Below are 144,179 nucleotides of genomic sequence, written 5' to 3' on the forward strand. Positions count from 1 at the left end.
CCAGAGAAGAGAAGACGAAAAGAACACATCTCTACCAAACCAGCACTCCAAGATATGCTAAGGGGACTGGTTTAAGCAGATGAAGGAAAAGAATGAGAGAGGAACACAGGTAAAAGAGAAAAGATGAGTAAGTTTCTATCAGTAATATCTCTAATGTGAATGGACTAAATGCCCCAAGCAAAAGACACAGGGTAGCTGAATGGATAAGAAAACATGACCCACACATATGCTGCCTACAGGAGACCAAACTCAAAGCAAGAGGCGTACACATATTGAAAATAAAGGGATGGAAGAAAATATTCCAAGCAAATGGGCAAGAGAAAAAGGCTGGCGTTGCCATACTTGTATCAGACAAAGTAGATTTCAAAACAAAGGCCATAAAGACAGACCCAGAGGGGCACTTTATAATACTTAAAGAAGAATCTATCAAGAAGACATCAACATTATAAACGTATATGCTCCCAATATAGGAGCCCCCAAGTTTATAAGGAAATTGTTGGATGACTTCAAAAAAGATATAGACAGCAACACACTGATAGTAGGGGATTTCAACACCCCACTGTCAAAAATGGAAAGATCTTCCAAACAAAACATTGATAAACATATTGTGGCGCTGAATGGCACACCGAATCAAAGAGACTTAACTGACATATATAGAACCTTACATCCCAAAGAAGAAAAATACATATTCTTTTCAAATGCTCATGGCAGTTTTTCAAAGATAGACCACATGATAGAACACAAAGCAAGCCTCAGCAAATTCAGGAAAATTGAAATAATACCAAACTTTTTCTCAGACCACAAGGCCTTGAAACTCGAAATCAACCTCAAAGAGAAACTTCAAAAACTTGCAAACTCATGGAGACTGAACAGTACACTATTAAACAATGAATGGGTCAATAATGAGTTAAGAGAAGATATCAAAAAATTTCTGGAAGCAAATGAAAATGAAGAGACAACAGTCCAAAACCTATGGGACACAGCAAAGGCGGTCCTGAGAGGGAAGTTCATAGCAATACAGGCTTACGTAAAAGAGATAGAAACATTTCAATTAAATGACCTAACACTACAACTTCAAGAACTGGAGAAAGAACAACAAAGAAATATCAGAGCAAAGAGAAGGAAGGAAATAGTTAAGATTAGAGCAGAACTGAATGACATAGAGACAAAAAGAACAATGCAGAGGATCAACCAATCCAGAAGCTGGTTCTTTGAAAAGATAAATAAAATTGACCAGCCTTTAAGCAGACTCATCAAGAAAAAACGGAGAGGACTCAAATTAGTAATATCAGAAATGAAAGAGTAGAAATAACAACTGATACCACAGAAATACAAATCCCCATCAGAAACTATTGTGAACAATTATGCCAAGAAATTTGAAAATCTTGATGAAATGGACAAATTTTTAGAAAAGTATAATCTTCCAACACTGAAGGAGGAAGAAACAGAAAGTTTGAACAGATTACCGCTAACAGCTGGGGAAATTCAAGCAGTAATCAAGAAACTTCCAGCACACAAAAGCCCAGGGCCAGACGGTTTCACAGGAGAATTTTACAAAACATTTAAGGAAGAGCTAACCCCTGTCCTTCTCAGACTATTCCAAAAAATCCAAGAGGAGGGAAGACTCCCAGACTCCTTCTATGAGGCCCGCATCACCCTGATCCCAAGCGCAGATAAAGACCCTACAAAGAAAGAAAACTATAGGCCAATTTTGCTGATGAACATAAATGCCAAAATCCTCAACAAAATATTGGGAAACCACATCCAGCAATACATTAAAAAGATTATCCACCACGATCAAGTGGGATTCATCCCACGGATGCAGGGATGGTTCAATATATGCAAATCAGTAAACGTCATACATCACATAAATAAAAGACAAAAACCACATGATCATCTCAATAGATGCAGAAAAAGCATTTGACAAGGTACAGCACCCATTTATGATCAAAACCTCAGCAAAATGGGAATAAATGGGGCATTCCTCAACGTAATAAAGGCCATATATGAAAAACCTACAGCCAATATCATACTCAACGGGCAAACACTGAAAGCTTTCCCACTAAGATCGGGACCACGACAAGGATGTCCGCTCTCACCGCTTCTTTTCAACAACGTATTAGAAGTCCTAGCCACAGCGGTCAGACAAGAGAAAGAGATAAAAGGCATCCAAATAGGAAAGGAGGAAGTAAAGCTATCATTGTCTGCACATGACATGATAGGGTACATGGAGAACCCTGTAGACTCTACCAAAAAACTCCTCAACCTAATAAGTGAATTTGGCAAAACAGCAGGATACAAAGTCAACATTCAGAAATCAAAGGCGTTTTTGAACACCACCAATGCAATAGAAGAAGAAGAAATCAGAGAAAACATACCATTCGATATAGCAAGAAAAAAAATAAAGTACCTAGGCATAAATTTAACCAAAGACGTAAAAGACCTGTAGGCAGAAAACTATACAACATTGAAAAAAGAAACTAAGGAAGACACAAATAAATGGAGGCATATACCGTGCTCATGGATTGGAAGAATTTATATCATCAAAATGTCCATACTACCCAAAGCAATTTATAGATTCAACACAATTGCTATTAAGACACCAATGACGTATTTCACAGAAATAGAACAGACATTTCAAAAATTTATATGGAACCATAAACGACCCTGAATAGCCGCCGCAATTTTGAGAGAGAAACACAAAGTAGGAGGGATTACAATACCGGACATCAAACTCTACTACAAAGCCACTATACTCAAAACTATCTGGTACTGGCACTAGAACAGACCCATAGACCAGTGGAACAGAATAGAAAGCCTAGAAATAACCCCAGGTCTCTATGGACATCTAATATTTGACAAAAGGGGCAGAAGCAAAAATCGGGCCATAATAGCCTCTTCAACAAATGGTGTTGGGAGAGCTGGACGGCTACATGCAAAGAATTGAAATTGGATCATCAGCTGACACCATACACAAAAATAAACTCAAGATGCATAAAAGACTTAAATATAAGTCACAACACCATCAAAGTCCTAGAGGAGAACACCGGCAGGAAACTCTCAGAGATCCCACGCAGCAATTTTTTCACTGATATGTCTCCTAAAGCAAGGGACATAAAGGAAAGAATAAACAAATTGGACGTTATCAAAAGAAGAGCTTCTGCACGGCAAAAGAAAACATCAGCAAAATGAAAAGGGAGCCAACCCTATGGGAAAATATAGTTGCTAATGATACATGAGATAGAGGTTTGATCTCCAAGATATATAAAGAACTCACTCGACTCCACTCCAAGAAGACAAACGATCCAATCAAAAAATGGGCAAAGGACCTGGGGAGATGCTTTTCCAAGGAGGAGATACAGAGGGCCCAGAGGCATTTGAAAGGATGCTCAGCATCACTAGCCATCAGAGAAATGCAGATCAAAACCACCATGAGGTACCACCTCACACCAGTCAGAATGGCCCTCATAAACAGATCCACAAACAACAGGTGCTGGCGAGGCTGTGGAGAAAAGGGAACCCTAGTCCACTGTTGGGAATGCAGACTGGTGCAGCCACCGTGGAAGTCGGTGTGGAGTTTCCTCAAAAACCAAAAAGTGGAACTGCCTTTTGATTCCGTGATTCCCCTGCTGAGACTATACCGTAAGAACACCAAAACGCCAATACAAAAGAACCTATGCTCCCCAATGTTCAGAGGAGCACAATTTACAATAGCCAAGTGTTGGAAGCAACCTAAATGCCCATCAGTAGATGATTGGATCAAAAAATGATTGTACATATACACAATGGAATAGTACGCAGCAGAAAGAAAAAAAGAACTACTAAACTTCGCGACAGCATGGATGGAACTGGAGAGCATTATGCTAAGCGAAATAAGCCAGGGGGCGAAAGAGAAATACCATATGATCTCACCTATAAGCGGAACCTAACCAACAATGCAAAGATGCAAGGGAAATAAGACCAGCAACACTGAAAGGAAAAGAAATCAACAGAGACAAGAGGGAAGGAGGGAGGGGCGGGTAGGGAAAGCGAAGGGAAGGGGAAAGTCAAGGAACATATAGCAAGGACTCGTGGACAAAACAAAAGGGGAAGAGCCGAGGGAGGGAAGGAGGGAGGGGGCAAGGGAAAGTGGTGGGGGGGAGGCAGAGACAAATGTATTTAAAAATAAAGAAAGAAAGGAAGAAAATAAATAAATAATTAAAGAATTGAGCCGCTTGTATTTATTTATTTATTTATTTATTTATTTATTTATTAGATACATTTGTCTCTGTCTCCCCACCACCACTTTCCCTTGCTCCCTCCCTCCCTCCCTCCCTCCCTCCCTCCCTCAGCTCTTCCCCTTTGGTTTTGTCCATGAGTCCTTGCTATATGTTCCTTGACTTTCCCCTTCCCTTCCCTTTCCCCGCCCCCCCTTCCCTCTTGTCTGTGTTGATTTCTTTTCCTTTCAGTGTTGCTGGTCTTATTTTCCTTGCATCTTTGCATTGTTGGTTAGGTTCCGCTTATAGGTGAGATCATATGGTATTTCTCTTCGCGCCCTGGCTTATTTCGCTTAGCATAATGCTCTCCAGTTCCATCCATGCTGTCGCGAAGTTTAGTAGTTCTTTTTTCCTTTCTGCTGCGTAGTATTCCATTGTGTATATGTACCATCATTTTTTGATCCAATCATCTACTGATGGGCATTTAGGTTGCTTCCAACACTTGGCTATTGTCAATTGTGCTGCTAAGAATATTGGGGTGCATAGGTTCTTTTGTATTGGCGTTTTGGTGTTCTCAGGGTATAGTCCCAGCAGGGGAATCACTGGATCAAAAGGCAGTTCCATTTTCAGCTTTCTGAGGAAATTCCACACTGCTTTCCATAGTGGCTGCACCAGTCTGCTTTCCCACCAACAGTGGACTAGGGTTCCCTTTTCTCCATAGCCTCACCAGCACCTGTTGTTTGTGGATCTGTTTATGAGGGCCATTCTGACTGGTGTGAGGTGGTACCTCATGGTGGTTTTGATCTGCATTTCTCTGATGGCTAGTGATGCTGAGCATCCTTTCAAATGCCTCTGGGCCCTCTGTATCTCCTCCTTGGAAAAGCATCTCCCCAGGTCCTTTGCCCATTTTTTGATTGGATCGTTTGTCTTCTTGGAGTGGAGTCGAGTGAGTTCTTTATATATCTTGGAGATCAAACCTCTATCTCATGTATCATTAGCAAATATATTTTCCCATAGGGTTGGCTCCCTTTTCATTTTGCTGATGCTTTCTTTCTCCGTGCAGAAGCTTCTTATTTTGATGAGGTCCCACTTGTTTATTCTTTCCTTTATGTCCCTTGCTTTAGGAGACATATCAGTGAAAAAATTGCTGCGTGGGATCTCTGAGAGTTTCCTGCCGGTGTTCTCCTCTAGGGCTTTGATGGTGTTGTGACGTATATTTAAGTCTTTTATCCATCTTGAGTTTATTTTTGTGTATGGTGTCAGCTGATGATCCAATTTCAATTCTTTGCATGCCGTCCAGCTCTCCCAACACCATTTGTTGAAGAGGCTGTTATTGCTCCATTTTATGCTTCTGCCCCCTTTGTCGAATATTAGATATCCATAGAGACCTGGGCTCATTTCTGGGCTTTCTATTCTGTTCCACTGGTCTATGGGTCTGTTCTTGTGCCAGTACCAGATTGTTTTGAGTATGGTGGCTTTGTAGTAGAGTTTGATGTCCGGTATTGTGATCCCTCCTACTTTGTATTTCTTTCTCAAAATTGCTGTGGCTATTCAGGGTCGTTTATGGTTCCATATAAATTTTTGAAATGTCTGTTCTATTTCTGTGAAATACGTCTTTGGTATCTTAATAGGGATTGCGTGGAATCTATAAATTGCTTTGGGTAGTATGGACATTTTGAAGATATAAATTCTTCCAATCCATGAGCACGGTATATGCTTCCATTTGTTTGTCTTTTCTTTAATGTCTTTCTTCAGTATTGTATAGTTTTCTGCGTACAGGTCTTTTACGTCTTTGGTTAAATTTATCCCTAGGTACTTTATCTTTTTTCGTGCTATATCGAATGGTATTTCTTTTCTGATTTTTTCTTCTTCTATTGCATTGCTGGTGTACAAAAACGCCTTTGATTTCTGAATGTTGACTTTGTATCCTGCTGTTTTGCCAAATTCACTTATTAGGTTGAGGAGTTTTTTGGTAGAGTCTACAGGTTTCTCCATGTACCCTATCATGTCATGTGCATACAATGATAGCTTTACTTCCTCCTTTCCTATTTGGATGCCTTTTATCTCTTTCTCTTGTCTGACCGCTGTGGCTAGGACTTCCAATACGATGTTGAAAAGAAGCGGTGAGAGCGGACATCCTTGTCGTGTTCCCGATGTTAGTGGGAAAGCTTTCAGTGTTTGCCCGTTGAGTATGATATTGGCTGTAGGTTTTTCATATATGGCCTTTATTACGTTGAGGAATGCCCCATTTATTCCCATTTTGCTGAGGTTTTGATCATAAATGGGTGCTGTACCTTGTCAAATGCTTTTTCTGCATCTATTGAGATGATCATGTGGTTTTTGTCTTTTATTTATGTGATGTATGACGTTTACTGATTTGCATATATTGAACCAGCCCTGCATCCGTGGGATGAATCCCACTTGATCGTGGTGGATAATCTTTTTAATGTATTGCTTGATGCGGTTTGCCAATATTTTGTTGAGGATTTTAGCATCTATGTTCATCAGCGGAATTGTCCTGTATTTTTCTTTCTTTGTAGGGTCTTTATCTGCGTTTGGGATCAGGGTGATGCGGGCCTCATAGAAGGAGTCTGGGAGTCTTCCCTCCTCTTGGATTTTTTGGAATAGTCTGAGAAGGACAGGAGTTAGCTCTTCCTTAAATGTTTTGTAAAATTCTCCTGTGAAACCGTCCGGCCCTGGGCTTTTGTGTGCTGGAAGTTTCTTGATTACTGCTTGAATTTCCCCAGCTGTTAGCGGTAATCTGTTCAAGCTTCTGTTTCTTCCTCCTTCAGTGTTGGAAGATTATACTTTTCTAAAAATTTGTCCATTTCATCAAGATTTTCAAATTTCTTGGCATAATTGTTCACAATAGTTTCTGATGGGGATTTGTATTTCTGTGGTATCAGTTGTTATTTCTACTCTTTCATTTCTGATATTACTAATTTGAGTCCTCTCCGTTTTTTCTTGATGAGTCTGCTTAAAGGCTGGTCAATTTTATTTATCTTTTCAAAGAACCAGCTTCTGGATTGGTTGATCCTCTGCATTGTTCTTTTTGTCTCTATGTCATTCAGTTCTGCTCTAATCTTAACTATTTCCTTCCTTCTACTTGCTCTGGGATTTATTTGTTGTTGTTTCTCCAGTTCTCGAAGTTGTAGTTTTAGGTCTTTTATTTGAAATGTTTCTATCTTTTTTAGGTAAGCCTGTATTGCTATGAACTTCCCTCTCAGGACCGCCTTTGCTGTGTCCCATAGGTTTTGTACAGTTGTGTGTTCATTTTCATTTGTTTCCAGAAATTTTTTGATTTCTTCTCTTATCTCATTATTGACCGATTCATTGTTTAATAGTGTACTGTTCAGTCTCCATGAGTTTGCAAGTTTTTGAAGTTTCTCTTTGAGGTTGATTTCGAGTTTCTAGGCCTTGTGGTCTGAGAAAAAGTTTGGTATTATTTCAATTTTCCTGAATTTGCTGAGGCTTGCTTTGTGTTCTATCATGTGGTCTATGTTTGAAAAACTGCCATGAGCATTTGAAAAGAATGTGTATTTTTCTTCTTTGGGATGTAAGGTTTTATATATGTCATTTAAGTCTCTTTGATTCAGTGTGTCATTCAGCGCCACATGTTTATTAATGTTTTGTTTGGAAGATATTCCATTTTTGACAGTGGGGTGTTGAAATCCCCTACTATCAATGTGTTGCTGTCTATATCTTTTTTGAAGTCATCCAACAATTTCCTTATAAACTTGGGGGCTCCTATATTGGGAGCATATAAGTTTACAATGTTGATGTCTTCTTGATACATTCTTCCTTTAAGTATAATAAAGTGCCCCTCTGGTTTTCTCTTTATGGCCTTTGCTTTGAAATCTACTTTGTCTGATACAAGTATGGCAACGCCAGCCTTTTTCTCATGCCCATTTGTTTGGAATATTTTCTTCCATCCCTTTATTTTCAATCTGTGTAGGTCTCTTGTTCTGAGTTTGGTCTCTTGTAGGCAGCATATGTGTGGGTCATATTTTCTTATACATTCAGCCACCCTGTGTCTTTTGATTGGGGCATTTAGTCCATTCACATTGAGAGATATTACTGGTAGAAACTTACTCATCTTTTCTCTTTGTACTTGTGTTCCTCTCTGACTCATTCTTTCCCTTCATCTGCTTAAACCAGTCCCCTTAGCATATCTTGGAGTGCTGGTTTGGTAGAGATGTATTCTTTTAGTCTTCTCTTGTCTGGGAAACTCCGTATTTCTCCTTCTATTTTAATGGAGAGCCTACCTGGGTAGAGCAGCCTTGGCTGTAGGCCCTTGCTTTTCATGGCTTGGAATAGTTGTTGCCATTCCCTTCTGGCTTGTAGTGTTTCTGTTCAGAAGTGAGCTCCTAGGCGTATCTGGGCCCCTTGTATATTACTTTCTCCTTCTCCGTTGCTGCCTTGAGGATTCTCTCTTTGTCTTTGATAGTTGCCATTTTAATGATGATGTGTCTTGGAGTGGACCTCCTTGAGTCCCTCTTGAGTGGGGTCCTCTGTGCCTCCTGGATCCATGAGAGCCTTTCTGTCCTCAAATTAGGGAAATTTTCCATCATTCCTTTTTCGAGGAGGTTCTCTATCCCTTGCTCCTCGTCTTCTCCTTCTGGTATCCCTATTATACGGATATTATTGTGTTTCAGGTAGTCCTGCATTTCCCTAAATGCCTCTTCATTCTTTTTGAGCTCTTTTTCCATTTCTTTTTCTTTCTGAGAGCTTTTTTCTACCTTGTCCTCCATCTCACTGATTCGATATTCAGCTTCATCCAGCCTGCTCTGGATTCCTTCTACTGTGTTCTTCAATTAAGAAATGGTATTCTTCATATCCTCTTGTGTCTTCTTGATAGTTTCTATGTCCTTTTCCAGGCTGATATAGTTTGCTGTAAGATCCTGATAGTTTCTCTGCAGTTTCTCATAGTTCTCTTTGAGCTGGCTGAGCTCATTGAGCTTCCTTAGAACCATTGTTTTGAATTCAGTACCTGATAGTTCCCTTGCCTCTATTTCATTTAGCTCTGTCTGTGGGGAGTCCCCTTTTCCACTCATTTGAGGGGAACTTCTTTTTCTTCCCATTTTTGTGAGAGTCTGTTAAGTATTTTTGTCCTTTACTTTTCTTTCTGGGCTTGCCTCTGATGATGTCAGTTGTTGACCCTATAGGGCCTTGGGTTATTTGTTTGAGCCTTTCAGGAGTCTAATGCCTGTGTCTGACTCCTGCTTGGAGAAGCTCTGTGACCCCTTTGGTCAGGGTTCGGCTATTTTTTGGGATCTCTCTGTGCTCTCATGCGGGCTCCTTGAACGCGTTCCCAGCGAGGCAGGTTCCCCCACATGCCTGGGCTCCCATGTGCTTGTCCCAGACCAGGGGGCTTATTCGCGACCTCCTGTACTCATCTGGCCTCCCTGGCACGCGAGCTTCGCGGCACTGGTCAGTTTACGGTCTTTTATTGTGTATTTTCCCCGCTTTTGGCTCTTTGGGTGCATTGCTTGCCCTCGCCAAATGGGGACTATGGAAATGGGAGGAAATCAGCTCTAGGATTCTCCGGTTAATCCTGTTTCTGGTCTCTCCTCCAGGGACTCTGGGCAGTCTACTTATTTTGAGGGCTGCACCGCAATTGCAGCGGGCAGGTTAGTTTACGCCTGCCCTTGCCCCTCTGTGCACTCCCTTGCAGGCCATATGGGTGCCAGTCTGTGTGAGGCTTTGCTGGCAGGTGCAAGCATTTGCCAGCCCGCGTGGGTCACACACACGCTCGCCAACCCTCGCCTGTCACTTGGCCCAAGTGTGCGCGCCTGCTCTGGGTGTTTTGGGGGTGTCTATGTTTGCTTTTCGGCTTTTTGCTCTTTGGGTGTGTGGCCTCTTCCCGCGCAATGGAGACTAGGGCAAGGAGAAGGAGTCGGGACTCCCCGGTTCCTCCTCCTGTTCTTTCTCCAATGCCTCCGTTTCTAGTCACCCCTCAGGGACCTCTGGGCGGTTCTGTGACCCCTTCGGCCAAGGATCCAACCCCTGTGCGGACTGTGTTTCAGTCTGGTTCATGCGCGCCCTGCTTCTGCCTCTTTGGGGTCGCGCCTTTCCAGCCCATAATGGAGACTACCGAACGGTGAGGGAGTCGGGACTCCCCGGTTCCTCCTCCCGTTCTTTCCCCAACGCCTCCGTCTCCAGTCTCTCCTCAAGGCTCTCCCAGCCAGTCTGCACTCAGCCCAGCAGCTCACAGGTATACAAGCTGTGTTCGGAGTGCACAAAAGGCAGATTAATTGATTCTCTTATGCCTGAGCGAGATGGGAGCTGCAGAGTGGGAGGTGCGTTATCACCCGGGCTCCACCGGCCACCGTGTCAGTTCTCTTCCCAAAGTTTTCCTCACCAGTCTTTTCCCAGGCACCAGCCCACCGTGCCTCCGCCCCTACCCAGCGATCAAGGAGGGTGGCTGCCGCTGCAACTTTTGCGTTTGCCCTTTAAATGTCTTTTTGCATTCCCAGCCACCTGTCTCTGGCAGAGAGCGCCTCTAAGCTTTTTTTGGGTTGCGTTTTGTCTGTATTTTCTTGGCTTTAGCTGCTGTAGTTTAGGGGTTCCTGTTTATGATTCAGACCCCATTCTTTTCGGGTGGAGCTAACTGGCCGTTTCAATGTCCCTCTGTTGCCAGTGCCCGTGGGCACCCAGCCTACCCTCTTGAGCCTCCACCGCAATTCTCACCCGTTGGGTTGTGTGAGAGTAGAATCCACTGTCCGCGGCACCAAGGCTCCTCTCCCACTATCGCTCCACTGCTTTCCAGGTGATTACTCCATTATATAGTTGCAATTCCAGTTTGGTTTTGGGAGGAGGTCAGCGTGACTCCCATTCACTCCTCCGCCGTCTTTAGCATCTCTCTGATTTTTTTTTAAAAAAAATTTGTTATTTATTTATTTAAGATACAAAATTTTAAAAGATTTTTATTTATTTATTTTTAGACAGAAGGGAAGGAAGGGAGAGAGGGAGAGAAATATCAATGTGCTGTTGCCTCTCGTGCGCCCCCACCTGGGGACCTGGCCCACAACTCAGGCATGTGCCCTGACTGGGAATTGAACCAGCAACCCTTTGGTTTGCAGGCCAGCGCTAAAGCATCTGAGCCTCACCATCCAGGGCTTGTTAAGTTTTTTATTTTTTCCAAAAAATTTTTTTTCATTTTAAAGATTTTATTTTTTTATTTTCTTATTTTTACAGAGGGAATGGTAGAGAAAAAGAGAGGAAGAGAAACATCGATGTGGTTGCCTCTTGAGTGCCCCCTACTGGGAACCTGGCCCACAACCCAGGCATGTTCCTTGACTGAGAGTCAAACCAGTGACTCTTTGGTTCACAGGCCAGTGCTCAATCCACTGAGCCATACCAACCAGGGCTTGGTAAGTTTTTTTAAATGCCCGCTGATATGACAGCTGTCACATTACAATCTAACAACATTGTATTGAATGAAGTTAAAGACAATTAAGTGCTACTACAGCCATCTTACAGGAAAAAAAAAAACAAACAAATGAACTTTTTGGCCAACCCAATACAAAGGAGGAAGAAGCAACTAAAATGTCTACCAATGAATGAAATGAATGGATAAAAAAATTATGATAGATACCTACAATGGCATATTATTTAGCCTTAATAAAGGAAATCCTGTCACATGCCATCATGTGTCACAACATCGATGAACCTAAGAACATTATGCCAAATAAAGAAGAACAGACACAAGACTAATACGCTATGCTTCCACTTATATAAATTATCTAAAGTCATCAAATTCATAGAAACTGGTAGTAGAATGGTGGTTACGACAGGCTTGGGGAAGATGATCAATGGGGAGTTTCTATTTAACGTACAGAATTTGAGGTTTGCAAATATTTCTCAATAATGTGCATATACTCAATAATACTGAACTGTACACTTAAAAATGGATATGATGGTAAGTTTTGTGTTATTCTCACCACAATTAAAAAAAACTATTCTATACTATGAGTACTCAGAAGGAAATATTAATGATTGTTTGTTTAGGTGTGTAAACACAAACATGAAGAAACAAAGGAAAAGTAACATGTGAGAATGTGAACTGTGTTTATAAACAAGTGTTTGGGATGCAGAATATCTATGCTTTCATGTCCATGCTTTCCTTGTATAAAAGGCTGGTTTGGTGTTTTGCTAGGTGTTTTGGGTGAAGTAGTCACTACTCTTACTGAGGAGCATAATAGGAACAATTCATACTGATAATCAGATCAAGCAATCTACTCTTTGATTAGAAGGCTGCATCACTTTGGATGACTCACCAACTTTACTTGTTCCCAAATTACTTATAAGTAAAAATCAGAGATTAGGGCTCATTACCACCTTGATAAAGATATAAAGCATATACCAAACTCCAAAAGGTTTCCAATTATCTCTTCATCTCTGAGCTCCATTTAAACCTTTATCTGCTTCCTGTCACTATATATTACTTTTGCCTACTCTAAAATGTCATAAAAGTGAAATTATTCATTCTATATACCTTTGTGTCTGACATTTTAAGTCAGTGTAATGTTTTTTCTATATTTATATGGGATTTCATTTTTATTTTTTATGTTTGTATTTATTTTATTTTTTATTGTATATTTTCCAATGTATACCCTTTGTATACTCTTCCAAAATATACTTTTGGGAGCAGTGTCTATTCATGTTCCTTGCCCATTTGTAGTTGGATTGTTTCTTTTTTGGTGTTGAGTTTTATAAGTTCTTTATAAATTTTGATTAGTAACCCCTTATCATAAGTATCAGTGAATATGTTCTCCCACTCCATGGGTTGACAGCCTGGATGAAATGGATAAATTCCTAGAAACATACAATTATCCAAAACTAAATCAGGAAGAATCAGAAATCTGAATTGACAGATTATGCCCAGTGAAATTGAAGAGTAATAAAATAACTCCCAACAAACAAAAGTCCTGGACTGGATGGTTTCACAGGTGAATTTTTCCAAACATTTCGAGAAGAACTAACACCTCTCTTTCTCAAACTATTTCAAAAAATTCTAGGGGCGGGAAGGCTCCCAAACTTATTTTATAAGACCAGCATTATCCTAATTCCAAAACCACATAAAGACACTACAAAAAAAGAAAATTGTAGGCCACTATCCCTGATGAACATAGATGTTAAAATCCTCAAACAAAATATTAGCAAACCATACATAGCAATGCATCAAAAAGACCATATACCATAATCAAGTAGGATTTATTCCAGAATGCAAGTTTGATACAACTTTCACAAATTAACAAATGTGATTCACCACATAAACAAAATGAAGGATAAAATCCACATGATCATATCAATAGATGCAGAAAACATATTTGATAAAATCCAGCACCCATTTATGATAAAAAAATAACTCTCAGCAAAATGAGATTAGAGGGAACATACCTAAACATAATAAAGGCCAGATATAACAAACCCACTGCCAGCATCGTACTCAATGGGTAAAAACTACAAGCGTCCCCCTTAAGATAGGGAACAAGACAAGGATGTTTGCTTTTAGCTCTGTTATTCAACATAGCACTGGAAGTCCTAGCCAAAGGAATCATACAAGAAGAAGATATAAAAGACATTCAAATTGGAAAGGAGGAAGTAAATATATCATTATTTGCAGATGGTATGATCCTGTATATAGAGAACCCCAATGATATCACCAAGGAATTATTAGAACTGATAAATGAATTCAGCAACATAGCAGAATACAAAATTAATATCCAAGATCAGTTGCATTTTTATATGCCAATAGTGAACTATCAGAGGGAAATTAAGAAAATAATCTACTCACAATTGCTTCATAAAGAATAAAATACCCAGGAATAAACCTGACCAAAGATATAAAAGACCTGTACTCAGAAAATTATGACACTGAAGAAAGAAGTTGAAGAAAATACAAATAAGTGAAAGCACCTATTATGTTCATGAATAGAGAGAATTAACATAATTAAAATGCCCGCACTGCCAAAAGCAATCTATACATTTAATGCAGTTCCTATCAAAATTCCAATGATATATTTCACAGAACTAGAAAAAATATTTCAAAATTTTATACGGAACCACAAAAGGCCTTGTATAGCAACAGTGATCCTGAGAAAAAACAAAGTTGGATGAATCAGGCTACCTAATATGAGACTAAACTATAAGGCCATAGTAATCAAAACACCATGATACTAACATAAAAACAGACACATAGATCAATGGAACAGAACTGAGAGCCCAGGAATAAATCCACACCTTTATAGTCAATTAATATCTGACAGAAGAAGTATGCACATACAATGGGCTAAAGATAGTTTATTCAATAAATGGTGTTGGGAAAATTGGACAGATACATGCAGAAAAATGAAACTAGACCACCTTCTTACAACACACACAAGAAAAAAGTAAAAATGGGTTAAAGGCTTAAATGTCCGTCACAAAACTATAAAAATCCTAGAAGAAAACACAAACAGTAGGATATTGCAGCAAATATTTTTCTGCTCTATCTTCTCAAGCAAGGGAAAAAGAAGAGAACATAAGCAAATGGGACTACATCAAACTAAAATGTCTTTGCATAGCAAAGGAAACCATTAAAAGATAAAAAGTGTAGTGTTTTTGAGATCCATACATGCTCTTGCCTTTTTTATTGCTGAGTAATATTCCATTGTATTTATTTACCTTTGATAATGTTTTAATGAGGTTTCTGGGGGGAAATGAAGGTAGATCTTGTGTTCAATCAGCCATCTTTCTTGAATAATCTTCTGTTATGCTGTATTTTGCCACGTATAATGTGCATCCACTGTTTTGCATGCATTATACACAGGATTATAATACCCATTATTATACTCATGGTATGTATTCATTATACCCATGTGTAATGCACACCCCTATTTTTTCCTCAAATATTTGGGCAAAAATAGTATGCATTATACATGGCAAAGTATGGTAATTTATATAATTTCCTCCTTTATCACTCCTTTATCCCTCTAAAGAAATATTACCTTAAGATCTTCATCAGCCTTTTCTATTTTTCTATTCCCTCAGTGAAAATCATTTGACTTGTTGAGTTTGTTCTGTCCCTCCCATGCTTACCCTGGGCTGTGACTGCCTCCTGCAGAGGAGGCTTCACTGCCAAGTCAGCCCTGGGCTCCTGGGCACTTGGGTTTAATCCATATCTTGGTCTGGCCTCACCAGTGGATTAGCTTCCACCCTGGCCCTACCACTGGTGGCTGCTGCTTACCACTGTGTCTTCCCATTTCTTTTCTGTTTTATAAAAAGCTTATTCTCTTTTTCTTGCATGAGCATTATTCTTTCATGTTTCCCAGCACAGTTCATATTTATAATTACTGGAATATTGTATATTAATTATTGGAATATTGTTATACCAAAACCACAAATATAAAATTTTCAAATTAAGTATTGAAACATCTTTGCACTCTCAATGCTAAAACTTTTAAGGTGGTTCTCAAGCTTCTTTAAATAATACAACACATGAAGAGATTGAAATAATCACTAAGACCAGTCTACACCCACAGCAATTAAAGCAGGATTGGGGTCAGACCCAGGCAAACACATTTTTAAACTCTCCACGTGACTGAAGTGTGCAACCAAGGTTGAGACACTACTATGGTAAAAGATCAGCTTTTGGTTTATGCATGCCAGCATATTCTAGGAATGGCTGCCACCTGATCTTGCCAACTTTCCACTCAGTGTTGTTTTGGGACCTAGTGAGTCCATGAGCTTAGATCAGGGACTGGTAAACTATGGCTTATGGGCCCAACCTGGCCTGTGGCCTGTTTTTCTGGACTCTGTAGGTTAAGAATGGCTTTTTCATATTCAAGCCGTTGAAAAATAAAAAGAATAATATTTCTTGACACATAAAATTATTTAAAATTCACACATCAGCATCCATACATAAAGTTTTACTGTAGCACAGCCATACCATTTCTATGGCAGCTTTCACCTCACAATAGCAGAGGTGAATGGTTACGGCAGAGACTAAACAACCCACACAGCCTGAAGTATGCTCTGGCCATTTCCGGAAAAAGTTTGTCCAGCTCTGGCTTAGAGCAAGTGTCCTTTAAAGCAAGTGTGCAGTATCTCTGGTAAACAGCTGGAGGTCCCTTTGGCAAAGCTCAGGAAAATGATTTACTGTAGTTACTTGTGACTTAATTGTAGGGTCTTTCCTAAGTGGTCTATTCATTCATGGTGTTCTGGGTCAGGTGTAGGAATTGTGTCTTTAGGATCAAGATGGCTCAAGTCCCCAGATCTAGAGTTTATATATTATTATAATTATAGTTATCCTTAGACTGATCAAATGTAACTTTCAAAGATGTTCAATTATATCAAAGTCCAAGGGATCTGTTGACCAATAAGCCACCTTCAAAGGCTGCTGTAGCTCAAATCAATGTCACTACACTTCTATCCTTGCTGCCTATTAATGTAAACAGCATTCACCTTTACCTGGGAGGTTAAGTGCTTCTCCTTGGTCTGTGACTCCAGTATTCCAACATCTTTACTGAAATAAGGGGGCCATATCAATTGGCAGTATGTCCCATATTGTCTCCTCTGTAGCCTACACAAGTCAGCCACTTCAGAACACTTCAAAATGAAGATATTCCCTGTGTCAATATGTTCCCCAATGCTGTGAGGAAAGGAGTGTTCTCTGACTCCCTAATAGCAGCTACTTGGTCCATCCAAAATTAAATTCAAAGGCACTTCAATTCAAGTGACCACAGGTGATAACTTTTGCAACTGTCTTACCACTGTCTGCCATGGAATACCAATATTTCATCCTCTAACGTCAATTGGATCCTTACTCTCTTCAGATCTGCCTAGGTCAGCTAACCTAATCCCAGGGCCCCATTTCCTTAGGTGCCTTTCCTTGCAACCAATTTTGGTTTCAAGTACTCTGTTAATCAAGGTTCCCATTTTTTTCTGACAGAACTTATTCTAGGTATTTCATAAAATATATTACATAGCTAAGAAAAATTCTGTGAGGGCCAGATAATCAGGTTTGGATGTTGCATAGCCAGGGGAAGCCCACTCAGGCTATGGGACTGTTATAGCTGAAACACCACTGCTGCCTGTCAATTACCTGACATGTACAACAGACAGTGAATTCTAGACACTCTGTTATGGCTGTCTCATATAACCTAGAGACCTCTTCTGCATGTGGTTCCCACATCATTCAGTTCCACCCCTGTATTTCACTATAGTGCACATGCTTCATACATGGAGATTTGTTTGGGACCCAAGATGCTAGGGCCTTCAGTACATACATACACACACATTCTCTCTCACATAAGTCTCTATTCATGTATTAAACTTTCCAATCTCTATAGTACGGGGAAGCATATGAGTGTTTGCTAATTTTGGACTACTTGCCACGTTAGCCAATTCATAGTATAGTTCATAGAATCAATGTTTTGCTATTGTTTATGGTATATTCACAATGAAAATGTTATTTTCTATTTGTTGCAATTATTTTGTATATATTAGTCTTACACCCAATAAACTTGTTAATTGCTATTATTATAATTTTTCTAGATTCTCTTGAGTTTTATATGAAAACATTTATTAATACACACACAGAGCTAATGCCTTAAACACTCAGTAAGAGCTTAAACAGAAGTGATTCTTTATGAGTCATCTATGCTATTTCTGATTTAAAATGGAGTGCTTTTAATGACTCACTATTATGTATGACATTCTTTGTAGTTTTTTTCTTAAATACCAGGTACCAGTTTAAAGAAGTATTTTCGTTGGTTAGGTTCCACTTATAGGTGAGATCATATGGTATTTGTCTTTCGCCCCCTGGCTTATGAGGGAGGGAGGTGGGGAAGGGGGGCAGGGAAAGTGGTGGCAGGAAGGTGGAGACAAAGTTATTTGAAAGATAAAAAAATAAAAAACTATATTGAAAAAAGAATTTTTGTATTCCTAGTTAGCTGAGTTATTGGTGTTCTGATTTAATCTTCATTGGTTGCTTAATTTTATAGTATGCCTTTTTACTCCAGAATCATTTTGATTATCACCCTTTACTTACTCCTTTATCTCATTAATGTGTAAAATTGCATTATGAACGTTCTAATGTCAAACCAACATTGCATGTTTTGGATAAATACAACTTTGTCCTGCTGTATTATGTTTTAGCCACTGCTGCATTTAGTTTGTTATTATTTCATTTCTATGTTTTGCATTTCTATAACTAATTAAGGTTGACCAGAAATTTTGCCTTCTCATACATTGTTTCTCAAGAATACACTTAATATTAGTATTTTTATTTCTTCAATGTAAAAAGTTACATTTTTTCTAGAATTTATCCATTTAATATAAATTTTCAAATTATCAGCATTTTTCCATAATAGTTTCTTATCTTTTATATTTTTACTGTAAGTGCAAGCATGATGCATTTTTACATTCAAAAGTGGCATACCTGTGCCTTCTAAAATTCTTGACCCATCTTGCCAGAGGTTTATTTTCTTATATTTTGAAAGTGCTAACATCTACCACTTTTTTCAACTCTTTCATATCTGATCAATTTCATTAAATTTTGCTGTTATTTTTATTGTTTTTCCTTGACAATATGGAAAGGCATGAGATTATTTTTATTAATTATAGATAAATAAAGTCTTTTCATGTACCATTGAGTTTTATTTTATAATTTTTGTCATTGAATAACATGGATATCCAAATTTGCAATACACTTGTTTACCTGAAAACACATGTGGTTTACCAGTCCTGGGGATTTAAATCAAGTCCATCATGTTTATTCAATTCCATTGTTGGAATATCAGATGATTAAGGGAGATGGAATTGTAGCATTGAAGTAAAGGAATTTCTACTTAAGTATAATAACTTCATTTAAGAAAGTAGCATAAATGTAGAAAAAGTAGGAGTAGAAAAAGCATGGACATGCGGAATAAAATATGTATATAGAATTTCGCCCATCACTCACTCCCTATGTGATTTTAGGGAGTACTTAATCTGTCTGAGCTTCAGTTCCATCATGCGGTAATCAGTGGTGCTGTTTTACAAGTGTTTCAATTTTTCCCCTGTACCAAACACCTTGTAGAACTGCACTTCTTGCTTGACACCCCACTTCATATGGGTGGGGATGTGTATGTGACTAGTTCTGGTTAAGAGTTGCACCAACATGTGTTATTTGGGGGCAAGAACATATGATTGTCAGCCTGAGATTGTCTCACTCAGGGTTCTTTTTCCCCCTCAGGCACAGTCACTGACAATTTTCTAGATGGTGGCTCCTCTGTCAGTGTGGGTCTTCAAATCATTACAAAAAGAACTGGTCAGACCTCCCATATACCATATCCACCATCCTGTGATGGACGTGCACTTGGTATTGACATGTAGTACGAGTGAAGAATAAGCCACTGACATTTGAGAATTGTCTATTATCAGAACATAACCCAGGCTTTTCTGTCTCATATATCTCATCTGTAAATTAAAATACTTTCATAACACTTCTTCTAAGAGTTAAATAAATTAAATAACAAGGTTATCACAGTGTTTGGCATATAGTAGGAACTGAAAGATGACAATTATAATTATTAAATAATGATAAAAGACTGATTTTGAAAAGGTGTGGAAAATTGGTATAAAATGAGACACCCTGCACCCGCTCATCTTTACAGGGAAGTTGTATCTTGCTCTAAGAGTAGGGCACTGAGTTTGTTGCCATATATATAAAATTTATCTTCTTAATGACTTGCAGTTATGCACTGATTTCTTGCCATCATAATATCGGAAACATATGTATAAATTGGGGGTAAATAATGAACAAGTGGAAAGATTAAGCATGGGAGAGACTAACTAGTGGACTGAGATAAAATGAGTTAAAGAGCAGTAAATAGTTTCTTAATGAGAAACATTGATTATATATAGGCAAACATATATTATATTGTTCTCAGTAAACAAGATAGTAAGGTGCTAGAAGAGAATTAGTTTGAACAGGGTCTCCTGGCATGTTTTCCAAAACACAGTAGTACCTCAAATGACCTGTGGAAAATGTTCCATTCTCATATAACTTGAGGAAATTACCTGCTTTGACTGAATGTCTATGTTTCAACCTAATCTCCAATGTGATGGTATTTGGAGCTGATTAGGTCACAGAGGAGGTACCCTCGTGTATGGGATTAGTGTTATTATAAAGGAGACCTCAGAAATCTCTTTCCCTTTACACCATGGGAGGAAACAGCAAGAAAACAGCTCCTTATAAATCAGGCAGTGGGCTCTTATGAGATCCTGAACCTGCCTATGCCTTGATTTTGGACTTTCCAGACTACAGAACTGTGAGAAATAAATTTCTGTTGTTTATAAGCTACCCATTCCTTGGTGTTCTGTTAAAGCAGCCTGAAAAAACTAAGACACAATCCTTTTTGAGATTTGAGTTGTATATTAGCTTATTATCTTAAAAAAATACTCCAGTATAGAAATCCTTTTACCTTCATTTCTGTATGTTCCATATTTCTCTAATGGAAGAACACATTTTTCTTGTTGCTGTCTCTTGGACATACTGTCTTGCTGAAGAAACCTGGAAATCCTTAAATGAGAGAAAAATAAAGTGGATATATTATAATAAAAACAGCACAAGTGATAACACTCCTTAACCATTTATCATACAATATTTAAATCAGCCATAAATGCAAACACAATCCTTTATTTCCTAAATTGTACTCACTTCATACTGACTACATGATTTTTATGAAATGTATCCATTATAATTTTACTTAACATGTTTTTCTTAAATAATTTCACTATTGTTTTCCACATGAAGAAATGCAGGGAGTTTTCAAGGAGTCTAAGAAGCAATGGTTAGAAAATCAAAAGCTAAGAGTGCTTTGTTGGACTAATTTAAACCATTTAGGGATCCCAAGCACAAGAAGATTATGGTATCCCATCCATATGTATTTTAAAGAAACTACTGAGCGGCAAAGTAAATTAAAAACGGACTTGTAATCATCTATACAAATTGGCAACTAAGAGTCTCTGGTGTCCTTCATAACACATGGTCAGAGGGGGACACAGTAAGCCATAACACTGCATAGACAATGAACATGGCAGGGTTTATAAGCAAGAGCAGGGATTTGATTTAGGGGAGCGGGTGTCTTACCCCCTTTCCATAGCCTGGCTACTGAGAGGGGGGCATAAACCTCTGCTGTGCCTCTCCAGTTGAGAATTCTCTGAAAAAACTTCTGGTACAGACTGGAGCCCCTCCTAACCAAGTACCGCCCACTACTTACCACGGCATGATATGAATGGCTGGTATATGAGTCCGAGTCTCAGGAAATTCCTCGAGCCACGATGCTGAACCACAGTTCTGAACCTACGTCTGACTCCTCAGAAAGCTAAACCCAGTTGTAGAATTCAGGAGAGTTTCCACACACTTAATGGGAAGACCATTATACACAACCATAGTGAGGACAGGCATCACAAGACTGCAAGATCGATGTAAATCTACATCTGTAAAACCCTACCTGACTTCCAGTGCCTTGCTTGGTAGGGAGCACATGGTGGGAGGATCCAGGTTTCAGCAACCCTTAATCGCCACGTGGCTGAGAGAGCTGAGTCTCATGTGATCATAGTCTGCACGTGACCATATGATATATGTGGCCAGCAGTGATTGGATACCAGTAGTGCTAACATGACTGCAACGTTTTTGCCTGCCTGTGCTGGTGGAAGCCAGGTGGCTGCTGACTCATCAGCTTGAAGAGTGGAAGTCTATGATCTTCCTGTGGTAGGAACACTCATGCTGACATGCGACCAAAAGGGAATACTTGAATACATGACCATAGCATCTATATGACCTTAAGAAACAGTTCACTTATTTGACTTCGACAGCTGAGGTTTCCACACAATGGGAAGAATCCACGTGATGTGCTAGGCTGAAGAATCCACATGCTCCAGTGACTTGAAGAGCTAGATCTACTTCATGACCATAGTGGTAACAGGTCCAGAGAGAACACATGAACTCAGGGGCTGCAATGATCAGTAGCAGTTCCGGGCCTGCCACGGAACTATAGCGTCCACGTGATGGCAGCATCCACGTGACCACAGCTTTAGGAACTCACAATGCTCACAAGCTGGGTACAATGCAGTAGGGTTTTCCTGATCTGCGTGTTTCAGGGGACTATTGTTTACATGAGACCCGGCGATCTGAGATTGCCCACATTCCTGGCTCTTCCCCAGTGATGGTTGTCCTTCCGGGTGACTTTCCTCAACACGCAACTTGGGCTTCACTTGCCACTACTTCTTCTCTAGTGTACTAATGTATGGGTGCTTTCTGATACATCAAATGTAATATGTAAATTAATACACGGCAACAAAATTGGCCCTTCCTGTAATCATAACCACTGCCATATTGTAGCAATTACTTCAAACGACTAAGCTATGGGCAATTAAAAATAAGCATTTGTATTGATCATCTTAAAGACAATCTTTAAAAATTTACTCACCTTCAATGTCAATGCGCATCTTTACATTTGGTAAATGTTTCTAACACTCAGATTAGGCAAATATTCACAATGTTCTGTGTTAAACAATGTTCTGTTTTAAAAATAATTTTGCGCAAAGAAAATAGCATTAAACCTAAAATGGCATTAAAGGAAAATGACTAAGCTTTGGGTACAGGTAAATGCTGTTGGCTTCATTTTATGTGAGTCTGAAAAAAATATATTTCTGGGTACTCTTTCTGATTTATGCTGTTTTAAGGCTCTAAATGTTTTTTTTTTTTTCCAACTCTTTTTTCCAAATACTAAGTTAGGGTAGATTTTCCATTTACTTTGTGTCTGTGTTTCTGATGCGTTTGCATGCTATACAGGTCTTGACTTCCAAGGTGTTATTCTTTCCTTTGGAAGTTTATTTTGTTGTCACAATATTGCCTAAGATCAGCTTTCTCTGGATCCTTCCCCCATTTCATTCCCCACAATATGTCTGTTCAATTTGATTTCTGAAACCAGAATTTTTCTCTTTGTTGTTCTAGAGGAAACTATATGCTTGATAGTCTGAAATCCCCAAAGGCTTAGTTCACCAGAGCACTCTCATTTGTTGCTGATTTTGTGCAGTTTTTTCTGCTTACCTGGAATTCAGAACTTGGTAACTTTGCCCAATGTTTCAGTTACTCTCAAACCTATTTTTCCAGTTTGTTCAAGAAATAATAACATTTCAGATTAGAGTGGTGGCAGTGATGAAAAAAACTAAACATTAAGAGAAATATTTTGGTGAGATGGTCAAAGGGAATTGCTTACGGTCTAACATAGGAATGAAGATTTGCTCAAATCGTGTTTGGCTTGAGGAACTGGATGAATGTTTTACAGAAATGGGAAAAAACTGGGAGATGAATGATTTGTGATGGCAGAAGCAGGCACCCTAGTTGGCTATAGTTAGGTTTGAAGTACCTAAAAGATAGCCAAGTGGATATATCAAAGAAATTGTCTTTCAATTGAAAGGGGAAAAAGTCCGTTTAGATGTCACATTCTTTGAGGAACCTTTCTTGAATGCCCACTTCCCATCCCTTTAAGCTTGTTACCCTTGCTACCCACAGCATCCATCATCACTCCTACTGTAGTCTTTATTAAGTTTACGTTGCAATTTCCTGTTTATTGATCCAATTTCTCTGTGACTGTGAGCTGTTTGTGGAATACAACCTATGTTCTCATGTTTTTCTCAGGTTCTTCTTGCCTCAGTGCTGACAGTCACTTCTTATTTTCATGACAGGGTAATCAATTTTTTCTATCACTCCAGTTATTGAAAATCATTTTCCAAATTCAGCCAGATTTGCCTTTGTCTACCTTCTATTCAGATGAGGATATACCTATGAAGCTATAAGTTATTAATTTACTTCTCTGAATATCAACTTCAGTAACTTCCCTTAGAGAATATATGATCTTATGTCTGGATGAGCATACTACTCTTTCAAAACAAGCATGTCATAATTGTCCCAACACTGTTTTCACACTATCTTAAATTATGTCCCCTCAAATATGTTTTTGTAGTGTCTTCCATAGCCAAATGCAGGATTCAATACTTAAATTTCATCTTACTAGATTCGGCACTTAACTCCAGAAGTGGAGTTCGTTTTGGATTATATATCTTGACTTACACTCTTAACTCCAAATGCTCAGATGCAGAAGTTGGGAGCAAAGCAAATGTGCCTAAGTTGTGCACAGGTCCTTCTCCCCAGCTTCAACCAGAAAACAACACTTTTTGGTTAACAGAAAGTGTATTTTAAGGTGGCATAACACAATGTTTATTTTTGTCCTAAAGGTTTTTTTATCTTAAAATTTCTAAAAAACACTTTCTAGATCATGAGCTGGTGACCCTCTCAATAATGCAGTTGACACCACAACCTTATCCCTCCCCCAACTTGCCACACCATCCAATTTAAATGATTTTAATATTTAAAATTTGTATGATTTACCCAGTGCTGATTAAAATTGTTACTAATTTTAATGAATTATTGACCTATTTAAGTTACTATGAAATCTTAGTGAATATTCTTATGATGTATAGTTTTGAATTCCCATCCCCCAGATTTGATATCTTAGTGAATATTCTTATGATGTATAGTTTTGAATTCCCATCCCCCAGATTTGATATCTTAGTGAATATTCTTATGATATATAGTTTTGAATTCCCATCCCCCAGATTTAAACACAAAATGGACTTCTGCAAAAGAACTTAACAATTCTAAAAATGCTCACAATTTATATTGGCTCGCATTCTTTTTGTGAAAAAAAATGTTGCTTTCTTGGCATATTCAAAAAAGAGAATTTGCCATTTTCTGTGGCTAATTGACAGTCTACTTGTTTGATTGGGGTTCTTCTTCCCCCTTTCCTCCAGTGTATCAGATGTGTTAGAAACAGGGAAAGTGACAATATAGCACTAAATAATCTTATACCAACAGGCTTGTGGAATTAAAATTAATTCGGGTACCACCTAAATCCCTTCTGAATTATTCATTCAACCAGGTATAAACCCGACCAATCATAATATGTTTCAGCTCATATTCACCATTTTATTCAAATCTCAAGAAAAACCAACTATTAAATGACTTGCCTAAGTGCAGATATATCACCATCTAAATTTATTTACTTTTTGACAGGATTAACACATCAAAGGAACACTCTAGCCTATATATTCCTGTCCCTAATGACTCCATGTTGAATTCTCAAGGTATTCCAACAAAGTCATACAGAAACTTGATGGTACTACTGAAACTGGAATCTGAAGATTTGGATTCCCAGGCTACCCACTCCTTCTATACTATGGTGATGTTCAAATTCTTACAGGAAGTGTTTATCATAAAAAAAGGAAGCGCGAGAGTAAAAAAAATAATCCAGATGAAACAATTTAAAGGTAATGTACCCTCATAGCCCACTCCCACTTATAAATCCTTCCTTCTTCAGCTTTAAGTATATAGTCAGTTATGTTTCTCTAACTTACAACTGAGCTCAAGTCTGAATATTGGGTTCTACTAAGCAAGATGTAGAAGAAATAAAATTATTACAGCTTTATAATGTGATCTTCTCAGAGGTGCAAACTGTTTATTTCCCCTCTTACTCTCAAAGTAAATCATCTTTGGCTGGGAAGTGATCATTTACATAAAATTATATGTAGAAAACACTTTAATATAATATAAACATTTCCAGAATATAGACTGATTTTGTGTTAGTACTTTGAAAACTATATGTCGTCTAAGATTATAGACTGTTTCATTTTCTACTTTCGGCACTATGAAATACAAAAATACACAGCAAATTAAATTTAACAAACAAACAAAAAAATCTGTCTTAATCCCCTCATACATTTTTCTTGAAGAAAATCAAGATATAACATAAACAAAGACACAATAACAACAAAGCACCACCAACACACACACAAACCCAAACAGAGAATGGATTCTGTAATGCCTGGTAATTCTTTCACTTAAATTTTCTCCCAAGGGTAAATAATTCACTAGCAAAGCAATTTGATGAATAGAAACAGAGACAACTTCATTAAGCGAAATTACATTATATGTAAGAAACATGTAATTTCTCTTTTTTTAAGAAAATGAGGAAAAGTAACTTGACAAAAAGGCATATTAAATACTTTTTTTTATCAGTTGGCTCTTTTTAGAGGTTCAAGTCACTATCCACTTAGGAAATTCAAATAACATGAATTTCATGGAACCAAACTCTTCAACTTATTTAATTCAATCTTAAGAAAACAAAACTAAAAAGTTCAAAATCCAAGGGTAGATTCATCCCAAAGAATGACTCTGCTGTCTTTTCTCCAATAAATTTCCTTTTCTCTTATTTTCTTGTGTTCTTACCTTCTTATATTCTTTCTTAAAGACTAGATATAGGCTTGTTTATTCTTTTGCTTTACTTTATATCCATTTAAAAAAATACTGACAAGTTTTCCTGAACTGACATTGACTGTATCCACCTCTCATTTTCTTCATTTAATGCTATTTTGTCTAAGTCAATTTTCTTGACTTTTTCAATTCATCTTTGGGTAAACAGTATTAAAAGTTTAAATTCCTAAAACAGATTCATCCCAAAGCATTTACTCTTATGTCTTTTCTTCAACAGGTTTCCTTTTGTCTTATGTTCTTGTGTTCTTATGTTTGTTATGAAAGTCTAGGTTTAGGCTTGCTTGTTTCTTTTCTTAATTCAATTTCAATTTTTTACACACAAAAATACTTTCCTACACTGACTATATGCACCTCTCTTTTTCTTCACTGAATGTTTGTCTAAATCCATAGTCTTATGTCTTCAATGCATCTTCAGGAAAATAAAACTTGAAGTTCAAAATCCAAGAATAGACTCATCCCAAAGCATTTCCTCTTCCGTCTTTTCTTCAACAGATTTCTTTTTCTCTTTCCTGTGCTTACGTTCTTCTTTCGTAGAGGTTATACCATGGCTTTTTTTCTTTTTTCGGTGTTTAAGCTTTCCTGAACTGACATTGACTTTATCTCCTTCTCTTTTCTTTTGTTGGATGTTCTTGTCCTTGTCTAGCTGCACATCCCCATCACTCTTTTTCCTTTTATGCTTGGACTGCTCCTTCTCTGGCTTTTCTTCACCTTCCACCAGGTGCCTTCTTCTCTTCTGATGTCTACGTTTATGACTTGCTTGAGGGTCACTGGTATTTTTTTCCGAGGAGAGGTGCTTGTAAACTTCAGATTCTATACTGTGTAAGCCAGAGTTATTTTCTTGCTGACTAAGGCTTAGGGGTATTGGTTTTTCCAGGAAATAATCTCTGGTGGGTTGACTGTAGGTCATAGAGTCTAATTTCTGTTTGCTGTCATGAGCTGGTAAGCAATGAGGTAACTGATTTTCCACTGCTTGTGAAATATTATATGATTCTGTGTAGGTCTGGAAAGTCTCAAATGGGATTCTTTGTTCAGACATTCTATATCTAGATCTGGAATCAACCATGTCTCTATACTTACGGGTTTCTATAGAGCTGTCACTTATCTTTCTGAAACAAGTCTTTGGATGTAGTCCTCTGGCTTTCTGCACTTTGATGTAATCTTCAAGTTCATCTTGGAAAGAATCATATGTCCTCTTTGAATAAGTTGGTAACCAATGATGTAACTGGCTTTCCACTGGTGAAATATTGTATGGTCGTTGGTAGGTATGGGAAGACTGAACTGAAAATCTTTGCTCATACATTCTTTGTCTGGGTCCAGAATCAACTTCTCTGTACCCATGTGTTTCCATAGAGTTCTCTCTTATCTTTCTGAAACAAGTCTTTGGATGTAATCCCCTGGCTTTCTGCACTTTGATGTAATCTTCCAGTTCATCTTGAAAAGAGTCATATGTCTTCTTTAAATAAGTAGGTAAGTAATGAGGTAACTGATTTTCCACTGTTTGTGAAATTTTATATGATTCTGGATATGTCCGGAAAGTCTCACGTGGGTGTCTTTGTTCATACATTCTATGTCTGGATCGGGAATCAACAACTTTTCTGTACCCACGGGTTTCCAAAGAACTTTCTTCCACCTTTCTGAAACAAGTCTTGGGCTTTGGTTCTCTGACTTTCGGCACTCTGATGTAATCTGCACTTTCATCTTGGTAACAGTCTTGTGTCTTCTTTGAATTCTTTACTAGATTAATAATAATGGATTCTCTGCAAAGAAGACCATACAGAGTTGCTGTTACTAGATTATTTTACCTGAATATTTTCTTTGTTTTCAGACAGATCAGTCTAGAAAACCAAAAACAAAAGCCCAAAATTTAAAAACCTACCTCAATCTGAAAGATATAAATCATGACTTTTTATGCCAAAAAGCAGCAGCAATGATAGTCAGATGCCTCCCAGGTGCCTCACAATATTTTACACATAAAAATATTTTCAGGCCTGGGAAGATGGGTACAAAGAAGCAGACATACCTGATACTGTTGTAGTACTTAAAATGTAAGGCATATTGGGATATGTGGGGAAGGACCAATAATACTTAATGTCCTAAAGATGATCTCATCTGGATGTCATGCTGTTTCAAAAGTTTTAATTAGTCAGTTCCTTTTATAGATCATTTAAATGCTATGGCTATTTATTCTGGAACCCTAAGATTATTTTTTAGAAGTCTAAATGAAGGTTAATTTGGTGAGTCAGACAATTTAGCTCCTGACTATTCAGACTCAATAGTATAAATTGTTTCTACTAGAATAAAATAATGTAATAATATGCTTTGATTTTAAAAGCAACAAACAAATATACAATAGCTAAGTGCCCCTCTGTCATACTACTTGACTTATCCAGCCCCCAACTATCCGCTCAATCCTCTCCTTCTTAAAATAATAGAATATAATAAACATTTATTGAGCTCCTACTATGTTCAAGCCAGGCACCTTATACATATTTTTATATTTCATTATAACCACTTTATATCAGAGCTGTCCAAAGTTACATACTTGATAGAGAAATAGACCTGGTATTCCAATCCAGGTCTAACAGCAAGACCTTTGTTATTTTCTTGTGTGACTTATTTTTTTTCTTTTTTATTGTTCAAGTAAGTTGCCTGCATTTCCCCGCCCCCACCTTTGTTATTAACCAATGTACTTCGCTGGAAGCCTGGCAACCAGATCAGTGAGTCCCTAGAATTAAGTCAATCTACTAGGGATTATTTGAATGTGTATGGTTAGCCTGAGAATGAGCCTTTAATAATCTCTCCGAAGGAGGACAACGCTGTCTGGTAAGGAGGACTGACAGTTAACCAGTTCTGCCAGTATACTATCATGGCTAGAGAACTTACTGGGGGATGCTACTAGAATGCAATATGTTACAAATACCATGAACCATACACAGGATGAACTCACAGGGAAATGATTTCCTAGAAAATTTGTAAAATATGTGCAAAAGTACTTGACAGAAGTCCTAGTCTTTGGTAGCACAAGAGCATTTAAAAAAAAAATACTTACTTAATTTGATGTTCACTTCCTTGCATATGGGACCGGAACATTTCTAATGATGTAAAGGTGATATTACAAATATGGCAAACATAGGTTCTTGCACTGAATGCTGAAAAAAAATAGAGTTCAAGTTAAAAAGGTCAGTATGGATATACTTAGAATCACACAGTTGGACAGGAGTTTACTAGACATTATCTACTTGAACTTCCCCAATTTATAGATAAGTCCCAGAGAGGTCAAGTGACCTGATCAAAGTCACAGTGACAGTAATAGAGATATCCTCTCAGAGCCCATGCATGTCTCTTAATTTAAGTCCCAGAATTCTTTACATGACACCACACTGCTTCTCTAGTCTTGGCCTCTTTCTTAAAAATCTGCTATTTGCCTGCTTATTGTTTCTATGTAGGAGTTCAGCAGGCACTTTAAATTTAGCATACTCAATGAACCTTTGCCTCTAAACCCCTCAACCAACCTCTTTTTGTTTGACCCTTATTCTCTTTACACCCAACCAAAACCTGAAACATCCCAAAAGATTAAAGACAAACAAAAGCAAATTTTCACTCTCTTACCTGAAATCACTGTAGTACATTAGTTTACCAAAAGTAATTTCCACAGACATTTTAGAAAGGAGAGGAGTTTAGTGAGACCCGCTCTCAGGACAAAAGCTGAAAGCAAAATTCTAAAATACTACTCTAAATTACTACTCAAAATTCTAAAATACTAATTACCACTTTAAATGTGTCAAGAGCTACAGAATAGGTATATTAGCTACATTCTGCTTCCTAGGTAGTATTGGAAACAGGATAAATGGATTTTTATTTTCTTAATCTCATCATCTTTCCACTTTCTCTTTGGTCAGAAGAAGCAAATTAATAAGTTTCTTAAGTTAGAAACAAATACCCTAAAAAACGAGGTAATAAATTGGTGGCTGCAGAGATTTCAGGATCAAGCAAGGTCATCTTTGAAATCAAGCAGCAACTTAATCATTTAAAGGATGCACAAATAATCATTACAAAGTGTACCGACCTTTCCCAAGCAAAGATTATTCATAGAAAGAGGAGATTACTATTAACAGGAAAGAGAGATGCTGACTTCTAAGAATATGAGGACTCCACTCACTCCTAACATATCTTCTAGGGTGGGCCCAGAAGAGCTCCGGTTATGCCGAAGTTTGAATGAATGATTGATTCCTCAAACTATCCTCTCCCAGTGCTCTGATTTTGTGCTCACAAAGTCACTTTCTGATTATAACTTGGTTTCCCCATCTTCTTTGATACCAGAAAGAGGATACCTTGGATAACAGATTTTTTTTTTTAACCCTGAGAACTGGAAATATATACAGGCAAAAGTAGGTTTACAGTTGTGAGTACATGAAACACAGTTTATTCTTGCATTATTATTGTATTATTTTCCATACAAACTCTAAACCTACTTTTGCCCCACCCTGCATACATGTCCTTCTACTGTAAGCTAATTCCAGAATGACAGTGTGTTAACTTAAACTACAATGCTTCGCAGACTTCTCTGATAAGAATCACCAGGTGCGTTAGTCTAAAATACAGATCTCTGGGCCCTTGCTCTGGAGAACATGATTGGCTGTCTCTGGGGCAGGGAATTTGTATTTTAATGGTACCCTGGGTTATGGTTATTAGTAAATGTGTGAGAAATGCACTAAAGGAATATTTTCCAGTTCCTTAGTTATTGATCAGCACTTTCCAAGTATGTCTGTGGTTTGGTGAGTCCCTAATTTGTAGGTGATCAACTCTGAAGATTCTGGACTTCTTTTTCTTTAATATTTTTAAAGATTTTATTTATTTATTTTTAGAGAGAGGGGAAGGGAGAGAGAAAAAGAGGGAGAAAACCATCAATGTGTGGTTGCCTCTCACGTGCCCCCTACTGGGGACCTGGCCCACAACCCAGGCATATGCCCTGACTGGGAATTGAACCAGCGACCCTTTGGTTCACAGGTTGGCACTCACTCCACTGAGAAACACCAGCCAGGGCAGATTCTGTACTTCCTGCAAAGCTAAGGACTAAATTCAGGACTCTGCATGTTCACAAAAACGCTTTACAGGAAATTATTACTATATTTAATTAACAGGTGTGAAAATTAAGGCTCAGATTTGCATGGCCAATACCATACACTTTGAGGGCATACAAGATATGCAAGATAAGCAAAAGTCCTGGTTTCCTCTAAATTAGTGTTTTTCAATGTTACACATTAGAACCACATGGAGAACTTTAATATTTTTCATGTTGCAGCCCACATCAGACCCATTAAATCAGAATCTCTAGGAGTGGAACCAGGCTTTCTTACTTTTTGAATGTCCTAGATCATTTTTCTGTGCAACCTTGGTTGAGTACCACTGTTCTGGGTTATCAAGCCAAATATCTTCCTTATGAATTATGAACTCAGATTGTATTTCAGAGGTTTTACATATTTGTTTAGAGCTTATAAAGTATACAGTATATAATGATCTTCTCAGTTCCTCCTTTGTTTCTTAAAAATTACATCAGAAGATTATAATATAGATAATACAAGAGTTTTCAGGAGTTGCAGGTCACCCATGAAAGATCCAGAGACAGTTCTGAAAATGTGGTTTCATTACTATTAACTTAGCCATTGTCTTTTTCACACAGATTTCTAAGATATCGACATCTCAGAAAATAATATATAAAAATGGTGTAAACCCTTTCTGTGAATATATAAAGCCTATTTATTGGTACCAAGATCAAAATTCCTGGTATAATCCTCCTGGAACCTGCCTCCATATATTCCACTTTTTAGCCATATGTCTTTTTACAATCTCAACTCTCCCCCCACATCTGAATCTGCATCTTGGCCCTGTCCAGCTTTGTTACCCTCAGCCTCGCTAGGTTTCCTTATTTTTGACTTCACCCAGAAACTCAAGCTTCTCTGCATCTTGTACCTTTCATAAAATTCCATAACCACTTGTGGGGCCCACATTTCTCTTAATCACAGTTCAATCTTGTAACTCCCTTGATTAAGGTCTTTGTTTTCAAAGCATAAATAAAGGAAGTGCTGCCTGTAGTTTGCCTTTATAGTCTAACATTGTGGTTTTCATCTTGGCTCTATATTGCAATCACTTGTGGAGTTAAGAAAGAGAAAACAAAACACTAATGTTTAGGCCCCAGGGATTCTAATTTGATTGATTTGAGAGATGGCCTGAGCACTGGGATTTCTAAAAGCTCCCTGCATTATTCTAATGGTAGTCAAGGATGAGAACCATAGGTCAAATGTCTTAAATAGAGAAAAATCAATTGAGAGAAATGTATAAGCAAAAATTCAATTAAGATGGGATTAAGTTTATAAAAAAATAAAAGGTGTGTAAATGTTAAAAAAACATTTTTTAAAACTAACATTTGTTGAGGACCTATTCTGTGATGGATCCCATATATACTGCTTCATTTCATCCCTTTTCAATCCACTGAACCACACCAGCCAGGCCTGAAGGAACTTCTTAAAATTTTGAATTGTTGTAGAATTAAATATAATAGGGAGAGATGGGAGAGGCAAAAGGGTGTCAGATTAAAGAGAGGTTTATATGTTGTGCTAAAGAGCCTAGACTTTTTATTTTGTGCAGTGGGAACCTTGAAGTAGTTTAAGCATTAAGTGACATGGTCAGCTGTGTATTTTAGAGAAATCTCTCCTCTAGCTCCAGTATGATGAATTTGACAGGAGCAAGCCTGGAAATAAGGAGACCATAGTTAGGTAAATATACTAGACCAGGCAAGAGATTGGAATGGGCTATAAAGGACACAGTAGGGGCAGAGAGAAACAGGGAGATTAGTGAAATATTTAAATATTTAGTATTAGAACTGGCAAAACTTAGTGACTAACTGAACGTGGGAGGTAAGGGGAAAGAAATATTGAGAAATCTAAAATAACTCTCAGCATCTTAGTTTGGCACCTGAGTGGGTGGTGATCCTGTTAACTGAAACTGGAATGTCAGAAGGAAATATCATTTTAGGAGGTGGGAGAATAAGCAATGGTGAGTGAGTCTGGATACAAAGCATCTGAGACATCTGTTACATTTCCATGTAAAGGTGTCCAACAGGCAGTTAGATATAGGAGTTTGAAAGGTAGAAGATAAGTCAGAGTGATTTTGGAGAAGTCAGAGCATGGGAGTAGTTAAAATAATCAGAGTGGATGAGATCTCCTGAGGACAATGGGTGGGTGAGCACTGGAATAGCAATATAATGGTAAAACCCTGGAAAGTGCCATTCTTTAAACTAAGATGATAGAGAACGTGGGGGCCATGAAAAGGTCACAAAGTAAAGGACCAAGTTATAAGAATGAACAGGAGACAGTGACGTCAAAGGAGCAATGAAAGTAGAGATTTTAAAAGAGGAGTGATTAGTGAATGGAGTAAAGCTGTCCATTGAATTTAGAAATTTATATATCACCATGACCCTGTGAGGAATAGTTTCAGTGGGATGGTGGGATAGTGTTGTGGGGAGCTAGGGAAATGTGTGTCAACAAATGGCAGTGAGTTGAGGAGTAACAGTGAAGACCTACATATTTGAAAAAAACAACAAAAACTTGGCTAAGAAGGGAAGGGTAAAGTGTAGCAGTTAAAGGGGATCTCACAATTAAGGGATAATTTGGTTAAGGCAAGAGACTTGGTAATCCACATTTGATGGCCAAATTTTTTTCTTGATGAAATACAGAATAAGCTTGCCTTACAGGTGTGAGGAGGGGAAGAGCAGAACCATGGAAGGGTATCTTAGAGAGTGGTGTGGATTTAAAAATCATTATTGAGAGAAAAGTGAAAGGATTAAGTACAACCAGAAGTCCATACAGGTTGGATACCAAGACTCTGTAGAAGTACCCAATTTACCTTACATAATTTTCTATTGCATCCCTCAGTATCCTGAATATAAAAGTAGAAAAGGTGGACCATGCAACTGATCCAGGGTTGAAATCTTGCTACTTTGGAATAAGAGAAGAACAATGAGATACAAATAAAACCTTTCAGAAGGTTGTTGCAGCATTAAAGTGTGAGATGATTATGGTGGAAATGTAATGGAAGGGTACAGGATAGAGAAATAGTTCTAAGAAAACTTGGTAAGACTAGATGATGGACAAGATATAGGGAATTAGGAAGTCAAATATACCCTCAAAGATTCTAGTGTAGGTGACAAACAGTGGTACTGTTGGCAAAGGCAGAAAACTTGGGAAATTCAAGTTTGTTTTACAGAAGATTATTATCCAATTTTAGATATGTTGAGTTACAGGTGAAGATGAGACATTGAAGTGTGATAATGGGGTTAGAAATTAGTAAGATAAACAAAACAAATACAATAAATTAAAAATGCATACATACTTTAGTTCCATATTGTTATGGTAGCCATTCCGGTGCTAATAAGATCTGAGCTGGATGAGGGACACGAAGAAACAGTGAGAATGAAGAAGAAAGAGAGAAAGATTAGATATAATAGAAACAATCAATAGCAGATAGAAAAGAAGGCAGAGACAGTAAGAGGGGAGAAAATGGCTGGAGAGTGAAATAGTTAAGGTGGCACATGTTAAATTGTTTTTGTCTTACCACTTGCTCACTTGTAATATGGGCTTCTGATGTTACCATTCTTTGATATTCTCATTAGCTAATTTAAATTCTCCAGCTACTTTTTAATCCCCAACAGTTACTATTCTCAAAAATGGAATGCCAAGGCAAGGTTGAAAATCTTTTTGAGCTCTAGCTTCGGAGACTCACGTAAAATGACTTCACTGACTGGATTAAATTATGCTGATGATCAGTATCTTCTCCCCAGCCAGATGAAAATATCACCCAAATCCTCCTTCTCTTATTCTAATACCCCTGAAACTTCAGAGTACTAAAATGACCCTCCCTTCAGAGTGCAAACACTTCTCATAGGTGACTCAGTTTCAACTTTACCTAATGCTACTAAACTAGAAGCCACTTGTTTCAGATACCCTCAGCCAAACAATACAGAAAAAAAAAACCAAAACAACTCTACCAAGTGGGAGTCTGTCATTTCTCCAAACATCTACTACTTTCCGAAGCCCGGTGACTTCTATTTCTACACTTGCCTCAACCAACATTCTTTAAAATCCTAGATAAAAACACATATATCTGCATAACTTTGGGGAATATGTTGAATCACATTAAGTAGGAAACTGAAGAAGTACAATCACGCGGTTAGTACTCAATATATGAAAATTAATACTTCATTGGTTCATATATTAGACTAATTTCTATTGAGATATGTATACTCTTGCCAGTTTCTCTCTCTAGCACTGGAAAGAGAGGAGTTAAGTGAAGTCTCTTTCTTCAAAGTCCTTACATTCTACTGGGAGATAAAGATACATGGAGAGATAATTAGAAATGCAGGTTAATGAAACACAGAAGATATGCCTGATACAAGTGAAAAGGTTTCTAAGGAAGTAGAATGTTAAAGAATGAGTAGAAGTCAGCCAAGAGAAGAGGGACGTGGAGATGTTTCAGGAAACATGGAAACATGAACAAGGCCACAGAGATAAGAAATAGGGTAATGATTTCTGGAAACCATAAAGAGTTTGTAGGTTCTGACCTATATAAATCACGGCAGGAAGTAGCAGAAGATAAGCCTGGAGAAGGCAGGTAGGGACAAGGCGGTAAAGAGCTATCAAGCTTATATTTTATCCTTAGAAAATAGAAAAACAGTTAAGAATTTTTAAGATGGAAGGGGAATGACATGGAAATATGTGCACTTTAGGTGAAATATTCTAGTGGTTAAATTAAGGGCAGATATGTAGAGACAACACTGATGGCAGAGAGAGTACTTAGGAGGTTGTGGCAATATTCTAGGACAATGCTTCTCAAAATTTATTGAGTACAAATCACCTATGAGGCCTCGTTAAAATATAGACTTTGATTCAGTAGGTCTGTAGTGAGGCCTGAAATTCTTTTTTCTAACAAGCTATCAAGTGATGCCAATGATGCTGGCCACAAATCATACTTTGAGTAGTAAGGCTCTAGGAAAGATGTTGAGGGCCTGAACTAGTGTGAGAAGAGCAGGCTAAAGGTAAGGTAAAAGTAATGTTTTGGAGGTAGATCAGTCATGGCTTAGTGCTTCATTAGCTATAGAAAGTGAAGAGAGGAGTTTTGAAGGATTCATGGTTAACTACAGGTTTCTACTTTGAATGACTGTGTGGATTTGAAACAGCTAAGAGGTATCCAGGGGAAGTAACAACTGCCATTTGAATAGTTATGAGTCTAAAGCTAGACAGAAAGGTCATAAGCATACAAATGAGAGATGAACTCAGGGGGTAGATTAGATCATGTATATATAGTAAGGTCAAGAATGGAGCCACGGAACTATCTATATTTAGGTAATTAATTTAAAAAAGAGCCTCCAAAGAAAAAAGATAAGACAATAGAATCACGGGAGAACCAGAGCGTAAGGAGTTACATATGACAAAGAATAGAGTTTCAAGAAGAAGGAAGCAATGAACATTTTCAGGTAAAGCAGAATATGTCCAGTAAGGAAAGAATTAAAAAATAACAGTGCATGAAGGGAAAGTAGGTGAAAGGAAGAATAAGAAAAGGGAATAAAATACACTAATAGTGAGAAGGTGTCTGTAGGGGAAAAAATGAAAAAAAAATATGGTTAGAAGAGCAAGTGGATCACTCCGATTAGGATCAGAATCCTTATTGTGCCTGAATTCTTGCCACTCCTTCTTAGCACCTTTGTTCATCCTCTCCTTCCTACTCCTACCAATCTAAATCATATGTTTCCTCTAAGAAGATTTTTTTAAGCATGATGTTTCACTCCCCTGGTTACCATAAATATATACACAAAAATCCATGTCTGTAGTCACTTGCAATGAAGTGTCAGTAACCCAACTAGTTTATACACTTGCTCTGGGAAAATAGTATATCCATCCTCATTTGTATTCCCAAGAATGACTACTTTAGCTAAGAATACTTAACCCATACTTGGTGAATGAATGGTATTGGCCACAATACTAATTCAAAACATTTCCTTATGTATATATGATATAACAAGGAACCATGGAAATACTATATTTGATTCTGTAATTAATAAGGGTGATCTAAAACTTGCTGTCTAATGTTCTAAAAAACCAATACGTAGAACTAAGTCCTTACTTACCTAAAATTATATGATCCCATGAGTACTATCAATATCCTACTCAATAAGAGTAAAATTGTATGTACATAAGCCAGCATGTGTTTTTAAAATATAAACTCTCTATGAAAGAGTTTTGTGATATTTTACTGTTTACCATTTGCATCTGATTTTGCTAGAAGAGGTTTCTCTCTTATCTTGTCTACAAACTTCTTTTTAGCTTCATTTCTTTTGTGTTTTTTCCCAACATAATGTTGTTGGGCCATTAGTGGGCTATTAAAGGAAGCAGGGCAGAGCTTGCAATACTTGTTTGGATTATTCAAATCCAAAGCAGTGCTGGAAGAGGAAGGCATAGTCTTGTCTTTAATCCCACCTGGAGGAGGCTTGACTGCAATGGGCTTCAGAAAAGTTGACTCTGCAGAAGTAGTAATAGGCACACCTGCTGAAATAGTCATAGAATGAGAAGTGATCAACATGTGTTCAGCTATTAAAGCTGCATTGATTATAAAGTATTAGGGAAATTTACAATTCTTTTAAAACCCACTATCTTTGGACTGTTTCCACACAGCTGCAAGATAAAGGAACTCAGGTTAAAAAGAACTGCCTTCTGTGGGAAAGGAAATCTGAATACAAATCTGTCACCAAGTTTCTCCAACAAAGATTCAGGAAGGAATGTTTGGCATCAGGAATTCACTAATTATATTAATTGGGAAACTCAATCAAAGCATGAGAGCTGTCTTAAGATGGTTCTTGAAATTACTGAGGGTAAAACAGATGGTACCAAATACTAAGTTGGTGTACTTGAGCAGCACAGTAAGTCATCTATTTAGTCTGGATTTATTGTTTGTATCAAAATAAAATGTATGCAGTTGTTTAAGGGTATAAAATTATACGATTCCACAATTACAGTTATTTCAGAGCTCCTTCATTTAGTCTTCTCTCTGAGCCCAAGTTGATGTGTTTGGGTGACTGAAGATAAGCCTTTACAAGATGCTTTCTTTTGTAGGGCACATTGATTCTGGCCCTTCTTAGACTGATAGGCAGAAAAACAAAAATATTAAAATTAGAGAGACTAGAATACATTTTAAAGTAATTCTGGTTTAATTTATTAAGACAATACGTTTTAATGCTGGATGAGGCCTACACTATCTGTTGGAAATTAATGTTGGTAAATTTTCCATGCCAGGCATGCTGTATTCCTAAAGTGCTGAAACTAGTAAAAATGTGGTAAATTATTTATTCCAGAGGGTTAATTATCTTATTTTTTGTGCTAGCATACAAATTTTTCAAAGTACAAGTTAGACTTTCCATAGTAAACTCTGTCACCTCAGGCCAGAAGTGAGACCTTTGGGTCAAATCTCTCATGTACTCATGGCCCAACATCACTGGAAGGAGGAAAGAGGCAACGCTTTATAGTTTGCTGTGTCTTTGGGATCCAGCATAAAATAAGTACTCAATACCTACTGACTGATGATGCTGCCATACTTTTCCCTTATATTCATAGAAGAAAGAAATCAGCAATCAGAGTAAAAGGAGATTCCATAATTTACTTATTTTTTGCCTGCAGTTATAGTCAGGAAATACTGCATCATAACTATGTTATGGGGTCTGAACCCACATATAAGGTAATGTTCTGGAAAGCACTAAAGCAAAACAAGAATGAGATAAATGCTAAGGGGAAGAAGTAAGGAGCTAAGATTTTATGATTTTATTAGAAACCGAAGAGCTCAGGCTGGTTATTGTTTATTCTTTATAGCAGCATAGAGAATCACTTGCTTTAATTTGGATTTAATACACTGAAAAGAAGAGGTCATAACATTTCTTAAAATTCAGCTAACAATTATAATCTCCACAGTAAATGAAAAGAACACAGAAAGAGATTAACTGGGCAGAAGAAGAAGAATCAATATAAATCAATATACTTTCTCAGAGTGTAAGTCTTTTCGAGAAAAAACTGATGACAGAGTTGGGGGAAAAAATGATAGAGAAACCCTGTATAGAAGCTAAAGAATAAACATAATCTTACCCATCTCTGGCAGAAATCCTGATGGAGATACCTGATCATGGTCCTCCATTAATTGCTTCAATTTTTTAGCATGGACTTTCCCCACATAGTGAGACTGAGCAACAACTGGAGAGCTAAAAATCATGTTGCAGAGATCACAAAATTTGTTTCTGTCCATTACTTCACTCTTATGCACCTGAAATAAGGACAATCTTGTTAGAAAGATACAGTAACTCAAAATTAAGAATTACAACATCAACATAGGACACTCACCTGAAAATTTCTAACATCCATCTTCGGTTTTTTACTAGGCACTTCATTTTGTTCTCCATACATTTGAAAATAAAACCTAACATTTTGAGCATGTTTTTCACTCTGAAAAAAGATATAATATGACTTTGTTTATTCAATAACAGAGGCGCCTAAAATTTATACCTCTTTGAATTTGAGGGCAGCACCAGTGAGTGGTAATATGTTTGGTGTGTACCAAGTTTATGAAAGAACTTCACATGCTTTCAAATCTCTAAATCTCAGTGAAAGTAAAAATAATGCTATAATTTAGAGGCCAGTAACATTTAGGATCTTATATTTGATAGGGACTCCTAGTTGTTCCCTAATACCAATTTTCTTCTTTTTCCTTAGTTATACATCTTAGTCAATGTAACCAGTTGAAAAATTGCATGTTCCAGCCTCCGTTTCAGCAAGATATCACCATGTGACTAGATTCTAGCCAATAAGTTGTAAGTTTTGGATGAAATTTCTGGGAAGCCTCCTTAACAGGGTAGGGGATGAGCCCTTTTTCTAACCTTTCCTCTTATTTCTGGAATTAAGATGTAAAGGTCAGAGTCCCAACAGTCATCTGGGACTACGGGAGATCTTGAGGACAGAAACTAATTCATCAGAGCAGAAAGATAGAAAATGCCTGTGTCGCCAATGATGCCATGGAGCAGGAGTATCGGCCCTGCACAGCCTACCTCTCAAATCTCTTTCTGTAGGGAAATTAATGCTTTTAGGTTAAGCACATTAGAAAAATCTCTGAACAAACATATAACAAAATATGTAAGAACCACAAAAATGTTGGAGTAGGTAGAAGGGAAACTAACATTCCTGAGTACATATTGTGAGGCAATCACTCTCTCTCTACATATTTTAAATTATAAAATATATTCATCATACAGAAAAGCATGAGAAATAATATAGCTGAATCCCATACCCACCATCCAGTTTTAACATTTTGTTATATTTCTTTCAATTCTCCTTTTTAAAAGAGGTAAAATTTTACATATACAGTCCTATCTCCTCATGCCCATAATCTCTTCCTCCTTGCTCTCTCTCCATAGGTAACCATTATCTTAAAGTTGGTCTTTATCATTTCCTTTCATGCTTTTGTTCTTTTACTACATATGCATATACCAATAAGCATTTTATAGACTGTTTTCATTTAAAAACATTTATGAATATGGAATCATTCTATTCATATCCTTTCCTTTTCAACTTGCTTTTTATAAACTCAATATTACATTTCATTTTTTTAAGATTTTATTTATTTACTTTTAGAGAGAGGGGAAGGGAGGAAGAGAGGAAAACATCAATGTGTGGTTGCCTCTCGCATGTCCCCCAACTTGGCCTGCAATCCAGACATGTGCCCTGACTGGGAATCGAACCAACGGCCCTTTGGTTCATAGGCCAGCACTCAATCAACCAAGCCACACCAGCCATGGCTCAATATTACAATTCTAATATTTGCCCATATTGACCCATATAGCTGTAGTTCATTTATGTAACATCCTGCATAATATTCCACTCTGTATGTCACTGAAGTTATGTTTTTATTTATTTTGCTATTGCAAGCATTTCTGTACTGAACATATGTAAATTTATCTCCTAGTATACATGTCAAAGAGTTCCTTCAAAGTAGATACCTAAGGGAGAAATTCTTGGTTCACAAGGTATAAGAATTTTTCAAGTTTGAATAAGTATTATAAAATTTTTCTCCAAAAATGCTGAAGTAGGTATCAACTCCAAATGCAGTGTGTATGAGTGTTTCTGTCTTCCTACACATTCCTGAAGTGTTAAGTGTTATCAGATATTAATTTTTTCCAGCATTATGGTTTTGATAAGATAGCTCATTATCACTTTAACTTGCATATCATGTATGATTACTAGTGAAGTTGAATATCTCATCTATACCCTGTTCATATTACTTTTCCATTTTTCTAGTGGGTTGTTTCTTATTCTAATTGATGTATTAAGTCCCTTATACACATATATTCTAGACACTAATCCTTTGTTAGTTATATGCGTTACAAATATGACTAAATATGCAGTTTGTCTTTTAACTTTCATGATGACATTTTTGTCACATAAATTTTCCCTACCTGATATCATGACTTTTTAAAAATCTATAGTAATAACCTGAAGTTATTGTAGACACAGGCAGAGAAATACAAAAACAGAATACACTCAAAACACACAGTCATATATATTATATATATGAAAATTAGTACATATTAGATGTGTCACTACAAATCAGTGGGGCAAGGATGGATTGTCAAATAAATCATGCTGGGACACCTGGCTATCTGTATTTTTGAAATGTTGTTACCATTCTCCATATGTGAAAATCAATACCAGATAGATTAAACGCTTTAATGTAAAAAAATAAAATTTTAAGAGTATTAGAAGGAAATATAGAAGATCTCTATATGATAAAAGTACAGAGAATGGTTTCTTAAAAACGTATAAGTAAAACTTCATTAAAATTCAAAACTCCTGCAGAACTGTTTATTTACATATACAATAAATACTATACTGAGATAGTCTAATGGTATTAACCAAGCTGTACACTAAAGAGAAAAAAAATCACCTTCTCAGAATTCATGGGAAGTCATGCATAGTTTTGATTTGACAGTTTAACAAGCTTAAGCACCAAACTTACAGGTGACATTGAAATTTAAATTAAAAAATCCCATATTACATAATGGAGTGCTTTATTAAAATATTATAAATTATAATTAATATTTATAATATTAATTATAATAATTTAAGATAATAGAATTTAATATAATTTAATAAATAATAAGTATAATATTAAAATATTATAATTAACAATTTAGAATATTAAAATATTATAATATTATAAAAGAAAAAAGATGTAATGATAGGACAAAGTGTCCACAATATGCTCTTAAATGAAAAACAAGTACAAAACAACACATACAATTCTCTTTTATAAAAATGTATGTGTGTTTTCAGAAAGCAAACTGGAATCATATAAGTAAAAGAGAAGTTAAACAATACAAGTGATAGAATTATGATTGATTTTTGTTTTCTCATATTTTGTATATTTTCTCCACTGAATAATACTTCATAAGGCCATAAAAAGCTATTTTCCACATTTAAATTCAAGTGGTTTCAACCACAATTATCATAGAGCCCTTGGACTGTGTGTCACACTTTACTAACTCTAAATCTTAGAGCCATGGAATCTGAGGATGAGCTAGGCATGCTCACATATTTGATTTCATTTAATTTTCACAAGTATGGTAAGAAAGATTTTACCATCCCAATTTTACAGGTTCAAGAAACATGCTCAGAGAGGTAAAGTGACTTGCTCAGGGTGACTCAACAATGGTGGAATTAAGTCTTGATCCTAAATCCTTTCAATCCACAGCCAACACAATCTCCCCATCTGTAATTATATTAACTGAATCCCAATGACAATAAGGAATTAAATATAGTGGCCAAGAAGATTTGCAATGAGCAAAATGAGATAAGGTGTTTTAAAAACTAGAGTTGGCATTCTATTTAAGAAAATGGATCTAGTACTTTTATAACCCAGATACCATAGATGAAAAAAAAATCAAGTAGCCCATCATATGATGTAGAAATGGGAGGCAACAGCACATGAAAAAAAACACTGAATATGAAATTACAAGAAATAATTTTTAAGCTCAGCCATGACAATGTTAACTATGGAGAATCACTATCACTCTTAGTCTCAGCTCTTTAATCAATAAGCCAGAAGAGTAAGAACATTAAACTTTACCTCTTCTAACTCTAGAATTCTATAGTTCTGTGCCTAAGAATATGTAGCTAAGTCAAGTGCAAGACTGGCTCATTTTGTTTTTATAGCCTTCATTTATTGTAAAGGAAGACTCTGGAGTTCTATAATAGCCCTTAGTTTACATTAACAGTTTTCCTTACATTTACTACAAAGACATGAAAGATATAGTAGTGGCTTGATGAACACAAAGAGATACAAAATGGCATGAAGAAAATAAGACAATCTTTGTAGTAAACAAGACCAAATTTAAACTCTAATTCTCCAAATTTAAGCTAGTAAGGTACTGTCCCTCTCTGAGCCCATCTCCTCATCTATCGAAGGGAAATAATACCACCTGCTTCACAGGATCAAAAAAAAAAAAAAACATAAGAAGTTTACCTGCTACATTTAAAAATGTACTTTAGATTCTATTCCCATTCTTTTTAACCTACCTCATAATGTGAAATCCTTTGTGATTTAAACTGTAGCACTACTCCACATACATTACAAAAGTTATCTGTAAAGAGTTCAGCTTTTTCTTGTTCATTCCAAGTTGTATCTATGAATAAAATAAAGGAACGTGAGACTATATATCCCATTAATGAATATTTAGAGGTATCATTTTCATTTATCAACTGTATATATTATTTCACATACCACCTCATATCTAAGTGCTTGTGGGGCTACGATAATAACTTTTTGCTTATCAAGTATGCAATTTAATATGGGCATCTTAAGTCTTCCTCTAATGTCTGATATGGCAAGAGTTATTTATTTAGTATGATAAGTCTAGGCAATACCATTCCAAAGGGAAAGTTATAAGGGTACTAGTGACTTCATGAGCTTCATGGAATGATTCGGGGCACCAATAATGACAGGTGGGATTAAAACACCCAGCCTTGGAACTTTGTGTTTTACAGCAGACAATCCTAAGAAAGTCATTTTTTAAACACTGCCACTTATCTGGATCTACTGCCCCAATAGTATCTAAAAATCACCTGGAACCACACATAAACTTTGCTCATGGTGGGCAAACACGTTCCATTGCTGTACAAACACTAGCAAATTCATCTGGTCAAATAAGCCTCATACGGCCTCTCAAAGCTATAAAATAATGTTCAAATACTAACATCTAGAAGTTATGCTATAGTGTTTATCACTGTAATAAATAGCACATACCAAATTTTCTGCATTTACACTTGAAGCCCATACTTCTATCTAAAGTTCTTAATAGCTACAATGTATTCTGCCAAAGATTATTAGTTTATCTATAGGGTATAAATCACAAAACATCAAAAATTTGCTTGCTATTTGGTTATTTAAATGACAAAACTTACACCACATACAATTTTATGGAAAAATGCCAATGATATATTAAATAGATACAAAGTTACAGAACATTAAACATAATATATTCAATTCCCAACACTAAAAAATTAAATATACACTCCATATAAAATATGGAAAATATAAATTAAACTGAAAAGTGGTTAAGTTTGAAAAGTGGGGCTAGAAAAGGAACGAAGGGAGAAAATTTAACATTGTATTTTCTGTACAACTGTCTTAATTTTTACAAAAAGTATGTAGGACTTCATATTTTAAAATCTTTAAAGATATTCATTTTAAAAGTTATGTTAGATATTGTCAACTAAGCTTAAATTTCAGTACCACTGTATGGACTAAGAAAAGGCTCATTTTAAATATTAAGTGTCTAAGAATAACTATAGTTAGGAACATGTCAGAAATGACTTGATGAACAGTTAAAAATTTACCCCTATAATATATATCATCTCCTCTGAATTACGTTTTAAATTGTTTTAAAATATATGCATGATTCATCTAACTTTGACTGTAAAATCAGCAAGGTATAGAGTTTAAACTGTGTTTCAGGACTTTCCTTGTTTCAGAATTAGCTATTACATGCAATCTGAATATAGTGGTAAGATCTTGAACTTACCATTAAAATCTTTAATACCAAGTAAATATTATCATTTGGTGGCAATATAACAATTTACTAGAGAGGCAAGTTTCCTTTAAGAAGACAGTAGAAAACTACTAATATAGACATTCACGAATTCCTAAAATTGAACACTCATTTCTTTAATAGATCAACCTATAATTCCAGATTTCCCCACTTATAATAATCAAAGTTTGAAACTGACACTCGAATTGGGAAATACCAAGGCTGAATATTTTAACCCATCCTTTCATTACTGGTTCCCCAGGTCATTTCCATGAAGCCCATGAAGTTACTGGTGTATCTATAATTCTTCATTTAAAATGGCATTGCCTAGACTTATTGTCTTTTACTAATTTCTTCCAACAAGTTCTTGGTCTCTTTTTCTTTATTATCTGACATAATATTCCAGACTCAAAATCACACCCATTCTTATCCCCTGCAAATCAGTTTTATGTCAAATCTAGCTTATAACATTATTTCATATCCATCTCTACCTTTCCATTTCCCATAACACTCCCCTAGTTCAGGCCCTCCATGCCTTTAGCTTTATTGGTATTTTATTGAGACGAGTTTAAGAGTAGTAAAGATCATACAACATGATCATGTGGGATTTATTCCAGAGATACAAACTTGGTACAATATCTGCAAATCAATGAACATGATAAATCACATAAAAATGATAAAAACCACATGGTCTTATCAATAGATGCAGAAAAAGCATCTAATAAAATCCAGTACCCATTTATGATTTAAAAAAACTCTTAGCAAAGTGGGAATAAAGGGAACATACTTCAACATAAAGAGGCCATCTATTAAAAACCCACAGCCAACATCGAACTCAATGGGCAAAAACTAAAAGCATTTCTTTTAAGATCAGTAACAAGATAGCAATGTCTGCTTTCACCACTCTTATTCAATATAGAACTGGAAGTCCTGGCCACAGCAATCAGACAAGAAGAAGAAATAAAAGGCATCCAAATTGGAGAGGAGGAAGTAATACTGTCCTTATTTGCAGATGATATGACAGTGTACATAGTAAAACCTATAGAGTCCACCAAAAAACTACTTGAACTAGTAAGTGAATTTGGCAAAATAGCAAGAGCAAATAAATATTTAGTAATCAAAGGCGTTTTTGTACACCAACAATAAAACATCAGAAACAAAAACTAGGGAAAAATATCCCATTTACTACAGAAACAAGAAAAATAAGGTACCTAGGAATAAATTAACCAAGAAGGTAAAAGACCTGTACTCAGAAAAAAACAGAACACTGAAGAAAGAAATAAAGGAAGATTCAAATCAATGGAAGCATATGTCATGTTCATGGATTGGAATAATTAACATCATTAGAATGTCCATACTACCTAAAGAAATCTATAGATTCAATGCAATACTTATTAAAATACCAAGGATATATTTCAAAATTTAGCACAAATATTTCAAACATTTATATGGAATCAAAAACAACCCCAAATAGACTCAGCAATCTTGAGAAAGAAGAGCAAAATAGGAGGGATCACAATACCTGAAATCAGACTATATTACAAGGCCACTGTAATCGAAACAGTCTGGTACCAGAATAAGAACAGACACATACATGAATGGAACATAACAGAGAGCCCAGGAATAAACCCATGTCTATACAGTCAATTAATATTTGACAAAGGGGGCAGGAGCATAAAATGGAGGTTAAAAATAACCTCTTCAACAAATGGTGTTGGGGGAACTGGAATGGTACATGCAAAAAATCAAACTAGATCACCAAATTACACCATACACCAGGATGTACTCAAAATGGATAAAAGACTTAAACATAAAGCTGAGACACCGTAAAAGTCCTAGAGCAAAACATAAGCAGTACCATTTCAGTATGCCACACAGCAATAATTTTGCCTATATACCCTCTAGGGCAAGCGGAATAAAGGAAAGAATAAATAAATGGGAGTACGTCAAAGTAAAAAGCTTCTGCATGGCTAAAGAAAACAACATCAAAATGAAAACAGAACCAACTGCATGGGAAAGCATATGATACCTCAGACAAGGGTTTGATCTCCAAAATATATAAAAAACTCATCTAACTCAACACCAGGAAAACAAAAAATCCAAATAAAAAACGGGCAAAGGACCTGAACAGACACTTCTCCAAGGAGGACATACAGAGGGTCCACAGGCATATTAAAGGATGTTCAACATCACTAGCCATCAAAGAGATGCAAATTAAAACCACAATGAGATACCACCTCACACCAGTCAGAATGGCCGTCATCAACAAATCAACAAACAAGTGCTGGCAAGGTTGTGGAGAAAAGGGAAACCTAGTGCACTGTTGGTGGGAATGCAGACTGGTGCAGCCACCATGGAAAAAAGTATGGTATTTCCTCAAAAACTAAAAATGGGACTACCTTCTGATTCAGTGAATCCACTGCTGGGATTAAACTCTAAGAGTTTTTAAAAGACCAATTAAAAAGAACTTATGCACCCTTATGTTCATAACAGGATTATTTACAATAGCCAAGTGCCAGAAACAGTCTAAGTGCCCATCAGTAACTGAGTGGATCAAAAAACTGGTACATTTACACAATGGAATACTACACAGCAGAAAGAAAGAAGGAATTTTTACTATTTGTGACTCCATGTATAGCACTGGAGAGTATTATGCTAAGTGAAATAAGCCAGGCAGTGAAAGACAAATACTATATGATCTCACCTATAAAAGGAATCTAATGAACAAAACAAACAAACGAGCAAAATAGAACCAGAGGCATAGAAACAAGGACAGCGACCAGAGGGGAGAAGGTAAGGAGGGGTAAGGGAGAAAGAAAGGGTAGGGTCTAGTCAAGGAACAGGTATAAATGACCCATGGACATGGACAACAGGGTGAGGATTGACTGTGGGAGCTGGGGGCAGGCAGGGCAGGGGAGAGCTTTGGGGAAAAGTTGGGACAACTGTAATAGAACAACAATAAAAAAAAGTTGTGCTACATTTACAAAATGGAATACTATGCAGATGTAAAAAAGGAAACTGTACCTTTTATGATAGCATGGATGGACCTGGAGATTATTATTGTAAATGAAATAAGCCATGTAGAGAAAGACAAATGCCATATGATCTCACTTATATATGGAACCTATTGAACAAGATAAACTGAATAACCAAACAGAAACAGAAGAATGGACACATGGAACAGACTGACAACTGTAAGAGGGAAGAGTGGAGGTAAGGACTTGATGAAAGAAGGTGAAGTAATTAGCCAAAGAATGTATATGCATAACAGACAGACACAGACAACAGTGGGAGATGGCCAGACAAAGCGGGGCGGGGGCTTGATGGAGGTGGGTAAGAGGCATAAAACAGGGACATCTATAATAGCGTCAACAATAAAAATAAATTAAGTATTTAAGATAAAGGGTAAGTTCTATTCCTTCCCCCCCAATTTTTTTTTAAAAGTACTATGGTACACAGTTTGGAAAGACTTAAGAAGAAAGAATAAGCACTTATTGAAGGTCTTTCTGTATGTCAAACAAGGTAACTGTTACAACTTTAGTCCTCAAAACAAATCTGCAAAGTGGCATTTTCCACATTGTGAAAGTAGGGAAATTGGTGTAAGTTGGTGGTCGTTTCTTTTCTTTTCTTTTTTTTTTTTTTGCATGTACCTGTCCAGATCTCCCAAAATCACTTGTTGAAGAGGCTATTTTTACTCCATTTTATTCTCCTTCCCCCTCTGCCAACTATTAATTGACCATAGAGACATGGGTTTATTTCTGGGCTCTCTATTCTGTTCCATTGATCTACGTGTCTGTTCTTATGCCAGTACCAGACTGTTTCAACTACAGTGGTCTTGTAGTATAGTTTGATATCAGGTATTGTGATCCTCCCTACTTTGTTCTTCTTTCTCAAAATTTTTGAGGCTGTTCAGGGTCATTTATGGGTCCATATAAATTTCTGAAACATTTGTTCTATATCTGTGAAATATGTAATTGACATGTTAATAAGTATTGCATTGAATCTATAGGTTTCTTTAGGTAGTATGGACATTTTAATGATGCTAATTCTTCCAATCCATGAACATGATATATGCTTCCATCTACTTGTGTCTTCCTTATTTCTTTCTTCAGTGTTCTATATTTTTCTGAGTACAGGTCTCTCCCTCCTAGGGTAAGTTTAATCCTAAGTACTTTATTTTTCTTGTTGCTATAGTAAAAATGGAACTGCCTTTTGATCCAGTGATCCCACTGCTGCGATTATATCCTAAGAATCCTGAAATACCAGTTCAAAAGAACCTATGCACCCCAAGGTTCATAGCAGTGTTATTTACAACAGCCAAGTGCTGGAAACAGCCTAAGTGCCCATTGGTAAATGAGTGGACCCAAAAACTGTGTTACATTTACACAATGGAATACAATGCAGCAGAAGGAAAGAAGGAACTCATACACTTTGCGACTGTGTGGATGGAACTGGAGAGCATTATGCTAAATGAAATAAGCCAGGCATGGAAAGACAAATATCATATGATCTCATCTATATGTGGAACCTAATGAACAAAACCCCCCCCCAAAAATGATCAAAATAGAACCAGAGAGGAACTAGAGGCATGGAAATAAAGAACAAACTGACAGTGACCAGAGAGGAGGTGCGAGGCGGATAACAGTGGAAAGAAGGGGAAGGGTCAAGCCAAGGAACATGTGTAAAGGACCCACGGACGTGGACAACAGAGTGGGGATTTAATGTGGGAGAGGGGGTGGGCAGGGCTGGGGAGAGCAATGGGGGAAATTTTGGGACAACTGTAATTGAACAACAACAACAAAAAAGAAAGTTAGGAAATTGGGATTCAGCATAATCAAAATAATTTGTTACATGTATTATTTGGTAGAGCTGGAACTTAAACATGGTTTATCTTGAGTTTTCCATTATGCATATATAACTGTTCCACATAGATGACAATGCCAAGTAAATAATTCCTAATCTCAAGGAATTTACAATTTAATAAGGAAGATGTATATAGAAAAAACTATAATCCCAAGATCAATATCTTTTAAGTTCAATAAAACATAAAATATTGTGTATTCCTGCTGAGGAGTTTGAGAAAAGCTTTCTGGAGAAGAACAGGTTTAGAAATAAGTTTTAAAAAGTGTGAAACATTCAGATAAAAACAGTAGAAAAATAAACTTATTTTGAGGGGGGAAACAAGAGTGTTAAAGACAATAACTGAAAGCTCTGAATAGAACCAAACCATAATTGTGTTCATTAGGGCATCTGGATTTAATTCTGCATTCAACGAGGAAAAAGAAGTGACTTAAAGTGGGGACATGAGTTAGCAATCATTTGCAGGCAAGAGGTCATGAGAATTGAACCAGAGGAGGGCAGAAGGCACAAAAAGGAAGGAACAAATATAAGAAGTATATCCATTAAAACAATATATGGTATTAAAGCCTGAGATTAGAACTTGCTATGCATACATTAAGTTTTTAGAACTATTATATTTAACTTTAACCAATGTTGTTCCTGGTGCAAAAAGTGTAGCTATGACCTTATATACAATAAATTCACCTACAATTGTTAGTCAATGGAAAATTCTTTTGGGGTATAAGATAATACATGCGTTGATGTTTGAATTCAGAGTATCAAAATTAAATATACAAAAATATGAAATTAAGAAAGAAAATATCAGAGTGATGACTCACATTAAAATGTACTTTTAGAATTAAGATGCTGGAGGAGTGAAAGGGAGTCACACTGATTTCCTCCCCCCAAGACCAAACGGGAATTGCGACTAAATAGTGGAGTAATCACCTGGAAAACAACGGAACGATAGTGGGAGAGGAGCCTTGGAGCCGTGGACAGACAGTGGATTCAACTCTCACACATCCCAATGGGTGAGAAGTGTGGTGGAGGCTCGAGAGGGTGGGCTGGGTGCCCACAGGCACTGGCACCAGAGGGACGTTGAAACGGCCAGTTAGCTCCACCCGAGAAGAACGGGGTCTGAATCATAAACAGGGACCCCTAAACTACAGCAGCTAAAACCAATAAAATACAGACAAAACGCAACCCTGAAAAGCTTAGGGGCACTCTCTGCCAGAGACAGGTGGCTGGGGATGCAAAGAGACATTTAAAGGGCCAATGCAAAAATTGCAGTGGCAGCCACTCTCCTTGATCTCTGGGTAGAGGTGGCAGCAGGGTGGGCTGGTGCCCGGGAAAAGACTGGTAAGGAAACTTTGTGAAGAGAACTAACATGGCGGCCGGTGGAGCCTGGGTGATAACGCACCTCCCACTCTGCAGCTACCATTTCGCTCAGGCATAAGGGAATCAATTAACCTGACTTTTGTGCACTCCGCACACAGTTTGTACGCGTGTGAGCTGCGGGGCTGAGTGCAGACTGGCTGGGAGAGTCTTGAGGAGAGACTGGAGACGGAGGTGTTGGGGAAAGAAATAGCCCATACCTGACCAAAGGGGTCACAGAGCTGCCCAACGCAGGAGTCAGACACAGACAGTAGACTCCTGGAAGACTCAAACAATAGACCCAAGGTCATAAAGGGTCAACAACTGAGATCATCAGAGGCAGGCCCAAAAGAACAGGAAAAAAAATTAAAAAAAAAATAAATAAAACGACCCAACTACTACCATAGAAGTTTAATCCACAAAGTCAGGAAACCTAGACAGCCCAATTGAAGCAGAAGCAAAAATAAATAAATAAGTAAGTAAATTACTTAACAGACTCTCACAAAAAGGGGAAGAAAAAGAAGTTCCCCCCAAATGAGTGGAAAAGGGGACTCCCCACAGAGCTAAATGAAATAGAGGCAAGGGAACTATCAGGTACTGAATTCAAAACAATGGTTCTAAGGAAGCTCAATGAGCTCAGCCAGCTCAAAGAGAACTATGAGAAACTGCAGAGAAACTATCAGGATCTTACAGCAAACTATATCAGCCTGGAAAAGGACATAGAAACTATCAAAAAGACACAAGAGGATAGGAAGAATACCAGTTCTGACTTGAAGAACACAGTAGAAGGAATCCAAAGCACGCTGGATGAAGCTGAGGATCGAATCAGTGAGATGGAGGACAAGGTAGAAAAAAACTCCCAGAAAGAACAACAAATGGAAAAATGGCTCAAAAAGAATGAAGAGACATTTAGGGAAATGCAGGACCACCTGAAACGCAATAATATCCGTATAATAGGGATACCAGAAGGAGAAGAAGAGGAGCAAGGGATAGAGAACCTCCTCGAAAAAGGAATGATGGAAAATTTCTCTAATTTGAGGAGAGAAAGGCTCTCATGGATCCAGGAGGCACAGAGGACCCCACTCAAGAGTGACTCAAAGAGGGCCACTCCAAGACACATCATCATTTAAATGGCAAATGTCAAAGACAAAGAGAGAATCCTCAAGGCAGCAAGGGAGAAGGAGAAAGAAACATACAAGGGGGCCCCGATACGCCTAGGAGCTGACTTCTCAACAGAAACACTACAAGTCAGAAGGGATGACAACAAATATTCCAAGTCATGAAAAGCAAGGGCCTACACCCAAGGCTGCTCTACCAGCTAGGCTCTCAATCAAAATAGAAGGGGAAATACGGAGTTTCCCAGACAAGAGAAGACTAAAAGTATACATCTCTACCAAACCAGCACTCCAAGATATGCTAAGGGGACTGGTTTAAGCAGATGAAGGAAACGAATGAGAGAGAGAGGAACACAGGTACAAAGAGAAAAGATGAGTAAGTTTCTATCAGTAATATCTCTCAATGTAAATGGACTAAATGCCCCAATCAAAAGACACCGGGTAGCTGAATGGATAAGAAAACATGACCCACGCATATGCTGCCTACAAGAGGCCCACCTCAGAGCAAGAGACCTACACAGATTGAAAGTAAGGGGGTGGAAAAAATATTCCAAACAAATGGGCATGAGAAAAAGGCCAGGGTTGCCATACTTGTATCAGACAAAGTAGATTTCAAAACAAAAGCCATAAAGAGAGAACCAGAGGGGCACTTTATAATACTTAAAGGAAGAATCTATCAAGAAGACATCAACATTGTAAACTTATATGCTCCCAATATAGGAGCCCCCAAGTATATAAGGAAGTTGTTGGACTAGTTCAGAAAAGATATAGACACCAACACACTGATAATAGGGGATTTCAACAACCCACTGTCAAAAAGGACATATCTTCCAAAGAAAACATTAATAAACATATTGTGGCCTTGAATGACACACTGAATCAAAGAGACTTAACTGACATATATAGAACCTTACATCCCAAAGAAGAAACATACACATTCTTTCCAAATGCTCATGGCAGTTTTTCAAAGATAGACCACATGATTGGACACAAAGCAAACCTCAGCAAATTCAGGAAAATTGATATAATACCAAACTTTTTCTTGGACCACAAGGGCTTAAAACTGGAAATCAACCTCAAAGTGAATCTTCAAAAACTTGCAAACTCATGGAGACTGAACAGTAGACTATTAAACAATGAATGGATCAATAATGAGATAAGAGAAGAAATCAAAAAATTTCTGGAAACAGATGAAAATGAACAGACAACAGTCCAAAACCTATGGCACACAGCAAAGGCAGTCCTGAGAGGGAAGTTCATAGCAATACAGGGTTACCTAAAAAAGATAGAAACATTTCAAATAAAAGATCTAACACTACAACTTCAAGAATTGGAGAAACAACAACAAATAAATCCCAGAGCAAGTAGAAGGAAGGAAATAGTCAAGATTAGAGCAGAACTTAATCACATAGAGATGAAATGAACAATTCAAAGGATCAACCAATCCAGAACCTGGTTCCTTGAAAACATAAATAAAACTAACAAGCCTTTAAGCAGATTCATCAAGAAAAAAAGGGAGAGGACCCAAATTAATAATATCAGAAACGAAAGAGGAGAAATAACAACGGATACCACAGAAATACAAAGGATCGTCAGAAACTACTATGAACAATTATATGTCAAGAAATTTGAAAACCTTGATGAAATGGACAAATTTTTAGAAAAGCATAATCTTCCAACACTGAAGGAGGAAGAAACAGAAAGCTTGAACAAACCAGTAACAGCTGGGGAAATGGAAGCAGTGATCAAGAGACTCCTGGCACACAAAAGCCCAGGGCCAGACGGTTTCACGGGTGAATTTTACAAAACATTTAAGGAAGAGCTAATCCCTGTCCTTCTCAGACTATTCCAAAAAATCCAAGAGGAGAGAAGACTCCCAGACTCTTTCTATCAGGCCAGCATCACCCTGATCCCAAAACCAGATAAAGACCCTATGAAGAAAGAAAACTACAGGCCAATTTTGCCGATGAACATAGATGCTAAAATCCTCAAGAAAATATTGGCAAACTGCATCCAGCAATACATTCAAAAGATTATCCACCATGATCAAGTGGGAGTCACCCCAGGGATGCAGGGATGGTTCAATATATGCAAGTCAATAAACATAATACATCACATAATCAAAAGGAAAGACCGAAACCACATGATCATCTCGATAGACGCAGAAAAAGCATTCAATAAGGTACAGCACCCATTTATGGTCAAAACACTTAGCAAAATGGGAATAAATGGGGCATTCCTCAACGTAATAAAGGCCATATATGAAAAATTTAGTCAACATCATACTCAACGGACAACAACTGAAAGCTTTCCCACTGAGATTGGGAACACGACAAGGATGTCCGCTTTCACCACTTCTTTTCAACATCGTATAGGAAGTCCTAGCCACAGCGGTCAGACAAGAGAAAGAGATAAAAGGCATCTAAATAGGAAAGGAGGAAGTAAAGCTATCATTGTCTGCACATGACATGATAGTGTACATAGAGAACCCTGTAGACTCTACTAAAAAACTCCTCAACTTAATAAGCGAATTAGGCAAAACCCCAGGATTCAACATTCAGAAATCAAAGGCATTTTTGTACACCAGCAATGCAATAGAAGAAGAAGAAATCAGAAAAAACATACCATTCGATATAGCAAGAAGAAAAATAAGTACCTAGGCATAAATTTAACCAAAGTCGTAAAAGACCTGTACGCAGAAAACTATACAATACTGAAGAAAGACATTAAAGAAAAGACAAACAAATGGAAGCATATACCGTGCTCATGGATTGGAAGAATTAATATCATCAAAATGTTCATACTACCCAAAGCAATTTATAGATTCAACACAATCCCTATTAAGGTATCAATGACATATTTCACAGAAATAGAACAGACATTTGAAAAATTTATATGGAACCAAAAATGACCGTGAATAGCTGCAGCAATTTTGAGGAAGAAAAGCATAGTTGGAGGGATCACAATATCAGACATCAAAGTCTACTACAAAGCCACTATACTCAAAACAATCTGGTACTGGCATAAGAACAGATCCATAGACCAGTGGAACAGAATAGAAAGCCCAGAAATAAGCCCAGGTCTCTATGGGCATCTAATATTTGACAAAGGGGGCAGAAGCATAAAATGGGGCCATAACAGCCTCTTCAACAAATGGTGTTGGGAGAGTTGGGCGGCTTCATGCAAAAAAATTGAAATTGGATCATCAGCTGACACCATACACAAAAATAAACTCAAGATGGATAAAAGACTTCAATATAAGTTGCAACACCATCAAAGTCCTAGAGGAGAACATGGGCAGGAAACTGTCAGATATCCCACGCAGCAATGTTTTCACTAATATGTCTCCTAAAGCAAGGGACATGAAGGAAAGAATAAACAAGTGGGATCTATTGAAAATAAGAAGCTTCTGCACAGCTAAAGAAAACATCAGCAAAATGAAAAGGGAGCCAACCGTATGGGAAAATAGATTTGCTAATGATACATCAGATAGAGGTTTGATCTCCAAGCTATATAAAGAACTCACTCGACTCCACTCCAAGATGACAAACAATCCAATCAAAAACTGGGCAAAGGTCCTGGGGAGACGCTTTTCCAAGGAGGAGATACAGAGGTCCCAGAGGCATTTGAAAGGATGCTCAGCATCACTAGCCATCAGAGAAATGCAGATCAAAACCACCATGAATTACCACCTCACACCGGTCAGAATGGCCATCATAAACAGATCCACAAACAACAGGTGCTGGTGAGGTTGTGGAGAAAAGGGAATCCTAGTATACTGTTCGTGGGAATGCAGACTGGTGCAGCCACTGTGGAAAGCAGTGTGGAATTTCCTCAGAAAGCTGAAAATGGAACTGCCTTTTGATCCCATGATTCCCCTGCTGGGACTATACCCTGAGAACACCAAAACGCCAATACAAAAGAACCTATGCACCCCAATGTTCATAGCAGCCCAGTTGACAATAGCCAAATGTTGGAAGCAGCCTAAATGCCCATCAGTAGATGATTGGATCAAAAAATTATGGTACATATACACAATGCACTACTACGCAGCAGAAAGAAAAAAAGTACTAAACTTTGCGACAGCATGGATGGAACTGGAGAGCATTATGCTAAGTGAAATAAGCCAGGGAGCGAAAGACAAATACCGTATGATCTCACCTATAAGTGGAACCGAACCAACAATACAAAGATGTAAGGAAAAGAAGAGCAGCAACACTGAAAGGAAAAGAAACGAACAGAGACAAGAGGGAAGAAGGGCCGGGGGGCGGGGCGGGGGAAAAGGAAGGAAAGGGGAAAGTCAAGGAACATATAGCAAGGACTCATGGAGAAAACCAAAGGGGAAGAGTTGAGGGAGGGAAGGAGGGAGGGGGCAAGGGAAAATGGTGGTGGGTAGGTAGAGACAAATGTTTTTCAAAGAATAAATTAAAAAAAACTTGAAAAAGAAGAAACAAAGCCCAAAATAAGTAGAATGAAGGAAATAATAAACATCAGAGCAGAAATAAATGAAATGAAGGAAAAAAAAATAGGAAAGATCAATGAATCCAAAAGCTGATTTTTGGAAAAGATAAACAAGATTGACAAACTTTTAACTAGACATCAAGAGAAAAAGAGAGAGGACTCAAAAAAATATTTTCAGAAATTGAAGAGGAGAAGTAACAACTGATACCAAAGAAATCCTAAGGATTGTAAGAAAATATTATAAACACCTATATGCAAACAAATTGGACAACCTGGATGAATTGGATAAATTACTAGACACATCGAATCTTCCGAAACTAAATCAGGAAGAATCAGTAATCAGAATAGACAGATTATACCTAATGAAATTGAAGCAGTAGTCAAAAAACTCCCAACAAACAAAACCGCTGGACTGGACAGATAAACAGGTGAACAGCACCAAATATTCTGAGAACTAACACCTATCCTTTTCAAACTATTTCAAAAAAATTCAAGAGAACAGAAGACTCCCAAGCTTATTTTACGAGGCCAGCATTATCCTACTTCCAAAACCAGATAAAGACACCACCAAAACAAGTATAGGCCAATATCCCTGATAAACTTAGATGCTAAAATTCAACAAAATATTAGCAAACTGAATACAGCAAACATCAAAAAGATAATACACCATGATCAACTGGGATTTATTATATGGATGCAATGGTAGTACAATATCCACAAATCAATAAATGTGATACACCACATAAAATGAAGGATAAAAACCACAGAATCATATCAATAGATGCAGTAAAAGTATTTGATAAAATTCAGCACCCATTTATGATAAATACTCTCAGTAAAGTGGGATTAGAGGGAACATTCCTCAACGTAATAAAGGCCATATATGACAAACCCACTGCCAGCATCATACTCAACAGGCAAAAACTACAAGCATTTCCCTTAAGATCAAGAACAAGACAGGGATGTCCACTTCCACCTCTCTTATTTAACATAGTACAGAAAGTCTTGGACACAACCATCAGACAAGAATACATAAAAGGTTTCCAAATTGGAAAGGAAGAAGTAAAACTGTATTTATTTGCAGATGACATGTTACTGTACATAGAGAACCCTAAAGATTCCAAAAAAATGACTAGAATAAATAGACTCAGCAAAGTAGCAGTATACAAAATTAATGTCCAGAAATCAGTTGCATTTTTTAAAATTTATTTTTCCAAATACATTTGTCTCTGCCTTCCCCACACCACTTTCCCTTGCCCCCTACCCCGCTCTCTCTCTCAATCCTTCCCCTTTGGTTTTGTCCAGGAGTCCTTGCTATATGTTCCTTGACTTTCCCCTTCCCTTCCTTTTCCCCTACCCACCCCTCCCTCCTTCCCTCTTGTCTCTGTTGGTTTCTTTTCCTTTCAGTGATGCTGGTCTTATTTTCCCTGCATCTTTGTATTGTTGGTTACGTTCCACTTATAGGTGAGATCATACGGTATTTGTCTTTTGCCCCCTGCCTTGTTTTGCTTAGCATAATGCTCTTGAGTTCCATCCATGGTGTTGCTAAGTTTAGTAGTTCTTATGCCACATGAACTATGAAAGGGAAATTAATAAAACAATCCCACTCACGTTTGCTTCAAAAAGAATAAAATACTTAGGAATAAATCTAACCAAGGATGTAAAAAGCCTGTACTGGGAAATTAAGACACTGAAGAAAGAATTTAAAAAAGATACAAATAAGTGGAAGCACATACCATGATCATGGATAGAAAGAATTAACATCATTAAAATGTTCATGTTACCTGAAACAATCTATAGATTCAATGCAATTCCTATCAAGATTCTGTGACATTATTTCACAGAAGTGGAACAAATATTTCAAAAATGTATATGGAACCACAGAAAGCCCTGCATAGCAACAGCGACTGCAAAGCAAGAATAAAGTTGGAGGTGTCATGCTACCTAATATCAAACTATACTATAAGGCCATAGTAATAAAAACAGCATGTTACTGACATAAAAACATATACACAGATCAATGAAACAGAATACAGAACACAAAAATAAACCCACATCTTCATAGTCAATTAATATTCAACAGAGGAAGCAAGCACATACAATGGGCTAAAGATAGTTAGTCGGTAAATGGTGTTGGGAAAATTGGACAGGTAGGTGCAGAAAAGTGAAACTAGACCACTTCTTATACCACACAGAAGAATAAATTCAAAATGGATTAAAGACTTAAATGTTAGACTTGAAACATAAAAATCCTAGAAGAATACAGGCAGTAAAATCTCAGACGTTTCTCATAGCAATATTTTATTTGATATATCACCTCAGACAAAGGAAACAAAAGATTAAAATAAACAAATTGGACTACATCAAACTAAAAAGGTTTTGCACAGTAAAGGAAACCATCAACAAATTAAAAAGACAACCCACAGGAGAACATATTTTCTAATATACCTGAGAAAGGGTTAATATCCAAAATTTATTTTTTAAAGATTTTATTTATTTATTTTTAGAAAGGGGAAGGGAGGGAGAAATAGAGGGAAAGAAACATCAATGTGTGGTTGCCTCTCGTGCGCCCCCAAACGGGGACCTGGCCCACAACCAAGGCATTTGCCCTGACTGGGAATCGATCCAGCAACCCCTTGCTTCACAGGCCAGCACTCAATCCACTGAACCACACTAGCCAGGGATAATATCGAAAATTTATAAAGAACTTACAAAACTCAACACCAAAACAAACAAACAACCCAATTAAAAAATGGGCAAAGGACCTGAACAGACACTTCTCCAAAGAGGACATACAGATGGCCAACAGACATATGAAAAGAGTTCAATGTCACTAATTTCCAGAGAAATGCAAATTTAGACCAGAATGAGATATCACATCACACCAGCCAGAATGGCTATCATCAATAAATCAATAAACAACAAGTGCTAGTGAGGATATGGAGAAAAAGGAACACTTTTACACCGTTGGTGGGAATGGAGACTGGTGCAGCCACTATGGAATGCAGTATGGAAATACCTCAAAAAATGAAAAGTGGATCTGCCTTTTGACCCAGAGATCCCACCTCTGGGGATATATCCAAAGAAACCCCAAACCTTAATTCAAAAGAACATAAGCACCCCAATGTTCATTGCAATATAATTTACAATTGCCAAGTTATGGAAACAGCTCAAGTGTCCATCAATAGATAAGTGGGTAAGACATCTATGTAATATTTATACAATGGAATAGTACTCGGCTGTAAAAAAGAAGAAAAATTTACCCTTTTGGACAGTATGGGTCGACTTGGAGAACATTACACTACTTGAAATATGCCAGTCAGAGAAAGACAAATACCATATGATTTCACTCATATGCGGAATCTAATGAATAAAGTGAACTAACAAGCAAAACAGAGACAAACTCATTGAGAGCATGATGACAGCAATGGGGATGAGGTGGGGTTAGGGAGTGGAGGGATTGAGCAAACATGAAAAAAGTCTCATGGACATGAACAGTGTGGCGATTGAGGGGGCGAGGGAGTATAAGAGGGACAAGTGGTAATGAAAAAATGCAATAAAGAACAGTAGAATGATTTACCCTATTTTTTTTTAAATAGCATGATTTTTAATCAATTCAAATATGATTAAATTTACATTACAATTTCAGGAAAAAACCTTCATACAAATGTCATTCTTACCCAGAGTTTTACATCAAATTACATGCACACCTTTTCAAAATTATATATGCTGAATTAAAATTAAAATAACTGTAGGTATTCAACCTATTCATAAGTAATTGTTATGATCAACCATGTTAGGAATCACTATCCTACAGGATAAGCTAAGATCCTGAAACACAATTGCTGTCCAATATCCATTAAGGTGCTCAGATCATTGTATAAAGGTCTTTTCACATAGAATGATACTTATCAGGCTATATGTGCTGTAGTCTAACCAGAAAAGATTTTTTTTTTAAGGAAGGGAAGAAAGAAGAAGGAAAAAGAAAATAATCTTTGGCACTACCTCACATCTATTTAAATCTCCAGGGTTGAGGCCCAAGAATCTGTGTTTTTAAATAGGATCCCCAAGTTTTCTCTTAAACTGCCAACCTAGTGAACCTAGTTTAACCTTCCTTCCACCAAAGTAGTTCTCAACCCTGGCTGCACATTAAAATCACCTAGGCTGTCTTTAATACATACCGATGTCCAGGCTCCTTCCCAGACCAATGTTTCCTAGCCATAGTTTGTTGTTTGTTTCGTTTTTTTAAAGCTTCCCTGGTGATTCTGTTGTACAGTGAAGGTTGACAAGCACTGGTATCTTTTTTTTTTGTCCTCACCCAAGGACACGCTTATTTATTTTAGAGAGGGGGGAAAGGAGGAAAAGAGAGAGGGAAAGGAACATTGATGTGAGAGAGGAACATCGATGTAAGAGAGATACATCAATTGCTTGCCTCCCACACATGCTCCAACTGAGGATTGAACCCACAACCTAAGTATGTACCCTCACCTGGAATTGAACCCACAACCTTTTGTTGAATGGGACGATGTTCCAACCAACTGAGCCGCAGCAGCCAGGGCCAGTATCTTTTTAGTAGTCAAACATTCATGCGCTTTTGTTGAACTGTAATCTGATTTCCTAGAATAGGGGATCTAGAGCTATAGTGTGCAACAGAATCACCTGGAGAGCATGTTAAGAAAGATTGCTGGACTCCACCCTCTGTTGTTCTGCGATGAGGACCCAAGGACATAGATTTCTAAAAAGTTCTCTGGTCATACTAATACTGCTGATCCAGAGAACCACATATTTAGAACCACTGCCTTAGAGCTTCCACTGGTCCTAGTTCTAGGCCTTGAATTATGGCAAGTATAATCACTCTTCTAAAATGCCAATCCTGGCCCTGGATGTTATGGCTCAGTGGATTGAGTGCTGGCCTGCGAACCAAAGGGTTGCCTGTTTGATTGCCAGTCAGGACATATGCCTGGGTTGTGGGTCAGGTCCCGGGTAGGGGGTACACGAGAGGCAACCATGCATTGATGTTTCTCTCTCTTCCTTTCCCTTCTAAAAATAAATAAATAAAATCTTTAAAAAAATAATAAAATAAAATGTCAATCCTGGACTTCCAGCCAAGATGGAGGTGTAGGTAGACCACTTTGCCTCATTGCACAGCCAAAAGAAAGACAAAAACAAATTTAAAAACAAAAAACCACCAGAATTGTGAGAAGATCAACCTGTACGGAAGTCCAACAACCATGGAGTTAAAGAGGAAACATTCATCCACACCGGTAGGAGGTGCAGAGATGGGAAGCTGGGATGGAGAAGACGCATGGCAAGGCCGTGGCTAGTGAGCAAAGCGGTCCCACATTTGCATGTGGATAAACCAGGAGGAACAACTAGGAAGTGAGACAGGCCGTGCAACCCAGGATTCCAGCATGGGAAAAGAAAGCCTCAAAACCTCTGGCTGTGGGGGTTGTAGTGGCAGAAGAAACTCCCAGCCTCACGGGAAAGTTCGTTGGAGAGACCCACAGAGTCCTAGAACATACACAAACCCACCCACCTGGAAATCAGCACTAGACGGGCCAAATTTCCTTCTGTGTAGTAGGGGAAGTGACTGAAAGCCATCCAAGAGCCAAGCAAGCAGCATTGATCCCTCTCTGACCCCTCCCCCATATACAGCACCACAACAGAGCAAAGTGGGTTGCCCCACCCTGGTGAATACCTTAAGTTCCACCCCTTACAACCTAACAGTAGCACTGAGACAAAGAAAGATGGCCCAAATGAAAGAACAGGTCAAAACTCCAGAAAAAATACAACTAAGTGATAGTGAGATAGCCACACTATCAGATGCAGAGTTCAAAACACTGGTTATCAGGATGCTCACAGAAATGGTTGAGTATGGTCAAAAAATAGAGGAAAAAGTGAAAGCTATGCAAAGTGAAATAAAGAAAAATATACAGGGAACCAACAGTGAAGAGGAGGAACATGGGACTCAAATCAATACTTTGGAGAAGAAGAAAGAGACAAACATTCAACCAGAACATAATGAGGAAACAAGAATTCAAAAAAAAAAAAATGAGAAGAGGCTTAGGAACCTCTGGGACAAACTTTAAACGTTCCAAAATCCGAATCATAGGGGTGCCAGAAGGAGAAGAGGAAGAGCAAGAAATGGAAAACTTATTTGAAAAAATAATGAAGGAGAGCTTCCCCAATCTGGCAAAGGAAATAGACCTCCAGGAAGTCCAGGAAACTCAGAGTCCCAAAGAAACTGGACCCAAGGAAGCACACACCAAGGCACATCATAATTATGTTACCCAAGATTAAACATAAGGAAAGAATCTTAAAAGCAGCAAGAGAAAAGGAGACAGTTGCCTACAAAGGAGTTCCCATAAAACTATCGGCTGATTTCTCAAAAGTAACCCTACAGGCAAGAAGGGGCTGGAAAGAAGTACTCAAAGTCATGAAAGGCAAAGACCTACATCCAAGATTACTCTATCCAGCAAAGCTATCATTTAGAATGGAAGGGCAGATAAAGTGCTTCCGAGGTAAGATAAAGGAGTTCGTCATCACCAAGCCCTTATTATATGAAATGTTAAAGGGACTCATCTAAGAAAAAGATCATAACTATGAACAGCAAAATGACAACAAACTCAGAACAATCAACAAATGAACCTGAAAAAAGAAAAACAAAAACTAAGTAAACAACTAGAACAGGAACAGAATCACAGAAATGGAGATCACATGGAGGGTTATCAGCAGGAAGTGGGGAGAATGGGGGGAAAAGGTACAGGGAATAAGAAGCATAATTGGCAGGTACAAAATAGACAGGGGGAGGTTAAGAATAGTGTATGAAATGGAGAAGCCAAAGAACTTACATGTACAACCCATGAACATGAACTAAGGTGGGGGAGATTCTGGTGGGGGGGATGCAGGGCAGAGGTAAAAATGGGAGGAACATAATGGGATAACTGTAATAGCATAATCAATAAAATATACTATAAAAATAAATGAAATGGCAACTCTGAAATATCTTAAGAGAACCATTGCATATTTATTCCTTTAGCCTTTTTGTGAATTGATCCTAGTTCCATCATGTAGCATGATTTCGAATCCTCTTACTAGTTTTCCTAATTCCCTACCATTCATAAAGTGTAACAAAAATACAATCAGTCTAATGGAGTCACTATAATGACAAACAAGTAAAATGAGATCATCATCTCATTTTTTTATATTCATTTAAAAACACATGAATTTACCATCTTTACCATTTTTAAGTGTACAGTTGGGTAGTGTTAAGTATATTCTCTTACTTATTTTGAATATTTCTCTTCTATTAATATTGCCTAAGAAAATGTAACTAGATCACCTTCTTACACTATATATTAAAAATGGGTTAAAGACTTAAATGTAAGGCTAAAAACCATAAAAATCCTAGAAGAAAACAGAGAGAGTAAAATCTCTGAAATTTCTCTTAGCAATATTTTTTCTAGTGTCTCCTCAGGCAAGGGAAACAAAAGAAAATATAAACAAATGGAGCTATTTTAAACTAAAAGATTTCGCACAGCAAAGGGAACCATAAACAAAAGAAAAATATAACCTATTGAATGGGAGAAGATATTCACCAATGATACATCTTGTAAGGGGTTAATATCCAAAATTTATAAATAATTCATACTACTCAATACCCCCCCCAAAAAAAACCAAAACAAAACCCAATCCAATTAAAAAATGGGCAGAGAACCTGAAGAGACACTTCTCTAAAGAGGACATACAGATGGTCCACAGACATATGAAAAGATTCTCAATGTCACCAGTCATCAGAGAAATGCTGTTTAAAACCACAATGAGATATCGCCTCACACCTATAAGAATGAGTATCATCAATAAACCCATAAAGAACAAATGCTGGTGAGGATGTGAAAAAAAGGGAACCCTCACCTTCCTGCACGGCTGATGGGAATGCAGACTGGTGCAGCCACTATGGAAAACAGTATGGATGTCCCTCAAAAGGAGAACTACCTTTTAAAATAGAACTACCTTATGACCCAGCAATTCCACTTCTGGGGATTTATCTGAAGAAACCCAAAACACTCACTTGAAAGAACATAAGCACCCCTAGTTCACTGGAAGGTTATTTACAATAGCCAAGATATGGAAGCCACCCAAGTGCCCATCAATAGACAAGTGGATAAAATGGTACATTTATGTAATAGAATATTCCTTGGTCATAAAAAAATTAAATCTTACCATTTGTGACAGCATGGAATGACCTAGAGGGTATTATGCTAAGTGAAATAAGTTAGTTAAAGAAAAATATCATATGTAGAATCTAAAGAACAAAATAAATGAACAAACAAAATTGAAAGACTCATAGACACAGCAAACAGACTGGTGGATGTCAGAGAGGAGGGGAGTTCGGAGGCTGGGTTAAAAAGGTAAAGGGATTAAGATGTACAAACTGGCAGTTACAAAATACTAACAGGGATGGAATGTACAGCATAGGGAATATAATCAATAATATTGTCATGACTGTGGGTGTTAGGTGGCTGCTGGAAATAATGGGGGAACACTTTGTGAAGTGTATGACCACTGTGCTCTACACCTGAAACCAATTGCAAAGTAATGTTGAAAGTGAACTGTCATTGAAAGATAAAAAATGAATTTTAAAATAAAACAATTTTTGAGAAAGCAATATAGCTTAAGATAACTTCACCATTTTTTGGTGGTCACATCATACGGTTGCCTCATGCTATGCTAACTTTTGACTAAAATATAAGCTTCTTTTTCACCTGAGCTAAACTCTGTCCCTCCAGGACATAGTTATAATGAAATTTTTCAAACCCAATATAAACTTATATTTGTCCCATTTAACTTTTACCTTTTTAGATTCTACCAGACATTCCTACCTCTCAAGATCTTTTTTTACTTTTATTTAAATTAATTGAAAGTGTGTTTATGTACCATATTTTGCTGTGTATAACATGCACCCACATTTTCATCCCAAACTTTCCAGAAAAAAAAAACTTTCATTTTAATTTTTAATTCAATTCTTTATTTATTTATATTTAGATACTTGTTTTTTTGCATTATAAAGGAATTTTAGCATTTATTTTTGAAGATATTATGGTACAAGAAATTATTTCAGGTAATACCCTTGTATAATGCACATCATTTTTCCCTCAAATATTTGAGGAAAAAAAGTCTACATTACACACAGCAAAATACAGTATTTTTTTTAAGATTTTATTTATTATTTTTTTAAGAGAGAGGAAAGAAGGGAAAAACTGAGGGAGAGAAAAAGATCGGTTGCCTCTCGCACACCCTCAGCAGGGGACCTGGCCTGCAACCAAGGCATGTGCCCCGACCAGGAATCAAACCAGCAACCTTTCAGTCCACAGGCTGGCGCTCAGTCCATTGAGCCACACCAGCCAGGGCTCAAGATCTTTTACATCCAAATATAACAGGAGATTTGTGGAAGGTGGCTCTTTACTGAGAACAATTATATGTTGTAAGGTCCTGTTTTTCAGAGGCAACTCCATACTGTCAAATTCTCAAGCTGCATTTACCCTGAATTTGACATGATTGTGATGATGTATACTTTCTAATGGTGATACCTGAGGCTTGGAGAGGTAAAGCAATTCTCCCAAAGTGATACAGCCAGTTAAGTGTCAGAGCCAGGATTCACATCTGTTTGCCCAAGATTTCTCCAAGAGCTGGTTCTTTTAAGAAGGCAAAAGTTGCCCTGGCTGGTATGGGTAAATGGGTTGAGCACTGGCCTCCAAACCAAAAGGCTGCCGATGCCATTCTGATCAGGGCACATGCCTGGGTTACAGGGTGGGTTCCCAGTTGGGGGCGTGTGAGAGGCAACCAATTGATGTTTCTCTCCCTCCTTTCCCATTTATCTAAGAAATACTTTTTTTTTAAGGAAGGAAAAAGTTTCGTATGAAAAATTTCCTCTCCAGGTTTGGCGTACATAAGAAACATATGTCTGCTTTGCAACAGGTGCTAAATAGACCCTACTCTACGCCCATCACCTCTATTTGAAACATGATGTTTGGACTCCCAGAAACAAATAGCCTGTAGCCAATTCTGAAAGTGTGAGAGGAAACTGGTGATAGTATAGATATTTTCTAGCATGACTCAGAGGGAAGGCCTAGAAAGCAGGTCAACCTCAGGGAGTAGACGTTAAATTAGGAGTCAGGTGAGAAAATGACGTTGGTTGTAAGGAAGATGGCTGGGACAGGAACTAATGTTTACTGAGTACATACTACATGCCAAGAACTAGTTAAGTGTTCTCACAAAGAACCAAAGCTTAGGAGCTCATTCTGGTAGGTGTGGGGACCAAGGAATAGCTGAAGAAACTTGGGGATTTGTATCTTCCTCTCTTTCCTTTTTTATACCCTCTCCAGGTCTTTTGTTTATCTGGTTAGAATATGAAACAATGTATGTATTTTTATTGTTTCATTGTTAAATGGGGTCATATAGATTCTTTTTAAAAGATTTATTTATTTATTTATTTTTAGAGCGAGGGGAAGGTACAGAGAAAGAGAGGGAGAGAAACATCAATGTGTGTTTGCCCCTCACGTGCCCCCTACTAGGGACCTGGCCCACAACCCAGGTATGTGCCCTGACTGGGAATCAAACCGGCAACCCTTGGGTTCATAGTCCAACAATCAATCCACTGAGCCACACCAGCCAGGGCTGGATTCTTTTTTTTTTAATAGATTTTATTTATTTATTTTTAGAGAAAGAGGAGGGAGGGATAAAGAGAGGAAGAGGAACATCAATGTGAGAGAGGAAACATTGACTGGTTTCCTCCTGGCATGCTCCCAAATGGAGACCTGGCCCACAACCCAGGAATGTGCTCTGACCTTGAATCAAACCAGTGACCTTTCAGTTCTCAGGTCAACGCTCAATCCACTGAGCCACACCAGCCAGGGCTGGGCTAATACAGATTACTAATTCCAAAACCACTGAAGAGTTGTAAAGGGCACAAAAAAATGAGACATTACAGTCTTTACCGTGCTATTAACTAGCTGTATGACTATGAACATATCACAACCTTTCAGGTTTCCATTTCTTAAATTTTTGTACTTGACTATATATAGGTTGATCATCATCAATTTGAAAATGTTGTAATTTAAGTAGGCATACACACACAGAAGGAAAATTTTGGTGGGGTCCTTAGAGAAGGACACAAATATCTTGGCTGCTTCCAAATAATAAGTCTATCAGGAAACACAAAAAATGACTTGAAGTAAAGCAGCTATACAATTCATACAGACTTTAAGGGCCTAAAATTAAAAAGATCCCAATATTTTCCCCCTACTTCTCCACTGTCTGGTTTCATTATCTATGCCCTAACCTTAAAGTTGGTTCTCTCCAAAATATTTCTTTGCATTTCTCTTACCAAGTACAATATTTTAGTCATTATACACAGTGTCAAAAAGGAAAAATAAAAGAGTATTATTTTGGTTATAACTTAGGCCTAAATGCTTCAGTTTTCTTTCTTGGCAATGAATAGCAGATGGTTCTTCATCTTTTGATATAACTTAGTTAGAAGTCAGGAGAGCTAGGGTTAAAACATCCAAAGAGATTACACATTAGAATAGTCATGGAGATGTAAAGTACAGCATAGAACTATAGTCAATAATATTGTAATAACTATGTATGGTGCCAGGTGCGTACTAAACTTATTGGGGGATCCCTTCATAAATTATATAAATGTCTACCCACTATGCTGTACACCTGAAACTAAAATTGAAAAAAAATATTGAAATGACAAAAATAAATTAAGTTAAAAAAGAAATATAAAAAAGAATATCCAATGACAAAATACTGGATTCCCTGAAGTGTCTTCATCTCTCTTCTGTGGCAAATAAACTTCTTTGAACATGAGAAGGTTAATTACCTGCTGGTTAATCTCAGGAACAGTGTTTTACTACTCCTACCATAGAGCACTTCTCAACTGCTCTTCATTCCCTGACATATTTGAATTTTGTATGCTATCATGAACTTGGAAAAAATATATCAATGGGAGCAAGATTTTATACTCAGAGTCAAAGCCTAGTTTGGTGTGGCCTGGTGGTGAGATCTTAATCACACAACTGTGAGCTCCCAAATATGGACTGGGAGTTTCTGATGCTGATACCATTACTTAGTGTTTTAACATAAAACAAAAGAAGTGGGGAACAAGAAAATACTGTCAAAAACTAGGTTCAAAATCAGAAGAAAACTTAAGTCTGATAATGGAATAAGGGCTTAAACTCATAGTATCTGGAAAAGATAAAATAAAACCAATATTTAATGCATGGTGCTTATTTACACTCAAAGTATAAGAGGGTAAAATTGCTTTGCAATGCTGTGATCTGTGGTCACAACAAACTTTACTTTCTAAGGTTGTCAAATATTAACAAATTAAGTATAAAATTTAAATATCTGTTGTTCTCCAGAATTTAGACACATCAGACAGTTCTTTAGAGTGGAGGAATGTGATCACATAACAAAACCATGACTTACAGGTACAGAGTTTCAGCTTTGGATGATGAAAAACTTCTGGAGATGGATAGTGGTGATGGCTGTTGCATAACGTGAATGTACTTAATCCTGAATTGAATGTAATTAATTGTACAGATAGAAATGCTTAAAATGGCAATTATTGTTATATATTTTCTACCACAATTAAAAATATATTGGGAACGAAACGAAAATATCTTCTTCTTCCCAAACCACGGCATGAAGGGCAGTTGCCCCACATTAATCCATCATGCAGACGAAACTGTGAACAAGTAATAAACCTTTGTTTTCCTACCATGACATAGCAATCCTCTCTTGAACAAGTTATGAGGGTTATTGCAAATGAAAGAGTGGTTTGTGAAAAATCGTAAATGGGATCTGATAAGAAAGTTTATGTAATCAATGCTCCTATAATTTGATTATATATACGTACAGTTTTAGTCTTTGGTAAGAAAATGAATCAACCAATTTTTTTGTTAATGAAAGTGTGTAGTCTCTTTATTTCCTTCCTACAAGGAATGTTTACATGACTTGAGAAAAAAAAACTTTCACAATGACTTGAAATGGGGGAAAATTATGACCTATAGCACCAAGCAGCAGAAAAAAAGTAAGCTTCTGAACTGGTCAGATTCATACCCTATCTCTATCCATAGCTGTATAACTCTGAGCAAATTATTTAACAATTTTGAGCCAGTTTTTTCATCTAAAGAGTACAGAATTACAATGTCTGTCCCAGGATGTGGTGAATATTAAATGAAATAAATATTTTAAAAATGATTAATGCATGTAGGCACTTGGTAAGATGTGCTTGTTTGCTAAGCCAGAAGCTTTGAGCTTTTTAGTTAATATTGTATATAATTGCTTCATTTCAGATCAGAATACTTTGAGATCATCTGGTCCAGCGTGTCTCAATGTTGGTACTACTGTTACTTTGGGCCAAAAAATTCGTTTTTGTAAGAGGCTGTTCTTTGCATTGTAGGATATTTGGCAGAACACCCAGCCTCTACTAACTAGAAGGTGATAGCATTCCCCAGGTATGACAATCAAAAATGTCTGTAGACATTGCCACATGTCTCTTGTGAGGCAAAAATACCTCCAGTTTTTAAATGATTAAGCCTAATGTGCTCATTTCAAAATGAGGAAGCTAAGGCCCAGAGAGCTTATATGAAATAAAGTACTGGGGAATCCAAAATTTAAAAATGATTCTGTATTCAGGAGGATTCGAACCATGAAAAAAATTCCAGTAGTCTGGGGGAGACATTAATATTAGCAGAGGGAGGTTCTTAAGTCAGTGAAATACAAATATGGGTACTAATAATTCACATTCTATGGACTTGGGCATTATAAAATCCCCTATGCTGATATAAAAATATACAATTCAGCTTGTACCAGAATGTCTGCCTTTGATGGCATAAAAAGCAAAGAGGATTTACTTGCCAGAAGCTCACTTTTTAGGGACCCTTGCTGGGTTGTGCCTACTCCAAATAGCTGTATTATTATGCTAGAATAAAATATAAATACCTTTAACTTCTGTAACCAAAAATGCAATTGGGCGTGAAACCTAAATTGTTGTAATTGAAACTTTCTTCTAATTAATACTGCTAAATAACAGCAATTTAATATAAAATAGATTTTTGTGACAAAAGAATAACACATATAGCTTGAATCAAGAGAAAAAATAATGAATCTGTGCCCCTACAATTTAGTTCACTCTCATGAATAGAATTAAAAACCATACAAGATCTCTGAGAAAGGAACCAGAAGATTATCACATCTCATCAGTTCTCGGTAACAGACCTTTCTCTGTTCACTCCAATTAAATGTTTTCAGTTACCCTGCTAATAAGTTTAAGCTTACTCAAATTAGGTGACTCTATATATAATTGGCTATATTTAATAAATTGAATATTACTTGCTTTTGTTAAATGACAATTATATTTAGTTGTACAAAACCCCAAATTTCTTCCTTAAGACAACCCATCAGATATTTATGGCAAGAATAGCTATTAATTGTTTTAAGATTTGCTGAAGTGAGAATTTCATAGCCCAACTAATCTTGAAGCAAAAAAAAATCTAACATTGTAAAGAACTCTGCATATCCTATTTTAATATAGTGACGAGTGGAGCAAAATTCAGAAGGGTTGGCTGCAATACTACAAACATAAATATCATTCTTACTCATAGATTTAAAATCAGGTATTAAGAAATATAAAACAATCATATTAATTCTGCAAAGAGCATATGTACTACATAGTCTCCTTGACTACATCTTTAGAGATAACCTCCCTTCAACATTTTTGATGAAAAGGGATTTTTTAAAATAGCTGACTTGACCTTTGCAAACTTTTAATGCCATCATAGTCTTAGGAAAGAATGAGCAGAGCTCAACACTAAGTTATAGGAGACTGGGGAAGTGCCTGTGCTATCCTTGCCAAGATGTTTTAACTTTCTTTTTCCCCTAAAGGCCTTATCTCCTACCTCAACTCATAAACTAAGCTCCAGCAAAACCATTCTCAGATAATTTTGGAGTCTCGCATTTCTTGTCTCAGGACCATTTCTCATTCCTACAGCCAATTCTAATCCCTGACCATCCCAACCGTTCCCATCCTTCCAAGTCCTTCACAAATGCATCTCTTCTAGGCTTTCCTGTTTCCTTAAAGGGAAGTGCTCTCCTGCTCTTCTCGAATGGGCATTGGATACTTTGTCCACCCCATCCCTACATCTTTTAGCTCCCCATTACGAAAACTCATAGCTATAATGCTATCTAGTAACCTTACTTTCTCAGGTTATAAGATTAGTACCTGACTTATGAGTTTGGCTATTCTGAGGCAGAATATTACAATAAAAAAATTATAAAGGTTTTCCCATGGCACATTAACACAAAGTACAATGAAAATAACAAAATTAATTGGGAGTACTTGGTTATGTTTAATGTTTACTAAGTCTTTGAACTTCAAAATCATAAGCAATCTGTGGCTTGCTAGCTGAGAAGACTTGTTTGTAAAGTTAAAAACTGAGTTCAAATCCTGTTTAAATCCATTCATGTACTTGATCCCATTACTTGATCCCAAATACTTTGCATGAGAAAGCTACCATGCCCTTCATTCCAACAGGTTAGTATTTGTGAATGAATGTGCTAGATTGGTTTCAAGCAGAAAATACTCCTCTAAGAGATAGGTGTTGAATACAGTAAGGGGAATGCTTAGTCAATATTTTCACATAGTGACACCTAATAAAGACAGGATCAGAAACTAACAAATGGTCATCAACCTTTCTCCAGACATTCCCTACCCTGTCAAATGCAGAGAATTAAAAATTAATTTTAACAACTTGCTAGTCTTCCTTGATACCAACATTAGATTTACAAGATAATGTGTGCTTATAGTGTATAAATCACCATGGGAAGAGTACAGATTTATAATTTTAAAAAATGGAGTAGTCCTGATAGTTTAGGAGTCTGGACAGTTATATTTAAAACTGCACTTCCCTAATGATTTTATTTATTCATTTTATAATTTTACTACCAGGAACTACTTTGAGCTGTTTAATAAAGCTGTGTCTAATTCATAAGCATATCCTCAGAATTCAGCACAGTGCATGGGACACACACATACAGATGTTCAATGAATTATTCCTGAATAAATAAAGGGAAGGCTATTAACTAAATTTCTTATGGTGAATCTGACACTTGACTGAATAATATGGAGACAAAGGAAAGCCTTGTTAGATAATTGCTATGCAAACGGTTATTAATTAAATAAAAAACAGAATGCCCTCCAGTCTAAAACAGAGGCCATTTAATAATGCATTTTTCTTGAAGAGGTAAACAAGATGGTTTTTGTTTATTTTTGTTTTGATTTTTGCTGTGATTACATCAGGGACATCAATAAGGGGGGAAAATTCATTTCTCAGCCATTGAACATTTTTTTAAAAACTTCACTGAATGAAATATGAAGTGCCCTACAAAATCTCAATACTTCCTTTACCATGAAATCTGGGTATGTATCTTTTCATGTGTCTGGTCAGGGGTAACTTCTTTTGCTTGTTGTTTTTGTTTTAAGGTTAATTCCCTGATTTCTGATTTGTAACCTTTGAAAGCTTCTAATCTTCCCTGCTTTGCAATTTCTAATCTCCACTGACATTTGCTCATTACCAACCCAAAGCAGATGAGATCCTCAGGAATGTTAGCTATCCTTGAAAATGAATCAGCCAATGCATAGCAAACAACTTTTAATGGTCCTATTTGCAGTAGATTTGTAATAACTGGAATCTCTGACAATTCTTTGCCACCTTTTAGATACTCCTAACTAAGACTTAAACAAACAAAAGATTGGTACACCACCAAGCAATGTTTTTTTCTCTTCTCCTTTATCCACTCTCAAACACGGCAACCATTTATGGCTTTTACAAATATCTAAACAAAAATATTTTGAGACCTAATAGTGTTTTAGGCAGTGTACTGTATTAAATATTTATCATTTGTTAAGTGAAAAAGTAAGATAATTCTTTTGTTTGGTCTGAAAAGTTAATGAAAAATATTCACCTAAAATGAAATGTTAGCTTTAGGTAGCAATTATGTTTTTTTTTTCATATTCTAGTAGATTGTCTCATCACTAACAACATAGATTTTATTACCCACTCAATATCAGGTGATAAGTAGTTGGGCAAGGTTTCTTATAGGTTATAAATCACTGTTTCAGTGCACAGCCATGGAAATGTCATTGAAAGAATATTAATGCAGAACTACAAAATCATGGTTCATAAGTTCAGACCTGAAATCAATCTCAGAATCTGGCTAGTCCAAAACCTCTATTCACAAATGTCAAAATCCAAATCCAGGAAGCTTAGGATCTGTTCAGGGCACAAAATTTAGCAGATTAACGACAGAACCTAGGTTCACTGCACCAGGCTCATACACTAGGGCTCTCCTCATTTTACCAGCCTGCAATAGTATAGGCAGGGTATTGCTGCAACTTTATGAATTTTTATTTCTTAACGCTGTTAATACCTGCATATATTAAAAGACACTGCAACCAAGCCAGGAAAAAAGCCATTTTCTCCATGAAATACTAGTTCTAAGCCTTACTGTATAAAGGCCATGGCAGCCAAACTGAATTGTGATCTTGACCGCCTATAACTCAGTTCTTTCTTCCTTGCTGGTTATAGACAGAAAATTTGATATACTAACAAAAAATCCAGATTTCATATTTTCATCCCAGAGCAACTGTACAAATTTAGGCTGACTGAAGGTATTAAACATAGGATTTCAAAGGTTGCCTTCAGTAAGCGAGTTAATTTAAAATATCATATTACACCGTATTTCTAATTTCCATATTTAGTAAGTAGCATTTATGTAATGTGCCTATGACAAATATTGTAAGGCTTTTTTTCTTTTCTTTTCTTTCTTTCTTTCTTTCTTTCTTTCTTTCTTTCTTTCTTTCTTTCTTTCTTTCTTTCTTTCTTTCTTTCTTTCCTTCCTTCTTTCTTTTTTTTTACTGCTTTGCCTTTCCTCCAAAGTGAAACGTGTGAAAGGATATGAAATAGCACACAAGGATGTATCATTTAAGAATGTGAAGAGAAAAATCATTGTATGGGGTCATTTTAATGGGGTGTCCTCCAAAGAAAAAGGAACTTATATTATTCCACTCTATTTTGGAATCCATGTTCTTTCACTTTGGAGACAAGTTAGCAACATAAAGTAACACAGCAAATACTGTAAATTAATACGAAATTTAAGATGGCAAAATGCTTTAGAGATCTCCAGTGGAATCGGTTTCAACCATCTAAAAAATATTTCCAAAGATGCTTTAAAATACAATGGTAAATTTTAGTTTGCTACTAGTAGGCTGTTTACAAGTATACAGTTATTTGTGTGAACTAAATACCACTTATAGTCAAGAAATATATTTTTCTGTTAGGAGTAATTTGTGTTGTAGGTACAACAGCACTTAATACAACCATAACCACCTTAAAGATGGGCCCCAAATCCTTGTTGTACAAAGTTACACCCTCAAACAGCCAAAGAAAACTCTCCTAAGTGATTGCTAAAATCGGTGCTTCCGCCAATCTCTTCCTCTCTTCTTTCCTCAATACAATTCCCTCCTCCACCAGACTCTACGATTTTAAAATACAACAGATTCTACTTGAAAGCTCAGGTACACATCCCCAAATTCCTAACTTCATCTCTTCTTAAATATCCTTCTGCAAGTTTCTACACTGCAGGATGCTAAATCTCACCAAAGGGTGGGGGGTTCTCCCTCTGATTTCTTTGGCCTTTTCTCTTCTAATCTCTCTTCCCTTTCCCTGATCTTCTAGTTTAACAGCACTTCTACCTTGTCTTTTAACAAATCACATCTCAGCTTCCTAGAGCATACTAAGGTGCTCTGACTGGGAGAGAAATTGTTTTTTTTTTTTTTTCCCCTTCAAACTCCTGCGTTGAGAATACCTGCGGTTCCTTTTCCTGGGAGCCCCCCTCCTTTTCGGGGCATGGTAGAAGTAGGGAAGACCCTCTCTGCTTCAGTCCATCCTGTACATTCGGGGTTACTACTGCGGGGCGGGGCGGGGCGAGATTGGCCTTTACTGCGCCACAGCAGGTGGGGGGTGGGGCGGTGGCGAACCGCGCCCATTCCGATCTCAGACCGGTTGAAGAGAGGCAGCGAAGGACCTGGGGTCGCCCCCACACCCCGGGACGGGAACTCACCTTCTCTGAGGCAAGGGCGAGTGTCTACTTTAAAACTACTGCCCCCCCTCCCCGCCGCCGCCATAGTGGAGCCGCCAAAGCCGCCGCCGCCGCCGTCGCCACAGCCACCGGCAGGCGAGCTGGCAGGGGTGGAGGTGGCGGAGGAGGCAGGCTCAATCACTGCCGCTACCGCTGCCGCCGCCGCCGCCGCCGCCGCCGCGCAAGCGGTGTAGGAGGAGGAGGAGGGGGCGACAGAGACGGTAGCTTCCTGAGGGGAAGACTCTGCCGCCAGCGGTGTGACTGTGCTCGGCGCCGCCGCCATCGCAGCGAGGCGCGGACAATTGCACTTGCGCCTCTCTCCAGTTAAATCCCATAGCTCCGCCTCCCGCTTAGCCCCGCCCCTTTGCCCCCTTTGCTCTCGCTTCAGCTCCAGCCTTATCGCTCCTTCTCTCTGCCAATAAGAACGCTGTAGACCCGCGTGCCGCCTCTCCCCTACCCCCGCAACTTGGCATCACTGGTCTGCCTTCTGAGGGGAAGTGAAGATGGCCAAGGGCAAAGGGCAAAAAGCGGGAAATTTAAAAGCACGTGGGCCTCACAAAGTGAGGCTCTTCCCTTGGAGGAACCCATCTAAAACCAGTTTAAGGGAAAAAAAAATGTCTGGGAAAACCAATTGATTACACATCCAAAATACTTCTAAAATATCTTTCCTGTCTTTCTTATAGCTGTCAATACAAAGTACAAAAATAAACATATTTTCATCATGTCCCCATATACAACTGCTTGAGTGTCAACCTACCTAAATTAAAAATCTGTGAATCCAGTACCCCACAAAAGAACTAGAATAATGCTGATAATTTAAATCTGCTCACCATCTTTTTCTCAACTTCCCTCCCAGAGAAACCAATATCTTGATTTATATTATTTCCATGTTCTTTTTACATATGTTCATATCACATACATGCATGCCTAAACAATATTGTTTAGTTTTGATTGTTTTCAAATTTCACAAAAATTTATACCTGTTGTGGGTAGCATTTTGGGACTTGTTTCTTTTACTAAATATCTTGTTCCTAAGATTTATCCATGTAGCTGTAGTTCATTCATTGTCAATGCTATGCATTATCCCATCCTTTTCTTTTTGATGGGCATGTGTCCTGGTGCATCTGTGCAAAAGTGTCTTTTAACCATGCCCTCCTTTCCAGACTCACTTTCATTGCCTTGTCTATTTCAAGTCCTTGTCATCTCTTTTCAGAACTATGACATCAGTCCCAGTGGTCTTCTTTCCTCTGACCTCAGTCCTTCTAATATATTTCAGTATTGCTGTCATTTATCCCTAGTTTCCCATTGCTTGTTGGATACCAAAGGTCATGGCTTTGTACTGTTACATCCTTAATCTCATCCTTTCCTGCTGCTCCCACCATAACCCCTCTTTTGCCTTATGATTCAGCAGTATTAAATCTTCTTATAGATTCTCATGAAGATTATGGTTTTTTCATGATGTAATGTAAATGTGTTTGTTTCACTTCTTTAGATTCCCATTTCCTCACATTGGACACCTTGCCTAGTGGAGCCCTCTAGTCCCCCTTGAAACTCAGATTATGCATCACTTCTTCCAGGCAACTTCCTCTATCTCTACTTATGCTTAATTCCACCCTATCTGTGCTACACCTATACCTTATGTATACGTGTTTTGTGTACTTCTCAATAGCCTGGTGCCATTTTAAGATAAAAGACGATTTGTCTTATTTTTGACATCCCATTCTCCAGAACAGTGAAGTCCTAGGGCAAAGTTCTCAAACCAGTGGAATTTAGGCCTAAGTCCCTAGATCTGGCCCACAGATATGTTTTGTTTAACTGCATAATTGTTAATTTACTTCTTTGCAAATGTTTGAAAGGGATATTTCATGCAAAAAAAGTCTCTTGAAAGCATTTGTAAATTGGCAGTAGTGATTGTGCACTAGAGCTGAATAGCAAATTCAGAGACTTGGAATGCTGGGCTCTTATGAACATATCTTTAGGTTGTTTTTATGGTTCAATAATTTGCCCAATATTATCTGAATCATTAGGGTTGTTTCTCTAACCTTCTATCATGTCCTTCTGTAAATTAGCGCAACATTTACTCATCAAAGAAATTGCTGGATAGGTCATGCACAAGAAATATTCCACTGAAATAGCTAGTGGGACAAGGTAAGTATAAAAAGAGTATAATTTCATTCCTTCTAATATGGAGGTGGGGACCTTTCAAAAGCATTGTTCCTCAAAATGTGAATCACAGTCACTTGTAAAAGAATATTCAATCGGAATCTCTGAGGAGTGTAGGAATTGATATTATAGAAGTGTATTTTTATTGACATGAAAAGTTGTCATACACACATATATATTTTTATGAAAAGGAGGTTATACAGACTTTTACAGAAATTATATCTGTGTATGCCCAACATGTTTGTCTCACAGTGTAGTCTCATTTTTGTTCTCTGCTCCCCACCCCCATCACACAGTCACAGAACTTTTTTATCAGCCTAGAGAGGATCTGAAGGGGACATCCTACCAAGTGATTTAGCATCCATATCTCTGCCAGAATCACTGTAAATGCTCCCTATGCCACATAAACATCCAGAAAGTTCTCATTGTCTGAGAACTATAGGAAATAGCTTCTTATATCTTCTATCCATATCTTCTATGATTGGCTAAGTGAATAACACATTTAAATACTGGTCACTTAAACACCCAATGGAGTTTGGAGTCAGGAAACAATTTCAGCACCACAGTCCCTCTGGTTTCATGTACACCCCTGACCTCTGGTTTTTCATTTTTGTGTTATTCATCCTCTTCATATGACCATGAAGCTCTTGCTTTAAGAGACATAAGCTGCTATCTTTGTCCTATGTAGGGTTGTTCTTTCTGCTAGAGATTGTTCTCTGCATTCAAGTGACAATGAAGTTAAGTAAAAGTAATTGCACAAATAGTGTGTAGTAGAATATTTTTAAAAAATTTAGAACTAATCTTACCTCCCAGCTAATAAGTATTTTCTGGATGCAAATAATATAAAAAAATATCACTGTAGCCATTTTTTATTACTGCTAAAGGGTGTATTTCACATGGAGTTTTAAAAATACTTAGCACAGTTACAGAATGTAAATTTTATGCTATAAGAAGGGTCTATTAGCTTAATGATATCTGCGGGGGCGGTGTGCACACACGCATGCATGCTGGATAGCCCAGATTCAGGTCTTTGAACTCCTCTTCAATAGAGCCACTCACCACAAGTTTTTCTTCAAGTTTTTTCTCTTAAAATAGTTTCATTCTATGTCAGTTTTGGTCCACAGAAGACATCAGAGCAGCCCTGGCTGGTGTGGCTCAGTGGATTGAGCACTGGCCTACAAACCAAAGGGTCACCAGTTTGATTCACAGTCAGGGCACATGCCTGGGTTGCGGGCCAGGTCTCTAGTTGGGGCGCGTGAGAGGCAACCACACACTGTTTCTCTCCTTCTCTTTCTCCCTCCCTTCCCCTCTGTCTAAAATATAAATAAATTAAATCTTCTTAAAAAGACATCAGAACAGAGGCTCTTGCCAAGGAAATTGTCCAGCAGACAAATCTCTGGCAGACATTTTGGATACAAACTCCAGAATGAAGACAACGATGGATCTGATGGGAAGTTTGTTTCCTCGAGATGTAAACTTGCTGCAGGAAAACAGGGTAAAGAAGGCCATGCAGAGAACTATCAACCACCCAGGATATGAATCCCAGAGTGGTGAAGATAAGAAAGCAGTGGGCGTGTTGGTTAACTGTCCTGCCTATTACAGTGTGTCTGTTCCCCATGCAGAAGAGGTGAATGAGGAAGAGGAGCAAGTGGATGTCAACAGAAAGAAGGCCAAGCTGATGGGAAGCCTCACCCACAACCTTCCAATACTCCAAGAAGAGAAGGGGAGTCTGCTAATGAACATCAATCTCAATGACACCTTGGGAGAAGAGGTGGAGTCTTTAATCAGTGAGCTCTGTGAGCCCAATGAGTTTAACAAGTACAAGATGTTCACTGGGGACCTGGACAAGCTGGTAAACCTGCTGCCCTCTCTGTTGGGTCACATAGCCTAATGGAGAATGTCCTTAGTGTCCTTGGTGAAATGCCAATAATGAAGGAAAAAGCTCTCACAACAAGAAGAAGAAGGTCCTGGCCAGGCAGCATGAAGATGCTCAGGAGCTCAAGGAGAACCTGGACCAAAGGGCATACATGGTATTGGACTTCTGGGCCATTAACTTTAAGAGGAACAACTCTAGGTTACCAGCATTTCATGTAAATGAAGTCAACACTCCTCATTGAGTAGCAAAAGGTGGACAAGATCAAATGCAGTCAGGGCAAGTTAAGTGTCTGCTGGAGAGTGTTCCCTAGGATTTCATTCCCAAGGCTCTGGCTCTGCCTCCCAACTTCACCAGTGAAATGACTCTTCTTCGGGGATGTACTTTCATTGGTATTTTTCCAACATTAGCCTCTCTACTTTAACCTTTTCTAAAATGCCCAACCAAAAGGCCACCCATTCTTTCAACATTATTTAATCTGATAAAAGTTTCAGTAAAAACCACTACTTAAACTGTATGGGTTTGGGGGGTTTTCTGGATAAAAGGAGAAGATTCTATCCAGGCAAAACCTGTGTTTTCCTCCTTATCCATAATGATTGATATGCTGCAAGGTTGAATGCTGCTAAGAACTTACCCCTTTCGTTATTAATTTCTAGTAAAATGAAAATTAATGAAACTGTGGGAATTTATTGGAGGGTGCTTGATTGCTTAGTTTTTACCAGGCTGAGGCAACAGAGATCAGTGTCACCCTCAGAAATGCATCTACAGTGATCTTCCTTACTTGTGGGCAGTGTAGTCTAATGATAGGTACAAATACTCATTAACTAAGGATCTGTGACATAAAATCCTTAAAGAGAAACACACACACAGAGGAAAATTATATAACTTTGAACATTGCTGTTATTTATATTTTTTTAAAATAAAAATGATTGAATGGAGCTGCAAGATGATAGTGGAGTAGGACAATTTATCTCACAGTGCCTCCCAGAACCAAGCTGAAAATAAAAATAAAGAGGGGGACATCTACCCAGTAAACAACTGAAGACTACCTGAATAGGATATATTTAACCAAGGACAGGCAGAATCCACCTCAAGACCGGTAGAAAGGACAAGGACTCAAAAAGGGCCAGCGCCACTTTCACGGGCAGCAGGCTGAGGTTGCCACATGGCTGTGGGAGCTTCCCTTGGAGAGAAGTGAAGCCTGGACCTCAGACTAGGCTCCAAAGCACAGAGCACCAGTGCTGGGATCACCCGCCCATGCAGCATCCAGTGGCGAAAGACCATGGGTTTTTTGCCCATTGGAGGAAGATGGAGCCCATTGGAGACAAAGCCACCTTTTTTCTTTGTTTTCCTTTGTTTTGTTCTAAGAGGGCAATGCACAGGTTTTGAATTCCTAGTCACTCATCTTGGGCTCAGGCAAAGTGAGGGCAGCACAGTCTATAGTCATGCGAGGAGAGTTTTTAGTGGGAGGCTTGAGGGTGAGGTGTGGGGGAATGAATGCTGGGTTTCTGGGGCTAGGATATAAAACCATACTGCAGCAGCCATTTTTCTTGAGAAGAGCAGGCCCCTACCAGAGGAAAAACAATCACCCCTCTCCAGTGGGTTACCACTTGCCCCACCCTCTGAAAGCCTCTTAACCCCATTCTCTGGAGTCCTGCTTGCCACACCCTGCATTCTTTTTTTTTCTTTTTTATATTTCATTTTTCTCATTCTTTCTTCCTGTCTTATCCCCTGCTAAAGAGACAGTAACATAGGTGGATTCACAGGTGTTAGAGACTAGCTTTAGGGCGTTGCAATTTCATACACTTTCCCGGGAGCCAGACTTGTACTTCCCACTCACAGGAGAGCCTAGTAACACCCTCCTGGTTTCTGGAAAACTGAAACTCTGGGCTCTGGATGCCCCAACCACTATCAAACTAGAGGATTTGCCCTGCCTAGTTCAGGGAAATAATCTGGGAAAGACTCAAGCATGTGGCACAGACACAAGGGAACACACCCACCATTCTCTTAAGTCTGAATATCACCTCCCACAAGAGATCCAGGGGTCCCATACTCCTGATTCCACCAGAAATCATCTCAGAAATATATGGGTCAGAGGCTAAACTAAGACTAACAGCAGGACTGCAGGCAGAGGCAGGTGGAGGTGGTTCCAGCTGTGCCTTTGGTTGTTAGTTGACCCAACCCTGGGCACTGTGTTAATAAAAAGCCAGCCTTGCAGAGCAGTGAGGCCCATCTCAGAAGCAGCCAGCACCAAAAGAGACAGCCACAAACTGTGATCACTTGTAACTTTCAACAAGCCGACTAGAGCTAGGCTGGACAGCACCTGACATTGGCTTTCACCAGCTTCAGACATCATAGTTATATTCAAGGGAGCACCCAGCAGGCAAGTACTAAACTCTGCTAAGAGGAATTCCACATCGTTCTTTTTTCATTATTTTCATTATTTTTTTCTTTTGCATAGCTTTTTAAATTTTTTTCTCTTTCTTCAATTTTCTCTTTTTTGTCTTTATTTTTGTCCTTCAAATCTTAGATTTGTACTATTACCTTTTATTACCTCATTTTTCCTTCTTCCTTCCTTTACTTATTTTTTAAATTTCATTTTTCCCCTTTCTTTTTTTGTGCTGATTTCCTGTATCTTTTTCTTACTCTTATTTTATCTCCTCCTTCTATCATTGCATAATAATTTTTCTTTCCTTTGGTCTTATTGTATTCTTGTTTTTATTATAATATTCTATTTCTTTTTCCACTTCTATTATTCTTTGTTCTTTTCTCACTGATTTTGCTGTTGTTAGGGGTGATTTGCTTGTGTGGGTTTTGTTTTCTGTGTTATTTTGCTTTGTTCTGTCAGCAATGGTACAACAGCATGCAAGACATGGTAAGGGTTGAGCCTGTCAGTCAGCCATCTTGGGGGGACAACACACAAATGAATGAGACAACAACAATTAAGATCAAAACACAACAAAGAAGCTCACATAAACCGCATAAGGGGTATTCTTAGAGCATCCAACTCAGAAAATCAATGAGACTGCAACACTGAGTCCCACAGAACTCCAGGCACATAAGGACACCCCATGAACACAGGGAGTCAAAGAGATCTATCTAATACATAGAAACAAACAAAAAGAGTCAACTAAAATGGGGAGAGAAAGAAACAACCCCCATAGGAAACAAAAGAAGGAATACTCAGAAAAAAAGTTAATTGAAATCGAGGCAAGAAATTTATCAAACATAGAGTTCAAGGTAATGGTTATAAGGATGCTCAAGGAACTTAGTAAGAACAAACGGAACATAGTAGAAATTACAACAGCATGAGAAAGGACATAGAAATATTGAATAAAAACAAGTTGGAAATGAAGAATACAATATCTGAAATGAATACACTAGAAGGAATTAAAGGGAGGTTAGATGAAGCAGAGGAAATTGAGGTAGAAAAAATACCCAATCAGAGCAAAAAGAACAAGGATGGTTTAAGAAAAATTTGGGACAACATGAAATGTAACAATATCCACATCATAAGGATACCAGAAGGAAAATAAACTGAGGAAGGGATAGATAACTTGCCTGAAGGAATAATGACAGAAAAATTCCCTATCCTGGTGAAGGCAAAAGTCACAAAAGTTCAGGAAGGACAGAGAACCCAAACTTGAGGAACCCAAAGAAACTCACACTAAGACACATTATAATTAAAATGGAAAAGTTTAAAGTCAAAGAATGTTAAAGGAAGCAAAAGAGAAACACAGTAACCTACAAGAGAGAGCCAATAAGACTGTCAGCTGCTTTCTCAACAGACACAGTTCATGCCAGAAGGGATGGGCATGAAGTATTTAAAGTAATGAAAAGCAAGGATCTGCAACTAAGACCACTCTATCCAGCAAAGCTATAATTAAAAATTGACAGTGAAATAGAATTTCCCAGACCAAAAAAAAAAAAAAAAAAAAAAGAAAAGAAAAAAGAAAAGAAAAGAAAAAAAGACTAAATGCGTTCATTAACACCAAACCAGCATTACAAGAGATATTAAAGGGACTATTTTAAGAAGAAAAAATAATAGAGAGAGAGAGGAACATGAGTACACAAGTACAAAATGACAATGAGCAAGTAACTATCAATAGTAACCATAAATGTAAATGGAGTAAATGCTCCAATCAAAAGACATGGGGTAGGTGAATGGATAAGAAAACATGACTCATATATGCTGTCTACAAGAGACACAACTCAGAAAAAAAATAAAATTTACACAGGCTGAAAGTGAAGGGATGAAAAAAATATTCCATGCAAATGGTGGTTTCAAAAAGCCTAGGATAGCAATATGTACATCTGACAAAATTGACTTCAAAACAAAGGCCATAAAAAAAGACAAAGCAAGGTCAACAATAACACTAAATCCAAGAGGGATAGCCCTTATAAACATATATGTGCCAAATATAGGAGTACCTAAATATATATAGAAAATCTAGGTGGACTTTAAGGAAGAGGTCAGCAGCAATAAAGATATTGTAGGGGATCTTAACACCCCACTATCACCATTGGATAGATCTTCCAGACCAAAAAAAAAATCAACAAGGAAACAACCTTAAATGGCACACTAGAGCAAATAGATTTAATTGATATTTACAGAACATTTCATCCCAAAGCATCAGAATGCACCTTCTTCTCCAGTGCACATGTATCATTCTCAAAGACAGACCACATGGTTGGACACAAAAGAAGTCCTAACAAATTCAAGAAAATTGAAATCATACGAAGCATTTTCTCAGATCACAGTGGAATGCAACTAGAAATAAACCTCAGTAAAAGAAAAGCCTCAAAATCATTTAAATACATGGAGACTAAATAGTATGTTATTAAATAATGAATGGGTCATCAATGAGATCAATGAAGAAATCAAAAAGTAGCTGGAAACAAATGAAAATGAACACACAACAACCTGAAACCTATGGGAAACAGAGAAAGCAGTCCTGAGAGGAAAGTTTATAGCATTACAGGCATACCTCAAGAAGACTGAAAGATCTCAGATAAACAATCTAACCCTACATTTAAAAGAACTAGAAAAACAACAACAAACAAATCCCAAATGGAGTGCAAGGAGAAAATAATCGAATCAGATAAGAAATGAATGAGAGACACTAAAAAATTTCAAAAGATCAATATATCAAGGAACTGATTCAAAAAGTCAATGTATCAAAGACATGGTTATTTGAAAAGATAAACAACATTGATGAACCTTTAAATAGACACATCAAGAAAAAAAGAGTGAGGACCCAAGTTAATAAACGTAAAAATGAAAGAGGAAAAATAATGGATGTCACAGAAATACAGAGGATTGTAAGAAAATATTATGAACAACTATATGCCAACAAATTGGACCACATGGGCAAAATGGATAAAAGTCTGGAAACATACAATTGCCAAAGACTGAATCATGAGACAGCAAACCTGAATAGACTGATAGCAACTAATGAAATTGAATCAGTAATAATAATAATAAAAAAAAAACTCCCAGCAAACAAAAGACCTGGACCAGATGGCTTCGCATGCTAATTTTACCAATCGTTCAAAGACCTAACACCTATCCTTTTCAAAGTATTTCAAAAAATTCGAGAAGAAGGAAGCCTTCCAACTTATTTTTAACCAGGCCAATATTATTCTAATTTCAAAACCAGGTAAAGACACAACAAAGAAAGAAAACGATAGGCCAATATCCCTGATGAACATTGATGCTAAAATCCTCAACAAAATACTAGCAGAATGAACCCAGCAATACATGGAAAACATCATACCCAATGATCAAGTGGTATTTATCTCTGGATGCAAAGTAGGTACAATATTCACAAATCAATAAATTTGATACACCACATAAGCAAAATGAAAGATAAAAATCACATGATTATATCATTAGATGCAGAAAATGCACTTGATAAAATCCAGCACCCATTTATGATGAAAACTCTCAGCAAAGTGAGAATAGAGTGATCATACATCAACATAATAAAAGACATATACTAAAAACCTGTAGCCAACATCATACTCAACGGGCAAAAACTTAAAGCATTTCCTCTAAGATCAGAAGGAAGACAGGGAAGTCTGCTTTCATTACTCTTATTCAACATAGCACTGGAATTCCTAGCCACAGCAATCAGACATGAAAATAAATTAAAGGAATCCATTTTGGAAGGAGGAAGTGAAACTGTCATTATTCACAGATGACATGATATGGTACATAAAAAACCCAATAGGCTCAAAAACAAACAAACAAACAAACAAACTACTAGACCTAATAAATGAATCTGGCAAAGTAGCAGGGTACAAAATCAATACTCAGAAATCAATGGCATTTCTATACACCAATAATGAACAATCAAAAAGAGGAAATGAAAAATATCTTACTACTGCAACAAAATATGAGGTACCTAAAAATAAATTTAACCAAAGAGATAAAAGACCTGAATTTGGAAAACTATGGGACACTGAAGAAAGAAATTGAAGAAGCTACAAATAAGTGAAAGAATATACCATGTTCATGGATTAGAAGAATTAACACCATTAAAATGTCCATATTACCCAAAGCAATCTATAGATTCAACACAATTCCTATTAAAATACCAATGGCATATTTCACAAATCTAGAACAAATACTTCAGAAATGTATGTAGAACCAAAAAAAAAAAAAGGCCCTGTAAAACCTCAGCAATATTGAGACAGAAGAACAAACTTGGAGGGATCACAATACCTGATATCAAACTATATTACAAGGCCACTGTAATCAAAACAGTCTGATACTGACACAAGAACAGAAACATATATCAATGGAAAAGAATAGAGACCCCAGAAGTAAACCCATGTTTCTATGGTCAATTAATGTTTGACAAAGGGTCAAGAGCATAAAATAGAGTAAAAACAGTTTCTTCAGTAAATGGTGTTGGGAGAACTGGACTAGTACTTTCAAAGAAATGAAACTAGACCACTAACTTATACTATACTCCAGAGTAAACTTAAGTATATTTCATGATGCCATAAAAATTCTAGAGGAGAACATAGGCAGTAATATTTCAGTTATATCATATAACAATATTTTTGTTGTATCTCCTAGGGCAAGGGAAACAAAGGAAAAAAGAAACAAATAGGACTACATAAAATTAAAAAAAATTCTGTACAGCTAATGAAACTATCAGCAAAATGAAAATGGAACCCACTGTACGGGAGAACATATTTGCCAATGATGCATCAGACAAAGGTTTAATCTCCAAAATACATAAAGACCTTATATGGCTCAACAGCTGGCAGAGAAAACAATTCAATTAAAAAATGAGCAAAGGACCTGAATAGACACTTCTCCAAGGAAGACAAACAGTCCATAGACATATGAAAAAATTCTCAGCATCACTAGCAGAGAGATGCAAATTAAAACCACAATGAGATACCACCTCACACCTGCCAAAATGGCTATCATTAATAAATCAGCAAAGAACAATTGCTGGCAAGGATGTGGAGAAAAGGGAACCCTAATGCACTGTTTGAGGGAATGCAAACCAGTACAACCTCTCTGAAAAAGAGTATGGAGTTTCCTCACAATTAAAAATGGAACTGCTTTTTTGACCCAGTGATTCCACTTCTGGGAATATCCAGTGAATCCCAAAACAACAATTTAAAATAATATATGCACCCCTATGATCATAGCAGCGTTATTTAAAATAGCCAAGATTTAGGAACAGTCTAAGTGACCACCAGTAGACGAGTGGATAAAAAAGCTGTAGTACATTTACACTGTGGAATATTATGCATCAGTAAAAAAATAGAAGGAATTCTTACCTTTTGTGACAACATGGATGGAACTGGAGACTATTATGCTAAGTGAAATAAGCCAGGCAATGAAAGACAAATACCATATAACCTCACTTATAACTGGAATCTAAGGAACAAAATAAACTAATGAGCAAAATAAGATCAGAGGCACAGAAACAAGGAACAGACTGATAGATATAAGAGGGGTGGGGGAAGGTTGGGACTGGTTAAAAGAAGGTGAAGGAATTAGACAAAGAACCTATATGCATCACCCATGGACATGAACAATGGTGTCAGGATTGACTGTAGGAAGTGGGGGGCTGGTGAGAGGGTGAAAAGGGGGGGAAATTAGGAGAACCGTAATAGCATAAACAATAAAACATAGCCCTGGTTGGTATGGCTCAGTGTAATAAACACTAGCCTATGAACCAAAGGGTCACTGGTTCGATTCCCAATCAGGACAAATGCCTGGGTTGAAGGGGGCACATGAGAGGCAACCACATATTGCTGATTCTTTCCCTCTCTTCTCCCTCTCTTCTCTAAAAATAGATAAATAAAATCTTTTAAAAATATATAAAAATTAAAAAAATTAAATTTAAATGATCATTATATTTGTGTGCTAATGACTTATTTGATTCTATTTTTTGTTAGACCTAGACAATTGTATTTTATCCTTGTTTTGCAAAAACTCAACAAAGTGAAGAATTCTGAAAATAAAAATAAAGTAAAATAGCTTTATTCAAGAAGTGTGTGGGTGAGGGTATGAATATTTTTACAGAGTTGTGTATTTCAAAACTACTCAAAGCACCACAGAACATTTAATTTATTATAACAGTAATAGCTGGCATTTATTGGGTACTGAATATGATGATAGAGGATGTGACCTACCTCAGGCACTACAAACTCTGATTGTGAGACACATGTGTTGACTCTCACTTTAGTACTAACCCAACAGAACAACTCTCCTGAGTAATTTTTGTCTTGGCAGCCTCCAGAGATAGCACAGATATCAAGTCCAAAGAAGAAAGGAACCTGCAAGTTTACAGTAAGTTTATATAGTAATGATTTTCATAGTCTTCCTCCCCCTAAAGGGACTTATGGCCATTTACTTAGCTAATGGTACACTGAAAGAAAAATTACCCAGGTATTTTTAGGCTTATGAACAGGGGGTTCTAGTTGATACTGATGTCTGAAAACCTGAACTATATTCATGGCCCTTTGTTGAAGAAGGAGCATATGAGGTAGCCCAGGATTTACTCACTATGGTTTTATTGAGTCTGTCTGACCTGGTGTGGATCACTGTTGTTCTAATGAATCCAAGAAATAATCTGCTTGTTATCTCCCTGATCCACAAATATATAATACATATGTATGTATGGCAGATGGCAGAAACTCCACATTCATTCCTTAGCCTATGAGGAAAAATGTATCATTCTGGGGAAATATAAGTGGAAGTCTCTGAAGCTGCTACCACTCCAGCCAAGGCAGAAAAAAAAAAAACCATACAAAATCCTGTGGGGAGTGGAATAAATTTGTGCAAAATTTAAAGATTTAAATAGCACATGAGTAATGATGTCCATTATTTTCCCATTTAACTAATTAGTCTGGAACATAAATAAGTCCAGAGGGATTATGTAGGAGAGTGCACTACTACAAACTCAAACAAGTATTAGTCTAAATTGCAGCTGCTATATTGGATGTGGCTGCAAGTACATGGTATGTGGTCACCAATCTAACAAGTGAGCTCCTTCCCATGCTTACCATGAAGAGTGTCCAGGTGCTGTTCACATTCCCACTGTTTGGTCAACAGAATTAATTTGTGGTTTTGTCTTAGAGATATGTTAATCATACAATTCTGTTATAACATAATTTTAAAAGGTGCAAAACACAAATAAACCCATATTTATATGGTCAATTAATATTTAACAAAAGAGGCAAAAACATGCAATAAAGTAAAAACTGTCTATTCAATAAATGGTGTTAGGAACATTGGCAGGAAACTCTCAGATATCCCACACAGCAATTTTTTCAGATATGTCTCCTAAAGCAAGGGACATAAAGGAAAGAATAAACAAGAGGGACCTCATCAAAATAAGAAGCTTCTGCACGGTGAAAGAAAACATCAGCAAAATGAAAAGGGAGCCAACCCTATGGGAAAATATATTTGCTAATGATACATCAGATAGAGGTTTGATCTCCAAAATATATAAAGAATTCACTCGACTCCACTCCAAGAAGACAAATGATCCAATCAAAAAGTGGGCAAAGGACCTGGGCAGACGCTTTTCCAAGGAGGAGATACAGAGGGCCCAGAGACATTTGAAAGGATGCTCAGCATCACTAGCCATCAGAGAAATGCAGATCAAAACCACAATGAGATACCACCTCACACCGGTCAGAATGGCCACATAAACAGATCAACAAACAACAGGTGCTGGCGAGGCTGTGGAGAAAAGGGAACCCTAGTACAACTGTTGGTGGGAATGCAGACTGGTGCAGCCACTGTGGAAAGCAGTGTGGAATTTCCTCCAAAAGCTGAAAATGGAACTGCCTTTTGATCCCATGATTCCCCTGCTGGGACTATACCCTAAGAATACCAAAACGCCAATTCAAAAGAATCTATGCACCCCTATGTTCATAACAGCACAATTTACAATAGCCAAGTGTTGGAAGCAACCTAAATTTCCATCAGTAGATGATTGGATCAAAAAATGATGGTACATTTACACAATGGAATACTACGCAGCAGAAAGAAAAAAAAAACTACTAAACTTCGCGACAGTGTGGATGGAACTAGAGAGCATTATGCTAAGGGAAATAAGCCGGGGGGTGAAAGACAAATACCATATGGCCTCACCTATAAGCAGAACCTAACCAACAATACAAGATGCAAGGAAAATAAAACCAGCAACACTGAAAGGAAAAGAAACCAACAGAGACAAGAGGGAAGGAGGGAGGGGTGGGCGGAGGGGGGGAAGGAAGGGAAGGGGAAAGTCAAGGAACATATAGCAAGGACTCATGGACAAAACCAAAGTGGGGAAGGATTGAGGGAGGGAGAAGGGGAGGGGCAAGGGAAATTGGTTGGGGGAAGGCAGAGACAAATGTATTTGGTAAAATAAATAAATTAATTTAAAAAAGAATAAAATAGTGTTAGGAAAATTGGATAGATACATACAGAAAAATGAAATTAGACCAACTTTTTACACCATATACAAGAATAAACTTAAAATAGGTTAAAGACTTAAATGTAAGACTCAAAACCATAAACTCCATAGAAGGAAACATAGTCATTAAAATCTCAGAAATTTCTCTTAGCAATATTTTTTTTCTAATATATCTTCTAGAACAAGGGAAACGAAAGAAAATATAAACAAATGGACCTACTTCAAACTAAAAAAGTTATTGCACAAAAAGGGAAATCATAAACAAAACAAAATTTCAACCTACTAAATGGGAGAAGATATTCACCATTCATACGTCTTGTAAAAGGTTAATATCCAAAATTTATAAAGAATTCATACTACTCAATACAAAAAAAAATCCAATTAAAAAACAGGCAAAGGACCTGAAGAGACACTTCTCTGGAGAGGACATACAGATGGCCCATAGACATATGAAAAGGTGCCCAAAGTCACTAATCATCAGAAAATGCAAATTAAAACCACAATAAGATACCACATCACACCTCTCAGAATGATTATCATCAATAGATCTACAAACAACACGTGGTGGTAAGGATGTGGAGAAAAGGGAACCCTCATCCTCCTGCACAGTTGATGGAAATGCAGACTGGTGCAACCACTATGGAAAACAGTATGGATGTTCCTCAAAAGATTAAACATAGAACTACCTTATGACCCAGCAATTCCACTTCTGGGGATTTATCTGAAGAAACCCAGAACACTCACTTGAAAGAACACAAGCACCCCTGGTTCATTGAAGGATTATTTACAATAGCCAAGATATGAAAGCCACCCAAGTGCTCATGGGTAGACAAGTGGATAAAGAAGTGGTGTATTTATATAATAGAATATTAACCGGCTATAAAAAAATAAATCTTACCATTTGTGACATCATAGAATGACCTAGATGGTATTTACGCTAAGTGAAATAAGTCAGTTAAAGACAAATATCATATCATATGTGGAATCGAAACAAAAAAATAAGTGAACAAACGAAATTGAAACAGACTCAGACAGAGCGAACAGACTGTGGATGTCAGAGAGAGCGGGGTTGGAGGACTGGGTTAAAAAGGTGAAGGGATTAAGAAGTACAAATTGGTAGTTAGTGAATAGTGACAGGGATGTAAAATAAAGCATAGAGAATATAGTCAATAATATTGTGTTAATTATATATAGTACCAGGTGGGCACTGGAAATAATGGGGAAAACACATTTTAAAGTGTTTGATTTTCTAACCACTATGCTGTATTCCTGAAAACAAAACAAAGTAATTTAAAGTAAACTGTGATTAAAAAATAAAAAATAAGAGAAAAAATGATATCCTATCTGAAATATAATTTCAAAAGCAATGTTTCAATCATGAAACTGGTACATAAAGAATGAATGTATTTTAGTTAAATATTAAGCTATTTCAATAAAATAAATAACATAATAATCATTTTAGGATGAAATGGCTGCATATGGGGCTCACAAACACAGCTTCTAGGCACAATCTGAAAATTTGCTCTAAATATTTGTGGTTCTTTATTATGAGCTTATTTTCTTCATGGAAAAAGAACTAGTAAAGACCTGTTTCCATTCTTTTGTTCAAGTAAATCCCAATATATGTCTTAGGGATAACAAAGGTGTGAAACATGTGACCCACTATATAGATGGCATCATGTTGATTGTATCATATGAGAAAGAACTGGCAGGCATATTTGAGTACTCATTAAAACTCATATGCTACTTTACTGAATCCTTTATCAGTTCTAGTAGTTCTTCAGCTGAATCTTTAGGGTTTTCTATATACAGTATCATGTCATCTGCAAATAATGACAGTTTTACTTCTTTCTTTGCAATCTGGATGCCTTTTATTTCTTTTTCTTCTCTAATTACTGTGGTTAGGACTTCCAGAATTATGTTAAATAAAAGTGGTGAAAGTGGACATCACTGTCTTGTTCCTAATCCTTAAAAAAATGCTTTTAGTTTTTCCCCATTCAGTATGATGTTAGTTGTGGGTTTTCCATATATGGCCCTTATTATGTTGAGATATGTTCCATCTATTCCCACTTTGCTGAGGCTTTTTATCATAAATGGTGCTGGATTTTATCAAATGCTTTTTCTGCATTTTTTATGTAATCATGTGATTTTTATCTTTCAACTTGTTTTTGTGGTGTATCCTGTTAATTAATTTGCAGATATTGTACCAACCTTGAATCCCCAGAATAAATCACACTAGATCATGGTGTATGATCTTTTTAATGTATTTCTGGATTCAGTTTGCTAATATTTTGTTGAGGATTTTAACATCTACATTCATCAGAGATATCAGCCTATAATTTTCTCTCTCTGAAGTGTCTTTCTCTGGTTTTGGAATTAGGATAAACTCGAGTCTCCCTTCCTCTTGAAATTTTTGGAATGGTTTGAGAGAAATAGGTGTTAGTTCTTTGAATGTTTGGTAAAATTCACCTGTTGAAGCCATCTGGCACAGGACTTTTGTTTGATGGGAGTTTTAAAAATTTTTTCTGCTGTAATTTCATTACTTGTAATGTGTCTATTCAGATTTTCTGATTCTTCCTGATTCGGTTTTCAAAGATTGTATGTTTCTAGGAATTTATCCATTTCACTGGCAAGGATGTGGAGAAAAGTGAACCTTCCTGCACTGTTAGTGGGAATGCAGATTGATGCAGGCACTGTAGAAAGCAGTATGGAGTTACCTAAAAAATTAAAAATGGAACTGCCACATGACTCAGCAATTCCAGTTCTTGGATCATATCTGAAGAAACCCAAAATGCTAATTCAAAATAACATAAGCACTCCTATGTTCATTGCAGTGTAATTTACAATAGCCAACATGTGAAAGCAGCCCAAGTGCTTATCAGTAGATGAGTGGACAAAAAAAGCTATGGTACTTTTACACAATGGAATACCATGGGGCCATAAAAAGAAAGAAATCTTACCTTTTGCTACAGCATGAATGGACCTAGAGAGTATATTTTATTGTGTGTTCACCTTCAGAAAATTGATTTTAATATATTTCCTTTACATTAAAAAACATTAAATAGCATTGACAGAAAAAAAATGTTATAACCACCTTTTACAAAAGAACTCATTTCTGTTCAATCATACATCATCATATATTTATAGTGTTTACACATAGCATATATTTTAATAATATAATATATAGAATCATATGTTCTCTTAGTACTTCTCTAGCTCCTGAACACTTCTGATACCTCTCCTCTCCCTTTCCCAATCCCACACACATCTTTCTTGTTAGCCAAAGTATGGGCTTAAGGGTACTTTTTGTCATGTGATATAGAGTTTGAGTGTTCTGCCTGATTATCCTCAGGCCCCCTCAACTCCCTGTTATTTGATGTTCCAGATACAATTTTGGGATTTATTCACCAGATGACACAGATCTATGACTAAAAACAATGTGTATAACAATCTATTTTAAATATGGACTGTGAAAAAGTATAGAAAAACATAATGAAGAGCCATATTAAGTGATAGCACATTTTCCCCTCTCATTATTATTATGAATTCAAATAATTTAATTTCGCATTTACTTAATGCCTACATTATCCCATGGTACTGATAGTCAGTGGATGTAAAAAGCCTGCAGTCAGAGCAAAGAGACTACAGAGGGCAGGGACTTAGGAACCTTAAGACAGTGATCAGGTGCAGACCCAAGCAGCAGATGCCAGGATGTCAACCACCTACAACCAGAGCTGACCAGTTTCACTTCAGCCACCAAGAAACTTCCCAAACTACCCATTTCCAAGCAAAAGGTCTATATGGGACTGATTATATAACATTGCTAGAGGGAAGGTGCTGAATTGGACAAAATACATTAAACTTCTCCAGTCTCCATCCACTAATTCCCTCGTAGTTGGCTGAGAGGAATACAAGTAATGATACATTCATTAACATATATTGGGAATTTGTTAAATGCCAGGAGCAATTCTTTTACTCTTCACTACACTTTTATATGGTTTGTGCTTTCATTTCAGTTCACAAATGAGGAAATTAGTGCTCAGGGAAAATACGTAACTTTGGTCAATTATCATGTAATTGGCAAGAAGTCTGAAGTCAGATTTTTATGAATTTTTTTATATATTGGATCTATTTTTGAGCTTGCCATTTTGTTCCTTAATATTTTGTCATCAACTTTCTAGCCAAGGCACTTCCCACTTGTAGTTCTAGGAATACAATAACCAAATGGATCATTACCTTCAACTTAATGACATCTCCCCATTCTACTATCTTTTTTCTGTCCTGGCACAAATCATGCTGGATTGGTGCCTGGATGAAGGGCAAATAATAGGATGAGACACACAGAAAATTGAGAACTCGTCCCCCACCCCAGCAGGTTATTCTAAATGATGTAAGATAGGTCAACATCACTAGCCATTAGAGAAATGCAAATTAAAACCACAATGAGATACCACTTCACAGCTTACGATGGTCAAAATGGCCATTGTATACAAATCAACAAACGATAAGTGCTGGCAAGGTTGTGGAGAAAAGGGAACCCTAGTCCACTGTTGGTGGGAATGCAGACTGGTGCAGCCACTGTGGAAAACAGTACGCAATTTCCTAAAAAAACCGAAGATGAAACTGCCTTTCAATCCAATGATCCCACTGCTGGAACTATACCCTAAGAATCCTGAACTACCAATTGAAAAGAACTTATGCACCCCAATGTTCATAGCAGTGCTGGACACCCTAAGTGCCCATCAGTAAATGAGTGGATAAAAAAACTGTAGTACATTCACACAATGGATTATTATTCAGCAGAAAGAAAGAAGGAACTCTTATCCTTTGTGACAGCAGGGATGGAACCAGAGAGTATTATGCTAAGTGAAATAAGCTAGGTGGTGAAAGACAAATACCATATGATCTCATCTATAAGTGGAACCTAATCAACAAAACAAACAAATAAGAAAATTAGAACCAGAGACATGGAAATAAAGAACAAATTGACAGTGTCCGGGGGGCAGGGGAAGGTTATAACCGGGGAAAAAAGGGGAACGGCCAGGTCAAGGAACATGAATAGAGGACTCATGGGCACAGACAATGGGGTGGGCATTGACTGTGGGAGCATGGGAGAACGGAGCAGTAGAGAGCAATGGGGAAAAAGGCAAAATGGTAACTGAACAACTAGGAAAAGAAAGAAAGAAAGAAAGAAAGAAAGAAAGAAAGAAAGAAAGAAAGAAAGAAAGAAAGAAAGAAAGAAAGAAAGAAAGAAAGAAAGAAAGAAAGAAAGAAAGAAAAGTTTCTGTCAAAGTCTTCTGTCCTTCCACCATATGATGGTTTTAAAGTTTGGTTAACTGGAGGTTCTTCTTTTCAGGGAATCTATGTCCCCATACCTAATTCCATACTTAGAACTGTGTGGATCTCTCAGTGAAGAAAAAACATCTAAATTTGTTCTCAGAGCCAGCATTATTAAATAGAATGTCAGCTCTGGATTTACCTCATTACAATGATATCAAATGAGGAGCAACTACAGGATCCTGGAGGACAATGCCTATGAGTCCCATCATAATAAGCAGAAACCCACATCGCTGCAGGTACCGTATACCTAAGGGCTGAAAATGTGGAGCATTCTGGTTCTGCTTGTCCTGGCTCTGACTTATTTGGCTCATTGTTTGGATCTGGGGCTTTACCACTTCAGTTCACTGCCAAACTACTTGGGTTCCTTTGTATCTTTTTTGTTTGGCATATTCAATAAGCTCACAGTTTCCCCATAATAAATTGCTCCATAACTCTTGGAGGGCAAAAGACAATCATTCAGTTACTTCTGTAATAATTTTTCAAATGTAAAACTTTGCCTCAATATCTGGAAGCTAGCTCAGGATTCACATCAGGAGTTCCCAAAATCCACCACAACAGGGTCCTTACAGGTATCATCCACAAGCCAGAAACAGGCAAAGAGAGACAATAACCATCATCTCAAGAATGACAACCTCAGCCCAACAGCCCAACAGCCCAACATTTTGAAGATGATGACTTCTGCCCAGTAGATGATCATATCTCAAGAGATAATCTCAGCACAACTTGGCAGCTCCAACCTTGGCACTAACATCCCAAAAAGTCCTGCCACTGCAAACACATGCCTAAACTTACCAAGTAAAGATTTTGACCTCCTCTTTGTTCCCAAACTCAACTCCTGGTTCTTCTACCCCATTTGTATACCCACTTGGATCCCCTATAATTTCCCCAACTGCCTCTCTTCTTTCTCTCCTCCTACCTTATCCTTTAACTTCAATCTATGTAGGCCTCTGCTCCCCATATAGCTGATGCCAGTGCCACCATGGTTATTATTAACTGCTTAACAGAAGATTCCACCAATCCTTGATTGGCCAAAAAGTTATTTTTTTTCCATAAGATGGGTCAAGTAGAGTTTAGTTATCTTTAACTTCATTCAAAACAATGTTAGACTGTATTGTGACAGCTGTCATATGAGTGTGCATTTAAAAAAACTTATCAAAATTGGTGAATTTTGTATAGCTATTTTAATATTGAAGGTGGAAGAACATTTTTGGCATAATATGCTTTTTTTATTTCAAGAAAGGTAAAAAATGCAACTGAAACACACAAAAAAGATTTGTGCTGTATATGGAGAAGGTGTTGTGACTGATTGAATGTGCCAAATGTGGTTTGCAAAGTTTTGTGCTGGAGATTTCTCACTGGATGATGCTCCATGGTCAGGTAGACCAGTTGAAGTTGACAGCAGTCAAATGGAGACATTGAGAACAATCAACGTTATACCACGTGGGTGATAGCTGACATTCTCAAAATATCCAAATAAATAAAGTTATTAGTGAAAATGAAAAGTGTGTCTTATTTTATGGAAAAACTAAATGGACTTTTTGGCCAACCCAATACATCTCTGTGATACCATATCCTCTCTTGCACAATGTAAGAACACCTTGCAAAAACTAAAACATATAGGCAGGTCCCAATATCTATCCTGTTGCATCATGGAACTCCTGATAGATTATTTAGATTTGTTCAGGACCCACACTTTTCATGCACTGCCCTCTTGGTGCAAGCTAGTACTCTGTAAGTTTTATTCTTAGTGTAACGCCCACTTTATTGAGATATTCACCTCCTCTATCCGTATACAAAAGTCTAAAACTTTACCCCCTTCTAAGTGTAAGAACTGGTACCTGGCCATAATAACAGTCCCCTTAACTACCCCCATATCACTTCCCATTGTGACCCCCGCAACTGAAAAAGCTATGGTTTTCCTTTGTTCAGCAACCCAGACTTCGCTCTATACTTTTCCTCAGTCAACATACTCATTTTCTACCTTCTTTGACGTTTGGAAAATATCTGTGTAACAACATGTCACCTCTAACATTGCTGGGTCTGCTACCTGGTGTTCCAGCCTGGACAACTACTTATGCAACCAATTGTTGCCCCTTTGGAAGTGTTTTATATCCATATTCACTACTTATTATCCTCTTCTTCCACGGTCTCTTCATTTTTTCTCAGCATTCTCTTGACCTCATTAACTTCCCCTTCTTGGACCCCACGCCCTTCCTGCATCCCACCATCAATCTATGTTACACACAGCAGTGTCCCTCCATTAAGACTATCTGGCTTTCACATGTCTGCAATGATCTAAATTTTCCCACCAAAAACTCCACTCTCTAAGCCCCCTTGGGCTATTGATTCTTTTGTGGTACCACTCACTCTTGTTCAGCAGGTTCATAGTTTATTACTTCTCTATTTCTCCCCTTTCTTCCCTAAACAACCTGACCTTTGTTTAATGTATATTTAGTACACAGATCTCTCTATATCCAATTAGAAAATCCACTTCTCTCATCTAGCCTTCCCACAGAAAGAAGCACCAAACTATCTTTTACCTATTATGTTGGGACTCATCATAACCTTTGGTATAACAGGCACAAATTTAGGTATTTTTAATTTATTAGCACAAACTCAATTCATAGAGTCCACCCAGACAACACATCCTGGAAGACCATATATGAGGTCTGTCCGGAAAAATATCCAGCCATTATTAACATAATAAGAATGATTTGCATGACATTGATGTAAGCTGTCAGCTAAAGAGGGTGGGCTGAAGTGTGCATATGTGAACAATGACAACTTCACTGTACTGGCCAGTGGGGGTGTAGTTGCCATTGAGTGAGCATGTGTACTGTGTAGCCGTCACATTCAAAATTACTGAGCAAGTAGAGCAATGAATTTGCATCAAAAAGGAAGTGTGACTCAGTAGATTGAGCTGCGGTCTGCAAACGAAAGGGTCACCTGTTTGATTCCCAGTCAGGGCACATACCTGGGTTGCTGGCCAGGTCCCCAGCTGGGAGTGTATGAGAGGCAACACACATTGATGTTTCTCTCCCTCTCTTTCTTTCTCCTTTCCCCTCTTTCTAAAAATAAATAAGTAAAATCTTTGAAAGGAAAGAAAAGAAAAGGAAGTGATTTTACATAGTGGATGAGATTCAGGAAAATATAACAGGGCACCTGATGGCAATTGAGAGAACTGTGTGAGGTCCCAAGGTGCCTACTTTGAAGGGGATTGAGGTGTCTTTGTCCTACGCACAATATTTCTTGTATCTCGTATCCTCTTCAGTAAATATCTCTATTTTTCATAGTACATGGCTGGATAATTTCTGGACAGAACTCATATATATCGAGTATGTATCAAGCGTGTATAAGTCACAAGTATTAAGGGCTTTAGAAGCCCTTAATGTGGCACAGGTGTCTCTTGCTGCTATAGTTGCTGATAAAAAAATTAACATTAGACTACTGCCATCCCAATGATGCTTGTGACTTAAAGGGGACCTCCTGCTTCAGGTAGGTCAGTTATACAGGAAAAGTCTCCAGAATATTGCAAACCAAATAATGTCCTAAACCAGGTAAGACAAACCAAAATAATGAATAGTATTAGGAGATTACTCAGATTTCTCGGGCCCCAGTTGATTTCTACTCCTGGCTGTTCCCTTATGCTTGCAGTGACAAGTTCTGTACTGTCTTTCAGGGAGCTATAATTGCTAGTCTAATTACCTTGAGTTGGCTTTGCAATCTCTCTCAAGCATAAGTTTATTTACAGGAAACCTGTCAGGTTGTTGCACTAACTCAAACACCAGGGAGGAAAATGTGAGGAGCACAGGAAAAAAGTGTGTGTCCTCATTGATATTTGATTTAGTGCCAGCAACCTCTAAGCCACATATTCTACTTGTGTCCATTGCCTACTTTAGCATCCTAATTAGGATCACTCTGCCCACACACATTCCACAAGCTCATGGACCTTTTTGATGTCTTTTTTAAACTTTGAACTTGTAGCTGTGTATTTTAAATCTCATGCCAGTGGGAATTCCTTTTTATAAAATTCCTGTGCAGTTGGCTCTCTCTCTGTTTCTCTTCTCTCTTCTCTCTCTTCTCTTCCCTTCCCCTTCTTTCCCTTCCTCCCTTTTTCCCCCCAAGACTTTTCCTCCCAGAGATCCATCCTCCCAACCCCTTGCCCTGGGATGTCTCCACATGTGTGAGTAATACATCTTTCTTTAATTGTACCTGAGGATTACTGACATGATTTTCAATATCTAAACTTAATATTTCCAGGTAGGGGGCTTTTGAATATCACAGTGAAGTTGCTATAGCAAGGGTTTATTTACCCTCCACAATAGCCAAAATGATCTGGATAAGCTATCCTCCCTCCAACTGGTCAGAGTCTGACTAAGCAAGCAGATGTTTGTGCCAAACTAAATCCTACCAGATGCTTCTGCTCCCACTCACTGTCTCCAGGCTCTTTTCTATACCATTCAGTGTAGCAAATCTAAAAAAGGAGACTACCACAATTCCATGTATACACCCATTAAAGCAATGTGGGCAGAGGATGAGAAAGGAGATGCGAACCTTGAGAATAATATGTTATCATATGAAAAATATGTGTTTTTTGGAAAGAAAAGCCAAATAAGGAGGGAAATTTTGTCCCTTTGGAGAGAAAAGCCAAAAACAGAGGAATACATTTGCTGCAATATAGGAATTAATCCATTAATTCAGCACATACTTACTAAATACCTACTATGTTCCAGGAGTTGCACTAGATGTTGGTGATATGAAATTGAATAAAGGGGCATAGTTCCTGTTCTCAGGGAGTTTACAGTCTTATGGAGTAAGCAAACAAATAATGAGGCTTCAAGGCATATAAAGAGTGTTATGAGGATATTCCAGGAAGAAAAAAAAGAAATCTCAGATAGGTAATGTCCTGAATGCAGGAGATTCAGTGAAGTTTTACAAAGAAATGATTTTGGAGTTGGACATTAAAGGATGAAAAAGAGTACGCCAGTTTGAAAGTATTTTAGACATCATATTTCATAATTCAAAAGATACGAGTATGTGTGATGCCAAGGAGACATGGGAAAATATGGTCCATTCAAAGGTCAGTGAGTGATTAGTTGAAGTGCCAAGCAGAGAAGCCAAAGAAGAGAATGTCAGGAATCAACTTCTGAAGGTCTAGATTTTATTCTTTGGTCAATGGGAGTCTTTGAAGAATTTAAAGGTGGGGCATGATATAATCAGGTTTGTATTTGAGATATATCACTTTAGCAGAACTGTTGTGGGTAATGCAAGTAGGAGAAGATATAGGCCAGTTAAGAGAATTTAGCAGCAGTCCACAGTTTTACTGATATAATGATAGCTATAATTAAGGCACTGACACTAGGAATAGAGAAGAAGGAACAAATCCAAGTGATAATTAAGGCGGAAGACTTCGTAGTCGAGTGGATGGAGGAGAATGATAAAAATTGATCAAAGATGAGTCCTAAATTTCCAATTTGAACAATGTGGCTGATATTGCTGTTTGTTAAGATAGAAATACAAAAATAAAAAGAAAAACAGATTTGAGGGAAATTAAGGAAAAGAAACAGGGGGATATTTTTATTTTGCATGCACAATTTGTTTTGTTCAAAGAGTGTCTTAGAAGCTACTGGGTATGCAAATATATAGTTCAGGAACAAGATCAGGAGATTCAGTTTTGTGAACTATTAGCCTACAGGTGGCCATTAAAGTTAAAGATCTGGCTGAGGTCATGTAACAAATGTGGATAAACTGAAATGAGAATGACCTAAAAATAAAATTCAAAACAGGAAAGGCTAATATATCAGGGTCGGGGGCAGGAAAGCCAGTAAAAGAGATTGAGAAGCACTAGCAACATTGGATAAGAATCACAAGAAAGTGATGTCACAGAATCAAAGTAGGAAATATCAATTGATGAAGTGTTCAAATACCATAAAGACTGAAAAGTATCTGCTATAACTAGCCTTGGTATAAAGCGATTTTACTAGAGGGATTGGGGGAGAGACATTAGTCTACAGTAAGTTGAAGAAGGAATGGAAAATAAAAAAGTACAGATAATTATAAGAAACAGTTATTTTAAAAAATACCTTATCTTGAAAATAATGGATCAATGAATCTCTCCATCTTGTTTATTGACTACAAAGAAAACAAAAAACAGTGGATAATGAAATGTCAAAGATCCAGGGAAGAATGAAGACAATTTAAGAAGTAAGGGCCTAAAGTCATAGGAGAAGAGGGGATTTTTCAGAACACAGATGAAGGACTTAGTTTTGAAAAGGGAAATATCCATTCCATTGAAATTCTAAGGAACACTGAATGGATGAGTGCACATACAGACATTGTTGTGAGGATGGGAGGAGGAACTTTAGGGAATCTCATGTTTTGGTCTCTTTTTTTCTTGGACAAGAGATAAAATCATTTGATGAAAGCAGCAGACTCAAGGACAGTAGTGAATGTCTAAAATAACTACTAAGTTAAAACAGAGAGAGAGAGCCCATGAGGGACACAAAGAAACATTTCTTGATAGCAACTGAAGACTAAGATGAGGCTTGTAGAACTGGGGTTTGTAGAGGCACATGTGCTTGGAAATACCTTATTTTCCTTAGCTATGATTAACACCCTCAGTTGAAGTAGGAAAAACAGGCAGGTAAATCAAATTGGGCTTCACTGCTGTCAAGCAAGATAGTAAAATGGTCAAGAAGGATACAGAGTTGAAAATAATGGTTAAAGTAATGAGTTGGCAAGATAAGGTAGTGAATACAAGGGATTCTTGAAAGAGAAAATCAAGTCAAATCTTTGAGATCTCTATGAGATCATATATTAATTTTAGTGGAAATAAAGGAAAGGCCGAGGTGAAAATGTAAGAGGGGGTCATTTAAAAGTAGTACTAGAGTCTAAGATGTCATAAATATAAAAATTATAAATGATTACTGTGACCAAGTTGTAGCCATAGGAGGATATTCCTGGTATGGAAGAAAGGTGAGGATAATTGTAATTGAGTAATCCAAGAATCTGTGAAGTTAGAAGTTGGTTGATTTGTGTAAGTGTATATTGAAGGCAGGAAAGATGAAATAGGTGGGGTAGATAATAAAGGCATGAATATGGGGGAAAAGACCAGAGAGTTGGTTTAGAGTAATGAAGACAGGTAGCTGATTACATACACATATAATCAAATGGCATAAGAAGAAATTTTATATTAGGATATGAGAATAATGATTTGGAAGTAGCAATTGGGTCTCAGAGTCATCTCTGGGACTGTGGTAAGGGAAATTGAAAGAACTATCAATTTTCTCATAAAAGCTGGGGGGAAAAAAGGAAATGTTCTTAAATGAGAGTTGAGTGTAAGCTGCAAACATTCTGTGAAGAGATGGAGATTACAGTGTAGTTTCCAGCCAATAGACAGGCTTCAAAAGTAAGGAAATATTCTGGCCCTCGCTGGTGTGGTTCAGTGGATTGGGTGCTAGCCTGTGAACCAAAGGGTCACTGGTTGGGTTCCTAGTCAGGGCACATGCCTGGGATCCAGGCAGGGTCCACAGTTGGGGGTGCACGAGAGGCAACCACACATTGATGTTTCCCTCCCTCTCTTTCTCCCTCTAACAATAAATAAATAAAACCTTTTTAAAAAAGAAAGGAAGTATTCTGGTTATAAAGGTATGTGAGACTGGAAGAGCTAAAATTATGGGCAGAAGTAGCAGATGTGGGGTATCTTCGATTACCCAACTTCAAAGTTTTAGTTGGAGCTCAGGAACAAGTGTGGTCTCAGGTGGTATAGAGTAGAAAAGCAAACAGAGAAAGGCTTCTAAGACCCTCTTGGTAAAATGTCTGGGTGTCTCAGAGGAATTCACAGTTTAGAATAACATGCTAACTTAATGGATCGATCAATCCCCAGAACCTCACTTCTAGGGGACAAGCAAAAGCAGCTTTCTAGGAAATGGAGAGAGGTTGGCCACAACTCTGGAAAGGCATTTACTCAGCTGTACAGAATTTAGAGAGTGAATGGAATTAGGGTGGAGTGCAGTGGAAGAAATTACGTAGAGTATTTGTTCAATATAAACATTAAAATTTGCTAGGGACGTATAATAAGAGCTACAATGGTAAAGACCAACCTGTCATATATAACTATATAAATTGCCAGAAAGTCAGCTCTGCTGCCTCAACTGGTACCTTTAATCATCAGACTTGTGCATAGTAAGGCTTCATTTAATGTCATTAATAGGTTCTGTGACTTTAAGCTAAAAGACACTTAACAAAAACAATTTTACCGTAGACTAATTGATATAAACCAGGGTTAATTTCTTAGGGCACTTCATCAATGTTATAATGAAACAACGTTGAATGAAATGTTATTTGGAGATCTACTATACTTCTAAGGTTCTTCTTCAGCTTCACCCTTGACAAAACCCCTTAATCCTACACAGTCTCCAGAAGAATCTTGGATATTAAAGTATCAAAATAGTTCTCATAATTTAAAAAACACCACAAAGATTGGTAGAAATCATGGGTGTGAAGAGATAGTATCTTGCACCTAAAGATATTTCTGGAATTATTCTTGGAACCTAGACTTTATAAACTAAAGCCTTTAGAAAAATGGGAAGAGCACCGACTCATTTTTGCCAAAACCTCACTTAGAAAAGATTTAAGTACTCTTAATGAAATCAAAATGACACAACAAAAACCCTTTCATCATAACATTATGTTTAATCTGAAGAAATTAGACATCATCCATCTTATTTGGCAAAGTTTTGTGTATTTCAAATAAAAAAAAAAACAGGCAAATGATAATGGGTGGAAGAGAGGAAACAACAGCAGTCCCTGAAACACATATAAGATATGGATGAGACTCAAACTGGGACTTGTTGTCACCTTGCCACTTTCAGCTCATAGGTTATTTACTACTTAATATCTGATCCCCCTCTTGCCCATACACTAATATAAATATACATTCTTTTCTGCACTACCTCTATTTGATGGCCATTTGTACTTTTCTCAAGAATTCTTAGATTAAGATACTGGATTTACAGAGAGCTTTATAGCAATAATATTTAGTATTTGTTAGATGTGTCTCATGCATTACATCATTATAATACAACAATATAATTAAAACCTACTAAGGTTATGCTCATTTTTTTTTAGATGTGGAAAGTGAAAGATCAATTTGCCCAAAACCACATAACTAAGTGGCACAACTGTTAAGGACCCAGGGTTCCCATGTAGGCATCCAGACTGTAGCTCCTAAATTACTGCGAAACTGTGTTTTTTTTGTTGTTGTTGTTAAGAAGACTCATTGTTGATAAAATCATACAATTTTGTGCTAAAATAGATAGTAACAATTCTTTTTGTCACTCATTTTATAGACCAAGAAAATGAGGTTACTAGAGGAAAAGTGACTAACCCAATAACATATAGCTTGTTAACAACAGAACTGAGAATCAAAGCCATGTCTCTGTGACTGCAAAATCACACTACCACCCAAAAGGTATTTCCTCCAATACCTTCTGCAGTGAGTGCAAGTCCACCAATAGTAACTTCATTTGAAATAAGGTTTTGCATTAATCCATCTACCTTTATCACTCATATGCAGAAGAAGAAGCCCTGCTATAAAATTTAGGTAAGCCATTAGTTGATAGGACATAAGACAAGTAATTTTTGATGAGGAGGAGGAAGGAGGGAAAGGTATATAATTGGGGACAGTCAGACCAGGGGAGGCAGCCTCAAAAGTGATGGGACAAAAGAAGGACATTAAATAACTGGAGAAATAAAGTCTGAAGAGGTAGTAAAGAGAGCACTGAGGTACTGATAAAGAACATTAATGGCTATATTTCAATTATTGATGCTGCTATAACGCAGGAAGGAGGAGTGGCAACAGAGATCCCATATAGTTCCTGTCTCTGGGACACACTTAATAAATGACTCCCCAGGACCTTTCATCATCACCTCTTTGTAACAATCCATCATCATCTTGGTATAGTCTGAGAACTTCTCAGAGCTTGGAGGTAGAAGAAGACCTCAGGAACAATGCTCGAGATGTGTAGCATGTAAACACTCATGTGGGCAGATGCTGGCTCCTGTATATGCAGGCACTTCCAACATAATTTCACAACCTAGATGAGTTATGAGTCTTCCCTATTACTATTACCTTAGAGCAGATGCTTTGTTGAGCATATTTAAACATCATCATAATTGCTTCTCAGCCTTTTGGCTAAGATCAAGTATAAACATAATGATGACATGGAACACTCATTTTGGGAATGTTCTAAAAAGGTTTGAAAAATCAAAGGCTATGTAATTTGAATAACAAAATGGTCCTTTTTGGATGACTAAGATATAGGATATTTGAAGGGTAAAAGGAGACATAAAATTGACATGCACAGATGAGGAGTTTTCATGTAAACTAGTATGTAGTAGGGAAATATGAAACAGCATCTGAGTGATATGATCAGAACCATGTTTTAAAAAACAAATTGGCATTTATTTTTTGGCATATATATAGTGTACTGTTGGTGGGATTGCAGACTTGTGCAGCCACTGTAGAAAACAGTATGGAATTTCTTCAAAAAATTAAAAATGGGAGACCTGGCCAAGATGGAGGCATAGGCAGAAATGTTTCACTTCATCGCACAACCAAAAGAAAGGTAACAACCAATTTAAAAACAAAAACAACCAGAACTGCCAGAAAATCAAACTGCATGGAAGTCTGACAACCAAGGAGTTAGAGAGGAAATATTCATTCAGACTAGTAGGAGGGGCAGTAGGAGATGGAAAGCCAGGTTGAAGGGGATGCATGGTGAGGCAGCAGTGGACTGGGGCAGGCAAGGCAGCGGCTGGAAGATGGGATTTCCAACATTTAGGTGCAAATAAGCCCAGAGAAACAACTGCAGAGCAAGACAAACCACGCAACCCAGGGTTCCAGTGTAGGGGAATAAAGTCTCAAAACCCCTGGCTGTAAATACCTGCGGGGATCCCTGGTTGGTGTGGTTCAGTGGACTGAGTGCAGGCCTGTGAAACAAATGGTCACTGGCTTAATTTCCATTAGGTCACATGCCTGGGTTGTGGGTCAAGTCCCCAGTAGGGGGCGCATGAGGCAACCACACATCGATGTTTCCCTCTCTTTCTCCTTTCCTTTCCCTCTCTCTAAAAAGAAATAATAAAATATTTTTTTAAAAAAACCTGTGGGAGATTGCAGTGGTGGCAGAAACTCCCATCTCACAGGAGAGTCTGTTGTAGAGGCCCACGAGATCCTAGAACATACACAAGCCCACCCACCTTGGAATCAGCACGTGAAAAGGCACAGTCCACTTGTGGGAAGCAAGGGAAGTGACAAAAAGTGGGACCAGAGTCAAGCAAACAAGCAAGCAAGCAAGTGGCATTATTCCCTCTCTGATCCCTCCTCCATGTACAGTGCCACAACCCAGTGAAGTGGGTTGCCCCACACTGACGAATACTTAACACTCTGCCCCTTACAATGTAAAAGGTATGTCAAAACAAATAAATATGGCCCAAATGAAAGAACAGATCAAAACTCCAGAAAAAGAACTATGCAATGAGGAAATAGACAACGTATCTGATGCAGAGGTCAAAACACAGGTAATCAGGATGCTCACAGAGTTGATTGAGTTCAGTCACAAAATGAAGGAAGGTATAAAGGTTATACAAAGTGAAATAAAGAAGAATATACAGAGAACCAACAGTGAAGAGAAGGAATTCAGGACTCAAATCAATGATTTGGAACAAAAAAGAAGAAATAAACATCCAACTGGAACAGAACAAAGAAAAAAGAATTCAAAAAGAGGAGAGGCTTAGGAACCTCTGGGACAATTTTAAAAGTTCCAACATTGGAATCATAGGGGTACCAGAAGGAGAAGAGGAAGAACAAGAAATTGAAAACTTATTTGAAAAAATAATGAAGGAAACCTTCCCCAATCTGGCAAAAGAAATAGACTTCCAGGAAGTCGAGGAAACTCAGAGAGTCCTAAAGAAGTTGAACCCAAAAGAAGCACACACCAAGGCACATCATAATCACATTGCCCAAGATTAAAGATAAGGAAAGAATCTTAGAAGCAGCAAGAGAAAAAGAGATGATTACCTACAAAGGAGTTCCCATCAGACTGTCAGCTGATTTCTCAAAAGAAACCTTGCAGGCAAGAAGTGGTTGGCAAGAAGTATTTGAAGTCATGAAAGGCAAGGACCTACATCCAAGATTACTCTATCCAGCACAGATATCATTTAGAAAGGAAGGTCTGATGAAGTGCTTCCCAGATAGTAAAGTTAATGGAGTTCATCATCACCAAGCCCTTATTGTATGAAACATTAAAGGGACCTATCTAAGGAAAAGAAGATGGAAAACTATGAAGAGTAAAATGACAACAAACTCACAACTATCAACAACTGAACCTAAAAATCAAAAGCAGAAACTAGCCAAACAACTAGAACAGGAACAGAATCACACAAATGGATATCACATGGAGGGTTATCAGTGGGAAGGGAGAGGAGGAGAATGAGTAGGGGGAAGGGTACAGGGAATAAGAAGCATAATTGGTAGGCACAAAATAGACAGGGGGAGATTAAGAATAGTATAGGAAATGGAGAAGCCAAAGAACTTATATGTACGACCCATGGACATGAACTAAGTGGGGGGGGGGGGTGATGGAGGGTGGAAGGTGTGGGGCAGAGGGGGATAAAGGAGAGAAAAAGATGGGACAACTGTAATAGCATAATCAATAAAATATACTTAAAAATAAAAAAAATAAAAATGGAACTGCCTTTTGACCCAGTGATCCCACTTCTGGGGATATATCCTAAGAATCCCAAAGCATCAATTTGAAAGAATATATGTACCCCTATGTTCATAACAGCATTATTTATAATAGCCAAGATCTGAAACAGGCCAAGTGCCCATCAGTAGATGAGTGGATAAAAAGGCTGTGATACATTTACACAATGGAATACTACGCAACTGTACAAAAGATGGATCTCTTACCTTTTGCGACAGCATGGATGGACCTGAATATTATTATGTTAAGTGAGATAAACCAGTTGGTGAAAGACAAATACCATATTATCTCACTCATATGTGGAATTTCATGAACAAAATAAACTGATGAACAAAATAGAAACCGAAGTATGGACACATAGAACAAGCTGACAGCTGTCAGAGGGAAAGAGGGAAGGGAGACTGGGTGAAAGAAGGTGAAGGGATTAGTCAAAGAACATATATGCACAACACATAGATACATACAACAGTGTGGTGATGACCAGAGGGAAGTGGGTCTAGGGTAGGAGAGAGGTGGGCACATGGGGGGAAATAGGAACATCTATAATAGTATAAATAATAAAAATAAAATAAAAAATAAATATAAATTTGTATAATAATAATAGCTAACTCTATCAAGCATACTTTGTATTACTTTATAAGTGTGTGGGGGTTTGTGTGTGGGTGTGTGTGTTGTATAATCTCACAGCAGCCCTACAAGATAAATATTACTAAAATCCTCATTTCTTTTTACACTCTAGAAAACTGAAGCACACAGAGGTTAAGTATTTTGCCCAATATAACAGAAGCAGTAAGTGACAGAGGCAGAATTCAAACCCAGGCAGTCCAACTCCCCAGCCTGTGTTCCTAACTTTGGCTGATTCTCAATCCTATGTACATAGAGACTAAAGAGCTTTTAAAATATATTCATACCTGGGATCCACCATACATAATACATAACAATTAGTACAAGACAGATATTAAACAGTCACACAAACAGCAAACAGTCAGACCAGACACTGGTCATAAACAACTAGTATTTTGTAGCCTTCTCAGTGTGTACCAGTTGAATTTTTAAAAATATGTGCATATATGTATACATATGTAGATATACACATAGATATATATGTACTAATATATGATATAGATATTTTTCCATGTCAATAAAAGTCACCTACATTACCCTTTTTAATAGCTGTCTCATTTCTTACTGTTTGGAGTTGTAATACTTTATTTAACCAGTTCCTTAATTATGTCTAATTTTTTCCTATTAGAAGTGGATTCAACAGTTCTCTTTAGATCTGTAACACACGTTGTTCTGTGAGTTCATGCTCCATAAAATACCAAAATGTAATAGAACAGTTGGCATGAATTCCAACAGAATAGAAATTATCTCACTTTGAAGATGGAAATCAAAATCATCCCTCACATATTTTTTTCTAGCAATTGTAGGTAAGCCCTGTAGTCAACATTCATTTTACAGAAAATATGTGAAGTCTGTGTCAAGAAAAGCTTACTGTGGGGTCAGGTCTGTTAAAGTAGAAGGCAAGACATTTGCTTTTTGGTTCACCCCACCTGTTTTGGCTACCATCGAGTTTTATCCTGTACTTGAACTTCTGACTACCCTCTTTGCCTCATATATGTTCATCTTGGACTTTCTTGAATTTCTTCAGAATATCTGCTTGTGCTTGTCTCCAGGTTTACCCCATCATATGCATCTATCAATCCTATGTCTTCTGCTTGTATGCCTGGTTTCTAATTTGATGTTTGTCTTGGCCTTTGATTTCAGGTTTCTTAATTTCATGCCTAGATAACCATGCACTGAATGTCCTTGACCCTTGACTTCTAACCTGTTCTTGACATTGTCTCAAAGCTGTGGATGTCTGTAGTATTGTGTAAATTAAAATCCTACTAACAACAAAGAGTATTCCACACAAATTATAGAATGAAAAGAACAATGATTTATTATTGAATACATATATCCAAATTACTTTTGTATGAGAGTACAAAGTCAGGGCATTTTCACACACATTTATATAGATAGCTTGTAGCCATACAAAACACATGTTCTTCAGGATTTACTGTATCCTTGTGTCTATCAGAAGAATTAACAGGGCAATTTGTGTATATATATATTTCCATATAGTTCATTATAACTTGAGAATTGAAATAGTTATTTGTTTCAGTTAATTGCCTCCACACAAAGGAACAGTAAAACCTTTCTTATCTTGTCTATAATCAAATGGTTATAACCTGAGACAGACACAGTTAAGCTATCAAGGTGCTATGAAGACTTTTCTAGGTGTTTACATTTCAAAGATGATGAAATACAGACCCTTCAAGAGGGCTATTTTATATTACAAAAAGTTAAAGACTCTTGGTTAATTGAGTTCCCCAAAGAAAGACCTTTAGAAGAGGAGGACCCTTTATAAAAAGACAATCACTTTTAACTTACTCTTATAGTAGCTCTGTCATTGACAACAGTGAGTCTTCAGACCCAAAGAGAAGTTATGGGAGCTGTCTAAAATGCAGCAGCAAAATCATCCATAAAGCTGAAAAGACTCAGGAAACCTTATCTTCCAAGTCTGATCTTAGCTCACTAAACTCTAGTAAGATACAAGATTGCTCCTAAGTTCTCCACTAGCACCCCCAGAGCCAAAAAGTTTAGGAGTTGTCTACTTTCCACTAGTATCATATAATCCATTCACACCTCCAAGGCATGAATGCTGGTGACCAATAGTAGAAAACAGTTAGTGTCTAAAGAGAAAATCAGAAAATTCTCATTAGAGTGACATTTACTTCTGTTAAATTAGATCATTTTTTGTTTCAGACAAGTCAATTAAGTGAATGATTTTTCTTTCCTAAGTATGTTTGTATGAAGGCCAATTGTCAAAAGAGGTACAATTTATGCAAAGTGTTATGGTTTGTGTTCTAGACATGTCTTTCCCATCTGTCAGTCTTTATATGTAGTTTAATACATCTCCTTGTAATCCTAGTGATAGAACTCAGAAATCACTGAAATTTATTATTATTGATATCTAATCTCATGGTCTTCAAATCTGAAATTGTTAATGAACCTTCTGGCCCACTTGATAGATTTGGAGACTTCTAAGCATTTTGGACACTAATACAGATTTTGCTCAAAATTTTTGTGAATGTGTCACTTTGTTCTCTGGAAGTGAATCAGAATTTTAAAAGAAAGCAATAGCTGAGTGGTTATTATTAATAGATTAACAAACAGCCTACGTAAATTATGTAGGTTATGCCAAACTTAATCTGAGGAAGACAGGGTTACTCAAGCTTGCTCCATGTATGAACAAGAATAAGGGTTAAATTTTCTTCTCATGCAAGAACATAATTTAAGGGTCCAGGCAGTTATAACTGGATTCTCAGCAGGAGACTCAAAACTAATAGAAAGAAAGTGGGGATGTATGGAACTGGGATCAAGGAGGAAAAGGATCCAGAAAAAGAGGAAGAAGGGTGGAGAAAGGGGGAATGCTGCTTCTTCAACTTTGAGGAGTTGGCAAATATCTCCAATGTGGGATGCATGGGTGAAGGCCAGAGACAAAGGAAAAACAACAACAACAAAGTAAATGGCCTTAATACATAGAAGCTAACTAATTTATAATGTTCATATTTACATGTGCATATATAAAGAAGTTCAGGAACAAAATTGATGCTAGTTTAAGATTTCAGATGCATCAGAAAGGTTAATATTCTGATGGCATTGATGGCATTATCAGGGTGAGATAAATATAAGAGTAAGAAGTAAAAGGCAACTGGTGACACCATAGATTATCAATGATGAAGGAACCAATAATAAAAGATTCCAAAACTTTCCATTTATGAATGAAGAAACTGAAGCCCAAAATAAAGAGTTTTGACAAAACTCAGACATTTAGGAATAGAACACGACATTTTAAAATCTTAGGACCTGCTTCCTTTCTTCCTTCCTTCCTTCCTTCCTTCCTTCCTTCCTTCCTTCCTTCCTTCCTTCCTTCCTTCCTTCCTTCCTTCCCTCCTTCCTTCCTTTCTTCCTTCCTTTCTTTTACAGATAACACCCCCTTTTATTACAAAATCTGTTATTACAAAGACATAAGCATGTAATTCTGTACCATAACAACATCACACTCAAGCACACCATATGATATTTTAGGTGAAATATTTAAGTTAAAACTATAAATTATTACACCCATATTATTACCCTAACAACCACACTCAAACAGGTGTTACTTCTGCCAGACCTTATGTATTTTTTTATTACATTTTTATTAAATTTATTTATTTATTTATTTTTCTTTTTTTCTTTCCTTATTTTTTTATATTTTAAATGTATTTTCTTCATTTTTAAAATTTATTTACTTTTTAAATACATTTGTCTCTGCCTCCCCCGAAAAACTTTCCCTTGCCCCCTCCCTTCCTTCCTCCCTCAGCTCTTCCGCTTTGGTTTTGTCCATGAGTTCTTGCTACATATTCCTTGACTTTCCCCTACCCTTACTTTTCCCCTGCCCACCTCTCCCTCCTTCCTCTTGTCTCTGTTGATTTCTTTCCCTTTCAGTGTTGCTGGTCATATTTTCCTTGCATCTTTGCATTGTTGGTTAGGTTCCTCTTATAGGTGAGATCATACGGTATTTCTCTTTCGCCCCCAGGCTTATTTCGCTTAGCATAATGCTCTGCAGTTCCATCCATGCTGTCGCAAAGTTTAGTAGTTCTTTTTTTCTTTCTGCTGCGTAGTATTCCATTGTGTATATGTACAATCATTTTTTGATCCAATCATCTACTGATGGACACTTAGGTTGCTACCAACACTTGGCTATTGTAAATTGTGCTGCTATGAACATTGGGGTGCATAGGTTCTTTTGTATTGGCGTTTTGGTGTTCTCAGGGTATAGTCCCAGCAGGGGAATCATGGGATCAAAAGGCAGTTCCATTTTCAGCTTTTTGAGGAAATTCCACACTGCTTTCCACAGTGGCTGCACCAGTCTGCATTCCCACCAACAGTGTACTAGGGTCCCCTTTTCTCCACAGCCTCGCCAGCACCTGTTGTTTGTGGATCTGTTTATGATGGCCATTCTGACCTGTGTGAGGTGGTACCTCATGGTGGTTTTGGTCTGCATTTCTCTGATGGCTAGTGATGCAGAGCCTCCTTTCAAATGCCTCTGGGCCCTCTGTATCTCCTCCTTGGAAAAGCATCTGCCCAGGTCCTTTGCCCATTTTTTGATTGGATCATTTGTCTTCTTGGAGTGGAGTCGAGTGAGTTCTTTATATATCTTGGAGATCAAACCTCTATCTGATGTATCATTAGCAAATATATTTTCCCATAAGGTTGGCTCCCTTTTCATTTTGCTGATGTTTTCTTTTGCCATGCAGAAGCTTCTTCTTTCGCTGAGGTCCCACTTGTTTATTCTTTCCTTTATGTCCCTTGCTTTAGGAGACATATCAGTGAAAAAATTGCTGCGTGGGATATCTGAGAGTTTCCTGCCCATGTTCTCCTCTAGGACTTTGATGGTGTTGCAACTTATATTGAAGTCTTTTATCCATCTTGAGTTTATTTTTGTGTATGGTGTCAGCTGATGATCCAATTTCAATTTTTTGCATGTAGCCGTCCAGCTCTCCCAACACCATTTGTTGAAGAGGCTATTATGGCTCCATTTTATGCTTCTGCCCCCTTTGTCAAATATTAGATGCCCATACAGACCTGGGTTTCTTTCTGGGCTTTCTATTCTGTTCCACTGGTCTATGGGTCTGTTCTTGTGCCAGTACCAGATTGTTTTGAGTATAGTGGCTTTGTAGTAGAGTTTGATGTCCGGTATTGTGATCCCTCCTACTTTGTGTTTCATTCTCAAAATTGCTGCGGCTGTTTGGGGTCGTTTATGGTTCCATATAAATTTTGAAATGTCTGTTCTATTTCTGTGAAATATGTCATTGGTATCTTAATAGGGATTGCGTTGAATATTTAAATTTCCTTGGGTAGTATGGACATTTTGATGATATTAATTCTTCCAATCCATGAGCACGGTATATGCTTCCATTTATTTGTGTCTTCCTTAATTTCTTTTTTCAATGTTGTATAGTTTTCTGCATACAGGTCTTTTGTGTGTTTGGTTAAATTTATGCCTAGGTACTTTATTTTTCTTCTTGATATATCGAATGGTATTTATTTCTCTGATTTCTTCTTCTTCTATTGCATTGCTGGTGTACAAAAATGCCTTTGATTTCTGAATGTTGACTTTGTATCCTGCTGTTTTGACAAATTCACTTATAAGGTTGAGGAGTTTTTTGGTAGAGTCTACAGGGTTTTCTATGTACACTATCATGTCATCTGCTAACAATGATAGCTTTAATTCCTCCTTTCCTATTTGGATGCCTTTTATCTCCTTCTCTTGTCTGACCGCTGTGGCTAGGACTTCCAATACGATGTTGAAAAGAAGCAGTGAGAGCGGACAACCTTGTCGTGTTCCCGATCTTAGTGGGAAAGCTTTCAGTTTTTGCCCGTTGAGTGTGATATTGGCTGTAGGTTTTTCATATGTGGCCTTTATTGTGTTGAGGAATGCCCCATTTATTCCCATTTTGCTGAGTGTTTTTATCATAATTGGGTGCTGTCCCTTATCGAATGCTTTTTCTGCATCTATCGAGATGATCATGTGGTTTTTCTCTTTCCTTTTATTTATGTCATGTATTACGTTTCTTGACTTGCGTATATCAAACCATCCCTGCATCCCTGGGATGTATCCCAATTGACCGTGGTGGATAATCTTTTTAATGTATTGCTGGATGTGGTTTGCCAATATTTTGTTGAGGATTTTAGCATCTATGTTCATCAGCAAAATTGGCCTGTAGTTTTCTTTCTTTGTAGGGTCTTTATCTGGCTTTGGGATTAGGGTGATGCTGGCCTCAAAAAAGAGTCTGGGAGTCTTCCCTCCTCTTGGATTTTTTGGAATAGTCTGAGAAGGACAGGGGTTAGCTCTTCTTAGATATTTTGTAAAACTCTCCTGTGAAACCGTCTGGCCCTAGGCTTTTGTGTGCTGAGAGTCTCTTGATTACTGCTTCCATTTCCCCAGCTGTTACTGGTAGGTTTAAGCTTTCTGTTTCTTCCTCCTTCAGTGTTGGAAGATTATACTTTTCTAGAAATTTGTCCATTTCATCAAGGTTTTCAAATTTCTTGGCATATAATTGTTCATAGTAGTTTCTGACAATCCTTTGTATTTCTGTAGTATCAGTTGTTATTTCTCCTCTTTCGTTTATGATATTATTTATTTGGGTCCTCTCCCTTTTTCTTGATGAGTCTGCTTAAAGACTTGTCAATTTTATTTATCTTTTCAAAGGACCAGCTCCTGGATTGGTTGATCCTCTGAATTGTTCTTTTCGTCTCTATGTCATTCAGTTCTGCTCTAATCTTGACTATTTCCTTCCTTCTACTTGCTCTGGGATTTATTTCTTGTTGTTTGTCCAGTTATTGACGTAGTGTTAGGTCTTTTATTTGAAATGATTCTATCTTTTTTAGGTAAGCCTGTATTGCTATGAACTTCCCTCTCAGGACCGCCTTGGCTGTGTCCCATAGGTTTTGGACTGTTGTCTGTTCATTTTCATTTGTTTCCAGAATTTTTAAATTTCTTCTCTTATCTCATTATTGACCCATTCATTGTTTAATAGCCTACTGTTGAGTCTCGATGAGTTTGCAAGTTTTTGAAGTTTCTCTTTGAGGTTGATTTCCAGTTTCAAGGCCTTGTGGTCCAAGAAAAAGTTTGGTATTATTTCAATTTTCCTGAATTTGCCGAGGCTTGATTTGTGTCCTATCATGTGGTCTATCTTTGAAAAACTGCCATGAGCATTTGAAAAGAATGTGTATGTTTCTTCTTTGGGATGTAAGGTTCTATATATGTCAGTTAAGTCTCTTTGATTCAGTGTGTCATTCAGCGCCACAATATGTTTATTAATGTTTTCTTAGGAAGATCTGTCCACTTTTGACAGTGGAGTGTTGAAATCTCCTACTCTCAGTGTATTGCTGTCTATATCTTTTTTGAAGTCATTCAACAATTTCCTTTTAAACTTGGGGGCTCCTATATTGGGAGCATATAAGTTTAAAATGTTGATGTCTTCTTGAGAGATTCTTCCTTTAAGTATGATAAAGTGCCCCTCTGGGTCTCTCTTTATGGCCTTTGCTTTGAAATCTACTTTGTCTGATACAAGTATGGCAATGCCAGCCTTTTTCTCATGTCCATTTGCTTGGAATATTTTTTCCATTCCTTTACTTTCAATCTGTGTAGGTCTCTTGCTCTGAGGTGGGCCTCTCGTAGGCAGCATATGTGTGGGTCATGTTTTCTTACCCATTCAGCTACCCTGTATCTTACGATTGGGGCATTTAGTCCGTTCACATTGAGATATTACTGATAGAAACTTACTCATCTTTTCTCTTTGTACCTGTGTTCCTCTCTCTCTCATTCTTTTCCTTCATCTGCTTAAACCAGTCCCCTTAGCATATCTTGGAGTGCTGGTTTGGTAGAGATGTATTCTTTTAGCCCTCTCTTGTCTGGGAAACTCCGTATTTCCCCTTCTATTTTAATGGAAAGCCTACCTGGGTAGAGCAGCCTTGGCTGTAGGCCCTTGCTTTTCATGGCTTGGAAAATTTGTTGCCATTCCTTTCTGGCTTGTAGTGTTTCTGTTGAGAAGTCAGCTCTTAGGCGTATCGGGGCCCCCTTGTATGTTACTTTCTCCTTCTCCCTTGCTGCCTTGAGGATTCTCTCTTTGTCTTTGACATTTGCCATTTTAATGATGATGTGTCGGAGTGGATCTCCTTGAGTCCCTCTTGAGTGGGGTCCCTGTGCCTCCTGGATCTATGAGAGCCTTTCTTTCCTCAAATTAGGGAAATTTTCCATCATTACTTTTTCGAGGAGGTTCTCTATCCTTTGCTCCTCTTCTTCTCCTTCTGGTATCCCTATTATACGGATATTATTGCGTTTCAGGTTGTCCTGCATTTCCCTAAATGCCTCTTCATTCTTTTTGAGCTGTTTTTCCATTTCTTGTTCTTTCTGGGAGCTTCTTTCTACCTTGTCCTCCGTCTCACTGATTCGATCCTCGGCTTCATCCATCCTGCTTTGGATTCCTTCTACTGTGTTCTTCAATTCAGAAATGGTATTCTTCATATCCTTTTGTGTCTTCTTGATAGTTTCTATGTCCTTTTCCAGGCTAGTATAGTTTGCTGTAAGATCCTGATAGTTTCTCTGCAGTTTCTCATAGTTCTCTTTGAGCTGGCTGAGCTCCTTGAGCTTCCTTAGAACCATTGTTTTGAATTCAGTATCTGATAGTTCCCTTGCCTCTATTTCATTTAGCTTTCTCTGTGGGGAGTCCCCTTTTCCACTGCTTTGGGGGGAACTTCTTTTCTTCCCATTTTTGTGAGAGTCTGTTAAGTATTTTTGTCCTTTACTTTTCTTTCTGGGCCTGCCTCTGATGATGTCAGTTGTTGACCCTATAGGGCCTTGGGTTGTTTGTTTCAGCCTTCCAGGAGTCTAATGCCTGTGTCTGACTCGTGCTTGGGGCAGCTCTGTGACCCCTTCGTTCAAGGCTGGGCTTTTTTTGAGATCTCTCTGCACTCTCAAGCCGGCTCCTTGAGCGGGCTCCGGGCGCGACAGGATCCCCCGCCTGCCTGGGCTCGCATGTGCTTGCCCCAGACCAGGGGACTTATGCGCGACCTCGCGTGCTCATCTGGCCCCCTGACAGGCGTGCTCCACAGCACTGGTCAGTTTAGGGTCTTCTATTGTGTGTTTTCCCCTCTTTTGGCTCTTTGGGTGCCTTGCTTGCCCTCGCCAAATGGGGACTACGGAATTGGGAGGACGTCAGCTCCAGGACTCTCTGGTTAATCCTGTCTCTCGTCTCTCCTCCAGGGAATCTGGGCAGCTCTACTAATTTTGTGGGCTGCTCCGCAGTCGCGGTCGGGCGGGTGAATTTACGCCTGCCCTTGCCACTCTGTGCACTCCCTCGCAGGCCGTATGGGTGCCAATCTGTGGGAGGCCTTGCCAGCCAGTTGAAGCGTTCGCCAGCCCGCGTGGGTCACACACATGCTCACCAACTCTCGCCGGTCACTCGGTGCAAGTGTGCGCGCCTGCACTGGGTGTTTTTGGGGTGTCTATGTGTGCTTTTCGGCTTTTGGCTGTTTGGTGGTGTGGCCTCTTCCCACTCAATGGAGACTACGGCAAGGAGAAGGAGTCGGGACTCCCCGGTTCCTCCTCCTGTTCTTTCCCCAACGCCTCCGTCTCCAGTCTCTCCTCAAGGCTCTCCCAGAGAGTCTGCACTCAGCCCCGCATCTCAGATGCTTACAAGCTGTGTTCGGAGTGCACAAAAGTCAGATTAATTGATTCTCTTATGCCTGAGCGAGATGGTAGCTGCAGAGTGAGTGGTGCGCCATCACCAGGGCTCCACCGGCAGCCGTGTCAGTTCTCTGCACAAAATTTTCCTCACCAGTCTTCCCAGGCACCAGCCCACCCTGCTGCCACCTCTACCCAGAGCTCAAGGAGGGTGGCTGCCACTGCAATTTTTGTGTTGACTCTTTAAATATCTCTTTGCATCCCCAGCCACCTGTCTCTGGCAGAGAGTGCCCGTAAGCTTTTCGGGGTTGTGTTTTTTCTGTATTTTCTTGGTTTTAGCTGCTGTAGTTTAGGGGTCCCTGTTTATGATTCAGACCCTGTTCTTCTCGGGGGAAGCTAACTGGCCGTTGCAATGTCCCTCTGGTGCTAGTGCCCATGGGCACCCAGCCCACCCTCTCGAGCCTCTACCACACTTCTCACCTATTCGGATGTGTGAGAGTCGAATCCACTGTCCGCGGCTCCAAGGCTCCTCTCCCACTATCATTCCATTGTTTTCCAGGTGATTACTCCACTATTTAGTCGCAATTCCAATTTGGTCTTGGGAGGAGGTCAGCGTGACTCCTATTCACTCTTCTGTCATCTACCTGTTTCTCTATTATTTTAAATTACGTTTAAATTCATTACTTCATACGGGGGGCTTCCATGTATGCTCTGGAATAATACTTGTGTCCTTCAGAAAGATTAGCAGAACATTAAATAACTATCCATGTTGTGGCTTTAGAACTGAACAATTTCTCTGATGGCGATCCTAATCACTGTTTCCTGGGTGCAGCTCAACCATCATCGCCATGGGCAAGAGGCAAGTGAGGAGTAGCTGATGATGTCAGTTATTGTTCCTATCTGACCTTGGGTCGTTTGTTTGAGCTTTCCAGGAATCTACTGTCTGTGTCTGACTCTTGCTTTGGGCATCTCTGTGTCCCCTTTGGCCAGGGATCCACTATTTCTGTGGATTGCTCTGCGCTCTCAAGCCAGCTCTTTGAGCATGCTCAACCCAGCTCAGCTGGCTTACTGGCCCGACCTCACGCACTCGCCTGCTTCCCGGTGAGGCCTGGCACTGGTCATTTTAGGGTCTTCCATTGTGTGCTCTCCCCACTTTTGGCTCTTTAGGGGTGTGGCCTGCCTGCACAAAATGCAGACTAGGTTAATGGGAAGATATTTCCAGGACTCTCCGGTTAATCCTGTCTCCAGTCTCTCCCAAAGGGTCTCTGGGCAGCTCTGTGACCCTTTCGGCTAGGGATCTACTATTTCTGTGGACCATAGTTGTGAGCCTTCTGGCTCCCCTGCTGCTTCTGCCTCTTTTGGGGCACGGCCTGCCTGCGTAAAGGGGGACTACGGAATGGGGAGGGACTCTGCTCTGGGGATCTCAGATAATCCTCCAGTTCTTTCCCCAACTCCTCCTCTACAGTCTCTCCTCAAGGGTCTCTATGCAGCTGTGTGTTCCCTTTGGACAAGGATCCTCTATTTCTTCCAGCCAGTCTGCACTCAGCCCCTAGCCTATACATGCACAAGCTGTGTGCGGGGCGCGCAAAAGGCAGGTTAATTGATTCTCTTATGCCTCAGTGAGATGGTAGCAGCAGAGTGGGAGGTGAGTTATCACCGGGGCTCCACTGGCCTCAGTCTCTGTTCTCTTCACAAAGCTTTCCTCCCCAATCTTTCCTCTGGCACCAGCCCACTCTCCTGCCACCTCTACCTAGAGATCAAGGAAGGCAGCTTCCACTAAAATTTTTGCATTGGCCCTTTAAATGTCTCTTTGCATCTCCAGCCACCTGTCTGGCAGAGAGCACCCCTAAGCTTTTTGGGGTTGTGTTTTGTCCGTGTGTTTTCCTGGTTTCAGCTGCTATAGTCTAGGGGTCCCCATTTACGGTTCAGACACTGTACATCTCAGGGGAATCTAATTGGCTGTTTAATGTCCCGCTGGTGCTGGTGTCTGTGGGCGCCCAGCCCACCCTCTCGAGCCTCCACCGCACTTCTCACCCGTTAGGATGTGTTAAAGTTGATTCCACTGTCTGTCCACAGCTCCAAGGCTCCTCTCCCTCTATCATTCCATTGTTTTCCAGGTGATTTCTCCAGTATTTAGTCGCAATTCCAGTTTGGGTTTGGGAGGAGGTCAGCGTGACTCCCATTCACTCCTCTGCCATCTTCTTTTCTCCTTAAGTATCTTTTAAGACTGCTTTAAACAACAGTTTTACTCTTCACAGAAAAATTGACCAGGAGGTAAAGATATAATCTATATAACCGATCTATTCACATGCATAGCTTTTCCATTTTCAACACCCTCCACCAGAGTAGTACATTTGTTAAAACTGATTAACCTACATGAACACATCATAAAGTACATAGTTTACATTAGGGTTCACTCTTCATATTGTACATTCTATGGGTTTGGACATATCTAGAATAACATGCACCCTTCATTATAGTAACATAGTGTATTTTCACTGTCATAAAAGTCTTCTGTGTTCTTATAATCCTCATGCCTCCCAAACTCCTAACAACCACTGATATTTTTACTGTCTCCATAAATTTTTCTTTCGACAATGTCATATAGTTGGAATCATACAGTATGTAGCCTTTTCAGATTAGCTTCTTTCACGCAGTAATATGCATTTAAAGTTCACTCATGTCTTTTCAAAGCTCATAGATCATATCTTTTTTTAAAATTTATTTACTTTTTAAATACATTTGTCTCTGCCTCCCCCCCACCTCTTTCCCTTGCCCCCTCCCCCCTTCCCTCCCTCAGCTCTTCCCCTTTGGTTTTGTCCATGAGTCCTTGATATATGTTCCTTGACTTTTCCCTTCTCTTCCATTTTTTTCAGCCCCCCCTTTCCCTCTTGTCTCTAATGATTTCTTTTCCTTTCACTGTTGCTGGTCATATTTTACTTGCATCTTTGCATTGTTGGTTAGGTTCCGCTTATAAGTGAGATCATATGGTATTTGTCTTTCGCCCCTTGGCTTATTTCGCTTAGCATAATGCTCTCCAGTTCCATCCATGCTGTCGCGAAGTTTAGTAGTTCTTTTTTTCTTTCTGCTGCGTAGTATTCCATTGTGTATATGCACCATCATTTTTTGATCCAATCATCTATTGATGGGCATTTAGGTTGCTTCCAACACTTGGCTATTGTAAATTGTGCTCCTATGAACATTGGGGTGCATAGGACCTTTTGTATTGGCGTTTTGGTGTTCTTAGGGTATAGTCCCAGCAGGGGAATCACTGGATCAAAAGGCAGTTCCATTTTCAGCTTTTTGAGGAAATTCCACACTGCTTTCCATAGTGGGTACACCAGTCTGCATTCCCACCAACAGTGGACTAGGGTTCCCTTTTCTCCACAGCCTCGCCAGCACCTGTTGTTTGTGGATATGTTTATGAGGGCCATTCTGACTGGTGTGAGGTGGTACCTCATGGTGGTTTTGATCTGCATTTCTCTGATGGCTAGTGATGCTGAGCCTCCTTTCAAATGGCTCTGGGCCCTCTGTATCTCCTCCTTGGAAAAGCATCTGCCCAGGTCCTTTGCCCATTTTTTGATTGGATCATTTGTCTTCTTGGAGTGGAGTCGAGTGAGTTCTTTATATATCTTGGAGATCAAACCTCTATCTGATGTATCATTAGCAAATATATTTTCCCATAAGGTTGGCTCCCTTTTCATTTTGCTGATGTTTTCTTTTGCCGAGCAGAAGATTCTTCCTTTGATGAGGTCCCACTTGTTTATTCTTTCCTTTATGTCCCTTGCTTTAGGAGACATATCAGTGAAAAGATTGCTGCGTAGGATATCTGAGAGTTTCCTGCCAATGTTCTCCTCTAGGACTTTGATGGTGTTGCGACTTATATTTAACTCTTTTATCCATCTTGAGTTTATTTTTGTGTATGGTGTCAGCTGATGATCCAATTTCAATTTTTTGCATGTAGCCGTCCAGCTCTCCCAACACCATGTGTTGAAGAGGCTGTTATTGCTCCATTTTATGCTTCTGCCCCCTTTGTCAAATATTAGATGCCCATACAGACCTGGGCTTATTTCTAGGCTTTCTATTCTGTTCCACTGGTCTATGGGTCTGTTCTTGTGCCAGTACCAGATTGTTTTGAGTATGGTGGCTTTGTAGTAGAGATTGATGTCCGGTATTGTGATCCCTCCTACTCTGTGTTTCTTTCTCAAAATTGCTGCGGCTATTCGGGGTCGTTTATGGTTCCCTATAAATTTTTGAAATGTCTGTTCTATTTCTGTGAAATATGTCATTGGTATCTTAATAGGGATTGCGTTGAATCTATAAATTGCTTTGGGTAGTATGGACATTTTGATGATATAAATTCTTCCAATCCATGAGCACGGTATATGCTTCCATTTATTTGTGTCTTCCTTAATTTCTTTTTTCAATGTTGTATAGTTTTCTGCATACAGGTCTTTTGTGTGTTTGATTAAATTTATCCCTGGGTACTTTATCTTTTTTCATGCTATATCGAATGGTATATTTTTTTCTGATTTCTTCTTCTTCTATTGCATTGCTGGTGTACAAAAATGCCTTTGATTTCTGAATGTTGACTTTGGATCCTGCTGTTTTGACAAATTCACTTAATAGGTTGAAGAGTTTTTTGGTAGAGTCTACAGGGTTCTCTATGTACACTATCATGTCATCTGCAAACAATGATAGTTTTACTTCCTCCTTTCCTATTTGGATGCCTTTTATCTCTTTCTCTTGTCTGACCGCTGTGGCTAGGACTTCCAATACGATGTTGAAAAGAAGCGGTGAGAGCGGACAACCTTGTCGTGTTCCCGATGTTAGTGGGAAAGCTTTCAGTGTTTGCCCGTTGAGTATGATATTGGCTGTAGGTTTTTCATATATGGCCTTTATTATGTTGAGGAATGCCCCATTTATTCCCATTTTGCTGAGTGTTTTGATCATAAATGGGTGCTGTACCTTGTCAAATGCTTTTTCTGCATCTATCGAGATGATCATGTGGTTTTTGTCTTTTCTTTTATTTATGTGATGTATCACGTTTACTGATTTGCATATATTGAACCATCCCTGCATCCGTGGGATGAATCCCACTTGATCGTGGTGGATAATCTTTTGAATGTATTGCTGGATGCGGTTTGCCAATATTTTGTTGAGGATTTTAGCATCTATGTTCATCAGCGAAATTGGCCTGTAGTTTTCTTTCTTTGTAGGGTCTTTATCTGGTTTTGGGATCAGGGTGATGCTGGCCTCATAGAAGGACTCTGGGAGTCTTCCGTCCTCTTGGATTTTTTGGAATAGTCTGAGAAGGACAGGGGTTAGCTCTTCCTTAAATGTTTTGTAAAATTCTCCTGGGAAACCGTCTGGCCCTGGGCTTTTGTGTGCTGGGAGTTTCTTGATGACTGCTTCAATTTCCCCAGCTGTTATCGGTCTGTTCAAGCTTTCTGTTTCTTCTTCCTTCAGTGTTGGAAGATTATACTTTTCTAGAAATTTGTCCATTTCATCAAGATTTTCAAATTTCTTGGCATATAATTGTCCATAATAGTTTCTGATGATCATTTGTATTTATGTGGTAAGTTGTTATTTCTCCTCTTTCGTTTCTGATATTATTTATTTGGGTCCTCTCCCTTTTTGTCTTGATGAGTCTGCTTAAAGGCTTGTCAATTTTATTAATCTTTTCAAAGAACCAGCTTCTGGATTTGTTGATTCTCTGAATTGTTCTTTTTGTCTCTATGTCATTCAGTTCTGCTCTAATCTGGACTATTTCCTTCCTTCTACTTGCTCTGGGATTTATTTGTTGTTGTTTCTCCAGTTCTTGAAGTTGTAGTGTTAGGTCTTTTATTTGCAATGTTTCTATCTTTTTAAGGTAAGCCTGTATTGCTATGAACTTCCCTCTCAGGACCGCCTTGGGTGTGTCCCATAGGTTTTGGACAGTTGTCTGTTCATTTTCATCTGTTTCCAGAAATTTTTGATTTCTTCTCTTATCTCATTATTGACTGATTCATTGTTTAATAGTGTACTGTTCAGTGTCCATGAGTTTGCAAGTTTTTGAAGTTTCTCTTTGAGGTTGATTTCGAGTTTCAAGGCCTTGTGGTCTGAGAAAAAGTTTGGTATTATTTCAATTTTCCTGAATTTTCTGAGGCTTGCTTTGTGTCCTATCATGTGGTCTATCTTTGAAAAACTGCCATGAGCATTTGAAAAGAATGTGTATGTTTCTTCTTTGGGATGTAAGGTTCTATATATGTCAGTTAAGTCTCTTTGATTCAGTGTGTCATTCAGTGCCACGATATGTTTATTAATGTTTTGTTTGGAAGATCTGTCCATTTTTGACAGTAGGTGCTGAAATCCCCTACTATCAGTGTGTTGCTGTCTATATCGTTATTGAAGTTATCCAACAATTTCCTTATAAACTTGGGGGTTCCTATATTGGGAGCATATACATTTACAATGTTGATGTCTTCTTGATAGATTCTTCCTTTAAGTATGATAAAGTGCCCCTCGGGGTCTGTCTTTATGGCCTTTGTTTTGAAATCTACTTTGTCTGATAGAAGTATGGCAACCACAGCCTTTTTCTCATGCCCATTTGCTTGGAATATTTTTTTCCATACCTTTACTTTCAATCTGTGTAGGTCTTTTGCTCTGAAGTGGGTCTCTTGTAGGCAGCATATGTGTGGGTCATGTTTTCTTATCCATTCAGCTACCCTGTGTCTTTTGATTGGGGCATTTAGTCCATTCACATTGAGAGATATTACTGATAGAAACTTACTCATCTTTTCTCTTTGTACCTGTGTTCTTCTCTCTTTCATTCTTTTCCTTCATCTGCTTAAACCAGTCCCCTTAGCATATCTTGGAGTGCTGGTTTGGTAGAGATGTATTCTTTTAGCCCTCTTTTATCTGGGAAACTCCGTATTTCTCCTTCTATTTTAAAGGAGAGCCTAGCTGGGTAGAGCAGCCTTGGCTGTAGGCCCTTGCTTTTCATGGCTTGGAATATTTGTTGCAATTCCCTTCTGGCTTGGAGTGTTTCTGTTGAGAAGTCAGCTCCTAGGCGTATCAGGGCCCCCTTGTATGTTACTTTCTCCTTCTCCCTTGCTGCCTTGAGGATTCTCTCTTTGTCTTTGACATTTGCCATTTTAATGATGATGTGTCTTGGAGTGGACCTCCTTGAGTCTCTCTTGAGTGGGGTCCTCTGTGCCTCCTGGATCCATGAGAGCCTTTCTCTCCTCAAATTAGGGAAATTTTCCATCATTCCTTTTTCGAGGAGGTTCTCTATTCCTTTGTCCTCTTCTTCTCCTTCTGGTATCCCTATTATACGGATATTATTGCGTTTCAGGTTGTCCTGCATTTCCCTAAATGCCTCTTCATTCTTTTTGAGCTGTTTTTCCATTTCTTGTTCTTTCTGGGAGCTTCTTTCTACCTTGTCCTCCATCTCACTGATACGATCCTCGGCTTCATCCAGCCTGCTTTGGATTTCTTCTGCTGTGTTCTTCAATTCAGAAATGGTATTCTTCATATCCTTTTGTGTCTTCTTGATAGTTTCTATTGTCCTTTTCCAGGCTGATATAGTTTGCTGTAAGATCCTGATAGTTTCTCTGCAGTTTCTCATAGTTCTCTTTGAGCTGGCTGAGCTCCTTGAGCTTCCTTAGAACCATTGTTTTGAATTTAGTATCTGATAGTTCCCTTGCCTCTATTTCATTTAGCTTTCTCTGTGGGGAGTCCCCTTTTCCACTGCTTTTGGGGGGAACTTCTTTTTCCTCCCATTTTTGTGAGAGTCTGTTAAGTATTTTTGTCCTTTACTTTTCTTTCTGGGCCTGCCTCTGATGATGTCAGTTGTTGACCCTATACGGCCTTGGGTTGATTGTTTGAGCCTTCCAGGAGTCTGCTGTCTGTGTCTGACTCCTGCTTGGAGCAGCTCTGTGACCCCTTCGGTCAGGGCTGGGCTATTTTTTGGGATCTCTCTGCACTCTCACGCTGGCTCCTTGAGTGCACTCCCAGCGCGGCAGGATCCCCCGCCTGCCTGGGCTCGCATGTGCTTGCCCCAGACCAGGGCCTTATGCGCGACCTCCCGTACTCATCTGGCTCCCTGGCTGGGGAGCTCCGCGGCACTGGTCAGTTTAGGGTTTCTATTGTGTATTTTCCCAGCTTTTGGCTCTTTGGGTGTGTTGCTTGCCCTCGCCAAATGGGGACTACGGAAATGGGAGTAAGTCAGTTCCTGGACTCTCCGGTTAATCCTGTCTCTGGTTTCTCCTCCAGGGACTCTGGGCAGCTCTACTTACTTTGTTGGCCGCTCCGCCATCCCGGCGGGCAAGTCAGTTTACGCCTGCCCATTCCGCTCTGTGCACTCCCTCACAGGCCATATGGGTGCCAGTCTGTGTGAGTCCTTGCCGGTAGCTGCAAGCGTTCGCCAGCCCGCGTGGTTCACACACAGGCTCGCCAACTCTCGCCGGTCACTCGGCGCAAGTGTGCGAGCCTGCTCTGGGTGTTTTGGGGGTTTCTATGTTTGCTTTTCAGCTTTTTGCTCTTTGGGGGTGTGGTCTCTTCCCCTGCAATGGAGAGTACGGCAAGGAGAAGGAGTCGGGACTCCCCGGTTCCTCCTCCAGTTCTTTCCCCAATGCCTCTGTTTCTAGTCTCCCCTCAGGGGCCTCTGGGCAGTTCTGTGACCCCTTGGGCGAAAGATCCAACCCCTGTGCGGACTGCGTTTCATTCGCAGGCAGTCTGGTTCATGCGCGCCCTGCTTCTGCCTCTTTGGGGTCACTCCTTTCCAGCCCACAATGGAGACTACCGAATGGGGAGGGAGTCGGGACTCTCCGGTTCCTCCTCCCGTTCTTTCCCCAACGCCTCCATCTCCAGTCTCTCCTCAAGGCTCTCCCAGCCAGTCTGCACTCAGCCCCGCAGCTCACACAGGTACAAGCTGTGTGCGGAGCGCACAAAAGGCAGGTTAATTGATTCCCTTATGCCTGAGCGAGATGGGAGCTGCAGAGTGGGAAGTGCGTTATCACCCGGGCTCCACCGGCAGCCCTGTCAGTTCTCCTCATAGAGTTTTCCTCACCAGTCTTTTCCCAGGCATCAGCCCACCCTGCTGCCGCCTCTACCCAGCGATCAAGGAGGGTGGCTGCCGCTGTATCTTTTGCATTTGCCCTTTAAATGTCTTTTTGCATCCCCCGCCACCTGTCTCTGGCAGAGAGCGCCCCTAAGCTTTTCGGGGTTGCGTTTTGTCTGTATTTTCTCGGCTTTAGCTGCTGTAGTTTAGGGGTTCCTGTTTATGATTCAGACCCCGTTCTTCTCAGGGGGAGCTAACTGGCCGTTTCAATGTCCCTCTGGTGCCAGTGCCCGTGGGCACCCAGCCCACCCTCTCGAGCCTCCACCGCAATTCTCACCCTTTGGGATGTGTGAGAGTAGAATCCACTGTCCGTGGCACCAAGGCTCCTCTCCCACTATCGCTCCACTGCTTTCCAGGTGATTACTCCATTATTTAGTTGCAATTCCAGTTCGGTTTTTGGGAGGAGGTCAGCGTGACTCTCATTCACTCCTCCGCCATCTTTCCAACCTCCATATCTTTTTAATGTTGAATAATAGTCTGTTGTATATGGATGTACCACAATTTTTCCATTGACTGAAGGATACCTTGATTGCTTCAAAGATTTGGCAATTATGAAGAAAGCTACTGTAAACACCTGTGTGCAGTTTTTCTGTGTACATAAATTTTCAACTCCTTTGGGTAAACACCAGGAAGTGAAAGGTGGATTGTGTGGTAAGAGTATGTTTAATTTTTTTTTTGTTTTGTATTTATTTTTAGACAGGGGAAGGGAGGGAGAAAGAAAGGGAGAGAAACTTCAGTGTGTGGTTGCCTCTCACATACCCTCTACGGAGGACCTGGCCCACAACCTAAGTATGTGCCCTGACTGGGAATCAAAATGGCAACCCTTTGGTTCACAGGCTGGCGCTCAATCCACAGATCCATACCAGCCAAGACATATGTTTAGTTTTGTAAGAAACCACCAAAGTGTCTTCCCAAGTGGCTGTAACATTTTGCATGCCCTCCAACAATAAATGAGAGATCTTGTAGTTCCAATTCTCTCCAGCATTCATTGTTGCCTGTGTAATGAGTTTAGGCCATTCTGATAGGTGCGTAGTGGTATCTCATTGTTATTTTAATTTACATTTCCCTGATCATATATGATGTGGAACATCTTTATATATGTTTATTTGCCATCTATATATCATCTTTGATGAGTTATCTGCTAAGGTCTTTTTCCCATTTAGAAATTGGGTTGTTAACTTTCTTGTTGAGTTTTAAGAATTCTTTGAATATTAAGGATGACTGTCCTTTGTCAGATGTATATTTTCTCCCTGTTTGTAAATTGTATTCTCATTCTCTTTACATTCTGTTTTGCAGAGCAATAGTTTCTAATTTTAACAAAGTTCAACTTATCAATAATTTGTTTCATGGACTGCATCTTTCATGTTATATCTAGAAAATCACCACCATGACCAAGGAATCTTTAACATTTAGGCCTATGAGCCATTTTGTGTAATTTATGTGAAGGATGTGAGGTCTGTGTCTAGATTTATTTTCTTTTATGTGGATATGCATCCAGTTTTTTCAGCATCATTTGTTGAAGGGACTATCTTTATTTCATTGCATTGTCTTTCATCCATTGCTGAAGATCTATTGCCTCTACATATGTGGGTGTATTTGCAATCTCTTTTTTCCATTGCAATACACACACACACACAGACACACACACACACACACACACACACACACACACACACACACACACACACACACACGGTCTGTCCAGAAAGCATCCGGTCATGCAATATGAAAAATAAACATTTATTAAAGAAGATACAGGATAAAAGAAACATTGTACCTAGGACAATAATACCTCAGTCCCCTTCAAAGTAGGCACCTTGGGACCTCACACAGTTCTCCCAATCACCATCAGCTGTCTTGTCATATTTTCCTGAATCTCATCAATGGTCTGAAATCTCCTCCCTTTCAAAGGTGATTTTAGTTTTGGGAAAAGCCAGAAGTCACAGGGTGTCAAGTCTAGGCTGTAGGGGGCCTGAGTCACCTAGGTGCTTTGATGTTATGTCAAAAAACTGTAGAAGATGTGATGCATGAGTGAATTCATTGTTGCAATGAAGCTGCCAATCACCAGTTGTCCATAGCTGCAGCCTTCTGAATCATATGAGTACTTTCCACAGAGGAATGTTCAAGCTTAATGCAAAATATGATGCAGAGTTGTTGTTCTAGTCACTTAGTAATTTTGAATGCCAAGGCCACACAATACATATGATGTCTACTGCCCCCAGTGACTAGTACAGTGAAGTTGTCATTGTTCAGGCATGTGCATTTCAGTCCACTCTCATTGGCTGCCAGGTTACATCAATGCTGCACAAACCGTTCTCATTATATTAACAATGGCTGGACTCTTTTCAGACAAACCTCATACCCTCATAAATATATATTGAGAAATATATATATATGTATATATATACATATACATATATATATATTTATGAGGTTATGAGGTATTGAATATCCGATACCTCACTGTTTTTGTTATGGTGGGGAGAGAGAGACCCAAGTCAAGAGGCTCTCTTCCTTCCTTGGTTCTTGTCTTGTTCACAAGACATGAATTCAAGCGAGAGACAAAGAGAGACAAACACATACAGTGGAAATGAGATAGTAAGTTTATTTATGAAACACATGAGCATAAAACTGCAAGCAGGCACCCAGTTAGCCTAAAAGTCCCACATACAGAGGAAATAAAGATGTTAGTAAGTGTGTTAGTAAGTTAGTGAGTTTGTTCTATACACTTGAGGTGAGGCTACAAGTGGGTACTTAGCTAATTAAATATGCCAACTATTGGGGTTTAAGGATTGTATACCTTAGCTAGCTTCCAGGTACTCCTCTTTCTCCCACTTCGGAATAATGTGCAGCTGCAAAGGATTTCTTTTTCGGTTAGTAAAGGCTCTTTGTCTTAGTGAAATTGTTACAGAAGCTTCATTTCCTAGCATAGAATGCCAAGGACTACCCTCCCATCTCTGGACTCTTCCTGCTTGTGATGTTCAGAACACCTTGCAATGTTATTGAGATTATTATAGAGATCCCCCCTTTCTCAGCACTATCTCCAGGACTCCCTTTTTCTCCTGCACTATTTTGCTTGTGGTACTCAGGATGCCTGGCAGTCTTATCAAACTGAGTTGAGGACTGCTGAGTTAATTTGTGATACATGTCTTCCTTTTAGTTCTAGCCTCCTGTATTAAGTTCTTTGTTAGATTGTAATGCTGATGGCCCTGCTTTTATTTCCCCTCTGGAAACTCATTTATAGCTGCTACCTAACATTTATCCCCTCAAGTAATAGGAACCCAAGTCTTTGGAGACTTTGGGTGATGACTGCTCTGGTTGCTTCTTGTTGAAGCACCGTTGTGGTTTGGGTTCCTAAATGTGGTGACTGTCAGCTGGAAGCAATGTCTGGAGTGATGTCCTTCTAGGGGCCTGTGATAGGGGGTTGAAGATTGTTGGCTGGTTTTTCTCAAAGTGGGGATGGGCTGGAATTTCAGAAGAGTTATTATCTTGACTTGGAATTGCTGTGGCCTAGAAGCAACAAATTTGACAAGAAGATTAGTGGAATGGAGAAGCTAGGACTTTATTTGATAAGGGTTAAATCTATTAGGGATAGAAAAATTCCTTTCTGGGGGAGGATGCTGAGTATATTGACAGGTTGGTAGAAAGAGTGTCAGAAATATGAGAAAGATAATTAATTTTATTAAGGCCTAGTTGTTGTGTTACTTATTTGTAACAGGTTTTTGTTTTCTGAAGAGGAGTTTGAGGTCCTCTGTGGGCTTACAGGAGTAGGCAGTATTGTCCTGCTGTTTTGGATATCCTAAAGGAATTAGCTCCTTCCATGGTTTGATTTGAGAATAATGTATCTAGTTGGAGATGTCAGGGACATTTGGTGGCTCTCAGCGAAGACACAAGAACAGGGAGGGTTCTTTTTCACGAGGATTGTAGTTGAAAACTAGGGGAACTGTCACACGGCGCAGTGGATAGAGGGGCGCGCTGCCGCAGGGGAGCACCACTGAGAACACAATGCTCCCTGAACCTGAGGGAAACCGGCAGGGGCCAGCTGAGGTGGGGGCAGGGCTCTGAATCCTGCAGAGTCTGTCCCGGGGTTGTCACGGATGAGGGGGATAAAACACAAAACGTCACAAACACTTCTCTGTTTGCAGGGAGAGCAAATGGGGCACTTCCCTCCTACTGGAGAAGGCCATGGCACATCCCTTTAGTGGGGAAGGCTTCGTCTCCCTTTGTTCCAAGGCTTTTATTGAAAATCTTATCAGTGGGGTATGTAACAGGAATGCGTATGTTATCTCATTACAGCAGTATGATAAGTTTCATAGTAAATATATGATGCTTTTAACAAGGCAAGTGACAGGAGCACACTAATTTACATGGGTCCAAGAGGAGACTAGAATCAACAAGAGAGACTATAGATAAAGGGAAAGTAGACTTAAAGGTGCCTTAAAGATATAAGGTAAAAGGCATAAATAAAGTAAATGTCTTAACGATACAAGATAAGGTGTGTAAATAAAGTAAATGTCTTAAAAAGGTAAGGGGTGTAAATAAAGGTCCTTCGCAGCATGAGCTGACCAGAGATCTGAGGGACAAACAGAGCACACTCTAAAGAATTTACTTTTAGGCCTGATCAGCCCGGGACCTGCCAGATCTGATTTAGGGCTGTTTTTCCTGCACTGTTTCAAGCCTGAGCCAGGAAGGGGGAGGGAGCCACCAAGGGATAAGGAGACTGCTTCTCGGCTGCAATGAGGACTCTGGCCATGTCCAAGCCAAGCTGAGAGGTGTGGGGGCCTTTTTGCCCCTTCTCCGTGTCCCCCAATATCTTATCTGCTGCCTATATCAGCCAATACCTGTCTTAGGTTGTTTACCTCAGCGCGAGGTAACTTACCTGTCATTGGCCATCGGCCCTCCATGGCAAATCAAAGAGGCAGGGTCTACGACCCTGCCGGGGGGGACAGGTCAAGTCTCCTCAGGAGCCTGCTTTCCCAAGGCCTCCTGATTATTTCTAGCCTGTCGTCAGGGTTCCAGCTCCTGAAACCAGGGCGAGTGCTTTCCAACGGGGAACCATCTTTCCACACTTTTATTAAAACCTGAGCTTCCAGAGGATATAGTACGGTCTTGAGTTGATAAAAGACTTGTTGATTTTGTTCCCATTGTAAAGGGTCAAAATTTTCCTGGCCCTTGAGGTTATCATAAATAGGCTGTGCAGTGAGGCCATAATTAGGCATCCAGATTCTGCAGTACTTGGTTAGGCCGAGCAAGGCCCTCAGCTGTTTCTGAGTGCTTGGTTCAGGGAGGTGTGTGATGGCCTGGACCCTGTCTGGGGAAAGGCCCCATTTTCCAGGAGTAATTCCCAAACCCAAATAATGTACTTCCTGCTTGACCAGCTGATCCTTAGGCTTCAAAACTTTATATCCCCATACAGCTAAGAAATGTAATGTCTGAGCAATGTGTAAGACATAGTTCCTGATTTGGGGAGCAGATAAGTAAATCATTTATATACTGAAAGAGTGCCCCATTTTCTAACTGTAAGCCAGTTAAGTCCTCTGCCAGGGCCTAACTGAATAAATGGGGGCTGTCTCTGAATTCCTGGGGTAAAACAGTCCAGGTTTGTCCTAGCTGTTGTGGCTCAGTGGATTGAGCTCTGGCCTGTGAACCAAAGGGCCACCAGTTCGATTCCCAGTGTAGGGCACATGTTTAAGTTGCAGGCCAGGTTCCCAGTAAGGGGTGTGCAAGATGCAGCCACACATTCATGTGTCTTTCCTCTTCCTCCCTTCCCTTCTCTAAAAATAAATAAATATTTTTAAAAAACAAACAGACCATGTTAGTTGTTGGGGCTCCCCTCCAGGGAACATCCACTCAAAAGCAAAACTGGATGCAAAAGAATGCATCCTTGAGATCTAACATAGTAAACCACATAGAATCTGCAGGTATTGTCCCTATAAGGGTATACGGGCTGGGAACAAAAGGGTGTAATGGAATTACTGCTCCATTAATAATCCTTACATCTTGGACTAGTCTATAGAAGTTGTCCTTTTTCCTGCCTGCTAATATAGGAGTATTACAAGTGGAATTAGTGGGCTTGAGTAACCCATGAGAAAGGAACTTAGAAATTATAGGCTGGAATCCAGCCCATGCTTCATGTTTTAGGGGGGTATTGTTTCTGGTGGGGAAACTGTGAGGAATTTTTAAGATTAATGAGGACTGGGGTAGGGTTTTTAGCCCTACTAGGGACCCTGGTATCCCAGACCTCTGAGTAAATTTGGCCCTCACATATAGGAATAGGAGGATTCTGAAGGCCTTCAGTTTGTGTGATTAACATTTTGAGGGGTTTCTTCAAGATAGGATTCTCACCTATAACTATTGTGGTTCTTATTAATTGTAGAAGGTCCTTCCCAAGGATAAGTGTTGGGGATGCAGGGACTATGAGAAAAGAATGAATGAAATAATAACTGTTCCAGAGACAGCCCAAGTGAGGAGTGAAAGTCTTAGTAGTGGAGCTTCTTGCTACTCCTAGGATGGTACAGAATTGTGAGGAAAGGGTTCCAGAGAAGGAAGCAAGGACAGAGTATGTGTCCCCAGTATCTACTAAGTTACTGTCTTGTCTGCCACATCCATGTGTACCCTGGGCTGCAGTCCAGTAATAGTGACCTCTTGATTTGGGGATGACTTGGGCAGGCAGCTTCAGTCCCAAGTTAACATCTATCTGTAAGACAGTGGTGGATTCATCCCAGGGCCAGAGTGCTGCCCAGTGGGATGCCTTCTTGCATTTATAGCATAGTCTCTGAGGTGGCTTGTCATAGTTTGTACATCCCTTGGCACAGTGACCCATTTTTCAACATAATGAACACTTCTCATTTTTGGTAGTAGACCTGGAAGGGTCCATGGGATGTGGCTGTCCCACAAAGGTGGCTATAATTTGGGCATATCTAATCTCCTTTTTTCTTCCTTCTGAGCCCTGGTCTCTCCTGATACCAAGTGTAGAAGACTGCATTGGCTGTGGTTAACATTTCATTTAAGGAGACTCCAGGTTTCGTAATAAGCTTCTGGAGTTTTCTCCTTATACCAGAGGGAGATTGGTTTACAAACTTATTTTTTAATATGTCCTGACCTTCATATGATTCTAGATCTAGGTTGGTGTGTTTGATAAGTATCGCTCTTTGCCTTTCTAGACTGTAATGGGATTCTCATCTAGGCCTTTCCTGACAACAGAGACCTTGGAATAGTTAATGGCTTTTTGTCAGCCTGCCTCAAAGCTCCCCTTAATGCAAATTAGAAAATGATTTCTTTCCCATTTTGGGGAAGGGTCATTGTAGTCCAATTCAGGGTCTACAGGTGGAACTACTGACTCTTCGATGGGGTATTTGCTATCATATAGGTGTAAGTTGTTGGCAAATTTCATGGTTTCCTTTATTACCTTTTCCTGTTCAAGATCTGATAAAGTCTGCCCTAAAACAATCATTCTGTCATTCCAATTTAACTCATAAGCTAAGGTAAGGTGTTGGAATGCATCTATGTACTTATTTCGGTTGTTGGAGTAGCTTCCTAAGTCTGCCTTAATTTGATTAAGCTCTACAAGAGAGAAAAGTTTATGTACTAGCTGAGGTGCTATACTCTCCTGCAGTGTCAATTAATGGTAAAAGCTTAATTGGTGGGGAGGGCCTAGGACCAGAAGGTGTGAGGGCTGCTAACTGAGTTGAATGTCCAGGGTATGACAGTAATGATGAAGATGTTGAGGGCACTTCTTTTAAAGGTTCCCCCCCCCAAAAGCAAGGGTATAGAAGGGAAAGTGCCTATGGAATGGCTACCAGACAGTACTGTGGTAAGAGTTAGCCTACATTTGGAGCACAGGTCCTCTCTGCCTCTTAAATAGAAGAATGCTTGTACATATGTAATTTCTGACCACTTGCCTAGGCATTTGCAAAAGCCATAAAGTTGGAATAAGGTATTGTAATTTAAGCTTCCATATATTGGCCAGGATTCTCTATCAGCTAACTGATATTAAGGCCAAGCAGCGTTGCAAAATTCCCCCCATATATATAATATAAAAGCAGATTATATCTATATCTAATCATCTTTCCTTCTTTAGAGTCTGGAGGTCAAACTGTGACCAGTTGGAAAGGATACTGCCTAGAGGGATACTGTCTGGGATGGACTCCTTATTTCCCACTGAAAGGAAGAAATACCAGAAAGTTAGAGGGCCTATGTCTAGGGTCATAAACTGAGAATCTCAGCATCCCAGGACCCGACTCTGAGTATCCACAATAAATGTCTCCATTATGGATGGATACAGAAATGTCTGGAAGGAGGAAACACCAGAAGGCTAGAGAGCATGTGTCTGAGGTCATATTCTGAGGAACTCAGCTCTCTGAAATCTGAGACCCTGAGTATCCAGAACAGACATCTCCATTGTGGAACAGACATCTCCACTGTGGAAGGACGCTTCCAAAATTTTTGTCCCTACCTTTCTTCGGCTGATGGGAGGCCTTCCCCAACATAACTGTTGTCTGGCTTTGCTTCCCAAGGGTTACCAGCAGGATCCAGAGAAGGGAAAAACAGAAGAGATGTGGGATACCCCACAGAATGGACAGTGGCTACCCCTCCCCTTCTCTGGATTTCTGGGAGTGGATGTCCCTGAGAGGGCATAAGGCTTAAAGCTGTGACCAACAAGTGAGCTTTTGTTTCTATTGTGTGGTGGCTTTTGCTCTTCCTTTGCCCTGTTTTGATTGTTAAAAACAGTGTTGTCTATCAGTTGCTTAGCAGGTGAATATATTCCCAGACGTGCTCGGCCCATTGCTGGCTTAGGGTTGATGTTTGTATTTTTGCAAAGCCTTAGTTAATTGCCCTTGCAAAGGGGTAGGATTTTATTCTTCCCCTCTTGTCTTTCATTTGTCCTTGTTCAATAGCTCTAGTTAGGGTCCTGACCTGGGATTGTATTCTGCCCCCCTCCAGTTGATATGTGCTGTTGAGTATGATGACTAGGTAATTTATTAGCATAATTCCCAGCAGATCTTTGTGTTGCTTTTTACTTACCGTGTAGCAGTGGGAGAGAACAATCTGTAAGTTACTCTAAGTTAGGTCATAAATCAGTGATTACAATTGACAAAGGATTTTGTAAAAACATTTTGAAATAGCACTAAAAATGTAAATGGAAGTGCATCAGGCTGAGAATTAATTTATTTGTCCCCAACTTTCCATTTTACCTGGGGTTTATATTGGAAATAATGATTGGCTTTGGAAAATTAAAGGGAGCTCTTGGCTTTTTATTTGTCATTAAAATTGCCTTTGCCATTTATTTATGTGCCTTTCCTTTTCTTTCTAATTTTTAGTTTTCCTCATTTTTATTTCCCTTTTTGTTTCCTATTCCAATGCCCTTTCCTCCTATATATCTCTTTCCTTTATTCTTTCCTTCTCCCCTCCCACACAATCCTTATTCAACTTGCATAAACTATTTACAATGTACACAAGCCCTCTGTGATGTACTCAGTACTCCTGTAAATTTTCTAGTCTTTTATTAGAATTATGAATAGAAGTATATCAAGACTTTGTAGATTCTTGGAAATTTTGCTATAATTGTCTTATTTGACAAAACCTTCTGTGTATCTTAAATATATTAAATAAGCTTGATTAGTCTAAAATTTTCTCTTTAGTAAGAAGAAAGACTAAATCCTTAAGATATTTCAGGGTCCTTTGAAATACCTCAAAGCCATTTCTAGGTTAAGGAAAAGTCTTTTAAATTATAAACTCTGCAAATATTGCCAAACATTTGACCTAAGGAGTATATTGTGAAATGATGTTCGACTATTTATTTAAGGTGACAATAAAAGGCATGTAACATCAATACAGGCTGACAAAACGTCTGCCCTTAGGATTGAGATGAATTTTTCTTTGAAAGTTAATTAAGCACTTGATTAACACATCTTGACACATAATCATTTTACTAAACAGAACCTTGGCTTTTTAGGCAGATAAGAAAGCTTTCTCTCATTTATCATACTGGAAAGAATCTACCGAATCTTGTATTAGCTTGTTTATATAATTTCCTCCCAAGATTTTTATAAACCCTTTTTAATCTGTACAGTCTTTCTGTAATATATAGAGTTCCTCTAACTTTATTTCTTTTTAGTTCATTCAGAAGTAAAACATTTCTTTTCCCCATTGTCAGTTATACACAGTGGTCAAAAGTGAGCTGTTTTGTTATCTCATAACCTTGACAACTACAAAGAGGCTGGAGAAGGGGGAAATCAGGCTTGGGTGACCTTCAGCCACTTCAGTTTAAAAAGTACCACTTTTTTTTTCCTTTCCACTTTGAGATAGAGGAAGTTATTGCTTTTGTGGGCAGCAAAACAAAGGAAAGATTTAAGGTAGAGGAAGCAACAAGAGAGAGCCTAGGTGGCCTGCTTTGGCTCCTTAGAAAAATTATACATAGGAAAGGAGTGAATTAAGGCAGGGCTGCCTTCATTCACCTGGAAGTTAGGAAAAGAGGGTCCTGGAGACAGGATCAGAAGGTTAGCCCAGGTAAGTTTCTGCTGCCCACTGCTTCTCTGGACGCAATCTCCTTGGGACCCATAAAATCTAGAGAAAACATTGGGTTTATGCCCAAGAAGGGGCAGTGAAGAAAGAGTAAGACATTCACCTAGTAAATACAACACTGCCCCTTAGTGGAGAGATGCAACAGGATTATAACAGGTTAATGATTTAAACTTATTGTTCCCTGGTCATGGTGTAGAGGTGGAAAAGACTAGGGGATTTTGAGTAGTGGGTCAAAGTGTGCTGTTTATAAGAGGAGCTCCCAAATGCTGTTACGTCTTTGCTCATCTCCAGCTCTCTTATGTGTCTTGGTTTTTCCCCTGGTTGTCTAAGACATCTGGGAGACTCAGAGTGCTGGGTGACCAACCCTTATTTTGTATATCCCTGGACAGCCAAAGTTACATTATAGTGATGGGAGTTTCCTATGAGGCCCCTGCATGTCTTAGGGATTGACCCTAGATACCTCCATGAGGCCCCCACTCTATTAAGGATGCCCAAGAACTCAGACTGGAGGGGGGATGTGCCTCTTCAGTCTTCGGAACCCAGGCAAACCTGAGCACTCATCTCAGATAAAACAATGCTGGTGGCACCGTTACTCATTGTGTTCAGGATGGCTAGAGACAAAAGGTTGGATTTGAGTCACTATCTGAGTCACAGCACCAAAATATGTTATAGTGGGGTGAGAGAGACCTGAGTCAAGAGGCTCTCTCTCTGCCTCAGTTCTTGTCTCACTTACAAGACACGAATTCAAGTGAGAGACAGACACATACAGCAAAAATGAGATAGAAAATTTTAAAAAAGATTTTTTAAATTTATTTTTGGAGAGAGGAAGGGAGGGAGAAAGAGAGAGAGAGAAACAGCAATGTTCAGTTGTCTATCACATGCATCCCACTGGGGATCTGGCCCTCAACCCAGGCATGTGCCCTAGGTTAGGAATTGAACTGGCAACCCTTTGGTTCTCAGGCCGGCACTCAATCCACTGAGCCCCACCATCCAGAGCAGAGATAGCAAATTTATTTATGAAACACACAAGCACAAAGCTGCAAGCAGGCACCCACCTAATCTAAATACCCCATGTACAGAGAAAATGAAGATGTTAGTGTGTTAGTAAGTTAGTGAGTTTGTCCTATACACTTGAGCAGAGGCTACAAGTGGGTACCTAGCTAATCTAGATATGCCAACTATTGGGGTTTAAGGATTATATACCTCAGCTAGCTTCCAGTTACCCCTCCATTTCCCCTTTGGGAATAATGTGCAGCTGAAAAGGCTTTCTTTTTCAGTTAGTAAAGGTCCTTTGTCTTAGTGAAATTGTTATAGAAACTTCCTTTCCCAGCATAGAATCTCAAGGACTAGCTCCCTCTCTGGACTACTTCCACTTTTGATGTTTAGGACACCTGGAATTCTTAGTGAGATTGTTACAGAAGCCCCCTTTCTCAGCACAGTCTCAAGGACTCCCTTTTCTCTTGGACTGTTTTGCTTGTGATGCTCAGGATGCCTGGCAATCTTATCAAACCGAGTTCAGGACTGTTGAGTTAATTGGTGATACATGTCTTCTTTTTGCTTCTAGCCTCCTATATTATTTTTAGTTTGTATTGGTGAGGGCCCTACCTTTATTTCCCTTCTGGCCACTCATTCTTAGCTGCTATCTAACATCTTGATTACTGCCACTTTATAGTAAGTCTTGAATTTGGCCCTCCAAATTTGTTCTTCTCCTTCAATATGGTATTGACCATTCTAGGTCATTTTCCACTCCACATAAACTGTGGAATCAGTTATTCAATATCCATAAAATAAGCAAGAAGATCCAAGATGGCAGCAGAGTAGGTGGAAGCTACGCTAACCTCCTCCAAGGACCAAACTGGAATTACAATCAAATTATAGAAAAATCATCCTGAATAACCAACTTAACACTAGCTGGAGAGAAGCCTTATAACTAAGGACTTTTGAAAGAAACCGCATCACCACAATGAGATTGGTAAAGAATTCAGAGGCCCGAGAGGGCTGGCTGGGCTCCCACAGGTGGTAGCTGAAGTGTTGGAGGGATAGTGCAGCAGCTGGGGGTTTCCCCCTGAGAATTGTGGGGCCTAAACCCCAAGCTGGGCTCTCCAGCCTTGAGCACCAGAACTGGAAAAGGAACCCATAACGTCTGGCTTTGAAAAGCAGCAGGGTTTCTGTCTGCCAGTGAGAGATGGCTAGAGATTCAGAGAGCTTCTTAAAGGTCAAACACACAAAATGTCATTTCCTGCCACTTACTCTGAGATCTGGCAGGAGGAAAGAACAGACTAGAGCCATGTGAGGAGAGTCTGGGGTTGGTGGCACTGGAGAGAGAGCTGAAGTATCTGCCACCAGAATCCCTGTGCTCAGTCATTCCTCATACTGCAGAAGTCATCTTTCTCAGGTAGAGCACTCCCCTTGAAGCACCATCAGCCTAGGGGGGGGCAATAGCTCCACTTACAGTAATCCCTCTCATCCCACCATGTGGAGCTTAAGATAGAGTATAGCTGGAGGCACTTTCAGTAATTAAACCTAACAGAAAACCTGTAGGTGAAGGTGGATCTCTGAAAGTTTGAGATTTCAGCTGACCCTCCTCCAGGTTCAGTGCCGGTAAAATCTGTCCTTGGTGCACTGTTTGGTTCTTTATGCACACACCCATACCCAGAAGAGGAAGCCATAAGTTTTGGATCACTGACAGTTCCAAACAGGTTGCCGAGGGCCAGTCACAGATAGTGTCTGACATAGTGCTACACCGGAGGCATTGTAGATTTACCTAATACATAGAAACACACACAGAAAAGCAGCCAAAATGGGAAGACAAAGAAACAGGCCTTAAATGAAAGAATAGAGACTTCTCCAAAAGAAGAACTAAATGAAATGGAGGCAGGGAATTGATCAGATATAGAGTTTAAAATAATGATTATAAGGATGCTCCAAAGAATGAAAAAGGCATAAAAACCATAATAAACAGTCAAAATAAAGAATGCAATATCCGAAATAAACAATACACTGGAATGATTAAACAGTAGGTTAGATGAAGCAGAGAATTGAATCAGTGATTTTGAAGACAAGGTAAAACAAAAACAAAAACAACCCAAGCAGAGCATCAGAATAAAAAAAATTTTTTTTTAATATGAGGAGAGTTTAAGAAACCTTTGGGACAACAGGAAGGGTAACAACAGCCACATCATGGGGATACCAGAGAATAAGAGACTGAACAAAGGATCAAGAACATATTTGAAGAAACAATGACCAAAAACTTCCCTAACCTGGTAAAGGAAAAAGACACACAAGTCCAGAAAACACAGAGTTCCAAAAAAGAACAAAAGAGGCCACCACCAAGACACATCGTAATTAAAATGGTAAAACTTAAAGACAAGGAATCTTAAAAGCTGCAAGAGAAAAGTAGTTAGTTACCTACAAGAGGGCTTCCATTAGACCATCATCTGATTTCTCAACAGAAACAGTTTAGACCAGAAAGGATTGGCATGAAATATTCAAGATGATGAAAAACAAGGACCTACAACCAAAGCTAGTTTACCACAGCAAGGCTATAATTTATAATTGAAGAAGAAATAAAGAGCTTCCCAGTCAAGAAAAAAACTAAAGGAATTTGTTAACACAAAACCAGTATTGCAACAAATGTTGAAGGGCTTGCTTTAAGAAGAAGAAAAAGAGAAAGAAAGAAACAGAGGGAAATAGTCTAAAGACAAAATGTTGTTAACAACATTAAATATATATCTATCAATAATCACTTTAAATGCAAATGACTTAAATCTCCAAGCAAGAGACATAGGGTAGTTGAATGGATAAGAAAGCAAGGCCCATATATATATGCTGCCTCCAAGAGACTCACCTCAGATCGAAAGATACACGCAGACTTAAGGGATGGAAAAAGGTATTTCATGCAAATGAAAAGGAAAAAAAAACTGGGGTAGCAGTACTTATATCCAACAAAGTAGACTACAAAATCAAGGCTATAGTGATAGACAAAGAGGGATGGTACATAGTGATAAAAGGAATAATCCAACAAGAGAATATAACCATACTAAACAATTATGCACTCAACATAGGAGCACCTAAATATGTAAAGCGAACCTTGATGGACATAATTGGAAAGACTGACAAAAATACAGTCATAGTAGGGGATTTTAACATTTCATTGACTTCAATGGATAGATCTTCCAGACAGAAAATCAACCAGGAGACAATGGCCTTAAAGGACACACTAGATCAAATAGATTTAAATGATATCTTCAGAGTATTACATTCTAAAGCAATAAATACACATCCTTTTCAAGTGCACATGGAATGTTTCCTAGGGCAGATGACATGTTACAACACAAAACAAGTCTCAGATAATTTAAGAAGATTGAAATACCAAGTATCTTCTCAGACAATAATGCTACGGAAATAGAAATGAATCACAAGAACACTGAAAAACACACAAAGACATGGAAGCTAAATA

General features: G+C 38.4%; 1 protein-coding gene across 2 annotated transcripts; it reads right to left on the bottom strand.

Moving 5' to 3' along the window:
* Positions 1-26,995: 26,995 nt before the first annotated feature.
* On the bottom strand, positions 26,996-77,011 carry ZMAT1 (zinc finger matrin-type 1). 2 transcript variants are annotated; one of them, XM_054561868.1, is made up of 7 exons: positions 76,711-76,774; positions 44,220-44,326; positions 39,996-40,097; positions 39,744-39,918; positions 37,875-38,159; positions 29,612-29,711; positions 26,996-28,319 (listed from the first exon to the last, which is right to left on the bottom strand). In XM_054561868.1, the coding sequence occupies exons 1-7, from the start codon at positions 76,772-76,774 to the stop codon at positions 26,996-26,998; spliced, it is 2,157 nt and encodes a 718-aa protein (XP_054417843.1). The 2 variants fall into 2 exon arrangements, with proteins under 2 accessions (XP_054417843.1, XP_054417844.1); XM_054561869.1 differs by lacking the exon at positions 37,875-38,159 and having other exon boundaries at positions 76,711-77,011.
* Positions 77,012-144,179: the final 67,168 nt, after the last annotated feature.

This window comes from Pteronotus mesoamericanus, unplaced genomic scaffold, assembly GCF_021234165.1.
Source record: "Pteronotus mesoamericanus isolate MK-2021 breed Mesoamerican mustached bat unplaced genomic scaffold, CSHL_Meso_final scaffold_550, whole genome shotgun sequence".
Lineage (NCBI taxonomy): Eukaryota > Metazoa > Chordata > Mammalia > Chiroptera > Mormoopidae > Pteronotus > Pteronotus mesoamericanus.

What these genes read in the sequence shown, in the direction of transcription:
- ZMAT1 (XM_054561868.1), bottom strand. Translation starts at nt 76,774, where the DNA reads ATGGCGGCGGCGGGGAGGGGGGGCAGTAGTTTTAAAGTAGACACTCGC. An exon ending in TCGCCCTTGCCTCAGAGAAG is followed by an intron (nt 44,327 to 76,710) that starts GTGAGTTCCCGT and finishes TTTTATTCATAG; the next exon opens with ATACAACTTGGAATGAACAA. An exon ending in AGCAAAATCAGATGCAAATG is followed by an intron (nt 29,712 to 37,874) that starts GTAAACAGTAAA and finishes ATTTTTTTTCAG; the next exon opens with CATTCAGTGCAAGAACCTAT.